Genomic DNA, 144,179 nt, shown 5'->3' on the forward strand with positions numbered 1-144,179 from the left:
TTCCACAGGAAGCGTGTGAATACTCTCCGTATTTCTGTAAAATATGAATTTGGTAGCCAAATAGGGAGCACCTGCAGCAAATACAGAAATTTGGGAAGAATAAAGGTCTTAATGTAGTTCTTTCTCCCTACCCAGGATACAAATGGAAGCTTCAAATTTTGTAAATGCGTACGCACTGTTTTCAGAAGCGGTATGTAGTTAAGGGAGGCCAGATCCTGTACATTGGCCGATATGTGAGTCCCCAAATACGCAATGTCTCTGGAGGCCCAAGTGAATGGAGTGGCACGCCTAAGAGCCTTAATCACCGCTGGTGGACAGGAGATGTTAAGTGCCATGGATTTTCCATAGTTGATTTTAAAATTGGATACAAATCCAAAGCTCTCGAATATAGTCAGTAATTTGGGTAAAGCCTCTTTAGGATTAGAGATCATGACCAATAGATCATCCGCAAATGCTGCAGCAACATGTGTAGAAGCACCGATCTGAAGGCCTTTAATATCCGGGTCTCCTCTTATTCTACACAAAAGGGTCTCCATTACTAAAACGAATAGTGCAGGAGAGAGGGGGCAACCCTGCCTCGTCCCGTTAGTGATGCGAAATGGGGGCGACAATGCACCGTTAACTTTGACCCTGGCAGAGGGGGACGAATACAGGGTATAAATTGCTGCAATGAATTGGTCTGGAAGACCAAACCTCGACAGGGTCCGCGACATATAGTGCCAGCTGACCCTGTCGAAGGCCTTTTCCGCATCAGTACTGACCAAAACTAAGGGCTTAGAGGATCTTTTGGCCCAATTTACAAGATGAAGAAGCCGTACCGTATTATCGGACCCCTGTCTGCCATGGACAAAGCCAACTTGATCTTCATGAACGATGTCAGGGAGAACATCCTGAAGCCTTGTAGCCAAAATCTTCGCCCACCACATCACAGTTGAGCAGAGAGATCGGCCTGTAGTTGCTGCAGCAAGTGGGATCCTTATTCTCCTTATGCAGGACAGTGATGTGCGCCAATAAAGAGTGAGGAGCGAGGGAACCTCCTGAGAGGAGATAATTACACAAATCCCTGAAGCGGGGAATTAAAACGTCCTTAAAGGACTTGTAATATGCAATGGAAAAACCATCTGGGCCCGGGCTTTTGCCCGAGGGGGTGGACGCGAGCACCTCACGAATCTCAGAATCAGTAATGGGTCTAATAAGCTGGGACGCCTTGGTTGGGGATACAGAGGGAAGGTCTAGTGTCTGTAAAAACGTATCTGTTGCCTCCGAAAGATCGCTAGTAGTAGACCCCTCAGGGGAGGGCAAGTTATATAAGGTTTCATAAAAGGCGCAAAATGCCTTGGCAATATCCGGGGTGGACTTATGCCTTTTCCCCGTGGAGTCCTTGATAGAGGAAACAAAGGAGTCAGAGAACTGCTTCTTGGCAATCGCCGACATCAGTCTGTTTCCTCTATCTCCATGTGCGTACGCCTTAAAACGTGAGCGCAGGACCAGCTTAGCAGAGGTGACATTTAATAGATTTCTTAAGCGTACTCTAGCCTCAGTAAGATCCTTCAAACAGCGCTTGGCCTGTGTCTCCTTGTGAGAGGATTCAAGGCGAGCAATGTCTGCTAGTACGGTATCTAAGGCCAGCGTCCTCTGTTTCTTCACATGAGCTCCTAACGCAATAAGTTCCCCCCTAATTACTACCTTATGGGATTCCCACAGTATGGAAGGAGAAGGAGGGGAGTCAGGTGTATCATTAAGCTTGAAAAATTCAGAAATCGACGCCCTGATTTTGCAAGCGTGGGTGGGATCCAAAATCAAGGTGTCGTTAAGACGCCATAAACGTTCTTTTCTGAGTGGTCCAGACAGGGAAAATATAGTAGTTATATTCTTGTATATAGGGGCAGTATTATAGTAGTTATATTCCTGTACATAGGAGGCAGTATTATAGTAGTTATATTCCTGTACATAGGAGGCAGTATTATAGTAGTTATATTCCTGTACATAGGAGCAGTATTATAGTAGTTATATCCTTGTACATAGGAGCAGTATTATAGTAGTTATATTCTTATACATAGGAGCAGTATTATAGCAGTTATATTCCTGTACATAGGAGCAGTATTATAGTAGTTATATTCCTGTACATAGGAGGCAGTATTATAGTAGTTATATTCCTGTACATAGGAGCAGTATTATAGTAGTTATATCCTTGTACATAGGAGCAGTATTATAGTAGTTATATTCCTGTACATAGGAGCAGTATTATAGTAGTTATATTCTTGTACATAGGAGCAGTATTATAGCAGTTATATTCTTGTACATAGGAGCAGTATTATAGTAGTTATATTCTTGTACATAGGAGCAGTATTATAGTAGTTATATTCCTGTACATAGGAGCAGTATTATAGTAGTTATATTCCTGTACATAGGAAGCAGTATTATAGTAGTTATATCCTTGTACATAGGAGCAGTATTATAGTAGTTATATTCCTGTACATAGGAGCAGTATTATAGTAGTTATATTCCTGTACATAGGAGGCAGTATTATAGTAGTTATATTCTTGTACATAGGAGCAGTATTATAGTAGTTATATTCCTGTACATAGGAGCAGTATTATAGTAGTTATATTCTTGTACATAGGAGCAGTATTATAGCAGTTATATTCTTGTACATAGGAGCAGTATTATAGTAGTTATATTCCTGTACATAGGAGCAGTATTATAGTAGTTATATTCTTGTACATAGGAGCAGTATTATAGTAGTTATATTCTTGTACATAGGAGCAGTATTATAGTAGTTATATTCTTGTACATAGGAGCAGTATTATAGTAGTTATATTCTTGTACATAGGAGCAGTATTATAGTAGTTATATTCTTGTACATAGGAGCAGTATTATAGTAGTTATATTCTTGTACATAGGGGGCAGTATTATAGTAGTTATATTCCTGTACATAGGAGGCAGTATTATAGTAGTTATATTCCTGTACATAGGAGCAGTATTATATTAGTTACATTCTTGTATATAAGAGCAGTATTATAGTAGTTACATTCTTGTACATAGGAGCAGTATTATAGTAGTTATATTCTTGTACATAGGAGCGGTATTATAGTAGTTATATTCTTGTACATAGGAGCAGTATTATAGCAGTTATATTCTTGTACATAGGAGGCAGTATTATAGTAGTTATATTCCTGTATATAGGAGCAGTATTATAGTAGTTATATTCTTGTACATAGGAGGCAGTATTATAGTAGTTATATTCCTGTATATAGGAGCAGTATTATAGTAGTTATATTCTTGTACAGAGGAGCAGTATTATAGTAGTTATATTCTTGTACATAGGAGGCAGTATTATAGTAGTTATATTCTTGTACATAGGAGGCAGTATTATAGTAGTTATATTCTTGTACAGAGGAGCAGTATTATAGTAGTTATATTCTTGTACATAGGAGGCAGTATTATAGTAGTTATATTCTTGTACATAGGAGCAGTATTATAGTAGCTATATTCCTGTACATAGGAGCAGTATTATAGTAGTTATATTCTTGTACATAGGAGCAGTATTATAGTAGTTATATTCTTGTACATAGGAGCAGTATTATAGTAGTTATATTCCTGTACACAGGAGCAGTATTATAGTAGTTATATTCCTGTACATAGGAGCAGTATTATAGTAGTTATATCTCTTAAGCTTTCAGACCTTTTTTATTCTTTATTTTTGTGTTTTTCATCTGCATTTCATCTCGTTTGTAGCCAGTTTTTTGTTTCTTGGCTGACGTTTTTTCCTGTTTTCTAGGGTGAAGCAGCTGACAGATGAGGAAGAGTGTTGTATCTGCATGGACGGGCGAGCTGATCTGATCCTGCCCTGCGCTCACAGCTTCTGCCAGAAATGTATTGACAAATGGTAAGAGTTGGCGAGGGTCCACGTGGTGCAGTCATAGGTCTCTTATCTCCTTCCATGTCCTGGATAGTAAATCTTGGCTGCAGAGATGTTGTCATCCTGTTACCTTTGATCCGGAGCTGCATTTCTCTCTCTTGCTGCCTGAAGTCTCCACACCTTTTTGTCTTATTTTTTGTATTTTTGATGTGTTGTCCTTTTCTTCAGTTACTTATCTTATTTTGAATTACATCATGTGTTGTGCTCCAGTTCCCCAGAGCTGTAATCATAGCACTACTGATTTCTTGTGCAGTGCATTGTTGAACCACAGTTATGTTCACCTTAGATAATGGTCGGCAATCCAGTGTTTGTGGGGGTAGCGCAGTATCTGCCTCATGTAATGGAAAGAGGGATCGGGAGATAAGCGGCGCCTGGTGTCCCTATGGCAGTAACCATGCCGTACATGCTCAGTTGTTTTGAAAAAGCTATTGAATCACATGACTTTAAATTTGTTTAAAAAAACAAGAAGTTTTGCTTTGGCTGTGACTAGAGTGTAAGACTTGATGTAAAGCAAAGTGTATGTGTAGAGTTACATAGTAACCCTGTGGGTACCTTTTTATTTCGCACCCTTCAATAACTATACTGACCCCAGGGATGCTGACCCCTTCGCACCCCTCACCCTATCCTCATTTGTTTTAAAAGAAAAAGTGAGGTTGCGAGAATGACAAGTGATTTTGCTGTATATGGGGGGTGATGACAATGGTGCTCGCAGGGGTTCACGTATTGGAGTCCTCGTCTCGCAGTCCTAGGATCCATTTGCAGCCACTACTAGAGGGAGCTCCCTGCATACAAGATCTCACAGCACCCACAGAGCTCAAGGATAGCTCTGCATGTAGTGAGCTCCCCCTAGTGGTGGCTGCAGGAAGGCAGGACTCTATCATGTGTCCGTCCATGCAGGGGATTTGGAGCTCTGCTTCAGTATAATGGATCTCCAAGTGCTATAGAGGTGAATTATGAAATGAATTATCTCATCGTTGGACCTTCACTTTAATATTATCGGGATTCGGGTCAGATCTGAAGAAACACAGACTTGAAAAAGAAGTCACTGGATTGATAATTACAACCTTTTTTATCAACAGGAGCGACCGGAACCGCAATTGTCCCATCTGCCGCTTGCAAGTGACGGGCACCAATGACTCATGGGTGGTTTCAGAAGCCCCCACGGAGGAAGATGTGGCCAGTTATATACTGAATTTGGCTGACGAGGTTGGGCAGCCCCATGACACCTTCTTCTGATCACATGGTCGGCGTCCTCATTACCATCTGTGTAACAGTGTTTTATCTGCATGAGGGACACCAGAGGATGATTATAATGTCCACCTCTGATCAACATGTATAGCTCATAGATAGAATCAACTTCCATACACAGTGCAGTCACTGTGCACATACATTACTGATCCTGAGTTACATCCTGTATTATACTCCAGAGCTGCGCTCACTATTCTGCTGGTGCAGTCACTGTGTACATACATTACTTATCCTGTACTGATCCTGAGTTACATCCTGTATTATACCCCAGAGCTGCACTCACTATTCTGCGGGTGCAGTCACTGTGTACATACATTACTTATCCTGTACTGATCCTGAGTTACATCCTGCATTATACTCCAGAGCTGCACTCACTATTCTGCTGGTGCAGTCACTGTGCACATACATCACTGATCCTGAGTTACATCCTGTATTATACTCCAGAGCTGCACTCACTATTCTGCTGGGGCAGCCATTGTGTACATACATTACTTATCCTGTACTGATCCTGAGTTACATCCTGTATTATACTCCAGAGCTGCACTCACTAGTCTGCTGGTGCAGCCACTGTGTACATACATTACTTATCCTGTACTGATTCCTGAGTTACATCCTGTATTATACTCCAGAGCTGCACTCCCTATTCTGCTGGTGCAGTCACTGTGTACATACATTACTTATCCTGTACTGATCATGAGTTACATCCTGTATTATACTCCAGAGCTGCACTCCCTATTCTGCTGGTGCAGTCACTGTGTACATACATTACTTATCCTGTATTATACTCCAGAGCTGCACTCACTATTCTGCTGGGGCAGTCACTGTGTACATAGGATCAGTACAGGATAAGTACTGTATGTACACAGTGACTACACCAGCAGAATAGTGAGTGCAGCTCTGGAGTATAATACAGGATGTAACTCAGGATCAGTACAGGATAAGTAATGTATGTACACAGTGACTGCACCAGCAGAATAGTGAGTGCAGCTCTGGAGTATAATACAGGATGTAACCCAGGATCAGTACAGGATAAGTAATGTATGTATACAGTGACTGCACCAGCAGAATAGTGAGTGCAGCTCTGGAGTATAATACAGGATGTAACCCAGGATCAGTACAGGATAAGTAATGTATGTACACAGTGACTGCACCAGCAGAATAGTGAGTGCAGCTCTGGAGTATAATACAGGATGTAACCCAGGATCAGTACAGGATAAGTAATGTATGTACACAGTGACTGCAGCAGCAGAATAGTGAGTGCAGCTCTGGAGTATAATACAGGATGTAACTCAGGATCAGTACAGGATAAGTAATGTATGTGCACAGTGACTGCACCAGCAGAATAGTGAGTGCAGCTCTGGAGTATAATACAGGGTGTAACTCAGGATCAGTACAGGATAAGTAATGTATGTACACAGTGACTGCACCAGCAGAATAGTGAGTGCAGCTCTGGGGTATAATACAGGATGTAACTCAGGGTCAGTACAGGATAAGTAATGTATGTACACAGTGACTGCACCAGCAGAATAGTGAGTGCAGCTCTGGAGTATAATACAGGATGTAACCCAGGATCAGTACAGGATAAGTAATGTATGTACACAGTGACTGCACCAGCAGAATAGTGAGTGCAGCTCTGGAGTATAATACAGGATGTAACTCAGGATCAGTACAGGATAAGTAATGTATGTACACAGTGACTGCAGCAGCAGAATAGTGAGTGCAGCTCTGGAGTATAATACAGGATGTAACCCAGGATCAGTACAGGATAAGTAATGTATGTACACAGTGACTGCAGCAGCAGAATAGTGAGTGCAGCTCTGGAGTATAATACAGGATGTAACTCAGGATCAGTACAGGATAAGTAATGTATGTACACAGTGACTGCAGCAGCAGAATAGTGAGTGCAGCTCTGGAGTATAATACAGGATGTAACTCAGGATCAGTACAGGATAAGTAATGTATGTACACAGTGACAGCACCAGCAGAATAGTGAGTGCAGCTCTGGAGTATAATACAGGATGTAACACAGGATCAGTACAGGATAAGTAATGTATGTACACAGTGACTGCACCAGCAGAATAGTGAGTGCAGCTCTGGAGTATAATACAGGATGTAACTCAGGATCAGTACAGGATAAGTAATGTATGTACACAGTGACTGCACCAGCAGAATAGTGAGTGCAGCTCTGGAGTATAATACAGGATGTAACTCAGGGTCAGTACAGGATAAGTAATGTATGTACACAGTGACTGCAGCAGCAGAATAGTGAGTGCAGCTCTGGAGTATAATACAGGATGTAACTCAGGATCAGTACAGGATAAGTAATGTATGTACACAGTGACTGCACCAGCAGAATAGTGAGTGCAGCTCTGGAGTATAATACAGGATGTAACTCAGGGTCAGTACAGGATAAGTAATGTATGTACACAGTGACTGCAGCAGCAGAATAGTGAGTGCAGCTCTGGAGTATAATACAGGATGTAACTCAGGATCAGTACAGGATAAGTAATGTATGTACACAGTGACTGCACCAGCAGAATCGTGAGTGCAGCTCTGGAGTATAATACAGGATGTAACCCAGGATCAGTACAGGATAAGTAATGTATGTACACAGTGACTGCACCAGCAGAATAGTGAGTGCAGCTCTGGAGTATAATACAGGATGTAACCCAGGATCTGTACAGGATAAGTAATGTATGTACACAGTGACTGCAGCAGCAGAATAGTGAGTGCAGCTCTGGAGTATAATACAGGATGTAACTCAGGATCAGTACAGGATAAGTAATGTATGTGCACAGTGACTGCACCAGCAGAATAGTGAGTGCAGCTCTGGAGTATAATACAGGGTGTAACTCAGGATCAGTACAGGATAAGTAATGTATGTACACAGTGACTGCACCAGCAGAATAGTGAGTGCAGCTCTGGGGTATAATACAGGATGTAACTCAGGGTCAGTACAGGATAAGTAATGTATGTACACAGTGACTGCACCAGCAGAATAGTGAGTGCAGCTCTGGAGTATAATACAGGATGTAACCCAGGATCAGTACAGGATAAGTAATGTATGTACACAGTGACTGCACCAGCAGAATAGTGAGTGCAGCTCTGGAGTATAATACAGGATGTAACTCAGGATCAGTACAGGATAAGTAATGTATGTACACAGTGACTGCACCAGCAGAATAGTGAGTGCAGCTCTGGAGTATAATACAGGATGTAACTCAGGGTCAGTACAGGATAAGTAATGTATGTACACAGTGACTGCAGCAGCAGAATAGTGAGTGCAGCTCTGGAGTATAATACAGGATGTAACTCAGGATCAGTACAGGATAAGTAATGTATGTACACAGTGACTGCACCAGCAGAATCGTGAGTGCAGCTCTGGAGTATAATACAGGACTAGTGATATATGGAGGTCCTTTCTATGTATGAGCTGTAATATGGTGATTGGAGGCAGCAGTGGCCTAATGGTTGTGTTCACACGTAGCCGCAGTTTCACTTCAAGCCTTTTCTTTTGTGACATTTTATTGGTTTCCAGCATTTTTATTATTATTTTAATTTGGGAGAAGACAAATCCGTGAATCCATGAAAGCTGCTGGGTGGCCTTCAGACATTTGCAGTTGTTATTAGCATTTTGTAAATGTGACGCACCCTCCTTGTACTGTCCGTCTGTGTCTGGGAGTTAGCGCTGGGGCGTCTGCCGGGGATGAGCCGCTAATGCTGTGACCTGTAGGCCTCTTTTACGTGAATGTGACGGATTAGGTGCGGATGCGTTCCGTGAAACTCGCACCATTTTGCAAGCAGGTTCAGTCAGTTTTGTCTGCGATTGCGTTCAGTTGTTCAGTTTTGATGCGTTTTTCCCGCATGTGATAAAAAACTAAGGCCTCTTTCACACGGGCGTGGCGTGTGAGGGCCGGATAGGATGCGGGTGCGTTGCGGGAAAATGCACGATTTTTCCATGCGAGTGCAAAATCGGCATGTTTGGTACCCGGACCCGAACCCGGACTTCTTCACTGAAGTTCAGGTTTGGGTTCGGTGTTGTGTAGATTTTATTCTTTTCCCTTATGACATGGTTACAAGGCAAAATAATAGCATTCTTACTACAGACTGCATAGTACAATAGGGCTGAAGGGGTTAAAAAAATAAATATTAAACTTGCCTCATCCACTTGTTCGCGCTGCCCGGCTCGTCTTCTTTCTACTTATTTGATGACCTGGGAGGAAAAGGACCTGTGGTGACATCATTGCGCTCATCACACGGTCCATCACATGACCCATCACCATGGTGACGGACCATGTGATGAGCGCAGTGACGTCACCACAGGTCCTTTTCCTCCCAGGTCATCAAAGAAGAAGACAGAAGAGAAGCCGGGCTGCGCGAACAAGTGGATGAGGGGAGTTTAATAAAAAAATTTAACCCCTTCATCCCTAACTTACTTAGCATTCTGTATTAACCATGTTATAAGGGAATATAAAATAGATCGGGTCCCCATCCCGATCGTCTCCTAGCAACCATGCGTGAAAATTGCACCGCATCCGCACTTGCTTGCGATTTTCACGCAGCCCCATTCACTTCTATGGGGCCTGCGTTCCGTAAAAAACGCAGAATATAGAACATGCTGCGATTTTCACAGAACACAGAACTGATGCGTGAAAATCACCGCCCGTGTGCAGAGCCCGTCCGGATTCAGCGCAATGCGGTCACCTCACGCATTGCACCCGCGCAGAAATCTCGCTCGTGTGACAGGGGCCTTAGTGTCCGTTCTACATCACGACGTTTCACCCGTTTTTTTCAGTGCTCTTTGGATATTGTAAATGTCTTCTCCTTCCTCTGATCTCCGGGGATATCGGTAGAGCCCTGGATCACGGCGGCGATGATTTCATGGGTTAATCCTCGTACACATTTATGTTTTAATTGTATCACATTCTAGTTTTCTACAGAAACCTCCCATTTAGAGGGAATGTGTGCCCCTCATTGTGACTTGTCAGGTTATTAATGGGGACAAGTTGGGACCCCGTCTGATCCCTCAAAGCATAGCCCCGAGACGCCATCACGTGTGAGGGTCCGAGGAGTGTCCTGCGCAGAGGAGGCGGGGCCAGGCCGTGTAATAATAGAGTCTGTAACGACCCACGTGCAGCGGCAATGCCTTTAGTACATAGTATAACGTTTTAGGCGCTACCCCTTCTTTTCACTGTGCTGTTGGCTGCATCGCCACCTAGTGGCTACCATTGGCGTGGCATCATAATACTCAGGGCCTAGGATGCCTCGGGGGGGGGGGGAGCTGCAGCTTCTCTTCAAGTTTGTGAGCAAGGAATCAGATCAGGAGTTTGCATCGGCAGTGCCATAGAAATCAATGGAGGGCGGCCAGTTCCGGCCACGCAGGCGATCACTTTTGTGGTCCCATTCTGAAGATAAGGTGCAGGTCCCAAAGGTGAGACCTGCACCTATCTAGCGGTATGCCACCAATGTCGGAGATGGGACAGCCGACAGCGATGTCTGCTGTATGTTCGCTCAGCCGCAGGTCACATGACGCTTTCGGGGATCCAGGTCATCCAGTGGGTTGCTATGTCCGTTTTTTTGTGTATATATTTAGGTCTGCCGCCTGCATCCTGGAGCGCACCAGCTGCCCTGAGACTACAGCTCCTATGGCCGTAGGCGGTCAGGGCGTGCTGGGATTTGTAGTCCGCCTGCACAGCTCCTGGCTGCAGACTTTTTGTTGAGTCATTGATAAGCGTCCGGATTATCTGCTCCTGCCCTGGTCCTGTGACTGTAGACCGCCATGGCGTTTACAAGACTTATCCTGGGGTCCGGGGGTTTCCTTGTTTAGTGAGGCGACTGCGCCACTTCCCCTTTAAGACTCGCCTGACACTGCGCACTATTATTGTAGATGGGGATTCTGAATAATTCTACCTGGAGGGGGCGTGTCCTTCCCCCTGTTTCCTAGGCTAGGGCTACGCGACCACGTGTGTCACGCCACAGTTTTTATAATGATAGTCTATGGTATCGCAATGCGACATGCTGCAACTGCAACGCAAGATGGATTTTTCTGCAACTGTCGCAGCATGTCGCATCGCAACACCATAGACTATCATTATAAAAATTGTGGTGCCACATTGGTGATGCCGGGTGTAGACCCAGCCTTCAGCGCCGGGTGCTTGGCTCATTTTATCTCTGCTCCGCTGTTGCATAGTCATGATCAGTGACTCCAGCTTACCTCTAAACTCCACCTCTCGTCAGATCGGAGGTTCAGACTGCTCTGTACCCATCCATGCTTTACACTGCAGCTCTGCTTCTACATATTGATAACTTTTTAGGTCTGTTCCATAAGGATGGACACGGCTATGATTAGTTACTTCTCTTTTGGGGTCTGAAATCCACCTCCTGTCATGTCTTTGGCTCAGTCCATTCCTGATGCTTTATACTACAGCTCTGCTTCTTCATATCGGCTACTTTTTAGGTCTGCTCCATTAGGGCACAGGTATGATGATGGACTGCGGCATAGCTGCGTTATCTAGTGGAGTTCAGGTTAGTTGGAAATTCGTCTTCTGCCTCATCAGAGGGATAGGCTACTATGCTTCCTCTGTACTTTACACTGCAGCTCTGCTCATGGCATCTTTCCAGAATTGTCTGGATCAGACGATAAGCGTGCTTTGTTTTGCGTCCTGTTGTATTTAGATAAAGACTTTACATTGTATAATGAGCACTAGTCTATAACACTGGATAAGAGGCGGCCATTACTAACCCAGTGATCACATGATTGCCCATCATCACTTCCTTTGGATTTGAATATTGGCCCCGCCCACAGAAATGGCCGCCTCTTGTATTTCTCACTGACTCGTCATTTTGACCATATGAATAAGCTTGATGCTGCTCATAGTGATAATCGTTCATTGCTGCGGAGAGCGGCAAGTCTACCGCCATCGCGGCCTTTGTACAGAAGAGCTTCTGCTACGGGAATATTTAAAGAAATTAGGAGATTTACAAAAAATTAATAATAACTGGTTTGTATTTTTAATTATTCAAAAATAAAAAAATATTTTGAAACTAATTTGTTGTCTTGAAAATAAATAGAAAATGTTCATAATTTTTTTATTTTTTTTTATTTACATGAATTATAGTTTTATTTCCTTATTTTATCGATTTTATCATATATTGACAAACTATAATTTTCTTTGTTTTTGTATTTTTATTTTGTGTTCCTTTTTTACATTTGTGGAACCATCGTGGATGATGGGTACGTGTCACCGAGGTTCCTGGCCTCGGGGAGTAAGAGACGTTTTTTATGTCTTAGCGGCAGTTGCTGTTTGACACCTTGATACTTAGTATGGCTGTAATAGCTGATCCGGGACGGCTCTTACTGGGAGTAGTCAAAGTGCTGGGTGGGTGACTACTCCCCATGTTCCAGGCCGGGTTTTGCCAGGCATATAAACCAGCCAGCACTGCCAGGTGGAGAGGATTACCTCGGTCTAACAGTGGAGCTCAGGAGTCTGTGTGCTGGGATCTGAGGGCTGTGTTGGGATCCGCGGCTTGAGCTGGGCTGGGGGCCTCAGACCCCTGTGAGGGCGAACAGGCCGCCTAACGCCTGCCTGTGGACTTGACAAAGCGGAACTTCCAACGGGGTGTGAAGTAACACCCAGGAGAAAAGGGGACTGTTCTGTATAGGAACTTTTCACGTGTGTGAACGATCACCAAGCAACTCGCGGTTTTGTTTTGCTTTCACGTGTGAATAAACCCTGATGTTTTGTACCAGGAACTTGTACTTTGCCGCTGTGCTGCACCCGCTAATCCGAACTACCAGAGCGAATCCCCACAGATTGTTATTTTGTATTCATTTTGCTATTATTACGCTGTATTATAATATAACCTCAATTCCCCACAAAGTTGTTGTGCTGCTGTGTACCGTGTGAATACAAGGAGAGATCGCCGCCATGTTTAACGCTCATAGCGCCGCATTTTATTCACAGTGGATCATAGGACACATATCCGATGTTGACATTGAGACATTTACTCGTTTAGAAACGTTGGGCCAGGGCCACGTCTAGCGCATCGCCCCCTCTTTTACATGGGGGGAGTGAGGAGACGGGAGTTTTGGGAGAGGAATGTCGTCCCGTTCTTGTGTGATGTAGGATTCTCTCTGCTCCACGGTCTGGGCTCGTCTTTGCTGGATTGTTTATTTCATGGGGGGTCTGGATGCAGGATGTGGTCATCATTGTCTTCCCTGAAGGAGACATCTGCATGGAGCAGACAGTTCCAGATGTGTAAGCTGCCCACACACAGGCACTAATGCAACCCCGTGTCATGTTAGGGTGGATGGTCCTTCTCCTCTTCAGTCCGCAGGACACGGCGACTGTGGTCTCCAAAAGGAATTTCATAATTTCAAGACTCTGCCTCTCACCCGCTCTTTTTATACCCAGTCCTGTGACTGTAGGACCGAGCTCCTCCAGCAGTTTCCTCTCTTAGGCCCCTTTCACACGGGCGAGTTTTCCACGCGGGTGCGATGCGTGAGGTGAACGCACTGAATCCGGACCCATTCATTTCTATGGGGCTGTGCACACGAGCGGTGATTTTCACACATCACTTGTGCGTTGCGTGAAAATGGCAGCATGCTCTATATTCAGCGTTTTTCACACAACGCAGGCCCCATAGAAGTGAATGGGTCTGCATGAAAATCGCAAGCAAGTGCGGATGCGGTGCGATTTTCACGCACGGTTGCTAGGAGACGATTGGGATGGGGACCTGATCTTTATTATTTTCCCTTACTACAGACTGCATAGTACAATAGTGCTGGAGGGGTTAAAAAATAATAATTAAACTCGCCTCATCCACTGCTCGGCTCCTCTTCTTTCTACTTCTTTGATAACCTGGGAGGAAAAGGACCTTTGGTGACGTCACTGCGCTCATCACATGGTCCATCACATGATCCATCACCATGTCATGAGCGCAGTGACATCACCAAAGGTCCTTTTCCTCCCAGGTCATCAAAGAAGAAGGAAGAAGAGGAGCCGGACTGTGCGGACAAGTGGATGAGGTGAGTTTAATATATATATTATTTTTTTAACCCCTCCATCCCTATTGTACTAAGTGTTCTGTATTCAGAATGCTATTATTTTCCCTTATAACCATGTCATAAGGGAAAATATTCAAATCTACAGAACACATAACCCAGACCTGAACTTCAGTGAAGGAGTCCAGGTCTGGGTACCACATTCAGTTTTTTATCACGTGCGTGCAAAATGCATTGCACTCGCGCAACGCAATCGCATACAAAACTCGCACGATTTTCCCGCGACGCCCATGTGAAAGAGGCCTTGCTTTTGCTGCCCCTGTGCCCACCTCTCTGAGCTGCGTTGCTGCCATCCAGTTGTAAATTAGTAAATGTTTTCATGAAATGGTAAATTGTCATCATCTGATCTGTGATCTACTGTGAATAGAAGATGGGTCCATGAGATTCACGCACATTTACATGTTGCACAGCGCCCCAGCTTTTTTGGAACTGGGGTTGTAGATGGGCTTACCTCCAAAAACACATGCCCTACCCTTAGGATGGGTCATAAGTGTCTGATGGGTGGGGCGTGACCACTGGGACCTCCACGCGTGGGCTTTCCTCACAGTGAGGGGATTTTGAATCCCATGGTGTTTTCTTCTCCATTCACATCTAAAGCTAAATATAAATCTGCACCCACAGAGCAGTGCACTGTGGGAGCTGAGAGCGCACATTTTGCCCCCTTTGGGTTAGCGCCGACCTGTCTGTATCCAGCAAAGCTTTTATCGCTGCTTAGGATGTGAATGGAGAACATTGTATTTACCACACACTGTTCTTAAAGGGACCCTGTCATCAGGGCAGACATCCCAGCCATTAGGCGGAGCTGATGGAGGGGTCACAAGACTATTTCCTGCAGCCATTAACCCTTTTACTGGGTCCGTTTTGTGATTATCTTCCAGTTAACCCTAGAAGACCTCACGTTACTCCTTCTAGCAAAAATACTAGAATTTTCACAGGTGATTAGAAAGGACACCAAACGGTCGCCCTCAGTGGTTCCAGGTTTTATGTTATTCCATTTAAAACAGAGAAAAAAAAAACATTTGGTGACAAAATAACATAAAATATGAAGGTAATGTGTAAAACGTAAACAAGTGATCCGTGAAGTGCACGTGGCGAGGGCAAAGATGGCGGCCAACACTGAGAGGAGGAAGCGCATGGATGCCGCCAGGAAATTGTAGGATGTGTGCAGATTATAACATTGTGGCAGTGACTGTCCAATATGGCCGCCATTTCAGCTCTCAGAGATTATAACCCAACTTTCCCAGAGCCCGGAAAGGCCTAGTAGCCTGAGTATGCTGTGTACATCCCCTCCATCCTTCTGGTTACATAACCTGGCAGATATGCCGCTCAAGATCCTAGGAAAGTTGGGTAGTAGGCCTTGTGGGAGCAGCCATACAGGGAGTGCAGAATTATTAGGCAAATGAGTATTTTGACCACATCATCCTCTTTATGCTGTTGTCTTACTCCAAGCTGTATAGGCTCGAAAGCCTACTACCAATTAAGCATATTAGGTGATGTGCATCTCTGTAATGAGAAGGGGTGTGGTCTAATGGCATCAACACCCTATATCAGGTGTGCAGAATTATTAGGCAACTGCCTTTCCTTTGGCAAAATGGGTCAAAAGAAGGACTTGACCGGCTCAGAAAAGTCAGAAATAGTGAGATATCTTGCAGAGGGATGCAGCACTCTTAAAATAGCAAAGCTTCTGAAGCGCGATCATCGAACAATCAAGCGTTTCATTCAAAATAGTCAACAGGGTCGCAAGAAGCGTGTGGAAAAACCAAGGCGCAAAATAACTGCCCATGAACTGAGAAAAGTCAAGCGTGCAGCTGCCAAGATGCCACTTGCCACCAGTTTGGCCATATTTCAGAGCTGCAACATCACTGGAGTGCCCAAAAGCACAAGGTGTGCAATACTCAGAGACATGGCCAAGGTAAGAAAGGCTGAAAGACGACCACCACTGAACAAGACACACAAGCTGAAACGTCAAGACTGGGCCAAGAAATATCTCAAGACTGATTGTTCTAAGGTTTTATGGACTGATGAAATGAGAGTGAGTCTTGATGGCCAGATGGATGGCCCGTGGCTGGATTGGTAAAGGGCAGAGAGCTCCAGTCCGACTCAGACGCCAGCAAGGTGGAGGTGGAGTACTGGTTTGGGCTGGTATCATCAAAGATGAGCTTGTGGGGCCTTTTCGGGTTGAGGATGGAGTCAAGCTCAACTCCCAGTCCTACTGCCAGTTTCTGGAAGACACCTTCTTCAAGCAGTGGTACAGGAAGAAGTCTGCATCCTTCAAGAAAAACATGATTTTCATGCAGGACAATGCTCCATCACACGCGTCCAAGTACTCCACAGCGTGGCTGGCAAGAAAGGGTATAAAAGAAGAAAATCTAATGACATGGCCTCCTTGTTCACCTGATCTGAACCCCATTGAGAACCTGTGGTCCATCATCAAATGTGAGATTTACAAGGAGGGAAAACAGTCCACCTCTCTGAACAGTGTCTGGGAGGCTGTGGTTGCTGCTGCACGCAATGTGGATGGTGAACAGATCAAAACACTGACAGAATCCATGGATGGCGGCTTTTGAGTGTCCTTGCAAAGAAAGGTGGCTATATTGGTCACTGATTTGTTTTTGTTTTGTTTTTGAATGTCAGAAATGTATATTTGTGAATGTTGAGATGTTGTATTGGTTTCACTGGTAAAAATAAATAATTGAAATGGGTATATAGTTGTTTTTTGTTAAGTTGCCTAATAATTATGCACAGTAATAGTCACCTGCACACACAGATATCCCCCTAAAATAGCTAAAACTAAAAACAAACTAAAAACTACTTCCAAAAATATTCAGCTTTGATATTAATGAGTTTTTTGGGTTCATTGAGAACATGGTTGTTGTTCAATAATAAAATTAATCCTCAAAAATACAACTTGCCTAATAATTCTGCACTCCCTGTATTGTACAGCTATAGATCCAAGAAATGCTGAAGGAAGAGAGCGGCGCGAGCCTCCAGCACTATTGAGGTATTCTGTAATGGAGATCGCCCAAGACATATAAATGGCTCTCCTGGAAAAGAGGTGCTGCAGCAGCTTTTACTTCAACAGATTTTGTCTGACCAGAAGAAAGAACTTCTGTATGGAATTGGTTCTGAAGGACCGATCCTCAGATGCCAAGATACTGACTGCCGCCTCTAAACTTTCTGGGAGGTGGGTATAGAACGCCCATGGTACCAGATAACCGGGCAATACGTCAAAGAGCAGTGACTGCTTGTTAGAGCCTTTGAAGATCTACACTTACTAACCCTAAACTGTCCAGGCTTATAATAGTGCAGCAAGGCGTCCTCTCCCCTGAAATGGCTGATAACAGGGGGCAATAGACTGTATTCTCCTGTCCTACAGTCATCCTCTCCGCTGCCATGGCTGATACTAGGGGGCAATAGACTGTATTCTCCTGTCCTACAGTCATCCTCTCCCCTGAAATGGCTGATAACAGGGGGCAATAGACTGTATTCTCCTGTCCTACAGTCATCCTCTCCCCTGAAATGGCTGATAACAGGGGGCAATAGACTGTATTCTCCTGTCCTACAGTCATCCTCTCCCCTGAAATGGCTGATAACAGGGGGCAATAGATTGTATTCTCCTGTCCTACAGTCGTCCTCTCCCCTGACATGGCTGATAACAGGGGGCAGTAGACTGTATTCTCCTGTCCTACAGTCATCCTCTCCCCTGAAATGACTGATAACAGGGGGCAATAGACTGTATTCTCCTGTCCTACAGTCATCCTCTCCCCTGAAATGGCTGATACCAGGCGGCAGTAGATTGTATTCTCCTGTCCTACAGTCGTCCTCTCCCCTGGAATGGCTGATAACAGGGAGCAATAGATTGTATTCTTCTGTCCCACAGTCGTCCTCTCACCTGAAATGGCTGATAACAGGGGGCAATAGACTGTATTCTCCTGTCCTACAGTCGTCCTCTCCCCTGAAATGGCAGATAACAGGGAGCAATAGACTGTATTCTCCTGTCCTACAGTCATCCCCTCACCTGAAATGGCTGATAACAGGGGGCAATAGACTGTATTCTCCTGTCCTACAGTCATCCTCTCCCCTGAAATGGCTGATAACAGGGGGCAATAGACTGTATTCTCCTGTCCTACAGTCATCCTCTCCCCTGAAATGGCTGATAACAGGGGGCAATAGACTGTATTCTCCTGTCCTACAGTCGTCCTCTCCCCTGAAATGGCTGATAACAGGGGGCAATAGACTGTATTCTCCTGTCCTACAGTCGTCCTCTCCCCTGAAATGGCTGATAACAGGGGGCAGTAGACTGTATTCTCCTGTCCTACAGTCATCCTCTCCCCTGAAATGGCTGATAACAGGGGGCAATAGACTGTATTCTCCTGTCCTACAGTCATCCTCTCCCCTGAAATGGCTGATAACAGGGGGCAATAGACTGTATTCTCCTGTCCTACAGTCGTCCTCTCCCCTGAAATGGCTGATAACAGGGGGCAATAGACTGTATTCTCCTGTCCTACAGTCGTCCTCTCCCCTGAAATGGCTGATAACAGGGGGCAGTAGACTGTATTCTCCTGTCCTACAGTCGTCCTCTCTGCTGACATGGCTGATAATGGGGGGCAGTAGACTGTATTCTCCTGTCCTACAGTCGTCCTCTTTGCTGACATGGCTGATAACGGGGGGCAGTAGACTGTATTCTCCTGTCCTACAGTCATCCTCTCCGCTGACATGGCTGATAATGGGGGGCAATAGACTGTATTCTCCTGTCCTACAGTCATCCTCTCCGCTGACATGGCTGATAACAGGGGGCAGTAGACTGTATTCTCCTGTCCTATAGTCGTCCTCTCTGCTGACATGGCTGATAACAGGGAGCAATAGACTGTATTCTCCTGTCCTACAGTCGTCCTCTTTGCTGACATGGCTGATAACGGGGGGCAGTAGACTGTATTCTCCTGTCCTACAGTCATCCTCTCCGCTGACATGGCTGATAATGGGGGGCAATAGACTGTATTCTCCTGTCCTACAGTCATCCTCTCCGCTGACATGGCTGATAATGGAGGGCAATAGACTGTATTCTCCTGTCCTACAGTCATCCTCTCCCCTGAAATGGCTGATAACGGGGCAATAGACTGTATTCTCCTGTCCTACAGTCATCCTCTCCCCTGAAATGGCTGATAACAGGGGGCAATAGACTGTATTCTCCTGTCCTACAGTCATCCTCTCCCCTGAAATGGCTGATAACAGGGGGCAATAGACTGTATTCTTCTGTCCCACAGTCGTCCTCTCCGCTGACATGGCTGATACCAGGGGGCAATAGACTGTATTCTCCTGTTCTACAGTCATCCTCTCCCCTGAAATGGCTGATAACAGGGGGCAATAGATTGTGTTCTCCTGTCCTACAGTCATCCTCCCCCTGAAATGGCTGATAACAGGAGGCAATAGACTGTATTCTCCTGTCCTACAGTCATCCTCCCCCTGAAATGGCTGATAACAGGAGGCAATAGACTGTATTCTCCTGTCCTACAGTCATCCTCTCCCCTGAAATGGCTGATAACAGGGAGCAATAGACTGTATTCTCCTGTCCTACAGTCATCCTCTCCTCTGAAATGGCTGATAACAGGGGGCAATAGACTGTATTCTCCTGTCCTACAGTCGTCCTCTCCCCTGAAATGGCTGATAACAGGGGGCAATAGACTGTATTCTCCTGTCCTACAGTCATCCTCTCCCCTGAAATGGCTGATTTCAGGGGCAGTAGATTGTATTCTCCTGTCCTACAGTCGTCCTCTCCCCTGGAATGGCTGATAACAGGGGGCAATAGACTGTATTCTCCTGTCCTACAGTCATCCTCTCCCCTGAAATGGCTGATAACAGGGGGCAATAGATTGTATTCTTCTGTCCCACAGTTGTCCTCTCCCCTGAAATGGCTGATAACAGGGGGCAATAGACTGTATTCTCCTGTCCTACAGTCGTCCTCTCCCCTGAAATGGCTGATAACAGGGGGCAATAGACTGTATTCTCCTGTCCTACAGTCATCCTCTCCCCTGAAATGGCTGATAACAGGGGGCAATAGACTGTATTCTCCTGCCCTACAGTCATCCTCTCCCCTGAAATGGCAGATAACAGGGGGCAATAGACTGTATTCTCCTGTCCTACAGTCATCCTCTCCCCTGAAATGGCTGATTACAGGGGGCAATAGACTGTATTCTCCTGTCCTACAGTCATCCTCCCCCTGAAATGGCTGATTACAGGGGGCAATAGACTGTATTCTCCTGTCCTACAGTCGTCCTCTCCCCTGAAATGGCTGATAACGGGGGGCAGTAGACTGTATTCTCCTGTCCTACAGTCATCCTCTCCGCTGACATGACTGATAATGGGGGGCAATAGACTGTATTCTCCTGTCCTACAGTTATCCTCTCCGCTGACATGGCTGATAATGGGAGGCAATAGACTGTATTCTCCTGTCCTACAGTCATCCTCTCCCCTGAAATGGCTGATAATGGGGGGCAATAGACTGTATTCTCCTGTCCTACAGTTGTCCTCTCCGCTGACATGGCTGATAACAGGGGGCAATAGACTGTATTCTCCTGTCCTACAGTCATCCTCTACCCTGAAATGGCTGATAACAGGGAGCAATAGATTGTATTCTCCTGTCCTACAGTCGTCCTCTGATACCAGGGGGCAGTAGACTGTATTCTCCTGTCCTACAGTCTTCCTCTGATACCAGGGGGCAGTAGACTGTATTCTCCTGTCCTACAGTCGTCCTCTGACACCAGGGGGCAGTAGACTGTATTCTCCTGTCCTACAGTCGTCCTCTGACACCAGGGGGCAGTAGACTGTATTCTCCTGTCCTACAGTCGTCCTCTGATACCAGGGGGCAGTAGAATACCATCATATACACAGTGATAGTAAATGAGGCCCTTTAATGTCTTTGCCTTATTGGTTCACAGTCTTTGATGTGTCATGCTGGGGTCACACCCTTGACACCCCCCATCCCAGATGTCTCCTCTGTGTTACATATGAGCAAGCATAGGCGGTAAGAAGCTCTCCAGCTCCTGAGGTCTCGTCCATTTAGCGCAGGTCACATGACCAAACCGCCTGGTGACGTTAACAAAGCAGTTAAAGTTCCATTTATAAAGCCAAAGAGCAGATCCTGGAAGAAAACATCAGACATCCATCATCTTCTTCATCATCCTCGTCATCATCCATGTTGACTTGTAGGCCCCAGAATGAAGATCTGCTCCCCGGGGGTCTTCTCATTGTGACAGCGGCAAGTGAATATCAGCAGAATTCATGGCGTCCGCCAGGAAGCTCAGCTCATTACACAGCGTTTCGTAGCGGAACGCCATCCGGATCTGCGCCACGTTGGTTCTGCTGATGTCGTTTCCTTCTGGACCTTCTTTCATGTAGTTGCATCCCAGAAAATGCTTCTTTTCCTAAAAGACCAGAGGACGAGAGACGGCGATTAGTGTAATAGAGACAACCAGGAACCATCACCCCTACCCCCGCTCCGTCACATCCTGGCAGCAAATCACTATCCCTGGGTCGCTGCTGCAGCATGCGGCTACGTTGCGGTACATTTGCTGCCATGTTTTCGAGTCCTGTATGGTTCCAACCGGTTTTGGCTATAAAAAAAACAGTGGCAAATGCTCCACGTTGTAAAACGGGCGCCATTGCGCTCTGACCTTATCGGAGAGGCCGCTCTGCAGGACGCTGTTCCTGGCGAGCTCACACAGGTCACAGGTGCTGAGCTTCCAGACCTGAGCGGCGATGGCGTACTCCTCCATCAGGGCTTCCTACAAAAGAGAGGAAAGAGTGCATCACGATGGGAGGGACGGAGACAAGCAGGGGTCACCGACTGAGCGCTCCTCCCAGCAGCACAGAGGATTTCAGGAGAGGAGTGCGCTGATCTCGTGGAGGTCACAGGATGAGAGTTACATAGTGGAAGGAGCAGGGTCCTCCCAGCAGCACAGAGGATTTCAGGAGAGGAGTGTGCTGATCTCGTGGAGATCACAGGCTGAGAGTTACATAGTGGAAGGAGCAGGGTCCTCCCAGCAGCACAGAGGATTTCAGGAGAAGAGTGTGCTGATCCTGTGGAGGTCACAGGCTGAGAGTTACATAGTGGAAGGTGCAGGGTCCTCCCAGCAGCACAGAGGATTTCAGGAGAAGAGTGTGCTGATCCTGTGGAGGTCACAGGCTGAGAGTTACATAGTGGAAGGAGCAGGGTCCTCCCAGCAGCACAGAGGATTTCAGGAGAGGAGTGCGCTGATCCTGTGGAGGTCACAGGATGAGAGGTACATAGTGGAAGGTGCAGGGTCCTCCCAGCAGCACAGAGGATTTCAGGAGAGGAGTGTGCTGATCCTGTGGAGGTAACAGGATGAGAGGTACATAGTGGAAGGTGCAGGGTCCTCCCAGCAGCACAGAGGGTTTCAGGAGAGCAGTGTGCTGATGTTGTGGAGGTGAGTTACATAGTGGAAGGAGCAGGGTCCTCCCAGCAGCACAGAGGATTTCAGGAGAGGAGTGTGCTGATCTCGTGGAGGTCACAGGATGAGAGTTACATAGTGGAAGGAGCAGGGTTCTCCCAGCAGCACAGAGGATTTCAGGAGAGGAGTGTGCTGATCCTGTGGAGGTCACAGGCTGAGAGTTACATAGTGGAAGGTGCAGGGTCCTCCCAGCAGCACAGAGGATTTCAGGAGAGGAGTGCGCTGATCCTGTGGAGGTCACAGGATGAGAGGTACATAGTGGAAGGAGCAGGGTCCTCCCAGCAGCACAGAGGATTTCAGGAGAGGAGTGTGCTGATCTCGTGGAGGTCACAGGATGAGAGTTACATAGTGGAAGGAGCAGGGTCCTCCCAGCAGCACAGAGGATTTCAGGAGAGGAGTGTGCTGATCTCGTGGAGGTCACAGGATGAGAGTTACATAGTGGAAGGAGCAGGGTCCTCCCAGCAGCACAGAGGATTTCAGGAGAGGAGTGTGCTGATGTTGTGCAGGTCACAGGATGAGAGGTACATAGTGGAAGGAGCAGGGTCCTCCCAGCAGCACAGAGGATTTCAGGAGAGGAGTGCGCTGATCCTGTGGAGGTCACAGGATGAGAGGTACATAGTGGAAGGTGCAGGGTCCTCCCAGCAGCACAGAGGGTTTCAGGAGAGCAGTGTGCTGATGTTGTGGAGGTGAGTTACATAGTGGAAGGAGCAGGGTCCTCCCAGCAGCACAGAGGATTTCAGGAGAGGAGTGTGCTGATCTCGTGGAGGTCACAGGATGAGAGTTACATAGTGGAAGGAGCAGGGTCCTCCCAGCAGCACAGAGGATTTCAGGAGAGGAGTGTGCTGATCCTGTGGAGGTTACAGGATGAGAGTTACATAGTGGAAGGTGCAGGGTCCTCCCAGCAGCACAGAGGATTTCAGGAGAGGAGTGCGCTGATCCTGTGGAGGTCACAGGATGAGAGGTACATAGTGGAAGGAGCAGGGTCCTCCCAGCAGCACAGAGGATTTCAGGAGAGGAGTGTGCTGATCTCGTGGAGGTCATAGGATGAGAGTTACATAGTGGAAGGAGCAGGGTCCTCCCAGCAGCACAGAGGATTTCAGGAGAGGAGTGTGCTGATCTCGTGGAGGTCACAGGATGAGAGTTACATAGTGGAAGGAGCAGGGTCCTCCCAGCAGCACAGAGGATTTCAGGAGAGGAGTGTGCTGATGTTGTGCAGGTCACAGGATGAGAGGTACATAGTGGAAGGAGCAGGGTCCTCCCAGCAGTACAGAGGATTTCAGGAGAGCAGTGTGCTGATCCTGTGGAGGTCACAGGCTGAGAGTTACATAGTGGAAGGAGCAGGGTCCCAGCAGCACAGAGGATTTCAGGAGAGCAGTGTGCTGATCCTGTGGAGGTCACAGGCTGAGAGGTACATAGTGGAAGGAGCAGGGTCCTCCCAGCAGCACAGAGGATTTCAGGAGAGCAGTGTGCTGATCCTGTGGAGGTCACAGGATGAGTGTTACATAGTGGAAGGAGCAGGGTCCTCCCAGCAGCACAGAGGATTTCAGGGGAGCAGTGTGCTGATCTTGTGGAGGTCACAGGCTGAGAGTTACATAGTGGAAGGAGCAGGGTCCTCCCAGCAGCACAGAGGGTTTCAGGACAGGAGTGCGCTGATCCTGTGGAGGTCACAGGCTGAGAGTTACATAGTGGAAGGAGCAGGGTCCCAGCAGCACAGAGGATTTCAGGAGAGGAGTATGCTGATCTTGTGGAGGTCACAGGCTGAGAGTTACATAGTGGAAGGAGCAGGGTCCTCCCAGTAGCACAGAGGATTTCAGGGGAGGAGTGTGCTGATCTTGTGGAGGTCACAGGCTGAGAGTTACATAGTGGAAGGAGCAGGGTCCTCCCAGCAGCACAGAGGGTTTCAGGAGAGCAGTGCGCTGATCTTGTGGAGGTCACAGGCTGAGAGTTACATAGTGGAAGGAGCAGGGTCCTCCCAGCAGCACAGAGGATTTCAGGAGAGCAGTGTGCTGATCCTGTGGAGGTCACAGGATGAGTGTTACATAGTGGAAGGAGCAGGGTCCTCCCAGCAGCACAGAGGATTTCAGGGGAGCAGTGTGCTGATCTTGTGGAGGTCACAGGCTGAGAGTTACATAGTGGAAGGAGCAGGGTCCTCCCAGCAGCACAGAGGGTTTCAGGATAGGAGTGCGCTGATCCTGTGGAGGTCACAGGCTGAGAGTTACATAGTGGAAGGAGCAGGGTCCCAGCAGCACAGAAGATTTCAGGAGAGGAGTATGCTGATCTTGTGGAGGTCACAGGCTGAGAGTTACATAGTGGAAGGAGCAGGGTCCTCCCAGCAGCACAGAGTATTTCAGGAGGTGGGGCATATGCTGCTATGATGTGCGGTATTTCGATGTGGCCTCGGTATATCACCTCTATAGGGGACCTGCCTGCACCCTGGGCTGGAGAGGAGAGGAGTGTGCTGATGTTGTGGAGGCCACAGGATGAGTGTTACATAGTGGAAGAAGGAGGGTCCTCCCAGCAGTACAGAGGATTTCAGGAGAGCAGTGTGCTGATCCAGCAGTCTTCCCAGCAGCACAGAGGATTTCAGGAGAGGAGTGTGCTGATCTTGTGGAGGTCACAGGATGAGAGTTACATAGTGGAAGGAGCAGGGTCCTCCCAGCAGCACAGAGGATTTCAGGAGAGCAGTGTGCTGATCCTGTGGAGGTCACAGGCTGAGAGTTACATAGTGGAAGGAGCAGGGTCCCAGCAGCACAGATGATTTCAGGAGAGCAGTGTGCTGATACTGTGGAGGTCACAGGATGAGTGTTACATAGTGGAAGAAGGAGGGTTCTCCCAGCAGCACAGAGGATTTCAGGAGAGCAGTGTGCTGATCTTGTGGAGGTCACAGGCTGAGAGGTACATAGTGGAAGGAGCAGGGTCCTCCCAGCAGCACAGAGGATTTCAGGAGAGGAGTGTGCTGATCTTGTGGAGGTCACAGGCTGAGAGTTAGATAGTGGAAGGAGCAGGGTCCTCCCAGCAGCACAGAGGATTTCAGGAGAGCAGTGTGCTGATCCTGTGGAGGTCACAGGATGAGTGTTACATAGTGGAAGAAGGAGGGTCCTCCCAGCAGTACAGAGGATTTCAGGAGAGGAGTGTGCTGATCCAGCAGTCTTCCCAGCAGCACAGAGGATTTCAGGAGAGGAGTGTGCTGATCTTGTGGAGGTCACAGACTGAGAGTTACATAGTGGAAGGAGCAGGGTCCTCCCAGCAGCACAGAGGATTTCAGGAGAGCAGTGGGCTAATCTTGTGGAGGTCACAGGCTGAGAGGTACATAGTGGAAGGAGCAGGGTCCTCCCAGCAGCACAGAGGATTTCAGGAGGTGGGGCATATGCTGCTATGATGTGCGGTATTTCGATGTGGCCTCGGTATATCACCTCTATAGGGGACCCGCCTGCACCCTGGGCTGCACGGTACGGGCACAGCAGGGGTCACCCTTACTTTCTCCCTGCACCCACCTTGGTGTAATGGAACTGCATGGGGTCGTCTGTGGACAGGGACACCACCAGGCCTTTGTGCAGGAATTCCCGCAGAGGGTTCTTGGAATATTCGAGGAACAGGCTGTTGTTGCTGAGAGGAGACATCGCGATGGGAATTTGCGCCAAGTAGTAGAGATACTGCAAGACGGGGCTCTATGGGAGAGAAGAGGGGCGACGGCTGCAGTGAGAACGGGAGCTCAGAGACCCCTATCAGGATCATTCATTCCTAACTCTTCTCCAGATCTCTGCTTGGTGTCAGTGAATGAGAACATTCTTGTTTACAGCCATGTGCTTTAAACCTGTGTAACCCCTCCTGAGGATTGTCTGGACTGGACACAGTTCTCCTCACGTCCTGATAATTCGTTACAATGTATCAGTCTGGAGTCTGTGGCAAACCCTCATTCAGGGGCGTTGCTAGGTTAAAACATTCGGGGCCTCTGATGTTTTGTCCCAGACCCCGAATGTCCTGCCGGCCAGCTAGATACAACTGTAAGTCCTCAGGACGGCAATCCAATCTAATGCACTGGAAGAGCTGAAGGACCTGTGATGACATCACAGGTCATGTGACCAGTAAAACAAGCAGTTGTTGAGAAGGACCTGTGATGATGTCACCATCATGTGACCAGTGCAGGAGAGGACAGCAGTGGAAAGGGGAAGAAGCTGCGGTGAGGTCTGCTACATGAGGAGAGGTAAGTGTAACTGGGACTGTATGTTAGTGCTGAAGGGAGAGATGTTATTTACATGGGACTGTGTGTTGGAGGGGGCTGGGGAGGGGGTGATGTTACCTGGGGAGGGAGTGATGTTATTTACATGGGACTGTATATTGAAGGTGGCTGGTGGGGGGAGTTATGTTATTTACATGGGACTGAATGTTGAGGGGGTGATGTTAACATGGGATTACATGTTGGAGGCAGCTGGAGAGGGGGGCGATTTTATTTACTTAGGACTGTATGTTGAAGGCGGCTATGGAGGAGGTGATGTTATTTACATGGGGCTCTATGTTGGAAGGGCTGAAGGGAGGGGAGTGATGTTATTTACACAGGACTGTATTTTGGAGGGGGCAGGAGAGATGGTGTGATATTTACATAGGACTGTATGGTGGAGGGATGAATATAACTACAGGGGGCACTGCAGGGGGCATTATAACAGTAGGGGGTGATATAAATACTGGGGGCACTGCAGGGGTATTAATCTAGGGGACATTATAGGCGTTCTTATTACTACTGCAGGCTTTATAGGACGGACTTATAAATCCATCTTATTTCTACTAAGAGCACTATGGGGGTCTTATTACTACTGAGGGGTCTGCAGAGAGCTTTATTACCACTGGGGGAACATTAGGGGGAATTATTTCTACTGGGGGCTCTGTAAGGGCATTATTAATACTGGGGGCTCTTCTACTAATGGGGGCACTCTTGGGGGGCACTATCACTGTTGGACTGTTGGGGGCTCTGTAGGGGGCAGTATTACTAATATGGGCAGTCTAGAAGGGAATTACTATTGGTGGGACTATGAGGGGCACTATTACTATGGGGGCACTATTACTATGAGGGGCACTATTACTATGAGGGGCACTATTACTATGAGGGGCACTATTACTATGGGGGCACTATTACTATGAGGGGCACTATTACTATGAGGGGCACTATTACTATGAGGGGCACTATTACTATGAGGGGCACTATTACTATGGGGGCACTATTACTATGAGGGGCACTATTACTATGAGGGGCACTATTACTATAGGGGCACTATTACTATGGGGGCACTATTACTATGAGGGGCACTATTACTACGGGGGCACTAATTCTTCTTCAGGATAGTATTTGGGGTATTGGGGGGGCACAGCGAGCAGCAGGATAACACTGTGGGGGCTCCAGGGGGGGGGGATATGTATTGGGGCTTGGGCCCGGATCTTTTGAGACCCCATCAACGCCCCAGGAAGGTTTTCAGCCTGTGAATATCAACTGGCTATAGCTATTCACTGACACCAAGCAGAGATCTTGAAAATGGTGAGAAATCCAAATACCAAATATATTAGAAAGTTGTAGAACTTTTTATTATACTATAATTATTATTTATTGTGGACTGGCCCTTTAAGAACGCAGCCTGATCCTGTATTACCTGGAGGTACAGGGGAGCGGTATACTCTCTGTATAGTGCAGAAGACGCATTTAATTTGCAAAAAGCAGCACTACAACTCCCAGCATTCTGCAGCACGATTGTCTGAAAGGCCTGGCTTAAAGCTTGTACTTTTTACCTTTTTGAGATTTAATCCATGAGAAATGTTATCAGCGGTTATAAAAGCGGACACCAGATGTGTGATGGAGCCGGCTTCCCCGCAGTGCGGCCGGAACAGGAAGGTGCTCATCCCCCTCTCCCTGGAAGACGAAGAAACGGAAAACCTTTGGTCATTGCAAACCTTCCAGAGGACAGCGACGACTTCCCATCAGAACAGTCGGGGCCCCGCCAGTCTCTAGTGCAAAGGGGCCCCAGAAGTGAAGAGCGTGGCCCAGAGATGCTTTATTCCAGAGATCAGTGGGGGTCACATACTTCTGGATTTGGGAAGCTAGAGGCTCCAGTCTACAGAATCCAGGAAGATAGCATCTAACGGGATTCTCTAGAACTACGATGATAATAATAGGGCTGAAACTCAGGGGCATGTGTAATACTGGGGGCCGGCAGGTCTTTGGGCCCCTCAGGCTATGCTTGTGCTCTTCTGAAACCTCTATAGCTGCCCCCACCATGTGCCATGTGTAATACTGGGGGGCGGCAGGTCTTTGGGCCCCTCAGGCTATGCTCGTTTTCTTCTGAAAACTCTATAGCTGCCCCCACCATGTGCCGTGTGTAATACTGGGGGCCTTCAGGTCTTTGGGCCCCTCAGGCTATGCTCTTGTTCTTCTGAAACCTCTATAGCTGCCCCCACCATGTGCCGTGTGTAATACTGGGGGCCGGCAGGTCTTTGGGCCCCACAGGCTATGCTCGTTTGCTTCTGAAACCTCTATAGCTGCCCCCACCATGTGCCCTGTGTAATACTGGGGGCTGGCAGGTCTTTGGGCCCCTCAGGCTATGCTTGTGCTCTTCTGAAACCTCTATAGCTGCCCCCACCATGTGCCATGTGTAATACTGGGGGCCGGCAGGTCTTTGGGCCTCTCAGGCTATGCTTGTGCTCTTCTGAAACCTCTATAGCTGCCCCCACCATGTGCCATGTGTAATACTGGGGGCCGGCAGGTCTTTGGGCCTCTCAGGCTATGCTTGTGCTCTTCTGAAACCTCTATAGCTGCCTCCACCATGTGCCATGTGTAATACTGGGGGCCGGCAGGTCTTTGGGCCCCTCAGGCTATGCTCGTTTTCTTCTGAAACCTCTATAGCTGCCCCCACCATGTGCCGTGTGTAATACTGGGGGCCTTCAGGTCTTTGGGCCTCTCAGGCTATGCTCGTTTTCTTCTGAAACCTCTATAGCTGCCCCCACCATGTGCCATGTGTAATACTGGGGGCCTGCAGGTCTTTGGGCCTCTCAGGCTATGCTCGTGTTCTTCTGAAACCTCTATAGCTGCCCCCACCATGTGCCATGTGTAATACTGGGGGCGGCAGGTCTTTGGGCCCCTCAGGCTATGCTCGTGTTCTTCTGAAACCTCTATAGCTGCCCCCATCATGTGCCCTGTGTAATACTGGGGACCGGCAGGTCTTTGGGCCCCTCAGGCTATGCTCGTTTTCTTCTGAAACCTCTATAGCTGCCCCCATCATGTTCCCTGTGTAATACTGGGGGCCAGCAGGTCTTTGGGCCCCTCAGGCTATGCTCGTTTTCTTCTGAAACCTCTATAGCTGCCCCCACTATGTGCTGTGTATAATACTGGGGGCCTGCAGGTCTTTGGGCCCCTCAGGCTATGCTCCTGTTCTTCTGAAACCGATATAGCTGCCCCCACCATTTGCTGTGTGTAATACTGAGGACCGGCAGGTCTTTGGGTCCCTCAGGCTATGCTTGTGTTCTTCTGAAACCGATATAGCTGCCCCCATCATGTGCCCTGAGCAATACTGGGGGCCGGCATGTCTTTGGGCCTCTCAGGCTATGCTCATGTTCTTCTGAAACCTCTATAGCTGCCCCCACCATGTGCCGTGTGTAATACTGGGGACCAGCAGGTATTTGGGCCCCTCAGGCTATGCTCCTGTTTTTCTGAAACCGATATAGCTTCCCCCACCATGTGCCATGTGTAATACTGGGGGCCGGCAGGTCTTTGGGCCTCTCAGGCTATGCTCGTGTTCTTCTGAAACCTCTATAGCTGCCCCCACCACGTGCTGTGTGTAATACTGGGGGCCGGCAGGTCTTTGGGCCCTCAGGCTATGCTCATGTTCTTCTGAAACCTCTATAGCTGCCCCCACCATGTGCCCTGTGTAATACTGGGGGCCGGCAGGTCTCTGGGCCCCTCAGGCTATGCTCCTGTTCTTCTGAAACCTCTATAGCTGCCCCCACCACGTGCTGTGTGTAATACTGGGGGCCGGCAGGTCTTTGGGCCCTCAGGCTATGCTCATGTTCTTCTGAAACCTCTATAGCTGCCCCCACCATGTGCCCTGTGTAATACTGGGGGCCGGCAGGTCTCTGGGCCCCTCAGGCTATGCTCCTGTTCTTCTGAAACCTCTATAGCTGCCCCCACCACGTGCTGTGTGTAATACTGGGGGCCGGCAGGTCTTTGGGCCCCTCAGGCTATGCTCGTGTTCTTCTGAAACCTCTATAGCTGCCCCCTGCTGCAGCCATGTACACGTAGCGTGCCTCGGATTGAGTGAAACCCGTAGCAAACCCTCAGCAGTTCCGGCCCCGCCATTAAGGAGCGCTCGGGGGTCACTTACCTGCGCAGGTTGTTGAGCAGCATGATGTTGCCGTACATGTAGTACAGGTAGTAGCTGTACGGGGGGTTCTGCTCGTGCGTCCACTGGTCGGGGGTCGGACTCTTGTTGGAGAACATGTGGTCGTTGTGTTTGGACTCATCGTCAACGCTGTCGAAGCCGGTGACCTGGAATCACAAAGGTCCTGATCATCGAGGGCCCTGGAGCGATATCAACGGAGGAAGGAGGTCTCCCGGGACTTACGTAGTTGAGGAAGAGGTAGAGCTCCTTGTGATCTGAAGGGTTAATCGTCGCCTCAAACAGCGGCAAGAAAATATTTTCTAACATTTTACCAAAATCTGGGAGAATCTTCTTGGATCTGAAGATGTCACTGGGAGAGAAGAAGCGGACGTTAATTCACTAGCATTATTAGTGTGTGCCCACGTGTTATTAGTGTGTGCCCACGTGTTATTAGCATGTGCCCACCTGTTATTAGCATGTGCCCATGTGTTATTAGCGTGTGCCCCCTGTTATTAGCGTGTGCCCACGTGTTATTAGCGTGTGCCCACCTGTTATTAGCGTGTGCCCACCTGTTATTAGCATGTGCCCACCTGTTATTAGCATGTGCCCACCTGTTATTAGCATGTGCCCACCTGTTATTAGCATGTGCCCACGTGTTATTAGCATGTGCCCATGTGTTATTAGCGTGTGCCCACGTGTTATTAGCGTGTGCCCACCTGTTATTAGCATGTGCCCACCTGTTATTAGCATGTGCCCACCTGTTATTAGCATGTGCCCACCTGTTATTAGCATGTGCCCACCTGTTATTAGCATGTGCCCACGTGTTATTAGCATGTGCCCACGTGTTATTAGCATGTGCCCACGTGTTATTAGCATGTGCCCATGTGTTATTAGCATGTGCCCACGTGTTATTAGCATGTGCCCACGTGTTATTAGCATGTGCCCACGTGTTATTAGCATGTGCCCACCATATTATTAATATGTGCCCACCTGTTATTAGTATGTGCCCACTTGTTATTAGTATGTGCCCATATGTTATTAGTATGTGCCCACCATATTATTAGTATGTGCCCACCATATTATTAATATGTGCCCACCATATTATTAATATGTGACCACATGTTATTAGTATGTGCCTACATGTTATTAGTATATGCCCATATGTTATTAGTATGTGCCCATATGTTATTAGTATGTGCCCATATATTATTAGTATGTGTCCACCGTATTATTAGTATGTGCCCACCTGTTATTAGTATGTGCCCACCGTGTTATTAGTATGTGCCCACGTGTTATTAGTATGTGCCCACGTGTTATTAGTATGTGCCCACCGTATTATTAGTATGTGCCCACCTGTTATTAGTATGTGCCCACCGTATTATTAGTATGTGCCCACCTGTTATTAGTATGTGTCCACCGTATTATTAGTATGTGCCCACGTGTTATTAGTATGTGCCCACCATATTATTAGTATGTGCCCACCATATTATTAATATGTGCCCACCTGTTATTAGTATGTGCCCACGTGTTATTAGTTGCCCCTCGGCGCAGTCTCCTGGCAAAGTCCGCTTGTAGATGTCAACTGATGGATTTCAAACCAACAGTAATTGCAGTTCCCAGGACCTACCACTGGGCGGCAGTGAGGCCTCATTACAGTCAATGCATCTTCCCAATCTGTAAGAGCAGCAGACGAGGCGGGCGGTGATGGGACGGGTGATGGGACGGGTGATGGGATGGGTGATGGGACGGGTGATGGGCGCCTCGTCGCCCTGTGGTAATGGCCCAGAGAGACAGTTTTTTATTGCAATTGCATCAGGTTTCTTAACCACAGGAAGCATGAAGTGCATTTCCTCTATAATTAAGGGCATCCAGTAAGTGCAGAGGCTGCAGTAATATTCCTCTGATTTCTATACCGCCATCATATTCCTCTGATTTCTATACCGCCATCATATTCCTCTGATTTCTATACCGCCATCATATTCCTCTGATTTCTATACCGCCATCATATTCCTCTGATTTCTATACCGCCATCATATTCCTCTGATTTCTATACCGCCATCATATTCCTCTGATTTCTATACCGCCATCATATTCCTCCGATTTCTATACCGCCATCATATTCCTCAGTGTCTGCGCAGGGATGAAGCGCATTACGATGCGTGGAGTGGGGTGGAGATGGAGGGATGATGAGGGTAGTGGAAAAGGAGGCACAGAGAGAAGGGTCAGTGATAGCACAGTGATTCCACCGCAGTGTCGGGAGAGGCGGCTCATTCCATTGTATGGTGGACGTGCGACCAACGCAGTGACTGGCACAGGACTGAGGCCTCGGTGTAGTGACTGGCACAGGGCACAGGCATCGGTGTAGTGACTGCCAAAGGGCAGAGGCATCGGTGTAGTGACTGCCAAAGGGCAGAGGCATCAGTGTAGTGACTGCCAAAGGGCAGAGGCATCAGTGTAGTGACTGCCAAAGGGCAGAGGCATCAGTGTAGTGACTGGCACAGGGCAGAGGCATCAGTGTAGTGACTGGCACAGGGCAGAGGCATCAGTGTAGTGACTGGCACAGGGCAGAGGCGTCGGTGTAGTGACTGGCACAGGGCAGAGGCATCAGTATAGTGACTGGCTCAGGGCAGAGGCATCGGTGTAGTGACTGGCACAGGACTGAGACCTCGGTGTAGTGACTGGCACAGGACTGAGACCTCGGTGTAGTGACTGGCACAGGACTGAGACCTCGGTGTAGTGACTGGCACAGGACTGAGACCTCGGTGTAGTGACTGGCACAGGACTGAGACCTCGGTGTAGTGACTGGCACAGGACTGAGACCTCGGTGTAGTGACTGGCACAGGACTGAGACCTCGGTGTAGTGACTGGCACAGGACTGAGACCTCGGTGTAGTGACTGGCACAGGACTGAGACCTCGGTGTAGTGACTGGCACAGGACTGAGACCTCGGTGTAGTGACTGGCACAGGACTGAGACCTCGGTGTAGTGACTGGCACAGGACTGAGACCTCGGTGTAGTGACTGGCACAGGACTGAGACCTCGGTGTAGTGACTGGCACAGGACTGAGACCTCGGTGTAGTGACTGGCACAGGACTGAGACCTCGGTGTAGTGACTGGCACAGGACTGAGACCTCGGTGTAGTGACTGGCACAGGACTGAGACCTCGGTGTAGTGACTGGCACAGGACTGAGACCTCGGTGTAGTGACTGGCACAGGACTGAGACCTCGGTGTAGTGACTGGCACAGGACTGAGACCTCGGTGTAGTGACTGGCACAGGACTGAGACCTCGGTGTAGTGACTGGCACAGGACTGAGACCTCGGTGTAGTGACTGGCACAGGACTGAGACCTCGGTGTAGTGACTGGCACAGGACTGAGACCTCGGTGTAGTGACTGGCACAGGACTGAGACCTCGGTGTAGTGACTGGCACAGGACTGAGACCTCGGTGTAGTGACTGGCACAGGACTGAGACCTCGGTGTAGTGACTGGCACAGGACTGAGACCTCGGTGTAGTGACTGGCACAGGACTGAGACCTCGGTGTAGTGACTGGCACAGGACTGAGACCTCGGTGTAGTGACTGGCACAGGACTGAGACCTCGGTGTAGTGACTGGCACAGGACTGAGACCTCGGTGTAGTGACTGGCACAGGACTGAGACCTCGGTGTAGTGACTGGCACAGGACTGAGACCTCGGTCTAGTGACTGGCACAGGACTGAGACCTCGGTGTAGTGACTGGCACAGGACTGAGACCTCGGTGTAGTGACTGGCACAGGACTGAGACCTCGGTCTAGTGACTGGCACAGGACTGAGACCTCGGTCTAGTGACTGGCACAGGACTGAGACCTCGGTCTAGTGACTGGCACAGGACTGAGACCTCGGTCTAGTGACTGGCACAGGACTGAGACCTCGGTCTAGTGACTGGCACAGGACTGAGACCTCGGTCTAGTGACTGGCACAGGACTGAGACCTCGGTCTAGTGACTGGCACAGGACTGAGACCTCGGTGTAGTGACTGGCACAGGACTGAGACCTCGGTGTAGTGACTGGCACAGGACTGAGACCTCGGTGTAGTGACTGGCACAGGACTGAGACCTCGGTGTAGTGACTGGCACAGGACTGAGACCTCGGTGTAGTGACTGGCACAGGACTGAGGCATCGGTGTAGTGACTGGCACAGGACTGAGGCATCGGTGTAGTGACTGGCACAGGACTGAGGCATCGGTGTAGTGACTGGCACAGGACTGAGGCATCGGTGTAGTGACTGGCACAGGACTGAGATCTCGATGTAGTGACTGGCACAGGACTGAGACCTCGGTGTAGTGACTGGCACAGGACTGAGTCATCGGTGTAGTGACTGGCACAGGGCAGAGGCATCTATTAGTATGTGCCCACGTGTTATTAGTATGTGCCCACCTGTAGTGACTGGCACAGGACTGAGACCTCGGTGTAGTGACTGGCACAGGACTGAGGCATTGGTGTAGTGACTGGCACAGGGCAGAGGCATCAGTGTAGTGACTGGCACAGGGCACAGGCATCGGTGTAGTGACTGGCACAGGGCACAGGCAACGGTGTAGTGACTGGCTCAGGGCAGAGGCATCGGTGTAGTGACTGGCACAGGGCAGAGGTGTCAGTGTAGTGACTGGCACAGGGTAGAGGCGTAGGTGTAGTGACTGGCACAGGGCAGAGGTGTCGGTGTAGTGACTGGCACAGGGCAGAGGCGTCGGTGTAGTGACTGGCACAGTGTGGATACAAGAAGCTATAAAAGGTTCAGAGAGGGGACGTGATGTTCGAGTGACTCCTGATGAAGTCACCCTTATGGTAACGGCAGCTTTGGGTGTGACTGGAGTATAAGAGAGGCTCTCATTTGACGGGTATTAGATTGGGGTTTGATCCAGGAGGGACTTACAAGATGCGGGGCACCTGGATGAGCCAGCGCATGTTGGGGGAGTAGACCTTGTGCTTGATGAACCACTTGGCCAGGATGTCCCACTCGTCGGGGGAGCGGCCGTAGATGGATAACCGCGGCTCGGTGTACTGGTACTTGCTGTCCTCCAGCTCTCCGGCCACTTCCTGGACACACAGACAGGGGACGCATTAATAAGAAAACTGCAAAAAGGACAAAAAACAGGAGGAACAAACCAGGAACATGACTACCCCTAAATTAGAAGTTTTTAAGATGCATTTAAAGATGGCAGAGTAGTCCTCATAGGGACAGCCAGGATGAGCTCAGGATGAGCATACACTACCATTTTTGGGGGCCTCTGACTTTGATTTGCAGCCCCACTTTTAGGCCTTTTGGGAATATTTAAAGGGATTGTCCAGAATTAGGAAAACATGGCTGCATTCTTCCAAACACAGCGCCACCCCTGTCCACAGGTTGTGTCTGGTATTGCAGCTCAATTCCATTGATGTCACTGGGACCTAACTGCGATACCACACGTGACCTGTGAACAGGCGTGGCGCCATTTCTGGGTAGTCTGACTGGAAGATGAGCTGTTCCCAGAGGGGCTGGACGCAGTCGCTCCCCTGTGATTGTGGGCCCACCTTGATAATCCGGGCGAAGTACTCTCCGTCTAAGTAGTTCTCCGTCTTCAGGTACAGGTCTCTCAGCTCACTCGCTCCCACCGGGTTATACTTGGCGTTGAATTTATCGAATCGGTGGAAGGTTTGTCGTCCCTGAGGGTTAGCATTGTGCCATTATTAAACAGCATCCCCCAAAATCCAGGAACCCCAATAAATAGAGGTGACAACCAGTATGGCTGCTAGGACAAGTCCCACCACCAGGGTTGTCACCCCCCGTCCTAGAGTCGGTCTGCCCTGTTCTCACCACATACAGACAGCTCCCCCATTCAGAAGGCTAGCCGGGTGACCCCCCCCCCCCCCCCCATGGGAGAGGATGGACGGTTATCACCCAGCTTTCCCAGACACAGATCTAACCAGGGTCCGCTCAGCAGGACCACCTTATAAAGGTTCTGTCCATTATAGTAATCGGACTGCTATGACGGGAGTCGGATTGTAAAACCACAGAATTGTATTAGATTGAGTCTTTTTTTAGTGGTTTTATAGATCTGGAGTTTCCATGATCCAAATATCTCAGAGAAAATGGACCAAAGGTCTACTTATTATGTCTGCTTTCCAAAAGGACTCATTACCTCGGAGCTCAGACAGTGCTCAGACTTATTATCTCGGAGCTCAGACAGTCCTCAGACTTATTATCTCAGAGCTAAGACAGTGCTCGGACTTATTATCTCAGAGCACAGACAATCCTCAGACTTATTACCTCAGAGCTAAGACAGTCCTCAGACTTATTACCTCGGAGCTAAGACAGTCCTCAGACTTATTACCTCAAAGCTGAGACAGTCCTCAGACTTATTATCTCAGAGCACAGACAATCCTCAGACTTATTACCTCAGAGCTAAGACAGTCCTCAGACTTATTACCTCGGAGCTAAGACAGTCCTCAGACTTATTACCTCGGAGCTAAGACAGTCCTCAGACTTATTACCTCAGAGCAAAGACAGTCCTCAGACTTATTATCTCGGAGCTCAGATAGTCCTCAGACTTATTACCTCAGAGCTAAGACAGTGCTCAGACTTATTATCTCAGAGCTAAGACAGTGCTCAGACTTATTATCTCAGAGCTAAGACAGTGCTCAGACTTATTACCTCAGAGCTCAGACAGTCCTCAGACTTATTACCTCAGAGCATAGACAGTCCTCAGACTTATTATCTCGGAGCTCAGATAGTCCTCAGACTTATTACCTCAGAGCTAAGACAGTGCTCAGACTTATTATCTCAGAGCTAAGACAGTGCTCAGACTTATTATCTCAGAGCTAAGACAGTGCTCAGACTTATTATCTCAGAGCTAAGACAGTGCTCAGACTTATTATCTCAGAGCTAAGACAGTGCTCAGACTTATTATCTCAGAGCTAAGACAGTGCTCAGACTTATTATCTCAGAGCTAAGACAGTGCTCAGACTTATTACCTCGGAGCTCAGATAGTCCTCAGACTTATTACCTCAGAGCTAAGACAGTCCTCAGACTTATTATCTCGGAGCTAAGACAGTGCTCAGACTTATTACCTCGGAGCTAAGACAGTGCTCAGACTTATTATCTCAGAGCTAAGACAGTGCTCAGACTTATTATCTCAGAGCTAAGACAGTGCTCAGACTTATTACCTCGGAGCTCAGATAGTCCTCAGACTTATTACCTCAGAGCTAAGACAGTCCTCAGACTTATTATCTCGGAGCTAAGACAGTGCTCAGACTTATTACCTCGGAGCTAAGACAGTGCTCAGACTTATTATCTCAGAGCTAAGACAGTGCTCAGACTTATTTTCTCAGAGCTAAGACAGTGCTCAGACTTATTTTCTCAGAGCTAAGACAGTGCTCAGACTTATTATCTCAGAGCTAAGACAGTGCTCAGACTTATTACCTCGGAGCTCAGATAGTCCTCAGACTTATTACCTCAGAGCTAAGACAGTCCTCAGACTTATTATCTCGGAGCTAAGACAGTGCTCAGACTTATTACCTCGGAGCTAAGACAGTGCTCAGACTTATTATCTCAGAGCTAAGACAGTCCTCAGACTTATTACCTCAGAGCACAGACAATCCTCAGACTTATTACCTCAGAGCAAAGACAGTCCTCAGACTTATTACCTCACAGCTAAGACAGTGCTGAGACTTATTACCTCAGAGCACAGACAATCCTCAGACTTATTATCTCAGAGCTAAGACAGTCCTCAGACTTATTATCTCAGAGCACAGACAGTCCTCAGACTTATTATCTCAGAGCACAGACAGTCCTCAGACGTATTACCTCAGAGCTAAGACAGTGCTCAGACTTATTACTTCAGAGCTAAGATAGTCCTGAGACTTATTACCTCAGAGCACAGACAGTCCTAAGACTTATTACTTCAGAGCTAAGACAGTCCTCAGACTTCAAAGCACAGACAGTCCTTAGACTTATTATCTCAGACCTAAGACAGTCCTCAGACTTATTACCTCATAGCTAAGACAGTCCTAAGACTTATTACCTCGGAGCTCAGACAGTCCTAAGACTTATTTTCTCAGAGCTAAGACAGTCCTGAGATTTATTACCTCAGAGCTAAGACAGTGCTCAGACTTATTATCTCAGAGTTAAGACAGTCCTGAGACTTATCACCTCAGAGCTAAGACAGTGCTCAGACTTATTACCTCAGAGCTAAGACAGTCCTAAGACTTATTACCTCAGAGCAAAGACAGTCCTAAGACTTATTACCTCAGAGCAAAGACAGTGCTGAGACTTATTACCTCAGAGCACAGACAATCCTGAGACTTATTTTCTCAGAGCTAAGACAGTGCTGAGACTTATTATCTCAGAGCTAAGACAGTCCTCAGACTTATTACCTCAGAGCAAAGACAGTGCTCAGACTTATTACCTCAGAGCTAAGACAGTGCTCAGACTTATTATCTCAGAGCTAAGACAGTCCTCAGACTTATTACCTCAGAGCACAGACAATCCTCAGACTTATTACCTCAGAGCAAAGACAGTCCTCAGACTTATTACCTCAGAGCTAAAGACAGTCCTCAGAATTATTACCTCAGAGCTAAGACAGTGCTGAGACTTATTATCTCAGAGCTAAGACAGTCCTCAGACTTATTACCTCAGAGCACAGACAGTCCTCAGACTTATTACCTCAGAGCTAAGACAGTGCTGAGACTTATTATCTCAGAGCTAAGACAGTCCTCAGACTTATTACCTCAGAGCACAGACAATCCTCAGACTGATTACCTCAGAGCAAAGACAGTCCTCAGACTTATTACCTCAGAGCTAAGACAGTGCTGAGACTTATTATCTCAGAGCTAAGACAGTCCTCAGACTTATTATCTCAGAGCACAGACAGTCCTCAGACTTATTATCTCAGAGCACAGACAGTCCTCAGACTTATTACCTCAGAGCTAAGACAGTGCTCAGACTTATTACTTCAGAGCTAAGATAGTCCTGAGACTTATTACCTCAGAGCACAGACAGTCCTAAGACTTATTATCTCAGACCTAAGACAGTCCTCAGACTTATTATCTCAGAGCTAAGACAGTGCTCAGACTTATTACCTCGGAGCTCAGACAGTCCTAAGACTTATTTTCTCAGAGCTAAGACAGTCCTGAGATTTATTACCTCAGAGCTAAGACAGTGCTCAGACTTATTATCTCAGAGTTAAGACAGTCCTGAGACTTATTACCTCAGAGCTAAGACAGTCCTCAGACTTATTACCTCAGAGCTAAGACAGTCCTCAGACTTATTACCTCAGAGCTAAGACAGTCCTCAGACTTATTACCTCAGAGCACAGACAATCCTCAGACTTATTACCTCAGAGCAAAGACAGTCCTCAGACTTATTACCTCAGAGCTAAAGACAGTCCTCAGACTTATTACCTCAGAGCTAAGACAGTGCTGAGACTTATTATCTCAGAGCTAAGACAGTCCTCAGACTTATTACCTCAGAGCACAGACAGTCCTCAGACTTATTACCTCAGAGCTAAGACAGTGCTGAGACTTATTATCTCAGAGCTAAGACAGTCCTCAGACTTATTACCTCAGAGCACAGACAATCCTCAGACTTATTACCTCAGAGCAAAGACAGTCCTCAGACTTATTACCTCAGAGCTAAAGACAGTCCTCAGACTTATTACCTCAGAGCTAAGACAGTGCTGAGACTTATTATCTCAGAGCTCAAGACAGTCCTCAGACTTATTACCTCAGAGCACAGACAATCCTGAGACTTATTTTCTCAGAGCTAAGACAGTGCTGAGACTTATTATCTCAGAGCTAAGACAGTCCTCAGACTTATTACCTCAGAGCAAAGACAGTGCTCAGACTTATTACCTCAGAGCTAAGACAGTCCTCAGACTTATTACCTCAGAGCTAAGACAGTGCTGAGACTTATTATCTCAGAGCTAAGACAGTCCTCAGACTTATTACCTCAGAGCACAGACAGTCCTCAGACTTATTACCTCAGAGCTAAGACAGTGCTGAGACTTATTATCTCAGAGCTAAGACAGTCCTCAGACTTATTACCTCAGAGCACAGACAATCCTCAGACTTATTACCTCAGAGCAAAGACAGTCCTCAGACTTATTACCTCAGAGCTAAGACAGTCCTCAGACTTATTACCTCAGAGCTAAGACAGTCCTCAGACTTATTACCTCAGAGCACAGACAATCCTCAGCCTTATTACCTCAGAGCAAAGACAGTCCTCAGACTTATTACCTCAGAGCTAAAGACAGTCCTCAGACTTATTACCTCAGAGCTAAGACAGTGCTGAGACTTATTACCTCAGAGCTAAGACAGTCCTCAGACTTATTACCTCGGAGCTAAGACAGTCCTGAGACTTATTACCTCCTCAGACTTATTATCTCAGAGCTAAGACAGTGCTGAGACTTATTATCTCAGAGCTAAGACAGTCCTCAGACTTATTACCTCAGAGCACAGGCAATCCTCAGACTGATTACCTCAGAGCAAAGACAGTCCTCAGACTTATTACCTCAGAGCTAAGACAGTGCTTAGACTTATTATCTCAGAGCACAGACAGTCCTCAGACTTATTACCTCAGAGCTAAGACAGTGCTCAGACTTATTACTTCAGAGCTAAGATAGTCCTGAGACTTATTACCTCAGAGCTAAGACAGTCCTCAGACTTATTACCTCAGAGCTAAGACAGTCCTCAGACTTATTACCTCAGAGCTAAGACAGTCCTCAGACTTATTACCTCAGAGCACAGACAATCCTCAGACTTATTACCTCAGAGCAAAGACAGTCCTCAGACTTATTACCTCAGAGCTAAAGACAGTCCTCAGACTTATTACCTCAGAGCACAGACAATCCTCAGACTTATTTTCTCAGAGCTAAGACAGTCCTGAGATTTATTACCTCAGAGCTAAGACAGTGCTCAGACTTATTATCTCAGAGTTAAGACAGTCCTGAGACTTATTACCTCAGAGCTAAGACAGTGCTCAGACTTATTACCTCAGAGCTAAGACAGTGCTGAGACTTATTATCTCAGAGCTAAGACAGTCCTCAGACTTATTACCTCAGCGCACAGACAGTCCTCAGACTTATTACCTCAGAGCTAAGACAGTGCTGAGACTTATTATCTCAGAGCTAAGACAGTCCTCAGACTTATTACCTCAGAGCACAGACAATCCTCAGACTTATTACCTCAGAGCAAAGACAGTCCTCAGACTTATTACCTCAGAGCTAAGACAGTCCTCAGACTTATTACCTCAGAGCACAGACAATCCTCAGACTTATTACCTCAGAGCAAAGACAGTCCTCAGACTTATTACCTCAGAGCTAAAGACAGTCCTCAGACGTATTACCTCAGAGCTAAGACAGTGCTGAGACTTATTATCTCAGAGCTAAGACAGTCCTCAGACTTATTACCTCAGAGCACAGACAGTCCTCAGACTTATTACCTCAGAGCTAAGACAGTGCTGAGACTTATTATCTCAGAGCTAAGACAGTCCTCAGACTTATTACCTCAGAGCACAGACAATCCTCAGACTGATTACCTCAGAGCAAAGACAGTGCTCAGACTTATTACCTCAGAGCTAAGACAGTGCTCAGACTTATTACTTCAGAGCTAAGATAGTCCTGAGACTTATTACCTCAGAGCACAGACAGTCCTAAGACTTATTATCTCAGACCTAAGACAGTCCTCAGACTTATTATCTCAGAGCTAAGACAGTGCTCAGACTTATTACCTCGGAGCTCAGACAGTCCTAAGACTTATTTTCTCAGAGCTAAGACAGTCCTGAGATTTATTACCTCAGAGCTAAGACAGTGCTCAGACTTATTATCTCAGAGTTAAGACAGTCCTGAGACTTATTACCTCAGAGCTAAGACAGTCCTCAGACTTATTACCTCAGAGCTAAGACAGTCCTCAGACTTATTACCTCAGAGCACAGACAATCCTCAGACTTATTACCTCAGAGCAAAGACAGTCCTCAGACTTATTACCTCAGAGCTAAGACAGTGCTGAGACTTATTATCTCAGAGCTAAGACAGTCCTCAGACTTATTATCTCAGAGCACAGACAGTCCTCAGACTTATTATCTCAGAGCACAGACAGTCCTCAGACTTATTATCTCAGAGCACAGACAGTCCTCAGACTTATTATCTCAGAGCTAAGACAGTCCTCAGACTTATTATCTCAGAGCTAAGACAGTCCTCAGACTTATTATCTCAGAGCTAAGACAGTCCTCAGACTTATTACCTCAGAGCTAAGACAGTCCTAAGACTTATTACCTCAGAGCTAAGACAGTCCTCAGACTTATTACCTCAGAGCTAAGACAGTCCTAAGACTTATTACCTCAGAGCTAAGACAGTCCTCAGACTTATTACCTCAGAGCTAAGACAGTCCTAAGACTTATTACCTCAGAGCTAAGACAGTCCTAAGACTTATTATCTCAGACCAAAGACAGTCCTCAGACTTATTATCTCAGAGCTAAGACAGTGCTCAGACTTATTACCTCGGAGCTCAGACAGTCCTAAGACTTATTTTCTCAGAGCTAAGACAGTCCTGAGATTTATTACCTCAGAGCTAAGACAGTGCTCAGACTTATTATCTCAGAGTTAAGACAGTCCTGAGACTTATTACCTCAGAGCTAAGACAGTCCTCAGACTTATTACCTCAGAGCTAAGACAGTCCTAAGACTTATTACCTCAGAGCTAAGACAGTCCTAAGACTTATTACCTCAGAGCTAAGACAGTCCTCAGACTTATTACCTCAGAGCTAAGACAGTCCTCAGACTTATTACCTCAGAGCTAAGACAGTCCTCAGACTTATTACCTCAGAGCACAGACAATCCTCAGACTTATTACCTCAGAGCAAAGACAGTCCTCAGACTTATTACCTCAGAGCTAAGACAGTGCTGAGACTTATTATCTCAGAGCTAAGACAGTCCTCAGACTTATTATCTCAGAGCACAGACAGTCCTCAGACTTATTATCTCAGAGCACAGACAGTCCTCAGACTTATTATCTCAGAGCACAGACAGTCCTCAGACTTATTATCTCAGAGCTAAGACAGTCCTCAGACTTATTATCTCAGAGCTAAGACAGTCCTCAGACTTATTATCTCAGAGCTAAGACAGTCTTCAGACTTATTATCTCAGAGCTAAGACAGTCCTCAGACTTATTACCTCAGAGCTAAGACAGTCCTAAGACTTATTACCTCAGAGCTAAGACAGTCCTCAGACTTATTACCTCAGAGCTAAGACAGTCCTCAGACTTATTATCTCAGAGCTAAGACAGTCCTCAGACTTATTACCTCAGAGCTAAGACAGTCCTAAGACTTATTACCTCAGAGCTAAGACAGTCCTCAGACTTATTACCTCAGAGCTAAGACAGTCCTAAGACTTATTACCTCAGAGCTAAGACAGTCCTCAGACTTATTACCTCAGAGCTAAGACAGTCCTAAGACTTATTACCTCAGAGCACAGACAGTCCTAAGACTTATTATCTCAGAGCTAAGACAGTGCTCAGACTTATTACCTCGGAGCTCAGACAGTCCTAAGACTTATTTTCTCAGAGCTAAGACAGTCCTGAGATTTATTACCTCAGAGCTAAGACAGTGCTCAGACTTATTATCTCAGAGTTAAGACAGTCCTGAGACTTATTACCTCAGAGCTAAGACAGTCCTCAGACTTATTACCTCAGAGCTAAGACAGTCCTAAGACTTATTACCTCAGAGCTAAGACAGTCCTAAGACTTATTACCTCAGAGCTAAGACAGTCCTCAGACTTATTACCTCGGAGCTAAGACAGTCCTGAGACTTATTACCTCCTCAGACTTATTATCTCAGAGCTAAGACAGTCCTGAGACTTATTACCTCAGAGCTAAGACAGTCCTATGACTCATTATCTCAGAGCACAGACAGTCCACAGAGTTATTACCTCAGAGCTCGAACAGTCCTCAGTCTTATTACCTCAGAACACAGACAGACAAGAGACTTATTATCTCAAAGCTTAGACAGTCCTCAGACTTAGGCCTCATGCACAAGACCGTTGTGTGTTTTGCGTTTGCGGTCGGCAAATTACGGATCTGGAAAACACGGATGGCGTCCGTGTGCGTTCCGCAACTTGCGGAACGGCATCGACAGCCATTGATATAAATGCCTATTCTTGTCTGCAAAACGGACAAGAATAGGACAGGTTATATTTTTTTGTGGACGACGGAACGGAGCAACGGAGTGCTGTCCTCATCTTTTGCGGCCCCATTGAAGTGAATGGGTGCGCATCCAAGCCGCAAAAACTGCAGCTCGGATGTGGACCAAAACAACAGCCGTGTGCATGAGGCCTTATTATCTCAGAGCTCTGACAGTCCTCAGACTTATTATCTCAGAGATCAGACAGTCCACCGACTTATTATCTCAGAGCTCTGACAGTCCTCAGACTTATTATCTCAGAGCTCTGACAGTCCTCAGACTTATTATCTCAGAGCTCTGACAGTCCTCAGACTTATTATCTCAGAGCTCTGACAGTCCTCAGACTTATTATCTCAGAGATCAGACAGTCCACAGACTTATTATCTCAGAGATCAGACAGTCATACCTTTTATTCCAGAGATCAGACAGTCCACAGAGTTATCATCTCAGAGATCAGACAGTCCTCAGACTTATTATCTCAGAGATCAGACAGTCATACCTTTTATTCCAGAGATCAGACAGTCCACAGAGTTATCATCTCAGAGATCAGACAGTCCTCAGACTTATTATCTCAGAGATCAGACAGTCCTCAGACTTATTATCTCAGAGATCAGACAGTCCTCAGACTTATTATCTCAGAGATCAGACAGTCCTCAGACTTATTATCTCAGAGATCAGACAGTCCACAGAGTTATTATCTCAGAGATCAGACAGTCCACAGAGTTATTACCTCAGAGCTCAGACAGTCCTCAGACTTATTATCTCAGAGCTCAGACAGTTCTCAGACTTATTATCTCAGAGCTCAGACAGTTCTCAGACTTATTATCTCAGAGCTCAGACAGTCATACCTTTTATTCCAGAGATCAGACAGTCCGCAGAGTTATTATCTCAGAACTCATACAGTCATCAGACTTATTACCTCAGAGCTCAGACAGTCCTCAGACTTATAATTATCTCAGAGCTCAGACAGTCATACCTTTTATTCCAGAGATCAGACAGTCCACAGAGTTATTATCTCAGAGATCAGACAGTCCACAGACATATTATCCCAGAGATCAGACAGTCCACAGTCTTATTATCTCAGAGATCAGACAGTCCTCAGACTTATTATCTCAGAGATCAGACAGTCCACAGACATATTATCCCAGAGATCAGACAGTCCACAGTCTTATTATCTCAGAGATCAGACAGTCCTCAGACTTATTATCTCAGAGATCAGACAGTCCACAGTCTTATTATCTCAGAGATCAGACAGTCCACAGTCTTATTATCTCAGAGATCCAACAGTCCTCAGACTTATTATCTCAGAGATCAGACAGTCCACAGTCTTATTATCTCAGAGATCAGACAGTCCTCAGACTTATTATCTCAGAGTTCAGACAGTCCACCGCGGCCTTCTCCACTGACGAGCAGGTGATTACCGGTAAGGAAAGCTTCCTTTCAGAGAATAAACTGTAAAATTGGCCCTTGTAAAGCGACGTTCATTATCTCAGAGCTCTCTGATCCGGACCACTGACATCGTTCTGCTGTATTATCTCAGAGGTCCACATTTCAGAGCTCAGGGATAATAAAGCTTACTCAGCTATGTCATTTTGCTCTTTTTTGGAATGAGGATGCTGGGAGTTGTAGTGCCACAGGTTGAGGAATTACACAGTGTCACTAGTTCATTAGAAATGACATATTACCGCATGAACGTCCAGAGAGTCCACGGTCAGGTCATATGGATCCATGTAAAGACTCTCAAATAGTTCCTTGAGGGTCATCTTCTTCCCATTCTTCTCAGCCACCACCCGGTCTGGTTCTGTGCGGTACGTGTGTTTAATGAAGCGCAGCAAATGCTTCTGGTTCATACAGGCAGCAGCATGAATGTGGGTGTCCACCTAAAACCACAGAAAATCAGAGGGTCAGTCATCCTCTCTGTCATGTCATACCTAGAGCTCAGGTCAAGAGTGTGTCATCAAAAGACCAATGTCCAGACTGTGCAAATTATAAAGATCCATCAATGTCCAGACCGTGCAAATTACAAAGATCCATCAATGTCCAGACTGTACAAAGTAAAAAGGTCCATCAATGTCCAGACTGTACAAAGTAAAAAGGTCCATCAATGTCCAGACTGGACAAAGTATAAAGGTCCATCAATGTCCAGACTGTACAAAGTATAAAGGTCCATCAATGTCCAGACTGGACAAAGTAAAAAGGTCCATCAATGTCCAGACTGTACAAAGTAAAAAGGTCCATCAATGTCCGGACTGGACAAAGTAAAAAGGTCCATCAATGTCCAGACTGTACAAAGTATAAAGGTCCATCAATGTCCAGACTGGACAAAGTAAAAAGGTCCATCAATGTCCAGACTGGACAAAGTATAAAGGTCCATCAATGTCCAGACTGGACAAAGTAAAAAGGTCCATCAATGTCCAGACTGTACAAAGTATAAAGGTCCATCAATGTCCAGACTGGACAAAGTAAAAAGGTCCATCAATGTCCAGACTGTACAAAGTATAAAGGTCCATCAATGTCCAGACTGGACAAAGTAAAAAGGTCCATCAATGTCCAGACTGGACCAAGTAAAAAGGTCCATCAATGTCCAGACTGGACCAAGTATAAAGGTCCATCAATGTCCAGACTGGACAAAGTATAAAGGTCCATCAATGTCCAGACTGGACAAAGTATAAAGGTCCATCAATGTCCAGACCAGACAAAGTGTAGGACTTTTCAAAAAAGGGATAGACGAGTTTGGGAATACAAATGAATTTGTCTCAAGGTTTTATGGCCTGCTCCAACATCTGAGGAGAAAGAGGAGTCATCTCCTCTCTAAACTCAGAGACTAAACCTTTCAAACAGCTCATCTGTAAACTAATAAGGACTCTTTCTCCAAGACCATTCCTCTGTTTGTTGGCGTTTTGCAATGTATTCCTCCACCTCTCTGTTCTTTCCTGTATATCCGTGTTTCTTTAGAGATTTTTTCATTCCTGGCCTGAAGAAGGGACCTCAGAGTCTCGAAAGCTCGCCTTATAACACCATGTATTTTAGGTAGCCACTATGATATTTTATATTGTTTCTCTTTTGGAGAGCATCAAGACTATCTCTACCTTCCTGACGTTATAGAAGTCGCGGTGGGGGACACTTTTCAGCTCCTTCAGCTCGGACATCTCGTTCAGCATCTCGTGGAGGTTGAACTTGGATCCCAGGAAGTTGAGCCTGCGGTGGCAGTAGGTTTTTCTGTGGGAAACATTGACGACATGACAATACAGATTAATCATCTTATTTTTATAGCGCAGACCTGGCAGATGACCAGACATCATGGCCCCCGTGACGGCTCCCAGGCTCCATCCATATCTGCAACCTCAAGTGGTTATAACTCATCCTCAGCAGCCGTCCTGGATCATGTGACATTAACCCTTCCCTGGCTAGCTGATTTGTTTTGTATTAGGGTTGGGGTTAAACCTCTAGTGGATCAGTAACTCCAGCTTAGCTGCATTGTCTATTGGTGTCTTAAGTAGTATGAAATCCATCTAATAGGCTCAGAATGCTGTTCTGTCATTCTCCTATGCTTTAAACTGCAGCTCTGCTCTATTAATGCATGGCTATAATCCGTGACTCCAGTTTAGCTGCATTGTCTGCACAGTCTTAGGTTGTCTGAAATTCACCTCCTGCCACATCAAGCGGCCCGGCTGCTGCTCCGTTTAAGTGCCATGCTTTATACTGCAGCTCTGTTCTATTAGGGCATACCTAAAATCAATGACTCCAGCTTAAAGGGGTTGTCACGGTTCAGAGCTGAACCCGGACATACCCTTATTTTCACCCAGGCAGCCCCCCTGAGGCTGGCATCAGAGCATCTCATGCCCGATGCGCTCCCTTGCCCTGTGCGATTCTCTTTTGTTTTTAATAATACACTGCCGGGCGTAAACTTCCGCCCAGCAGTGCGTTCAGTGACGTCACCGGCTCTGATGGGCGGGCTTTAGCGCTGCCCTAGCCGTTTTACTTGCAGGCCCATGGAGAGCCACGGTACGTCACCAGATCTCCTAAAAATGCCTTTGCCCTGCGCGATGTAGCATGAACTGCTCCGATGCTCAAGTCAGGGGGGCGACCTGGGTGAAAATGGAGGTATGTCCGGGCTCAGCTCTGAACCCGGACAACCCCTTTAACTGCAGTGTCTTTTGTAGTCCTAGGTAGTCGAATATCTACCTCCAGTCTCATCAGCTCCTCAGGCTGTTGTTTCCCTCTTTCTCCCCCATGCTTTACATCGCAGCTTTGCATGTTTAGACCAATAATATACTATCAGGAAATCAAGCAGATTTATAAAACTCATATAACTATATATACAAAACTCACAAAAAGTTAGGGATATTCGGCTTTCGGGTGAAATTTATGGAAAACGTAAGAGGTTCCGGCTCCAGTGATATTATATGAGGAAAGTCGGGCATTTAAGTAGAAGCAGCCATGGAGATTTCCTCATCTCAGAGCCGACCCCAGTGCTGGGTATACTGTCACAAAATGTCAGTGTCTCACCGACCCCAGTGCTGGGTATACTGCCACAAAATGTCAGTGTCTCACCGACCCCAGCGCTGGGTATACCTCCACAAAATGTCAGCGTCTCACCGACCCCAGTGCTGGGTATACTGCCACAAAATGTCAGCGTCTCACCGACCCCAGTGCTGGGTATACTGCCACAAAATGTCAGTGTCTCACCGACCCCAGCGCTGGGTATACCTCCACAAAATGTCAGTGTCTCACCGACCCCAGTGCTGGGTATACTGCCACAAAATGTCAGTGTCTCACCGACCCCAGCGCTGGGTATACTGTCACAAAATGTCAGTGTCTCACCGACCCCAGTGCTTGGTATACTGCCACAAAATGTCAGTGTCTCACCGACCCCAGCGCTGGGTATACCTCCACAAAATGTCAGTGTCTCACCGACCCCAGTGCTGGGTATACTGTCACAAAATGTCAGTGTCTCACCGACCCCAGTGCTGGGTATACTGCCACAAAATGTCAGTGTCTCACCGACCCCAGTGCTGGGTATACCTCCACAAAATGTCAGTGTCTCACCGACCCCAGTGCTGGGTATACTGCCACAAAATGTCAGTGTCTCACCGACCCCAGTGCTGGGTATACCTCCACAAAATGTCAGTGTCTCACCGACCCCAGTGCTGGGTATACTGCCACAAAATGTCAGTGTCTCACCGACCCCAGTGCTGGGTATACCTCCACAAAATGTCAGCGTCTCACCGACCCCAGTGCTGGGTATACTGTCACAAAATGTCAGTGTCTCACCGACCCCAGTGCTGGGTATACCTCCACAAAATGTCAGTGTCTCACCGACCCCAGTGCTGGGTATACTGCCACAAAATGTCAGTGTCTCACCGACCCCATTGCTGGGTATACCTCCACAAAATGTCAGCGTCTCACCGACCCCAGTGCTGGGTATACCTCCACAAAATGTCAGCGTCTCACCGACCCCAGTGCTGGGTATACCGCCACAAAATGTCAGTGTCTCACCGACCCCGGTGCTGGGTATACCTCCACAAAATGTCAGTGTCTCACCGACCCCAGTGCTGGGTATACTGTCACAAAATGTCAGTGTCTCACCGACCCCAGTGCTGGGTATACCTCCACAAAATGTCAGTGTCTCACCGACCCCGGTGCTGGGTATACCCCCACAAAATGTCAGTGTCTCACCGACCCCAGTGCTGGGTATACCTCCCCAAAATGTCAGTGTCTCACCGACCCCAGTGCTGGGTATACCTCCACAAAATGTCAGTGTCTCACCAACCCCAGTGCTGGGTATACCTCAACAAAATGGGTCACAAAATGTCAGTTTCTCACCAACCCCAGTGCTGGGTATACCACCACAAAATGTCAGTGTCTCACCAACCCCAGTGCTGGGTATACCTCCACAAAATGTCAGTGTCTCAGGAACTTGTCCTGTAGCCTTGTTCACACAGCAAATTATTTTCTGGTGAGGCATGGCTTCCCACTCTTCTTGAAGGGGCGGCCCTCGGGTCATTGAGGTTCTGAGATAAAGAGTTACGAGCCTCTACACAGCGACTCAGCTAATCCCATAGGTTTTCAATAGGATTCAGGTCTGGAGAAAGTGCAGGCTGCTCCATTTGAGGTCCCCCAGTCTCCAGCAACCGTTCCCTAATGATGTGACCTCGATGAGCTGGAGCATTGTCCTCCATGAAGATGACATTGGGCCGGTGTTGTTCCTGCAGAGGCACAATGACTGGAGTCGTGATGTTCTTCTTGTAGTCTGGGCTGTCAGTTGACCATTCACACAGTGTAGGGCAGTTCTATATGGACTGGACACACTGCCACACGGTGACACTACCACTACCAAAGGCTTGTCTGGTGGCCACAGTGGCTGATGCAGAGCGCTCTCCTTGACATCTCCAAGATCGTTGGTCTGACGTGGCACTTGGGTGCCTCTCACCTCCCTTATACGTGCCTGGAGTTGTGTGGCATTCTTCATCCGGATCCACTGGGCATTGTTCACAATGAATTGGTCATCAGTGTGGGATGTGGCCAAAGGACGTCCACTTCTCTGCCTTTCTGTGACTCTTCCAGTCTCTGTATCTCTGATACAACCTGCTGAGGACACTCTAAGCTCAGGAGCCACTCCCGTCTGAGAACATCCTGCTTGAAGCCTCACAATGGCGAGGTACTGTTCATCAATTGGTAGGTGTTGTCTTGGTCTCATGATGTCACAATGTGAACAGCATGATGAGGAGGACGGTTTAATACCAATTCTAATTGAACCAGGAAATTTATTGGGCGATTCATGGATCAAACTCCTGTTGTGGATTTTGCCGTTAAGCTCCTTGTTAGAGAACAGCAAGTTGTGCAATAAGTCCTGAAACATTTTAGGTTTTAGGTTCTTCCTGAAATTTCACCCATAAGCCAAATATCCCAAACTGTTTGTGAGTAGTGTATATAGCCTGTATATATATTGTGGGGATCCGCTCTGGTAGGCAGTGGTAGCGAGTGCAGTATAGAGGCAACACAGACCGGTCTTGGTGTAAAACACGATGCTTTGTTTATTCACACGGTGCATACAAGTGAAAGACGGTGCAGTTCATAGGGAGGGTGGTCACACACAACAGCAAAATAATAGTTCAAACACAGCAAGTCCCTGCTGCAGCTACTTGAGGCCTGTTTCAGTCACATAAAGCAAAGTCTATTTAAAGCCAGGCGTAATGTCACCTTTTTCTACTTGGTGAAGTAAGTCCCTGGGTCTTGCTTCTAGCCACAGGACATGGATCCCTCCTGGGTTCAGCTGCAGGATCCTGCACAGTCCTCCACAGGCCTCAGCACACAGCCCAGCTCACCTCCACAGGCCTCAGCACACAGCCCAGCTCACCTCCACAGGCCTCAGCACACAGCCCAGCTCACCTCCACAGGCCTCAGCACACAGCCCAGCTCACCTCCACAGGCCTCGGCACACAGCCCAGCTCACCTCCACAGGCCTCAGCACACAGCCCAGCTCACCTCCACAGGCCTCAGCACACAGCCCAGCTCACCTCCACAGGCCTCAGCACACAGCCCAGCTCACCTCCACAGGCCTCAGCACACAGCCCAGCTCACCTCCACTTCTCACTCTCACAGCCAGAGAACACACAAGCTTCACATTGCACACCACACCCTTGTTGCTGGTCAGGTTTTAACCCTTCCCTGCAAAACCTGGCCTGGACCGTGGGGAGACAGGCACCCGCCCGCATATCTGCCTGCTCCCAATAAGAGCCGGCCCGGATCCGCTGTGTTAACAGCATAACCGCTGCAATATGCACTTTTCTGGCTCTTACTCCACCGGTGCCAGGACCCCCGGTGGCACGTACCTGCCGTCTATTACCACCCCAGGTACTCTCCTACATATCCCCCCCCTTTGTTCAACCCTGAAGGGTTGCACACCCTGTTCAATCCTGAGGGGTTGGACACATGTACAACAGTGTACCCGGGAAAGGTCATCGGCATTCCCCTGTAAGCGGCCTGCCCTGTGTTCGACACTGAACTTAAAATTCTGGAGGGACAAGAACCATCTGGTGACCCGGGCACTCCCCTCCTTGGCCCGGCTCATCCACTGGAGAGGGGAATGGTCGGTCACCAGACGGAACCTTCTCCCTAACAGATAGTACCTAAGGGACTCGAGGGCCCACTTAATGGCCAGGCATTCTCTCTCTACCACGCTGTACCTGGTTTCCGCTGGGGTGAGTTTGCGACTCAGGAAGACAACAGGGTGTTCCTCCCCACTGATTTCCTGAGAGAGTACTGCCCCTAGGCGCACTCCAGAGGCGTCCGTCTGAACGACAAATTCCCGTGTGAAGTCGGGTGTCACCAAAACCGGGGACCCACACAGAGCCGACTTCAAACGGGAGAATGCCTCCTCCGCCTGCTCATCCCAGCGGACCATCACCGTCTTCCTCCCCTTTAAAAGTCTTGTCAATGGGGCCGCTACTGTGGCAAAGTTGGGGATAAAGCGCATGTAATATCCTATCATCCCTAGGAACGAACATACTTGCTTGGTGGTAAGAGGTCTGGACCAGCTCTTGATCGCCTCAACCTTGTCTACCTGGGGTTTGACAACTCCCCGCCCAATCATGTATCCCAGGTACCGGACCTCTTCGAACCCGAGCGAACACTTTTTTGGGTTGGCCGTCAGTCCAGCTTTTCTAAGTGAATCGACTACGGCCTGTACCTTGGGCAGGTGACTCTCCCAGTCCTGGCTAAACACGATGATGTCGTCCAGATATGCCGAAGCATATGGACGATGGGGCCGTAGGATGACGTCCATCAATCGCTGGAAGGTGGCTGGAGCGCCATGTAGGCCAAAGGGCAAAACTTGGTACTGAAATAACCCCTCGGGGGTGACAAAGGCAGTCTTCTCCTTTGCCGCCTCCGTGAGAGGCACCTGCCAATATCCTTTTGTGAGGTCGAGGACCGAGAAATAGCGAGCTTTCCCTAGCCGTTCTATGAGCTCGTCTACCCGGGGCATGGGGTAGGCATCGAATTTCGACACTTCGTTGAGCTTTCTAAAATCATTGCAGAAGCGCAGAGTACCGTCAGGTTTTGGGATGAGGACTATGGGGCTGGCCCACTCGCTCCTTGACTCCTCAATCACCCCTAACCTCAACATGGACCTTACTTCTTCTGAAATGGCCTGTCGCCGGGCCTCCGGTACACGATATGGCTTTAACCGTACCCTGACGTGGGGCTCGGTGACGATGTCATGTCGGACTACCGAAGTTCGACCAGGAAGCTCAGAGAATACGTCCCTATTTCGACTCACTAACTCTTTGGCTTCCTGAGCTTGTTTAGTCGACAGACCACCTGCTATCTTTACCGCGGAGGTGCCCTCTGGGACCTCGGGTGGAGCTGGGATCTTCCCCGCAGACAAGACAGTGCTTGGGCTGTCCCCAATGAGACACTCCCTATCTCTCCACGATTTCAGTAAATTTACATGATATACCTGTTCTGGCTTCCGCCGGCCTGGCTGGGATATCTTGTAATTCACTGACCCTACCTTCTCTTTCACCTCGTAGGGACCTTGCCACCGTGCCAAAAACTTACTGTCAATGGTGGGGACTAGCACCAGTACCCAGTCACCCGGGTTAAATGTCCGGACCTGGGCACTCCGGTTGTATACCCGGCTCTGTGCCAGTTGGGCGGCTTTCATGTGTTCCCGGACGATTGGTAGGACTGTCTCTATACGGTCCTGCATCTTTTCTATATGCTCTATAATACTCTTGTGGGGGGTGGGCTGTTGCTCCCACGCCTCTTTAGCGATGTCCAGCAACCCTCTTGGCCGTCGACCGTATAATAGCTCGAAGGGCGAGAATCCCGTAGATGCCTGGGGCACTTCTCGCACTGCGAACAATACGTACGGCAGCAACAGGTCCCAATCCTTTCCGTCTTTGGCTACGGTTCTTTTAAGCATAGTTTTTAGGGTTTTGTTAAAGCGTTCCACTAGTCCGTCGGTCTGAGGATGGTATACGGACGTGTGCAACCGTTTAACCCCTAAAAGCTTGCAGAGCTCCCTCGTCACCTTAGACATGAAGGGCGTCCCCTGGTCGGTCAGGATCTCTTTTGGAATCCCCACCCTTGCGAACATGAGTTCTTTAGCTATGAGCTTAGCAGAAGTATGACGTAGTGGGATCGCTTCAGGATATCTGGTGGCATAGTCTAAGACCACCAAGATATGCTGGTGCCCTCTGGCCGACTTGTTTATGGGGCCTACCAGATCCATCCCTATTCTTTCGAAGGGGACCTCGATGATGGGCATGGGTACTAGGGGACTGCGATAGTGGGGCTGGGGGCTCGTCATCTGACACACTGGACAGGATTGGCAAAACCTTTTGACCTCCTCATAAACCCCGGGCCAATAGAACCTTTGCAGAATCCGCTCTTGGTTTTTTTTTACGCCCAAATGTCCTCCCAGCACGTGGGAGTGGGCCAAGTCCAGTACCACACGGCGGTATGGCTGGGGTACCACCAGCTGCTCCACTACCTCGTGCTGCACTTTGTCCACCCTATACAGCAGGTCCTGGTTAAAAGCCAGATGGGGAAACACCGAGTCGGCCCCTGGGTGCTGAGCCACCCCATTTACCACTGTCACCCCTTCCCTCGCCCGTAATAATGTCGGATCCTGGAGCTGGGCGGTCCCGAACGTGTCACGGGATACCTCCAGGTCCGGGATGGACGGGGTTTCCACGGATTCGCCTGCCAACACCTCTGGGGGAAACCTATCGGGATGACACTCTACAGGTGATGTGGTGACCCCTACAGCTGGTATCCCTGCATCGGGATCCTCGGGCACTGGGCCCGATTGTCGTCTGTCCCTAAGGGAAGGCATATTGCTCTTCCATAGAGTCCAGAACAAAGGAAAATCCCTTCCCAGTATGGCGGCATAAGGGATTTGGCGTCCCACTCCGACGACATGCTGCACCTCTTTGCCCAACACGGACATGGTAACCCTGGCAGTGGGGTACTCCCGGCGGTCCCCATGGATACAGACAATGGACAGGGTTTGCTTCTCTGGGAGTGTCTCAGACACTAAGGACTCATGCACTAGGGTCACCAGGCTCCCAGAGTCCAGCAAAGCATTAATCGGATGCCCATTGACCAAGACTTGGCACAGAGGTGGCATATCGGTGGTCGGCCTGGCATCCGCGGTACATACAGGCCGGGCAAAGAAAGAGGACCGGCGAGTGAACCCGCAGTCCATGGGTTCAGGTGTTTGAGGACAGTTCGCTGCCCTATGTCCCAGGCCATGGCAGTGCCAACATTGAATCCCCGTGGTCCCTCCCCGGTCTCTCTTCCCTGGAGTAGGACTAGCCTTCCCCCCCCTTTGTGGTTGGGACCCTTTTTCCGGATCCCTAGCCTGAGAGGGAGCCCGACGGGATTCCTGCACCTGCGTTGAGTCCCGCACCAAGTCCTGGGTTGCCACATACCTCTCGACAAGGCTTACTAACTGATCCAGGGTGCCTGGATCACCTTGTCCCACCCAGGGCTGTATTGCTCTTGGGAGGGTACGCACCAAACGATCCACCACCACCCGTTCCACCATCTGCGAGGGGCTCAATGTCTCAGGCTGCAGCCATTTTCTTACCAGGTGTAACAGGTCATAGGCCTGGGACCGAGCAGGCCGGGACTCGGAGAAGGCCCACCGGTAGACTCGATGTGCACGCACATAGGTATTAACCCCAAGACGAGCCAACACCTCCCCCTTCAGCCTCTCATAGCTCTTGGCTTCCTCCTGACTGAGGTCGAAGTAGGTCTTTTGTGCGTCACCCACTAAAAATGGCGCCACTACTTCGGCCCACTGTTCTGCCGGTAACCTTTCCTGTTCCGCAGTGTGTTCGAAGACCATCAGGAACGCCTCGATATCATCCTCGGGGCCCATCTTTCTTAACGCTGAGCGCACCTTATCCCGGGCAGCAGGTAGGATTGCGGTCCCCCCCGGGACGGCTTGTTGTTGTAACACCCGCATGGACTCCTGCATAGTCGCCAGTTGCTGGGCCAGTAGACTATTCAACTGCCGCTGGTCTCTCAGGGCTTCCTCATGTCTCCGAGTAGCCTCCTCATTACTTTGCACCAAGTGTCTAATAGCCTCCTCCATTATATCTGGAGCCACAAAACTTGCCGGCTTAATATATGACATACAGTCCAAACAGCACAATTTTCAGCCTCACTGCCGTTTGCCCGCTGAAGCCACCAATATATATATATATATATATACACACACCTATCTGAGCTGTAGGGAACTGTTGCTCTGCCATCATCACTTTTCCTGGTGATAATAAGGATAATTAGCCTACAATGGATGTCTCTAGAATGTCCTTGTCACTGGCGGCAGGGGATATAAAGTATGACGAGATGCCATGTCGGCCATTGTTTTCTTACAAGCTTGTGGTATGCAGCAGAGAGTCGTCACATATTTTAATCTCTCCATTATACAGAGTCCTGGGCAGAGCCGAACATTTCCAGACAAAACCGGACAAACCAGTTCATGGACTCATTATAACTGGGAATAACATTGCTAGCCAGCACAATGTGTCATCGGTTCAGGTGATGATGACTTTCCCGGCTCTACCCTATTCTACATGCCGGAAAGTTACATGAGCGGTTACTCAAAGCCTTCTTAAATTCCTCCTCTTAGCAAATACATTTGGTTAGCAACCACACCCCATCTGACCCTCTATTGTAGACACCTACAGGAGAAGTGGTCACTTCTCCACCTGTTCTCGACCAGATAAGGCTACTTTCACACTAGCGTTATTCTTTTCCGGGATAGAGTTCCGTCCTAGGGGCTCAATACCGGAAACGAACGGATCAGTTTTATCCTAATGCATTCTGAATGGAGAGTGATCCGTTCAGGATACATCAGTTCAGTCCCTCTTACGTTTTTTGGCCGGAGAAAATACTGCAGCATGCTGCAGTTTTCTCTCCGGCCAAAAATCCTGAACACTTGCCGGAATGCCGAATCCAGCATTAATTTCCATTGAAATGCATTAATGCTGAATCCGGCCCCAAGTGTTCCAGCAAAACGGATCCGTTCTTTCCGTCCGCACATGCGCAGACCATTAAATCTGTGAAAAAATAAATAAATACTGGATCTGTTTTTCCGGATGACAACCATAAAGACGGATCCGGTATTGCAATGCATTTGTGAGATGGATCCGCATCCAGATCTGTCTCACAAATGCATCTGTTTGCGTCCAGATTGCCGGATCCGGCAGGCAGTTCCGGCGACGCGAATGTGAAAGTACCCTAAGATCACCATCAATCCATTAGATCCTTAAGATAGTCGAGGCTCCTAGGCATTTGCCCCATGTGCGTTCCTTATAATCCCTGCAAAAGGGGGCCCAGGCCATATTGGTCCCATTCTTATTTCCCATGCCAGTGGGTACCACAATATAATCATCTCACCATAGACATCTACCAGGCGTGAAGCAATTGACTTACATTGGGCCATCAGCGATAAGAGCCAAGATGTGGCTGAGGTCAAGAGTGTACGTCTCCAAGTCGGGATATGGTAAACTCCTCGGCTCATTGGCTTCAGCCATCTCCTTGTTGTCATAGACATACGGGATCCCTCCTCTCATCTTCACCAAATAATCAAGGTTTAGAGGAACGTTTTCTAAATTGTAAGGATCCTCCTCCACTGGGGGAGGGTTAAAGACTGTAAGATAAGAATGAATGGGGAAATGTCGATGGTGTATAATAACACATTGTATCAGAAAGGTTTTGTATCTACTGCATTATATTTCTTTCCAGAGAGTATCCTTGTATACAGCCCCCACCCCCATCCCACCTTAATGAAGTCCTCCAGCCAGACAATGCCCTGAAAACAGTGCACCAGTTAGTGTGCCCCTATTATGGTCTCTGGAGCCCACAAGTCTTAGTGGCCTCTCATCCTGGAACAAGCCTCAGACTGTGTGATGTGGGGAGTCCATGATGAACTGGTGGTTGTCTCTCTGGCTGCTCTAGGAAGGTCTTTGGGCGGCATGCCATTTCTCATGGCCAGCAGGCTGCAGGGTTTACATTTCAGGTCCAGGTTATGGACCCTGTTTTTCACGTTTGGTTATGAGACAATCACATACTGATACTCATAAAGTTGGCAACAAAGTGAACCTCTTGTACCTGGAAGCACCTCATCCTCCATCCTCCAGCTTTCATCATTTATGGTGCACAAGTACTGAGCAGTGGTTCTGGGAAAGCGGTGATACGCCAGACGGCAGTATTTCTCTCTTATCAGGAGAGCTTTGGCAAGTCCAATCGCAGATTGTTCATAATCATCAACTGTGACCTGCGAGGGAAGGAACGTTTTCATTTAGGCAGGTAGATTTCCCATACAAATAACCAGTTTCAATAGAAAAAAAGCTAAATAAAAATATCTTCACTTAACCAGCTCTTTATCCTCCCAATCAACAAAATATCCAACCAAACAGCTCTTCATCCTCCCAATCAACAAAATATCCAACCAACCAGCTCTTTATCCTCCCAATCAACTAAATATCCAACCAACCAGCTCTTCATCCTCCCAATCAACAAAATATCCAACCAACCAGCTCTTCATCCTCCCAATCAACTAAATATCCAACCAACCAGCTCTTCATCCTCCCAATCAACAAAATATCCAACCAACCAGCTCTTCATCCTCCCAATCAACTAAAAATCCAACTAACCAGCTCTTCATCCTCCCAATTAACTATCCAACCAACCAGCTCTTTATTCTCCCAATCAACTAAATATCCAACCAACTAGCTCTTTATCCTCCCAATCAACTAAATATCCAATCAACCAGCTCTTCATCCTCCCAATCAACAAAATATCCAACCAACCAGCTCTTCATCCCCCCAACCAACCAATCAGCTATTTATCCATCTACCTCTTCATTCAACTACTTATTGAACCAACAAACCAGCCAACCAACCAGTTCTTCATCCACCCAATCAACCAACCAACCAACCAATTAGCTCCATCCAACTAACTCTTCATTCAACTACTTAACCAACCAGCCAACCAACTCTTCACTCAACCAACTCTTCATACAGTCAACTAGCTAACCAATTGGTTATTAAACCAAGTCTTCCTCCAATCAACCCTTTACCCAACCAACTAGACAAATAATTATCTATCCAAAATCTTCATCCCACTATGAGCCAACCAATTCTTCCTCAAACCAGCTCCTTACACAATCAATTCTTCTTCCAATCAGTTCTTTATCTGACCAACTAGCCAACTAATTTTTCATCTAACCAGATCTTTATCCAACCAACTCTTCACTCATCCAATTCTTCATCTAACCAACTAATCAACTCTTTACTACAGCACATTTTCACCTTTCAACCAGTTCTTTACTGATCCAGCTCTCAATAGGCTCATTGCTGGCAACACATGTTGGATCTCAACACGTTCGATCCTTTGTTCCAGTTGGAGAGAAGCTGCTGTCAGAAGGACCTGGCAGCCACTTATTCAGCTCTCTCCTTTAAAATACATGGACATTTCGGCGAATGTGCACATTTATGAGGTATTTGGGAGGAGTAGCTTTCACCAAATGAGTTTTCAGCCACTAGCTATATCTCTTCACCCAAACAACCTGACATTGTCTTCAACAAGATATGAGCAATGTTCCTACCCCAGCGCAGTAATCTCCACTTATGGTGACTCTCTGGAATTCAGGGACATCATACGGGACTTGAACAGGCTGCGTTGGAGCTCGTAGAGTGGACAGGGCTGGCTGAACTGGAGATATTGGAGATGGAATTGGTGATATGGTGGACGGAGTCTTCCAATCAAGAGCAGGCATTTGAAGTGACAAAGATTGGGATCGGATGATCTTGAAACTTTTCTTCCTAAATTCAGAAAAAAGGGCATGTTATCGGTTTCCAGTGATGTGTGCCATCAGATTTTTATCTACAGTGACGATCATTGACAATCCAACATAATAAATGCTTGTTTCCCATATTTGGTGACATTTTACCATATTTCAGTCTGTGTTGCTGAATCTCAGTCAATGGTCAAGCAAGGTCCTCCATCGGTTTTCCTGGAGTGTTCCTTGTAGGTTCTGGGGGCAATGCTTCCCACTAGGGGGCATTACACAGCCTGTGAGCTCACACATGTAGGTTGTGGGGGCAATGCTTCCCACTAGGGGGCATTACACAGCCTGTGAGCTCACACATGTAGGTTGTGGGGGCAATGCTTTCCACTAGGGGGCATTACACAGTCTGTGAGCTCACACATGTAGGTTGTGGGGGCAATGCTTTCCACTAGGGGGCATTACACATGTAGGTTGTGGGGGCAATGCTTTCCACTAGGGGGCATTACACAGTCGGTGACCTCACACATGTAGGTTCTGGGGGCAATGCCTTCCACTAGGGGGCATTACACAGCATGTGACCTCACACAAGTAGATTCTGGGGGCAATGCCTTCCACTAGGGGGCATTACACAGACTGTGAGCTCACACATGTAGGTTGTGGGGGCAATGCTTCCCACTAGGGGGCATTACACAGTCGGTGACCTCACACATGTAGGTTCTGGGAGCAATGCCTTCCACTAGGGGGCATTACACAGTCGGTGACCTCACACATGTAGGTTCTGGGGGCAATGCCTTCCACTAGGGGGCATTACACAGTCTGTGATCTCACACATGTAGGTTTTGGGGGCAATGCCTTCCACTAGGGGGCATTACACAGCCTGTGAGCTCACACATGTAGGTTCTGGGGGCAATGCCTTCCACTAGGGGGCATTACACAGTCGGTGACCTCACACATGTAGGTTCTGGGGGCAATGCTTTCCACTAGGGGTCATTACACAGTCTGTGACCTCACACATGTAGGTTCTGGAGGCAATGCTTTCCACTAGGGGGCATTACACAGTCGGTGACCTGACACATGTAGGTTCTGGGGGCAATGCCTTCCACTAGGGGGCATTACACAGTCTGTGACCTCACACATGTAGGTTCTGGAGGCAATGCTTTCCACTAGGGGGCATTACACAGTCGGTGACCTCACACATGTAGGTTCTGGGGGCAATGCTTTCCACTAGGGGTCATTACACAGTCTGTGATCTCACACATGTAGGTTCTGGGGGCAATGCCTTCCACTAGGGGGCATTACACAGCCTGTGAGCTCACACATGTAGGTTCTGGGGGCAATGCTTTCCTCTAGGGGGCATTACACAGCCTGTGACCTCACACATGTAGGTTCTGGGGGGCAATGCCTTCCACTAGGGGGCATTACACAGCCTGTGACCTCACACATGTAGGTTCTGGGGGGCAATGCCTTCCACTAGGGGGCATTACACAGCCTGTGAGCTCACACATGTAGGTTCTGGGGGCAATGCTTCCCACTAGGGGGCATTACACAGCCTGTGAGCTCACACATGTAGGTTGTGGGGGCAATGCTTTCCACTAGGGGGCATTACACAGCCTGTGACCTCACACATGTAGGTTCTGGGGGCAATGCCTTCCACTAGGGGGCATTACACAGCCTGTGAGCTCACACATGTAGGTTCTGGGGGCAATGCTTCCCACTAGGGGGCATTACACAGCCTGTGACCTCACACATGTAGGTTCTGGGGGCAATGCCTTCCACTAGGGGGCATTACACAGCCTGTGACCTCACACATGTAGGTTCTGGGGGCAATGCTTTCCACTAGGGGGCATTACACAGCCTGTGACCTCACACATGTAGGTTCTGGGGGGCAATGCCTTCCACTAGGGGGCATTACACAGCCTGTGAGCTCACACATGTAGGTTCTGGGGGCAATGCTTCCCACTAGGGGGCATTACACAGCCTGTGACCTCACACATGTAGGTTCTGGGGGCAATGCTTTCCACTAGGGGGCATTACACAGCCTGTGACCTCACACATGTAGGTTCTGGGGGCAATGCCTTCCACTAGGGGGCATTACACAGCCTGTGACCTCACACATGTAGGTTCTGGGGGCAATGCCTTCCACTAGGGGGCATTACACAGCCTGTGACCTCACACATGTAGGTTCTGGGGGCAATGCTTCCCACTAGGGGGCATTACACAGTCTGTGAGCTCACACATGTAGGTTCTGGGGGCAATGCTTTCCACTAGGGGGCATTACACAGCCTGTGAGCTCACACATGTAGGTTCTGGGGGCAATGCTTTCTGCTAGGGGGCATTACAGAGCCTGTGACCTCACACATGTAGGTTCTGGGGGCAATGCTTTCCACTCGGGGGCATTACAGTCAGTGACCTCACACATGTAGGTTCTGGGGGCAATGCCTTCCACTAGGGGGCATTACACAGCCTGTGACCTCACACATGTAGGTTCTGGGGGCAATGCCTTCCACTAGGGGGCAATTACACAGCCTGTGACCTCACACATGTAGGTTCTGGGGGCAATGCTTCCCACTAGGGGGCATTACACAGTCTGTGAGCTCACACATGTAGGTTATGGGGGCAATGCTTTCCACTAGGGGGCATTACACAGCCTGTGAGCTCACATATGTAGGTTCTGGGGGCAATGCTTTCCACTAGGGGGCATTACACAGCCTGTGAGCTCACACATGTAGGTTCTGGGGGCAATGCTTTCCGCTAGGGGGCATTACAGAGCCTGTGACCTCACACATGTAGGTTCTGGGGGCAATGCTTTCCACTCGGGGGCATTACAGTCAGTGACCTCACACATGTAGGTTCTGGGGGCAATGCTTCCCACTAGGGGGCATTACACAGCCTGTGACCTCACACATGTAGGTTGTGGGGGCAATGCCTTCCACTAGGGGGCATTACACAGTCGGTGACCTCACACATGTAGGTTCTGGGGGCAATGCTTTCCGCTAGGGGGCATTACAGAGCCTGTGACCTCACACATGTAGGTTCTGGGGGCAATGCTTTCCACTCGGGGGCATTACAGTCAGTGACCTCACACATGTAGGTTCTGGGGGCAATGCTTCCCACTAGGGGGCATTACACAGCCTGTGACCTCACACATGTAGGTTGTGGGGGCAATGCCTTCCACTAGGGGGCATTACACAGCCTGTGACCTCACACATGTAGGTTCTGGGGGCAATGCCTTCCACTAGGGGGCATTACACAGCCTGTGAGCTCACACATGTAGGTTCTGGGGGCAATGCTTTCCGCTAGGGGGCATTACAGAGCCTGTGACCTCACACATGTAGGTTCTGGGGGCAATGCTTTCCACTCGGGGGCATTACAGTCAGTGACCTCACACATGTAGGTTCTGGGGGCAATGCTTCCCACTAGGGGGCATTACACAGCCTGTGACCTCACACATGTAGGTTGTGGGGGCAATGCCTTCCACTAGGGGGCATTACACAGCCTGTGAGCTCACACATGTAGGTTGTGGGGGCAATGCCTTCCACTAGGGGGCATTACACATCCTGTGACCTCACACATGTAGGTTCTGGGGGCAATGCCTTCCACTAGGGGGCATTACACAGCCTGTGAGCTCACACATGTAGGTTGTGGGGGCAATGCCTTCCACTAGGGGGCATTACACAGCCTGTGAGCTCACACATGTAGGTTCTGGGGGCAATGCTTTCCACTCGGGGGCATTACAGTCAGTGACCTCACACATGTAGGTTCTGGGGGCAATGCCTTCCACTAGGGGGCATTACACAGCCTGTGACCTCACACATGTAGAGCGTGCCCTTGTTCATACATGTGATGGTGGATTGGAGGCTGCTACATGGAGCTCTATGGCACAATATAGAGATACTATATGTACTGCACGCCAGCTAGTACCGCAGTATTACACACCGCCTATAAATGCTCTGTAGTCCCAGCAAATGCCTATATACACTTTTATTTTTCTAGTAAATTGAATACAGGGTTAATTTTAGGGACAAAAGGATTTTGTGATTCATCGGAAACAATGATAATAGTAACATGTTACATAACCGACACATTGTATTGATATCAGACTCTAGCGTCCGTCCTCTGCTCGTAAGCACAATGCAAAAATGTATTTGCATGTTCAAATCTAAATTAGAGTCTGTGAGATCTGGTGGCAGACGGGGCGCTGTGTGGGCGCTATGTGGGCGCTGTGTGGGTGCTATGTGGGCTCTATGTGGGCTCTGTGTGGGCGCTATGTGGGCTCTATGTGGGTGCTATGTGGGCTCTGTGTGGGCGCTATGTGGGCTCTGTGTGGGCGCTATGTGGGCTCTGTGTGGGCGCTATGTGGGCTCTGTGTGGGCGGTATGTGGGCTCTGTGTGGGCGCTGTGTGGGCTCTGTGTGGGCTCTGTGTGGGCGCTGTGTGGGCGCTGTGTGGGCTCTATGTGGGCGCTGTGTGGGCTCTGTGTGGGCTCTGTGTGGGCTCTGTGTGGGCTCTGTGTGGGCGCTGTGTGGGCTCTGTGTGGGCTCTGTGTGGGCTCTGTGTGGGCTCTGTGTGGGCGCTATGTGGGCGCTATGTGGGCTCTGTGTGGGCTCTGTGTGGGCGCTGTGTGGGCTCTGTGTGGGCGCTATGTGGGCTCTGTGGGCTCTGTGTGGGCGCTATGTGGGCTCTGTGTGGGCACTGTGTGGGCGCTGTGTGGGCACTGTGTGGGCTCTGTGTGGGCGCTGTGTGGGCTCTGTGTGGGCGCTGTGTGGGCGCTATGTGGGCTCTGTGAGGGCTCTGTGTGGGCGCTATGTGGGTGCTATGTGGGCTCTGTGTGGGCGCTATGTGGGCTCTGTGTGGGCGCTGTGTGGGCTCTGTGTGGGCTCTGTGTGGGCTCTGTGTGGGCTCTGTGTGGGCGCTATGTGGGTGCTATGTGGGCGCTGTGTGGGCGCTATGTGGGCTCTGTGTGGGCGCTATGTGGGCGCTGTGTGGGCGCTGTGTGGGCTCTGTGTGGGCGCTATGTGGGCTCTGTGTGGACGCTATGTGGGCTTTGTGTGGGCGCTGTGTGTGCTCTGTGTGGGCGCTATGTGGGCTTTGTGTGGGCGCTATGTGGGCTCTGTGTGGACGCTATGTGGGCTCTGTGTGGGCGGTATGTGGGCTCTGTGTGGGCGCTATGTGGGCGCTGTGTGGGCTCTGTGTGGGCTCTGTGTGGGCGCTGTGTGGGCTCTATGTGGGCGCTATGTGGGCTCTGTGTGGGCTCTGTGTGGGCGCTGTGTGGGCGCTTTGTGGGCTCTGTGTGGGCTCTGTGTGGGCTCTGTGTGGGCGCTGTGTGGGCTCTGTGTGGGCTCTGTGTGGGCGCTATGTGGGCGCTATGTGGGCTCTGTGTGGGCGCTGTGTGGGCTCTGTGTGGGCGCTATGTGGGCTCTGTGGGCTCTGTGTGGGCGCTATGTGGGCTCTGTGTGGGCACTGTGTGGGCGCTGTGTGGGCACTGTGTGGGCTCTGTGTGGGCACTGTGTGGGCTCTGTGTGGGCTCTGTGTGGGCTCTGTGTGGGCTCTGTGTGGGCGCTGTGTGGGCGCTATGTGGGCTCTGTGCGGGCTCTGTGTGGGCGCTATGTGGGTGCTATGTGGGCTCTGTGTGGGCGCTGTGTGGGCTCTGTGTGGGCTCTGTGTGGGCTCTGTGTGGGCTCTGTGTGGGCGCTATGTGGGTGCTATGTGGGCGCTGTGTGGGCGCTATGTGGGCGCTGTGTGGGCTCTGTGTGGGCGCTATGTGGGCGCTGTGTGGGCGCTGTGTGGGCTCTGTGTGGGCGCTATGTGGGCTCTGTGTGGGCGCTGTGTGGGCGCTATGTGGGCTCTGTGTGGGCGCTGTGTGGGCGCTATGTGGGCTCTGTGTGGGCGCTATGTGGGCTCTGTGTGGGCTCTTTGTGGGCACTATGTGGGCACTATGTGGGCTCTGTGTGGGCTCTGTGTGGGCTCTGTGTGGGCTCTGTGTGGGCGCTATGTGGGCTCTGTGTGGGCTCTGTGTGGGCTCTGTGTGGGCTCTGTGTGGGCGCTGTGTGGGCTCTGTGTGGGCGCTGTGTGGGCTCTGTGTGGGCGCTATGTGGGCTCTGTGTGGGCTCTGTGTGGGCTCTGTGTGGGCACTGTGTGGGCTCTGTGTGGGCGCTGTGTGGGCTCTGTGTGGGCTCTGTGTGGGCGCTATGTGGGCTCTGTGTGGGCGCTATGTGGGCTCTATGTGGGCTCTATGTGGGCTCTATGTGGGCTCTATGTGGGCTCTGTGTGGGCGCTGTGTGGGCGCTATGACCCGAGCCGCCCGTGGCCCACACAGAGGCGGGGTTCACATCCAGGACTCCCTCAGACGTTTGGACACAGCTCCTGTGCAGATCTAAGTTACTCGGCGGCTGTGACTGTCCAACTCCTACTGGCAGAATCCTATTATAATGAGAGAAGTATTCACTGTGTCTAATATTTCGGATCTCAGACACGAGTAATCGATTTTCTACATCTCCCCCGTTGGTTCCTCCCGTCGCCGCTGCCAGGATTATCATACAGGAATAATGGCCGCTGTGATCTGTATGGGAATATCTCGCCGTGTGCAGTTATATCTGATGATGAGAACATGGCTTCCATTATATCCATGGTAATTATACATGACGTAGCACATACTACAACAGGAGCCGGGGCCCCTCCTAGGGCTGTACACAGGAGAGGGGCCCCAGTGAGTCCATGACCATTGGACCAGTTCACCACCCCCGCTAATAATGCAATTCCCCCGAAGAGGGGACCCCACAGGGAACTTTCCCGGTGGGCCGATGCCCAGGGGGTCGCCGTAGCCCCGTCATGACCGGGTACATAACAATATGATGCTCTCAGGCACGTATGTATCCGGCGGGCGGCCGCTGCTCCCTCCTGAATTCAGCTGTATCACCCCAACCGGGCTCTGGTTGCTCTATCCAAACCTGGCTGCTGACTGGCTTCGTTTTGCGTCCACGACGTGGCACTTCGCGCACATGGATTATGTAAATTACTGTTCCACAGTCTCGTTAACAAAGCAGAGTTCAGCTTTGGATTTTGGAACAGTAATTTATGTGCATAACCGAAGTGTAACGTCATAGACGCAAAACCAAGAAAGTCTCGCGTTATTTGCAGCAAGATTTGCCAGGCCTCAGTGCAGCCCATACATTTTAGCGCACAACCAGAAGACATTGTGAACAAAGTTTTCAAATTAATCGGGTTCAGATAGAGGAATCTGTACCCGGTCCGCTCAAGCCTAATCGCCATTCTCAGGACGATTATACAGGTGAGTACTGTGCACGAGCAGCGGTATATTGTGCTGCACTACGGTATCTGGTTCTGCTGGGGCGGTGTATTGTGCTGCACTGTGGTATTTGGTTCTGCTGGGTCAGTATATTGTGCTGCACTGTGGTATTTGGTTCTGCTGGGGCGGTATATTGTGCTGCACTACGGTATCTGGTTCTGCTGGGGCGGTATATTGTGCTGCACTGTGGTATCTGGTACTGCTGGGGCGGTATATTGTGCTGCACTACGGTATCTGGTTCTGCTGGGGCGGTGTATTGTGCTGCACTGTGGTATCTGGCTCTGCTGGGGCGGTATATTGTGCTGCACTGTGGTATCTGGTTCTGCTGGGGCGGTATATTGTGCTGCACTACGGTATCTGGTTCTGCTGGGGCGGTGTATTGTGCTGCACTGTGGTATCTGGTACTGCTGGGGCGGTATATTGTGCTGCACTACGGTATCTGGTTCTGCTGGGGCAGTATTTTATGCTGCACTGTGGTATCTGGTTCTGCTGGGGCAGTATATTGTGCTGCACTGTGGTATCTGGTTCTGCTGGGGCGGTATATTGTGCTGCACTACGGTATCTGGCTCTGCTGGGGCGGTATATTGTGCTGCACTGTGATGTCCGGCTCTGCTGGGGCGGTATATTGTGCTGCACTGTGGTGTCCGGCTCTGCTGGGGCGGTATATTGTGCTGCACTGTGTTGTCTGGTTCTGCTGGGGCGGTATATTGTGCTGCACTGTGGTATCTGGTTCTGCTGGGGCGGTATATTGTGCTGCACTGTGGTGTCCGGCTCTGCTGGGGCGGTATATTGTGCTGCACTGTGGTATCTGGTTCTGCTGGGGCAGTATATTGTGCTGCACTACGGTATCTGGTTCTGCTGGGGCGGTATATTGTGCTGCACTGTGGTGTCCGGCTCTGCTGGGGCGGTATATTGTGCTGCACTGTGGTATCTGGCTCTGCTGGGGCGGTATATTGTGCTGCACTGTGTTGTCTGGTTCTGCTGGGGCGGTATATTGTGCTGCACTGTGGTATCTGGTTCTGCTGGGGCAGTATTTTGTGCTGCACTGTGGTATCTGGTTCTGCTGGGGCGGTATATTGTGCTGCACTGTGGTGTCCGGCTCTGCTGGGGCGGTATATTGTGCTGCACTGTGGTGTCCGGCTCTGCTGGGGCGGTATATTGTGCTGCACTGTGGTGTCCGGCTCTGCTGGGGCGGTATATTGTGCTGCACTGTGGTGTCCGGCTCTGCTGGGGCGGTATATTGTGCTGCACTGTGGTGTCCGGCTCTGCTGGGGCGGAATATTGTGCTGCACTGTGGTATCTGGATCTGCTGGGGCGGTATATTGTGCTACACTGTGGTGTCTGGTTCTGCTGGGGCAGTATATTGTGCTGCACTGCGGTATCTGGTTCTGCTGGGGCGGTATATTGTGCTGCACTGTGGTACCTGGTTCTGCTGGGGAGGTATATTGTGCTGCACTGTGGTATCTGGTTCTGCTGGGGCGGTATATTGTGTTGCACTGTGGTGTCCGGCTCTGCTGGGGCGGTATATTGTGCTGCGCTGTGGTGTCCGGCTCTGCTGGGGCGGTATATTGTGCTGCACTGTGGTATCTGGTTCTGCTGGGGCGGTATATTGTGCTGCACTGTGGTGTCCGGCTCTGCTGGGGCGGTATATTGTGCTGCACTGTGGTATCTGGTTCTGCTGGGGTGGTATATTGTGCTGCACTGTGGTATCTGGTTCTGCTGGGGCAGTATATTGTGCTGCACTGTGGTATCTGGTTCTGCTGGGGCGGTATATTGTGTTGCACTGTGGTGTCCGGCTCTGCTGGGGCGGTATATTGTGCTGCGCTGTGGTGTCCGGCTCTGCTGGGGCGGTATATTGTGCTGCACTGTGGTATCTGGTTCTGCTGGGGCGGTATACTGTGCTGCACTGTGGTGTCCGGCTCTGCTGGGGCGGTATATTGTGCTGCACTGTGGTATCTGGCACTGCTGGGGCGGTATACTGTGCTGCACTGTGGTGTCCGGCTCTGCTGGGGCGGTATATTGTGCTGCGCTGTGGTGTCTGGTTCTGCTGGGGCGGTATATTGTGCTGCACTGTGGTATCTGGTTCTGCTGGGGCAGTATATTGTGCTGCACTGTGGTATCTGGTTCTGCTGGGGCAGTATATTGTGCTGCACTGTGGTATCTGGTTCTGCTGGGGCAGTATATTGTGCTGCACTGTGGTGTTGAGGGCGTCCTGCGATTGTATCGTTGGACACTTTACGAGATCTGGTTACAATGACACATTCAGTAAGTGCGTTCCTTCCAGATGAGTGCGGACAGTGATCCCGTCACGGACCCCCTCGAGCCGTCATTCTCACCTCTAATTCTGGACCCTGTGTAGATAACGGCGTCAGTGAAGGACGCGTTCAGGGCAGGCGGTCAATATCCTGACACTGAAGGTCATCAGAGACCCCCCCCCATGACTATCCTGAGCTCCAATTATATTTCCATGTAGAAAAAACCTGGAAACCATCAACAAGCAGGACAAGTGCGGCCGATGCCCTTATTAGCCTATGCGTCTGTATTCAGGCCCTCTGGCTAGGGATGAGGGTCCCAAACAGGCCCCCCCCATGCCCCCTGGATGCCCTGATAGGACACATGGACACGGGCAGGGCTGTCATGACTGAGGGGTCTGGGAGCTGATTACACCCTATTCGCCCTTGTGTCTTCTCCTTCTCTGTCTGCCGATGACACCGCGCGATGTCACAGGACTACGAGATGAGTCTAATCCCTGGAGGGAAAGTGTGGCTAATGGCAGGAGGGTATTTCTGTACCATTAGACACAATGACAGGGAGTGCATCATCTGGTACCTGGCACTTGTAGACTCTGCATTCAGCCATCGTTGGCTCCTATGAGAGGGTTTAGGGCGTGCTCTGTGCCGAGGTCATTGGACAGCGAGGGAGAGGAGATATCCTGTGCTAGCTAAACAATTGGTGTTATCTGTCATTGTCATCCTGCCTGGGATGATAATGAGATGACTGCAGACAAGGGACCGGTACAGAACAGGGAGGGTCAGATTATCACGAGGCTCAGAGTAAAAAGTTCTAGATTTTAGTGTTTTTTTTTACTACAGAAAGTGACACAAAACCACAGACTGATCCCCTATAGCGGAGAAGGAGCGTGACAAGACAAACCTTTTAACTGTTTCAGCAGATTTCTGTTCTGCGATTTCCCTCTCCAGCTCTCGTTCTTTGGCCTCTTTCTGGCCGATAGGACAATCCTCCGGCACAGTGAACAGGGAGAAGGCATCTTTACTGTCCTCTTCTCGAAGAACTTTGGCAAAAACTTTCTCGGCAAGTAGTCGCACTTGTTCATCCACCTCTGAAATACTGAGGCGAGGGAAGTGGCGCGGCATCTCTCCTGAAGAGTGAGACAAGGGAGAAGAATAAGTCCATAGATCCAACCACCTCTCTGAGAAGACCACCCCCTTATTCAATTTCCCAACATATAAAAGTGCAGGAGTATGCCCATCCCCCGTCCATCCTGTGGCACATCATACAATGTATCAGACTGAAGTCTTGTATGCAAACATATGGAAATGTTACAAGCCTGACACAACAGGCCGGAGCCTGTACCATCCTGGACCTGGCTCGGAGGGAACGCCCTGCGCTGGATTTCACTCCTTCATCAGGATGCGTCGTTTATTTTATATCGTCATTAATCTGCTTTATTCCCCGAAGGGACTTGGAAGCGTCAAGTGAGATTTATTCTGCTGAACCCTGCGAAACGCATCTGCTTCATAAGAAAGGCGGAATGTCATTGTACAAGTCCACATGTCACTGTCACAATGCGCTCTTTGCAGTATCAAGAAAGCACAGTATGGCGCAATGTGTGAACACAGCCTAAGAGCGTGGAGGGGGGTCTTTGGGTTTCAGGCTCCTACGAGACCTCTGTATCTGCTGTAGGTGTGGAGTGCGACCATCTGCAGCCCTCCTCCGGTGGGTCAGTAAGAGACTGTTCTTCAGGCGTTGTCTCATGTCAACTTCATATGTGGAACATTAGTGTGAGGAGTCAACATCATACATGGAGTCACCAGTACACGAAAAGTCAACTTCATACAAGGAGACAACATCATATGAGGAGTCAGTGTCCTACAGAGCCAACATCAGACAAGGGGACATTATACAATATGAGGAGTCAACGTCCAGAGGGGAGTCAATATCATACAAAGAGCCAAAATGGGTCAAGAGTCAACATCATACATGGAGTCACCGGTACACGAGAAGTCAACTTCATACAAGGAGACAACATCATATTGCATTGAAGATTGAACATAAGATTGCATTGAAGCTTACTGCTACACCCAGCTTTTCCAGTCTGATATTGTCCACCCCCTCTCATCTCTCCTTCTAAATCTTGGTATGATTGCATTGAACTATTAATGTCTCTTATCCTGCTGGATTTATTGAGTATTTGTTTACACTACTTCCCCCCTGTATCTGGTCCTCCCTTGATTAGGCCATATGTAGCCCCCTCCCCTCTTGGTCACACCTGATTGATCACTGAGTGGTATAAATCTAAGGTCTTAGGTCTTCCAGACCTTGGTCTTTCCACATGCAACATCTCTCAAGTGCAACTTTTTAAGTGCACAGACTGAATTATACCAGAAGGGGACCACAGGTAATTACAGACATAGTCAATGCAAACAATGTTTAAATTTTTCCTCGTACTCCTCCTACTTGTCCATAACCTCCTGAAATACCCCCACATCCATTCACCCAGCAAGGAACTATTCATCTCTCCCTCCATCTTACCTTCTCATCTGACGCTTGCACAAACCTGTTTGCCAACATAAAACACTTCCTTCCCACACACACACAGACACCTCATGCCCTCTCCTATTCTCATCTATTAACACTTTCTCTGCTTCTCCTTACTGCTGGTGATATCTCTCCAAATCCAGGACCCCCTCAGCAAATCACCTCCATGTCCCACTACAAATCTCCGGCTACAAATTTCTACAACCCCTTAAACCTAATTACCATTCCTCTGACCCCTGTGCCTTTAGTTCCTCTTGCAGGAGCATTATGGAACGCGCGCTCCGTCTGTAACAAACTGTCGTACATTCATGAACTGTTCATCTCTCAAAACCTTTCCTTTCTGGGTCTCACAGAGACATGGCTGACACCCTCAGACACCACCTCCCCTGCTGCACTCTCTTATAGTGGATTTCAATTCACTCACACCCCCCGCCCTGGCTGCAAACATGGTGGAGGAGTTGGTCTTCTCCTATCAGACACCTGCTCCTACAGCCCAACTCCACTGCCACCCTCCATTACGCTCACCTCATTTGAAGTACACTCTGTTCGCATCTACTCTCCCTCCAACCTTCAAGTAGCAGTCATTTTAGCGCCCCCCATGCCCAGCCACCATATTTCTTGACCACTTTAACACCTGGCTACTACACTTTCTTTCTGCCGACATCCCCACTATCATCATGGGTGACTTCAACATCCCTATTGACACCTGCCACTCGGCCGCCTCTAAACTCCTGTCGCTCTCTTCCTCCTTCGGCCTATCACAGTGGTCTTCAGCTCCCACCCACAGAGATGGTCACACTCTGGATCTGATCTTTTCCTGCCTCTGCTCCCTATCTAACCTTTCTAATCTGCCTCTCCCCCTATCCGACCACAATCTACTCACCTTCTCTTCATTGGTCTCTTCTGCAGCTCCCCCAGTCCACACACTAGCACACCCCCGCAGGAACCTCAAACAGCTTGACTTTTGCTTGCTTTCTGACTCTCTTCTCCCACTCTCTACCATCTGTTGCCTCCAAGACCCAGAAGCTGCTACCACCCTATATAACACCACATTAAGTACAGCTCTGGACACTGTTGCCCCCCTCACACACAACAAAATCCGGAAAATCAACAGACAACCCTGGCACACCAACCTGACCAAAAAACTCAGACAAGCTTCCAGGGCTGCTGAGTGACGATGGAAAAAATCCCACTCTAAGGATCACTTCACCGCATACAAGCAATCCCTTCTCATATTCAAATCCTCACTCGCTGATGCAAAACAGGCGACTTCTCATCTCTCATATCTTCCCTGTCCCACAGCCCTAAACAACTTTTTAGCACTTTTAATTCCCTTCTCCGTCCCCCAGCGCCCCCACCCTCTCCTCTCTTCTCAGCTGAGGACTTTGCCAAATATTTCAAACAAAAGATAGTCAACATCAGAGAAAGCTTCACTATACAGTCCCCACAGACCCTCTACACAACTGCTCGGTCCTCTTCTCCCAAAACCCACTTCTCTACCATTACAGAAGGTAAACTCTCCACTCTACTCTCCAAATCTCATCTGACCACCTGTGCACTTGACCCAATCCCATCCCACCTCATCCCTAACCTCACTGCAGTGTTTATCCCAGCCCTAACTCATCTCTTCAACCTATCACTAAACTCTGGTGTCTTCCCCTCTGGATATTAGACATGCTACCATTACACCCATCCTCAAAAAGCCTTCACTTGACCCATCTTCCTTGTCCAGTTATCGCCCCATATCACTTCTTCCGTATGCCTCAAAGCTACTTGAACAACATGTCCATTCTGAACTGTCCTCCCACCTCTCCTCCTGCTCCCTCTTTGACCGCCTACAATCTGGCTTCCGACTCCACCACTCGACCGAGACTGCCCTTACCAAAGTCACCAATGACCTACTCACAGCCAAAACCAAGAAACAATACTCTGTCCTCCTTCTCCTTGACCTGTCCTCTGCCTTCGACACTGTTGACCACTCCCTTCTGTTGCAAACTCTCTCATCTCTTGGCATCAGTGACCTGGCCCTCTCCTGGATCACATCATACCTCACAGACCGGACATTCAGCGTCTCCCACTCCCGCACCACCTCCTCGTCTCATGCCCTCTCTGTTGGTGTCCCGCAAGGCTCTGTCCTAGGACCCCTGCTCTTCTCTATCTACACTTTCGGCCTGGGACAGCTCATAGAGTCCTATGGCTTTCAGTATCACTCCTACGCTGACGACACACAAATCTACCTCTCTGGTCCAGACATCACCACCTTACTATCTAGAATCCCACAATGTCTATCTTCTATATCATCCTTCTTCGCCTCTCGCTTTCTTAAACTTAACATGGATAAGACAGAATTCATAATCTTTCCCCCATCTTGTTCAACCCCCCCAACAGACCTATCTATCACGATCAATGGCTGCACATTATCCCCAGTCAACAAAGCCCGCTGCCTTGGAGTGATCTTGGATTCTGCCCTTTCCTTCCGACCGCACATCCAAGCCCTTTCCACCACCTGCCGTCTCCAACTCAAAAACATCTCCCGCATCCGTGCTTTCCTTAACTTTGAATCTGCAAAAATACTTGTACATGCCCTCATTATCTCCCGCCTGGACTACTGCAACATCCTCCTCTGTGGCCTTCCATCTAGCACTCTCACACCCCTCCAATCTATCCTCAACTCTGCTGCCCGACTAATCCACCTCTCACCCTATTATTCCTCTGCCTCTCCCATTTGCCAATCCCTTCACTGGCTCCCTATTGCCCAACGAATTCACTTCAAAGTACTAACAAACACATACGAGGGCGTCCATAACCTGTCCCCTCCCTACATCTCTGAGCTAATTTCCCGATACACCCCCACACGCACTCTCCGATCCTCACAAGACCTCCTTCTCTCCTCTCCTCTTATCACCTCTTCCCACAATCTCCTCCAGGATTTCTCCCGTGCATCCCCCACACTCTGGAACTCGCTGCCCCAACATATCAGACTCTCACCGACAGTGGAATCCTTCAAAAGAAACCTGAAAACCCACCTCTTCAGACAAGCCTACAACCAGTGACCCTGCTGCCTCTATACCGCCATGACCTGCTTCACCCGCACCTACTGTGTCCTTCTCCCATACCATGTAGATTGTAAGCCCTCACGGGCAGGGCCCTCTCTCCTTCTGCACCAGTCTGTAACTCATTTTGTTTATGATTAGTGCAATTGTCTGTATTATGTATGTGCACCGCTTATCATATGTACAGCGCCAGGGAATGAATGGCGCTTAAATAATAAATAATAATAATAAAATCATATGAGGAGTCAGTGTCCTACAGAGCCAACATCAGACAAGGAGACATTATACAGTATGAGGAGTCAATGTCCAGAGGGGAGTCAATATCATACAAAGAGCCAAAATGGGTCAAGAGTCAACATCATACATGGAGTCACCGGTACACGAGAAGTCAACTTCATACAAGGAGACAACATCATATGAGGAGTCAGTGTCCTACAGAACCAACATCAGACAAGGAGACATTATACAGTATGAGGAGTCAATGTCCAGAGGGGAGTCAATATCATACAAAGAGCCAAAATGGGTCAAGAGTCAACATCATACATGGAGTCACCGGTACACGAGAAGTCAACTTCATACAAGGAGACAACATCATATGAGGAGTCAGTGTCCTACAGAACCAACATCAGACAAGGAGACATTATATAGTATGAGGAGACATTATACAGTATGAGGAGTCAATATCATACAAAGAGCCAAAATGAGCCAAGTGGTAATATCATACAAAGGGTCAATGTCATAGAGGAAGGAGACATCATATGAGGGGTCAATATGATACAAACGGCCAACGTATGAGAAGGAGTCAAGATCATACAAGAAGACATTATAGGAGGAGTCAATATACAAGGAGTCAACATGATAAGAGGAGTCAATATTACACCTTCCCCACTGCTAACCACAGTACGACAGAACAGAGTATTTGTTCAGCATAGTATACAATGAGGTGTGATGTCACCAGCACAGATCCACCGCACCATGGCACCGACTGGTTCAACTGGTTTCAGTTTTTCCTTTTCACCCATTTATGACATGAATGATGAGATTATGTAATACTATGGGACGCAGTGGCCCCTGACCTTCTGGTCCTCATGTGTATGGACAACTATGGCCGCCGGTGTTTATGTCGAGCACATTAGTATAGCTGAGGAAGGGCCAAATGTAAGGTCAGAGGGAGCCCAATGGCTGCCAAACGGACGTCCAGACCTAAACTGGAAAAATAAACTGCACCATGGGAACCTTAATGCTTTGAGGGAACGAGACGTCATGTAGCATCTCTTGAAGTCATTTTGAGACCGTAATATATAAAGTAGACATAGGGGGTAAGGACTGTGCAAATGCACCAACTCCATGGACTCCGTGTATTTTGGGCACAGACGTCTGACTCAGTGCTGCCCCCCAGTGCTCGGCTCTCGTCCAGTCCGACATCCCTACAGCACATGTGTCAGTGCACTGGTGACATCACTAACGTGTTCCATTTAAACCAATCACCATCTTTCTCAATAATATTAGCCACGCCCATAAAATGTCGCCTCCACTGTACACAGTCAGCACAGACAGAGGCTTATGTGGGGGTGCAGTATAATTAGCAAACAAAATACTGTCATACTCCGCGTACAGGGGTGTGTAGGGTATGGGATCAAAGTAGCCAAAAGCTCCGGCTGCCATCTCCTCCACTCTAAGGTCACATTTATGCACTTTAAACGTGGCCACAAATAGCTGTCGTAAATGCGTGGTCATGTGACACGGGCCCTACAGACCCCCAGCCCCGGGTGAGCAGACCCCGCATACAGCTTTGGCATTTACACCGTGCAACAACTTCAGGAAAAAAAGTGACGACCAGCATGGAAGACACAGCCCCACAGAGGAGGGTGCGGGCAGTGCCGGGCACTCAGCCCCCTGCCTATAATAAGCAGCTGCCCTTATCTCCGGGGCCACGGAGCATTGCTGCACGCCACGATTACCACACGCCGTGACTTGCTGTTTACATGAGATGTGAAGGAGAAGAGATCGGTTACCAAACAGGAACACAACAACTTACCAGGAAACTATTCAAGTGTCAAAATATCAATTTCAGGAAGCAAATGGGGAAGCAGAAGTTCTACAAGGCGCCAATTGCATCAAATTCATCCCAAAATACTCATGAAGGCAAAGAAACCAGAATCTACACACACTGAGCTGTACAAAGCCCCTGTAGAGAATGGGTCAATGTCATCGTTTACTATGAAGCAAATCTGAAACCAGAGTGGAAAAAACTAATAATAAAATCCAAATAAATAGTAACATAATGTGAAAAACAGTGTACTTACCTACTGCTCCAGGAACTGCCATGGGTCCTGCACAAAGGCCACCTATCCCAGATGATTGCGTCCAGGCCAGACTTATTTTATTGACAGTTACTTAGCCCAGAGTTTGGAGACGCCAACACTTAGTCCTACTGGTCCTCCTTGTCCTCAGTGGGTAGACTAGTCCTATTATAGGACCTTCTGTTCTAAAGTCAATGCAGCCTAGTCCTGTGGAGCCTGGCTCTTGTCTACCATAGGTCTAGGGGCCTAAGTCTTTCTCCACAGTAAGTGAGATCCAGTCCTATGGGACTGCCTCATCCAGAGTAGATGACTTCAGCCCTATGGTACCGGTCCTGGTCCACACTAGATGAGCTCTGTCCTGAGAGATCCAAGTCCTGGTACACAGCAGACAAGCTGAGTCCTAAGGCACCTAAGTCCTGGTCCTCAGTGGATGAGCTCAGTCTTCAGGGAACTACCCGTGGTCCACAGAAGATTAGCTCAGTCTCAAGGGACCTAAGTCCTGGTCCACAGTAGATGGTCTCAGTCCTGGTCTCCAGTGGGTAAGTGTTCAGTCTTTGAGATGCTTGTCTGATGCTCTCCTTCCTCTCTCTCCTCCTGGTGTGAGCTCAGCTCCTTCTGCCAGGATGTTTTGCCGAGAGACAACTATTGGAGATAGGTCACGCTGAGAAATATTTAGACGAAGAACAAGACTCCAAGGAGGAGGTCTGATGGTGATGACAGATTAACATCTCTTGCATCTCAGAAGGGAAGTATTTTTAGAGCAGATGATGGGTCTGTTATTGCTCCTCCGGTAGCTCTACTGTACTGTGTTTTTATAAGTCACCGCCATACGTCACCGGGGAGGTAGAGACACCTGTTTAGCATAAGTGTCACATTGGATCACGTGTCACAGCTGCATTGTCCAGATAACTCTCGTCTGACTCAGGGAGCGAGTGCGGGATATCACAGAGCCCAGAAGAACAGTGACAGCACCGAGAACCCGAAATGTGACACAAAATGCAATATTCTAATCCAAAACACAAAGTCAATATTTTTCTACAAGGTTCTTTTCAGGGCACAATTTTCTACTAAAAACGTTTTGTCTTTGAATAATTGTTAAATTGAGGTTTATTTTAAAAGTTATCACTTCCCCTTTAATTGTACTTACAAAGCAACAAAGTTACTTCTTTATATATTTCTGGACAAACGACACCAAGGAGGCGCCTATACAAAAGCAGCAGGGGAACAATGGCGCCATTCCCAGAGACAAGGCTCAATATAGAAAGCAAGTATATGAAACCTAGATATCGGCCTCCCGAGGGCTGCATTCTTGGCCTGACCCCAGGTTGTAGCAGAAACTGGTTACAACATGGTGTCTGAACCCATCAACCCCTTTTTTGTGACGCGGAATTTTACATTAGGTCAATAAAATGTATTTTGTGAAGCCTGGGTGGATGTCCGAGGCTTGTGAGCAATGCAGTAGTATGCAGGGGCTTATAAAGGAAGATAGGGGCCTCATAGCGATGTCTAGATGGGGCCCTTCCGGGTGCGGCCTAGGACAGAAGGCCTTTGGGACCCTTGACTGCACCAGATAAAAGAATGGGGCCCCTAGCCCTATAGTGGCCCCCCTGTGCACTCCTTGCTGCTCCTACAATGCACCCGGGATCCGATGTTACAAATGTGTTTGTAAACAAGACATGAGTTTGTTACTATGTCATTATTTGTTTTCAGTCACAGGACACATTCGGTGAAGTCAACACATTTTATGGCATTTTTTGACAGTGACAGTTTTTTACGCTCACACGAGGCCTTCACTCCTATAAAACTAACCCTAAATGAGAGAATTTTTCCAAAATATTTTAGCGGAATATTTGTGGATAATAACATGGATGAATGTGTCCACTTTCTTCACCCCTTCTGCAGTTGGGTCTTAGGCTGCACCTGTCATTGATGTCATTAACTACTCCTCCTTTATTGATGTCACTATGGAACTACCACTCCCAGCATCCCTTGTTTTCAGCCTCCTAGGTGATGATTGAGGCCTAGAGGCTGAGCATGAACCCTGAGCAGGGAGGTTTCTCTTGGGACTAGGACCTAGTATACGGGCTATAATCATAAAGGAGTGAGCCTCTACAGAGCCCATGTAACCGCCAACATGTGCTCTCACTGAGTGGCTGCAACTAGAAGGTGCACTGTGCCTTTAAGAGACCGGTGACCGCGTGTTTATGGGGTGTTTGCAGACTGTGAAGGGCTCTGTCTCTGTACAGTAAAAGATTTCTCTGCTGCAAGAAAGGACGAGTCTCTGCCTGCCCTAAGGTGCCCGCCAGACTCTGCCCTGCCACATCCCAGATGGGGAATTAAACATTTAGTCACTGGCGCTCTGTGAGCATAGACTCTGCATGATGAGAGCAAAGAGACAGCTCTCCTACTGTCACTGACTGCCAGGGAGAGCTGGAAGAGAGAGCAGCTGCTGTATGAGAGCTAACATGGCCGACAGTGGTGGGCGGCAGACGGCTACTTCCTGCTCCAGAAACTGAAATCAGAGGAAGTCAGAAGCAGAAGAGACTGCGCAGGAGGGAGAGACTGCACAGGAAGAAGAGACTGCACAGGAGGGAGAGACTGCATACAGCGACTGCACAGGAAGAAGAGACTGCATACAGCAACTGCACAGGAGGAAGAGACTGCATACAGCGACTGCACAGGAGGAAGAGACTGCATACAGCGACTGCACATGAGGAAGAGACCGCACATAGCGACTGCTCAGGAAGAAAAGACTGCACAGGAGGGAGAGACTGCATACAGCAACTGCACAGGAAGAAGAGACTGCATACAGCAACTGCACAGGAAGAAGAGACTGCATACAGCGACTGCACAGGAAGAAGAGACTGCATACAGCGACTGCACAGGAAGAAGAGACTGAATACAGCGACTGCACAGGAGGAAGAGACTGCATACAGCGACTGCACAGGAAGAAGAGACTGCATACAGCGACTGCACAGGAGAGAGAGACTGCACACAGCGACTGCACAGGAAGAAAAGACTGCACAGGAGGGAGAGACTGCATACAGCAACTGCACAGGAAGAAGAGACTGCATACAGCAACTGCACAGGAAGAAGAGACTGCATACAGCGACTGCACAGGAAGAAGAGACTGCACAGGAGGGAGAGACTGCACAGGAAGAAGAGACTGCACAGGAGGGAGAGACTGCACAGGAGGGAGAGACTGCACAGGAAGAAGAGACTGCACAGGAAGAAGAGACTGCACAGGAGGGAGAGAATGCATACAGCGACTGCACAGGAAGAAGAGACTGCAAACAGCGACTGCACAGGAGGAAGAGACTGCACAGGAGAGAGAGACTGCACACAGCGACTGCACAGGAGGGAGAGACTGCACACAGCGACTGCACAGGAAGAAGAGACTGCATACAGCAACTGCACAGGAAGAAAAGACTGCACAGGAGGGAGAGACTGCATACAGCGACTGCACAGGAAGAAGAGACTGCACACAGTGACTGCACAGGAAGAAGAGACTGCACAGGAGGGAGAGACTGCACACAGCGACTGCACAGGAAGAAGAGACTGCACAGGAGGAAGAGACTGCATACAGCGACTGCACAGGAAAAAGAGACTGCACACAGCGACTGCACAGGAAGAAGAGACTGCACAGGAGGGAGAGACTGCACACAGCGACTGCACAAGAAGAAGAGACAGCGCAGGAGGGAGAGACTGCACACAGCGACTGCACAGAAAGAAGAGACTGCACAGGAGGGAGAGACTGCATACAGCGACTGCACAGGAAGAAGAGACTGCACAGGAGGGAGAGACTGCATACAGCGACTGCACAAGAAGAAGGGACTGCGCAGGAGGGAGAGACTGCACAGAGTGACTGCACAGGAAGAAGAGACTGCACACAGCGACTGCACAGGAAGAAGAGACTGCACAGGAGGGAGAGACTGTATACAGCGACTGCACAGGAAGAAGAGACTGCACAGGAGGGAGAGACTGCATAAAGCGACTGCACAGGAAGAAGAGACTGCATACAGCGACTGCAGAGGAGGAAGAGACTGCACACAGCAACTGCACACAGCGACTGCACAGGAAGAAGAGACTGCACAGGAGGGAGAGACTGCATACAGCGACTGCACAGGAAGAAGAGACTGCACAAGAAGAAGGGACTGCGCAGGAAGAAGAGACTGCACACAGCGACTGCACAGGAAGAAGAGACTGCACACAGCGACTGCACAGGAGGGAGAGACTGCATACAGCGACTGCACAGGAGGAAGAGACTGCACACAGCAACTGCACACAGCGACTGCACAGGAAGAAGAGACTGCGCAGGAGGGAGAGACTGCACACAGCGACTGCACAGGAAGAAGAGACTGCACAGGAGGGAGAGACTGCATACAGCGACTGCACAGGAAGAAGAGACTGCACAAGAAGAAGGGACTGCGCAGGAATAAGAGACTGCACAGGAGGGAGAGAATGCACACAGTGACTGCACAAGAAGAAGAGACAGCGCAGGAGGGAGAGACTGCACACAGCGACTGCACAGGAGGAAGAGACTGCACACAGCGACTGCACAGGAGGAAGAGACTGCATACAGCGACTGCACAGGAGGAAGAGACTGCATACAGCGACTGCACAGGAGGAAGAGAGTGCATACAGCGACTGCACAGGAAGAAGGGACTGCACAGGAAGAAGAGACTGCACACAGCGACTGCACAGGAAGAAGGGACTGCACAGGAAGAAGAGACTGCATACATCTTACGGATCTCAATACCGGAAAATATTAAAGCTAGTGTGAAAGTAGCCTTAGTATATAGGCGTATTTCAGCTTAATAAATTATCCCCACAGTGTATATAGTGTATACCAGAGAGGTGCAGTGTATACGGCGTATACCAGAGAGGTGCAGTGTATACAGCGTACACCAGAGAGGTGCAGTGTATATAGCATATACCAGAGAGGTGCAGTGTATACGGCGTATACCAGAGAGGTGCAGTGTATACGGCGTATACCAGAGAGGTGCAGTGTATACGGCGTATACCAGAGAGGTGCAGTGTATACGGCGTATACCAGAGAGGTGCAGTGTATACAGCGTACACCAGAGAGGTGCAGTGTATACAGCGTATACCAGAGAGGTGCAGTGTATACGGCGTATACCAGAGAGGTGCAGTGTATACAGCGTACACCAGAGAGGTGCAGTGTATACGGCGTATACCAGAGAGGTGCAGTGTATACGGCGTATACCAGAGAGGTGCAGTGTATACGGCGTACACCAGAGAGGTGCAGTGTATACGGCGTACAGCAGAGAGGTGCAGTGTATACGGCGTATACCAGAGAGGTGCAGTGTATACAGCGTATACCAGAGAGGTGCAGTGTATACGGCGTACACCAGAGAGGTGCAGTGTATACGGCGTATACCAGAGAGGTGCAGTGTATACAGCGTACACCAGAGAGGTGCAGTGTATACGGCGTATACCAGAGAGGTGCAGTGTATACGGCGTATACCAGAGAGGTGCAGTGTATACGGCGTATACCAGAGAGGTGCAGTGTATACGGCGTACACCAGAGAGGTGCAGTGTATACGGCGTACACCAGAGAGGTGCAGTGTATACGGCGTACACCAGAGAGGTGCAGTGTATACGGCATATACCAGAGAGGTGCAGTGTATACGGCGTACACCAGAGAGGTGCAGTGTATACAGCATATACCAGAGAGGTGCAGTGTATACGGCGTACACCAGAGAGGTGCAGTGTATACGGCATATACCAGAGAGGTGCAGTGTATACGGCGTACACCAGAGAGGTGCAGTGTATACAGCATATACCAAGAGGTGCAGTGTATACGGCGTACACCAGAGAGGTGCAGTGTATACGGCGTACACCAGAGAGGTGCAGTGTATACGGCATATACCAGAGAGGTGCAGTGTATACAGCGTATACCAGAGAGGTGCAGTGTATACAGCGTACACAAGAGAGGTGCAGTGTATACAGCGTATACCAGAGAGGTGCAGTGTATACGGCGTATACCAGAGAGGTGCAGTGTATACAGCGTACACCAGAGAGGTGCAGTGTATACAGCGTATACCAGAGAGGTGCAGTGTATACGGCGTATACCAGAGAGGTGCAGTGTATACAGCATATACCAGAGAGGTGCAGTGTATACGGCGTACACCAGAGAGGTGCAGTGTATACGGCGTACACCAGAGAGGTGCAGTGTATACGGCGTACACCAGAGAGGTGCAGTGTATACGGCGTACACCAGAGAGGTGCAGTGTATACGGCGTACAGCAGAGAGGCGCAGTGTATGTACAGAGGACACAGCGGCACCATTTCTTCTGTACCAGGGAGTGGCGTGCCAGGTTGGGGCACTGTACTGGCTGTACACCGGGCGGAGCGCCGATATTATTACAATGATGGAGACTGTAACCAGTTTGCTCCAACCCTTATAACGACTCTCACACGGGGTTGACCCTCTGACCTTCCCAAACAGACCCCCAGACGTGAAGTGGTCGGAGCAGCACTGAGGACACACCCTACACAGAGGTCACAGACACTCACCCCTCGCCTGTCTTACCTGGGCTCCTCTCAGCGGTGGTCTCTGGTGCAGTAGATGAGGGCAGAGGCTTCTTCCTGGCTCTGGACTCTGCTACCTGCAGAGACGTCTGTCCGATTAGACCAGGAAACTTCTTGCAGCTCAGATTGCAGTCCCTCTGCTGGAAGAGGAACTCATTGTCAATTATCTTCTCTGCCAGAAAACTCCCCAAGTCAGCCCTGGGAAGGCGTCAGAGGAGAGCTAAATATGGAGGAGGACTGGAGAGGGGGCAGAAAGATGGGGGCAGGACGATGGGGGCAGGAGAGGGGCCAGAAAGATGGGGGCGGAGGGCAGGAGAGGGGGCAGAAGGATGGAGGCAGGAGAGGGGGCAGAAGGATGGAGGCAGGAGAGGGGGCAGAAGGATGGAGGCAGGAGGGCAGGAGAGGGGGCAGAAGGATGGAGGCAGGAGGGCAGGAGAGGGGGCAGAAAGATGGGGGCAGGAGAGGGGGCAGAAGGATGGAGGCAGGAGGGCAGGAGAGGGGGCAGAAAGATGGGGGCAGGAGAGGGGGGCAGAAAGATGGGGCGGAGGGCAGAAGGATGGGGGCAGGAGAGGGGGCAGAAAGATGGGGTGAAGGGCAGGAGAGGGGGCAGAAGGATAGAGGCAGGAGAGGGGGCAGAAGGATGGAGGCAGGAGAGGGGGCAGAAGGATGGAGGCAGGAGGGCAGGAGAGGGGGCAGAAGGATGGAGGCAGGAGGGCAGGAGAGGGGGCAGAAAGATGGGGGCAGGAGAGGGGGCAGAAAGATGGGGCGGAGGGCAGAAGGATGGGGGCAGGAGAGGGGGCAGAAAGATGGGGCGGAGGGCAGGAGAGGGGGCAGAAAGATGGGTGAAGGGCAGGAGAGGGGCAGAAGGATAGAGGCAGGAGAGGGGGCAGAAGGATGGAGGCAGGAGGGCCAGGAGAGGGGCAGAAGATGGGGGCAGAAGGATGGAGGCAGGAGGGCAGGAGAGGGGGCAGACAGATGGGGGCAATAGAGGGGGCAGGAGAGCAGGAGAGGGGGCAAAAGGATGGAGGCAGGAGAGGGGGCAGAAGATGGGGCGAAGGGCAGGAGAGGGGGCAGAAAGATGAGGGCAGGAGAGAGGGCAGAAAGATGGAGGCAGGAGGGCAGGGATACGTGCAGGAACAGGGGGAAGAGGGGGCAGGAAAACAGGGGGAGAGGGGGACAGGAAAACAGGGGGAGAGGGGGACAGGAAAACAGGGGGAGAGGGGGACAGGAAAACAGGGGGAGAGGAGGGACAGGAAAACAGGGTGGAGAGGAGGGACAGGAAAACAGGGGGAGAGGGGGACAGGAAAACAGGGGGAGAGGAGGGACAGGGAAACAGGGGAGAGGAGGGACAGGAAAACAGGGGGAGAGGAGGGACAGGAAAACAGGGGGAGAGGAGGGACAGGAAAACAGGGGGAGAGGAGGGACAGGGAAACAGGGGGAGAGGAGGGACAGGAAAACAGGGGGAGAGGGGGATAGGAAAAACATGAGGAGAGGTGAGCAGGAAAACAGGGGGAGAGGGGATAGGAAAACATGAGGAGAGGTGAGCAGGAAAACAGGGGGAGAGGGGGACAGGACAAACCAGGGGGGAGGAGGGACAGGACAACAGGGGGAGAGGAGGGACAGGAAAACAGGGGGAGAGGAGGGACAGGAAAACAGGGGGAGAGGAGGGGACAGGAAAACAGGGGGAGAGGAGGGACAGGAAAACAGGGGGAGAGGAGGGACAGGAAAACAGGGGGAGAGGAGGGACAGGGAAAACAGGGGGAGAGGAGGGACAGGAAAACAGGGGGAGAGGGGGATAGGAAAACATGAGGAGAGGTGAGCAGGAAAACAGGGGGAGAGGGGGATAGGAAAAACATGAGGAGAGGTGAGCAGGAAAACAGGGGGAGAGGGGGACAGGGAAAACGGGGAGAGGGGGACAGGAAAACATGAGTAGAGGGGGTCAGGAAAACAGGGGGAGAGGAAGGACAGGAAAACAGGAGGAGAGGAGGGACAGGAAAACAGGGGGAGAGGAGGGACAGGAAAACAGGGGGAGAGGGGGATAGGAAAACATGAGGAGAGGTGAGCAGGAAAACAGGGGGAGAGGGGGATAGGAAAACATGAGGAGAGGTGAGCAGGATAACAGGGGGAGAGGGGGACAGGAAAACGGGGAGAGGGGGACAGGAAAACATGAGTAGAGGGGGTCAGGAAAACAGGGGGAGAGGAAGGACAGGAAAACAGGAGGAGAGGAGGACAGGGAAACAGGGGTAGAGGGAGGACAGTAAAACAGGAGGAGAGGGGAAAAGGGAAAACGGGTAGAGGGGGACAGGAAAACAGGAGGAGAGGGAGGACAGGAAAACAGGAGGAGAGGGGAAAAGGGAAAACGGGGAGAGAAGGGGACAGGAAAACAGGGGGAGAAGGGGGACAGGTAAACAGGGGGAGAGAGAGACAGGGAAAACAGGGGGAGAGGGGGAACAGGAAAACAGGAGGAGAGGGAGGAACAGGAAAACAGGAGGAGAGGGGGAACAGGAAAACGGGGAGAGAAGGGGACAGGAAAACAGGGGGAGAAGGGGACAGGAAAACAGGGGGAGAAGTGGACAGGAAAACAGGGGGAGAAGTGGACAGGAAAACAGGGGGAGAGGGGGACAGGAAAACAGGGGGAGAGGGGGACAGGAAAACAGGGGGAGAGGGGGACAGGAAAACAGGGGGAGAGGGGGAACTGGAAAACAGGGGGAGAGGGGGACAGGAAAACAGGGGGAGAGGGGGAACTGGAAAACAGGAGGAGAGGGAGGACAGGAAAACAGGGAGAGAAGGGGACAGGAAAACAGGGGGGAGAGGGGGAACAGGAAAACAGTGGGAGAGAGGGGGACAGGAAAACAGGGGGGGGGCAGGAAAACTAGGTGAGAGGGGGACAGGTAAATAGGGAGAGGGGGAAAGGAAACCAGGGGAAGAGGGAGGCAGGAAAACAGGTGGAGAGGGGGATAGTAAAACAGGGGGAGAGGGGACAGGGAAAAAATGGGTAAGAGGGAGGACAGGAAAACAGGAGGAGAAGGTAAACAGGAAAATGGGGAGAGGGGGAGCAGGAAAACAGGGGGACAGGAAAACAGGGGGAGAGGGGGACAGGAAAACAGGGGGAGAGGGGGACAGGAAAACAGGGGGAGAGGGGGACAGGAAAACAGGGGGAGAGGGGGACAGGAAAACAAGGGGAGAGGGGGACAGGAAAACAGGAGGAGAGGGGGACAGGTAGAGTGAGGAGTAATAAGGAAATGAAGTGCAGGGAGATGAATGTCTGTGTGAGGGGCCCGAGTCGCTTTCCTCTACCCAAATACAATATGATATGCAGGGGGCAGGGGAGTTGACACAAGAGCTTACGATCCATCGGGTCTACGACATTATATTATATGGACAGGATGGAATTTTGGCACAAGAGCTTACAATTCATTTGGTCTATAACAATATTATATGAACAGAAGACAATGTATGATTTTGACAGAGCTTACTAGTTTATTTTGGGAAGAGAGGGATTGGAGATATGGCAAGGTATCACAGGGGTGCACCACCAATGAGGCCAGGTGAGGCGATCGCCTCAGGTAGCACCAGATAGGGCCAAGAGAGGGGCAGCTGAAGGGCCACGGGCTGAAGGGAAGGGTTAAGAAACTGGCATTGGGGAGTGGGACCATTTCAGTTTTCGCCTCAGGCAGCAGAAAGGCTAGGTGCACCCCTGAGGTATCAGATGACCCTATGGAGGATAGACATGACCAGAGAGGTATCTGCCTTCATCCGTCCAGGTCTGATCAGTCACCCAGCTCGCCAGGCGCCCTGAATGGTGTACAAATCTGAAATGTTTTACAGAGGTCCTCCCTCTCATTCTCATCCCAACCTCACTGTGTCAGTTCATCACTGCAGTTCTCGCATTCTATTCATAAGCAAGGAACCTCAGGATACAAAATGAGACAACGATGATCCATAAGGCGGGAGCATCGATGAGACGTCTATAGCCCCATTCTATATATCACCCCATCATAGACTATAGACACGAGGCACGCGATGCCTCACTACAACGCCTAGGGCTCTGGATTTTCATATTCTCAATATTGATTCAGATTCTGCTTTCAGAACTAATGGATTTCATGACATCAGCCTCTAAATGTTTAATGGGCCCATTATCGGAGGTGGCGTACCCATAGCGCGGTACATCTCTCCATTATAGCGTCTCCTTGTTCACAAGTCTAAGTGCTTCCTCTCCGCAGGATACAGACGGTTAACTCTGTAATGGACCATGCAATGGACACAATGTACAGGTCTACAGAGATGTAGCAGAGCTGAGTTTGTCGTCTATTATATTCCTCCTGCGAATCTTTACTCTCCATACATATGGCAAAAAATATACATAACCCTATAGAGGATGATTCTGCGCCCAGCAATGTTTCTTTGCGGGACTGGGGTCAAATCTGACCAAGGTTAAAAAAAAAGATTAGATTGCAAGCTCCTGGGAACAGAGCCAGATCACTGTTATAAAATCTGCACTGTACAAGTCTGGGCTGAACACTGGAGCTGTATACACAATACTGTACATTCATCACATAGAGAACAGTCCTGCTGACACCTATTTACCTAAGATCCCATTACCGCAGAATGTACACAGCGCCAGAGCGCCGGGGACATGTATATATAAATAGTAACCACACCGTATAGCAGTGAGACGCCTGCTACCACCTCAGCAAGATACAGGCCATCATAGTTATAGAGAAGGTATACTGTCATATATACGGGGCACTATTATAGCAGTTATATTCCTGTACATAGGAGGCAGTATTATAGCAGTTATATTCTTGTACATAGGAGCAGTATTATAGTAGTTATATTCCTGTACATAGGAGGCAGTATTATAGCAGTTATATTCTTGTACATAGGAGGCACTATTATAGTAGTTATATTCTTATACATAGGAGCAGTATTATAGTAGTTATATTCTTGTACATAGGAGCAGTATTATAGTAGTTATATTCTTGTACATAGGAGCAGTATTATAGTAGTTATATTCTTGTACATAGGAGCAGTATTATAGTAGTTATATTCTTGTACATAGGAGCAGTATTATAGTAGTTATATTCTTGTACATAGGAGCAGTATTATAGTAGTTATATTCTTGTACATAGGAGCAGTATTATAGTAGTTATATTCTTGTACATAGGAGCAGTATTATAGTAGTTATATTCTGTACATAGGAGCAGTATTATAGTAGTTATATTCTTGTACATAGGAGCAGTATTATAGTAGTTATATTCTTGTACATAGGAGCAGTATTATAGTAGTTATATTCTTGTACATAGGAGCAGTATTATAGTAGTTATATTCTTGTACATAGGAGCAGTATTATAGTAGTTATATTCTTGTACATAGGAGCAGTATTATAGTAGTTATATTCTTGTACATAGGAGCAGTATTATAGTAGTTATATTCTTGTACATAGGAGCAGTATTATAGTAGTTATATTCTTGTACATAGGAGCAGTATTATAGTAGTTATATTCTTGTACATAGGAGCAGTATTATAGTAGTTATATTCTTGTACATAGGAGCAGTATTATAGTAGTTATATTCTTGTACATAGGAGTATTATAGTAGTTATATTCTTGTACATAGGAGCAGTATTATAGTAGTTATATTCTTGTACATAGGAGCAGTATTATAGTAGTTATATTCTTGTACATAGGAGCAGTATTATAGTAGTTATATTCTTGTACATAGGAGCAGTATTATAGTAGTTATATTCTTGTACATAGGAGCAGTATTATAGTAGTTATATTCTTGTACATAGGAGCAGTATTAGTAGTTATATTCTTGTACATAGGAGCAGTATTATAGTAGTTATATTCTTGTACATAGGAGCAGTATTATAGTAGTTATATTCTTGTACATAGGAGCAGTATTATAGTTTATATTCTTGTACATAGGAGCAGTATTATAGTTATATTCTTGTACATAGGAGCAGTATTAGTAGTTATATTCTTGTACATAGGAGCAGTATTATAGTAGTTATATTCTTGTACATAGGAGCAGTATTATAGTAGTTATATTCTTGTACATAGGAGCAGTATTATAGTAGTTATATCTTGTACATAGGAGCAGTATTATAGTAGTTATATTCTTGTACATAGGAGCAGTATTATAGTAGTTATATTCTTGTACATAGGAGCAGTATTATAGTAGTTATATTCTTGTACATAGGAGCAGTATTATAGTAGTTATATTCTTGTACATAGGAGCAGTATTATAGTAGTTATATTCTTGTACATAGGAGCAGTATTATAGTAGTTATATTCTTGTACATAGGAGCAGTATTATAGTAGTTATATTCTTGTACATAGGAGCAGTATTATAGTAGTTATATTCTTGTACATAGGAGCAGTATTATAGTAGTTATATTCTTGTACATAGGAGCAGTATTATAGTAGTTATATTCTTGTACATAGGAGCAGTATTATAGTAGTTATTCTTGTACATAGGAGCAGTATTATAGTAGTTATATTCTTGTACATAGGAGCAGTATTATAGTAGTTATATTCTTGTACATAGGAGCAGTATTATAGTATTTATTCTTGTACATAGGAGCAGTATTATAGTAGTTATATTCTTGTACATAGGAGCAGTATTATAGTAGTTATATTCTTGTACATAGGAGCAGTATTATAGTAGTTATATTCTTGTACATAGGAGCAGTATTATAGTAGTTATATTCTTGTACATAGGAGCAGTATTATAGTAGTTTATTCTTGTACATAGGAGCAGTATTATAGTAGTTATATTCTTGTACATAGGAGCAGTATTATAGTAGTTATATTCTTGTACATAGGAGCAGTATTATAGTAGTTATATTCTGTACATAGGAGCAGTATTATAGTAGTTATATTCTTGTACATAGGAGCAGTATTATAGTAGTTATATCTTGTACATAGGACGGCAGTTATTATAGTAGTTATATTCTTGTACATAGGAAGGCAGTATTATAGCTAGTTATTATTTCTTTTTCCCTGTAACATAGGAGGCAGTATTATAGTAGTTATATTCTTGTACCATAGGAGCAGTATTCTAGCAGTTATATTCTTGTACTAGAGCAGTCTTATAGTATATTCCTTGTACATAGGATGGCAGTATTATAGTAGTTACTAATCTTGTACATAGGCGCAGTATTATAGTAGTTATACTTCTATTGTACATCAGGCACGTCAGTATTATAGTAGTTATATTCTTGTACATAGGAGCAGTATTATAGCTAGTTATATTCTTGTACATAGGAGCAGTATTATAGTAGTTATATTCTTGTACATAGGCAGCAGTATTATAGCAGTTATATTCTTTGTACATAGGAGCAGTATTATAGTAGTTATATTCTTGTACATAGAGCAGTATTATAGTAGTTATATTCTTGTACATAGGAGCAGTATTATAGTAGTTATATTCCTGTACATAGGAGCAGTATTATAGTAGTTATATTCTTGTACATAGGAGCAGTATTATAGTAGTTATATTCTTGTACATAGGAGCAGTATTATAGTAGTTATATTCTTGTACATAGGAGCAGTATTATAGTAGTTATCTTGTACATAGGAGCAGTATTATAGTAGTTATATTCTTGTACATAGGAGCAGTATTATAGTAGTTATATTCTTGTACATAGGAGCAGTATTATAGTAGTTATATTCTTGTACATAGGAGCAGTATTATAGTAGTTTATTCTGTACATAGGAGCAGTATTATAGTAGTTATATTCTTGTACATAGGAGCAGTATTATAGTAGTTATATTCTTGTACATAGGAGCAGTATTATAGTAGTTATATTCTTGTACATAGGAGCAGTATTATAGTAGTTATATTTGTACATAGGAGCAGTATTATAGTAGTTATATTCTTGTACATAGGAGCAGTATTATAGTAGTTATATTCTTGTACATAGGAGCAGTATTATAGTTATATTCTTGTACATAGGAGCAGTATTATAGTAGTTATATTCTTGTACATAGGAGCAGTATTATAGTAGTTATATCTTGTACAATAGGAGCCAGATATTATGTAGTTATATTCTTGTACATAGGAGCAGTATTATAGTAGTTATACTTCCTGTACATAGGAGCAGTATTATAGTAGTTATATTCTTAGTACATAGGAGGCAGTATTATAGTAGTTATATTCTAGTACATAGGAGGCAGTATTATAGTAGTTATATTCCTTGTACATAGGAGCAGTATTATAGTAGTTATATTCTAGTACCATAGGAGGCAGTATTATAGTAGTTATATTCTTGTACATAGGAGGCAGTATTATAGTAGTTATATTCTTGTACATAGGAGCAGTATCTATAGTAGTTATATTCTTGTACATAGGAGGCAGTATTATAGTAGTTTATATTCTTGTACATAGGAGGCAGTATTATAGTAGGTATATTCTGTACATAGGAGGCAGTATTATAGTAGTTATATTCCTTGTACATAGGAGGCAGTATTATAGCAGTTATATTTCCTGTACATAGGAGGCAGTATTATAGTAGTTATATTCTTGTACATAGGAGGGCAGTATTATAGTAGTTATATTGCTGTACTATAGGAGCAGTATTATAGGTAGTTATATTCTTGTACATAGGAGTAGTATTATAGTAGTTATATTCTTGTACATAGGAGGCAGTATTATAGTAGTTATATTCTTGTACATAGGAGCAGTATTATAGTAGTTATATTCTTGTACATCGGAGCAGTATTATAGTAGTTATATTCTGTACATAGGAGGCAGTATTATAGTAGTTATATTCTTGTAAATAGGAGCAGTACTATAGTAGTTATATTCCTGTACATAGGAGCAGTATTATAGTAGTTATATTCTTGTACATAGGAGGTAGTATTATAGTAGTTATATTCTTGTACACAGGAGCAGTATTATAGTAGTTATATTCTTGTACATAGGAGGCAGTATTATAGTAGTTATATTCTTGTACATAGGAGGCAGTATTATAGTAGTTATATTCTTGTACATAGGAGGCAGTATTATAGTACAGGGTGGGCTATTTATATGGATACACCGTGATAAAATGGGAATGGTTGGTGATATAACTTCCTGTTTGTGGCACATTAGTATATGTGAGGGGGGAAACTTTTCAAGGTTGGGGGTGACCATGGCGGCCATTTTGAAGTTGGCCATTTTGAATCCAACATTTGTTTTTTCAAAAGGAAGAGGGTCATGTGACACATCAAACTTATTGGGAATTTCACAAGAAAACAATGGTGTGATTGGTTTTCACGTAACTTTATTCTTTCATGAGTTATTTACAAGTTTCTGACCACTTATAAAATGTGTTCCATGTGCTGCCCATTGTGTTGGATTGTCAATGCCACCCTCTTCTCCCGCTCTTCACACCCTGATAGCAGCACCGCAGGAGAAACGTGAGCGCAGGCTTCCAGTGTCCGTAGTTTCAGGTGCTGCACATCTCGTATCTTCACAGCATATGCTGAAACTACGGACACTGGAAGCCTGCGCTCGCGTTTCTCCTGCGGTGCTGCTATCAGGGTGTGAAGAGCGGGAGAAGAGGGTGGCATTGACAATCCAACACAATGGGCAGCACATTGAACACATTTTATAAGTGGTCAGAAACTTGTAAATAACTCATGAAAGAATAAAGTTACGTGAAAACCAATCACACCATTGTTTTCTTGTGAAATTCCCAATAAGTTTGATGTGTCACATGACCCTCTTCCTTTTGAAAAAACAAAAGTTGGATTCAAAATGGCCGCCATGGTCACCCCCCTACCTTGAAAAGTTTCCCCCCTCACATCTACTAATGTGCCACAAACAGGAAGTTATATCACCAACCATTCCCATTTTATCACGGTGTATCCGCCCTGTAGATTTGTTTAAACCAAGAGAGCAGGTGAATGGCTTGCAGCGGGCACCATTGCCGCGGTGAGAAGTGGGGGGAGCTACTAGAACATACAACTTTAGTATTACATTAGTTATACTTCTTAGAGTATTTTCGTGAAGTTAATTTCAGTAATAACTGGACTTGGTCTTGAAATGTAAGTTCCCATTTCCTATATTTGTTGCTTTTTCGGCTGCATCTCCAGGTCCTGTCTGTGTCACGTGTTCCATTTTGCCTCTAGTTTTACATTCAGAAAATGCAGGTAGGTTTCGAATGCGTGATAATTATTAAGATAATCATTTGTGTTATTCCATCATCCATCTGAAATCCTTGTGTCGACAGGTGAACTACAAAGGGAGGATCCGCGGCGCGGTGTCACCCTCCTGGTATTTGCTTTGTCTTGTCCATGTTTTATATAACGATACATAACTCAATAACCTCATGCCAGTGACATCATCATTCCTGCTGACAGTGGGTGTTTATTATTTTTGTACCTTTTTATGATGTCAGGAGATGTTTTCAGTTTCTGTTCTCTTTGCGGTACAGATACACGGATAGATACATAATAGGGACAATGTGTCCGCAGTGCTGGTTTTTAGACACGTTTGTCTCTGTCTCAATGACGCCGTGGATCTATTCAATAGGAATATATCTTGTAAATAGCATAAATGCATTCGCTGCAGCCCCAGGTGGTGTACAGTCGTAGTATGTGAGCGTTTTGGTAGACTGTATATCAGTGCTGTTCTTATATACTTTAGCTCTACCCTAATGCTACCTGCAGCTGCCGATCCTGGAATCACTAACGGAGCCGACAGCAAACCTCCGTTTAAAATTCCGTGTCCGCTTCCTCCATTCACTGCCTAGTGCTCAATGGGGCAGAAGTGGTGAGAGTCTTCTCCTCTGAGACATGACCTGCTTAACCCCCTCAGCCCCGCTAGCTGAAACCCCCTTCATGACCAGAGCACTTTTTACACTTCGGCACTACACTACTTTCACCGTTTATCGCTCGGTCATGCAACTTACCACCCAAATGAATTTTACCTCCTTTTCTTCTCACTAATGGAGCTTTCATTTGGTGGTATTTCATTGCTGCTGACATTTTTACATTTTTTGTTATTAATCGAAATGTAACGATTTTTTTGCAAAAAAATGACATTTTTCACTTTAAGCTGTAAAATTTTGCAAAAAAAACAACATCCATATATACATTTTTCGCTAAATTTATTGTTCTACATGTCTTTGATAAAAATAAAAAAATGTTTGGGCAAAAAAAAATGGTTTGGGTAAAAGTTATAGCGTTTACAAACTATGGTACAAAAATGTGAATTTCCGCTTTTTGAAGCAGCTCTGACTTTCTGAGCACCTGTCATGTTTCCTGAGGTTCTACAATGCCCAGACAGTAGAAACACCCCACAAATGACCCCATTTCGGAAAGTAGACACCCTAAGGTATTCGCTGATGGGCATAGTGAGTTCATAGAACTTTTTATTTTTTGTCACAAGTTAGCGGAAAATGAAATTTTTTTTTGTTTCTTACAAAGTCTCATATTCCACTAACTTGCGACAAAAATAAAAAAAAATCTAGGAACTCGCCATGCCCCTCACGGAATACCTTGGGGTGTCTTCTTTCCAAAATGGGGTCACTTGTGGGGTAGTTATACTGCCCTGGCAATTTAGGGGCCCAAATGTGTGAGAAGAACTTTGCAATCAAAATGTGTAAAAAATGGCCTGCGAAATCCGAAAGGTGCACTTTGGAATATGTGCCCCTTTGCCCACCTTGGCAGCAAAAAAGTGTGACACATCTGGTATCGCCGTACTCAGGAGAAGTTGGGGAATGTGTTTTGGGGTGTCATTTTACATATACCCATGCTGGGTGAGAAAAATATCTTGGCAAAAGATAACTTTTCCCATTTTTTTTATACAAAGTTGGCATTTGACCAAGATATTTCTCTCACCCAGCATGGGTATATGTAAAGTGACACCCCAAAACACATTGCCCAACTTCTCCTGAGTACGGCGATACCAGATGTGTCACACTTTTTTGCAGCCTAGATGCGCAAAGGGGCCCAAATTCCTTTTAGGAGGGCATTTTTAGACATTTGGATCCCAGACTTCTTCTCACACATTCGGGCCCCTAAAAAGCCAGGGCAGTATAAATACCCCACATGTGACCCCACTTTGGAAAGAAGACGCCCCAAGGTATTCAATGAGGGGCCTGGCGAGTTCCTAGAATTTTTTTTTTTTGCATAAGTTAGCGGATATTGATTTTTTTTTGTTTTTTTCTCACAAAGTCTCACTTTCCGCTAACTTAGGACAAAAATTTCAATCTTTCATGGACTCAATATGCCCCTCACGGAATACCTTGGGGTGTCTTCTTTCCGAAATGGGGTCACATGTGGGGTATTTATACTGCCCTGGCTTTTTAGGGGCCCTAAAGCGTGAGAAGAAGTCTGGAATATAAATGTCTAAAAATGTTTACGCATTTGGATTCCGTGAGGGGTCTGGTGAGTTCATGGGAGATTTTATTTTTTGACACAAGTTAGTGGAATATGAGACTTAGTAAGAAAAAACAAAAACAAACAAAAAATTTCCACTAACTTGTGCCAAAAAAATGTCTGAATGGAGCCTTACAGGGGGGGTGATCAATGACAGGGGGGGTGATCAATGACAGGGGGGTGATCAATGACAGGGGGGTGATCAATGACAGGGGGGTGATCCGGGAGACTATATGGGTGATCACCCCCCTGTCATCGATCACCCCCCTGTAAGGCTCCATTCAGACGTCCGCATGTGTTTTGCGGATCCGATCCATGGATCCGTAAAAATCATACGGACGTCTGAATGGAGCCTTACAGGGGGGGTGATCAGTGACAGGGGGGTGATCACCCTCTGTCATTGATAACCCCCCTGTAAGGCTCCATTCAGACGTCCGCATGTGTTTTGCGGATCCGATCCATGTATCCGTAAAAATCATTCGGACGTCTGAATGGAGCCTTACAGGGGGGTGATCAATGACAGAGTGGTGATCACCCATATACACTCCCTGATCACCCCCTGTCATTGATCACCCCCCTGTAAGGCTCCATTCAGACGTCTGCATGTGTTTTGCGGATCCGATCCATGTATCCATGTATCCGTAAAAATCATGCGGACGTCTGAATGGAGCCTTACAGGGGGGTGATCAATGACAGGGGGGTGATCAATGACAGGGGGGTGATCAGGGAGTTTATATGGGGTGATCATGGGTGATCAGGGGTTCATAAAGGGTTAATAAGTGACGGGGGGGGGGTGTAGTGTAGTGTAGTGTTTGGTGCGACTTTACTGACCTACCTGAGTCCTCTGGTGGTCGATCCTAACAAAAGGGACCACCAGAGGACCAGGTAGGAGGTATATTAGACGCTGTTATCAAAACAGCGTCTAATATACCTGTTAGGGGTTAAAAAATTCGGATCTCCAGCCTGCCAGCGAGCGATCGCCGCTGGCAGGCTGGAGATCCACTCGCTTACCTTCTGTTCCGGTGAGCGCGCGCGCCTGTTTGCGCGCGTTTACAGGAGATCCCGGCCCTCGCGAGATGACGCGTATATGCGTCGTTGTGCGCAGGGCTGCCGCCTCCGGACCGCACATCTGCGTTAGGCGGTCCGGAGGCGGTTAAAGCCCTGCACCAAGCGCCATACAGGTACAGCGCTTTATTGTTGTGGATACAATATGGAGGATTATTACCGTGTGGGCCTAAATGGAGTCAGTTCAGCAGGCCCATAGGCAGGGCCGTCTTTACCAAGGGGCAAAAGGGGCAGCTGCCCCAGGCCCAGTTGCTCCTGGAGGGCCCAAGGCAGCTGCCTCTTGAGCCCTGCTAGCCACTGCCCCGGGTGTCAGGCTGTCAGCTACACAGGGGGTGAGTCCCGGCATCGTACTGTGTTAGAGCTGTGGATGTGATCTAGGACCTTAATGACATCATCACCATGTGACCAGTAACCTAGCAATATTACTGGTCACATGGCTATGAGGTCATCACAGGTCCTAGCAGGAGTGTTGCAGGTGAAGTTTGCCTTAACTGTGGAGCTTTTTTTTGTGAAGATTATATCAGAAAAAGGTGACACTCAGGGGCTGTTATGCTAATATACTGTAAACTACTGTATAGTGGGGTGCTGTATACTGTGTGGGGCCTGTATAGTGTGTGGGGCCTGTATACTGGGGGGGCCTGTATACTGTGGGGGGGTCTGTATAGTGTGTGGGGGGCCTATATAGTGTGTGGGGGGCCTGTATAGTGTGTGTGGGGGCCTTTATAGTGTGGGGGCCTGTATACTGTATACTGTGGGTGCTGTATATTGTGGAGTGCTATACTGCTGTACTGTATAGTGTGGGGTTCTGTATAGTGTGGGGTGCTGTATCATGTATAGTTTGGGTGCTGTATACGGTGAGGTGCTATACTGCTCTACTGTATACTGTTGTATACTGTGGGATGCTGTATACTGTGGGCTGCTATACTATATACTGTGGGGTACTGTATAGTGTGGGGTGCTGTATTCTATAGGGTGCTATACTGCATACTGTGTGGTGCTGTATACTATAGGGTGCTATACTGCATACTGTGGGGTGCTGTATACTATACGGTGCTATACTGCATACTATGGTGTGCTGTATACTATAGGGTGCTATACTGCATACTGTGGGGTGCTGGGGTGCACTGTAACACTAGGGTGAGCCGAGCCCCGATCTCCTTCTTGCAGAGCGGTGCCCACTTCCAGCCTGAGCCCAGCTGCCCAGAGCACTGATCCTGAGCCGCTGGAGTCTTCAGAACTGGAAGTATTTACAGTCATTCACTGGACTCTACCAGGTGTGTGGATTTTTTGTGTGTGTGTTGTGGTGGAGGCGTGATTGCCTGCTAAGGTGTGGGAAGGCGGGATCCAGAGGGTCCAAGTAAATTTATGCCCAGGGTCCAATCAATATTAAAGACGGCCCTGCCCATAGGACGTTTCCTGCTAGTAATTGGAGTAGTACCAGTAGAATTCCCAAGCAGTATTGTCCTCTGACAACTCCTCCCACACTGACAGCAGCATCGTCACCTGACCACCCATCCCACTGTCAGCTGTATTGTCCCCATATGACTCACCTCTCTTGGAGACTTGCAGGACATGGGCAGTAAGGATAGAGTTGGAATGAGGGTAGAAGTTAAAATGGAGTGGGTAAAAGGAGGTATGATATCACTGTCTCCAGAGGTAGGACCTTCATTAAACCACTGTATTCTAGTCTCAACCTTAGAAGGAGAGAGCTTCTCCTGCAGTTCTTCTACAAATTATAAGGTGGTGAAGGACCTTTGATGATGTCATCACTGGTGCTGCACCTGCACCCTCCTATCCTCTGAACTACACCATTGACAGTACTGTTCCTCTACTCCTAGAAGGTTCAGGACCTGTGATGATGTTATTACAGGTGCTTTAGCTTTCTTTCTAAGCTTCTAAACTGTACTAATGATGCCGGGTTCGCATCATCAGTGTAGTTATTGTTATGCAGTTTGGGCCAGGGTATTGTCTTGACAGTGCTTTGGCAGTCGAGTGCCCCCTGGTAGTTTGGCGCCCAGGGCAACTACCCCTGTGCCCCCCATGCTATGCCACTGACTCTAGAAAATTGTACAAAAGTGGGACATTTTGGCAGCAGTGCAGTTTTGCACCGTCCTCGCTACTTTTGAACACTGGATGTGGTTACATATGTTAATTAGTTTCAGTCCAGAAACTTTTTTAAACGTTGCAAAAAAGTTGGAAAATGACTTCAGTAGTGGGTTGTGTGGCATTAGGCTTAAAATGTCCCAAATTTATCAAACAACATTCAATTATTGATAGATTTGGCGCACTTCTCTCCAACACAATCTCAAAGCAAAACTGACTTCAGAGTCCCATCATAATTCTCCCCAATTCAAGATGTTTGCTGTCAGTGAATGGCAACATTTTTGTAACATTTAGTTTTTATTGAAAATTTGTCATATATAACAGGCATACAAATCATTTATGTCAGTATACATTTCCTTTTCGATGCATACATAAAGCGATAGACATAATATAAAGTACATATCATTCATAATCATGCACAGTATACAGTAAGTATATTTACGTGTTATTGTGTCCGCATATTACAATGATATTATATCTTGAAAGACTCTTGGTCCCATTCAGAGGCAGTAAACCTGCACAGTCCTGCTCTCAGCTGAGAAGTGGATACAATTGTATCCAGTCTGGACATTGCACTGTGAGCTCAGCACATCAGCAGCAGCTGCGCAGGTTAGTTTGCTACAATGTATCAGTCTGCAGTCAACATCGTGTGAAAGATCCAATTTTCCTGCATATTTACACACTTCAATAGTCTCGCTTACAAAATAGTGCAAAAATTATCTGAATGTATGAATTTCTAATATTCAAATTGCATCAAATAATGAAATAATATACAAGGTGGGGTCTAATATATAGATAGGAAGCAGACAAGCACTTTCTGGATCAATAATGTAAATGCAGTAATAAAAATCTTTACATCAGATCAAAAAGGGGGACATTTATGGAGCAAAGAGGGACAGAGGGACTTGGATCAAAAAGAGGTACTGTCCTTCTAAAAGATGTCTGCCCACTGAACACAACCATATCCACCGGCCCGGTTCAGTCTGTTTACAACCTAGTATTGGCTGTGTAATACAAAAGGTGCAGAACCAGAGAAGAACCTAGCTGTGGGGCCCTTCCTTCTCAGCATGTGGCCCTGATGTGCTCTCCTTCTCAGTTACAGATACAGTAGGGGGAGCAGACTGTGCCAGCAGTGCGACCAGGAGGCCGTGGAGGATGAGGCTCATTTCCTGCTGCGGTGCCCCAAATACTCAGCAGTGAGGGAGACTGACTGATCTCTGCCCAGACTTCACCTTCATGGAGGAGGAAGAGAGACTCTCCATACTGCTGGGGAGGAGGAAGAGAGACTGTCCATACTGCTGGGGAGGAGGAAGAGAGACTCTCCATACTGCTGAGGAGGAGGAAGAGAGACTCTCCATACTGCTGGGGAGGAGGAAGAGAGACTGTCCATACTGCTGGGGAGGAGGAAGAGAGACTGTCCATACTGCTGGGGAGGAGGAAGAGAGACTCTCCATACTGCTGGGGAGGAGGAAGAGAGACTGTCCATACTGCTGGGGAGGAGGAAGAGAGACTGTCCATACTGCTGGGGAGGAGGAAGAGAGACTCTCCATACTGCTGGGGAGGAGGAAGAGAGACTGTCCATACTGCTGGGGAGGAGGAAGAGAGACTGTCCATACTGCTGGGGAGGAGGAAGAGAGACTCTCCATACTGCTGGGGAGGAGGAAGAGAGACTGTCCATACTGCTGGGGAGGAGGAAGAGAGACTGTCCATACTGCTGGGGAGGAGGAAGAGAGACTCTCCATACTGCTGGGGAGGAGAAAGAGAGACTGTCCATACTGCTGGGGAGGAGGAAGAGAGACTGTCCATACTGCTGGGGAGGAGGAAGAGAGACTCTCCATACTGCTGGGGAGGAGGAAGAGAGACTGTCCTTGCTGCTGGGGAGGAGGAAGAGAGACTGTCCATACTGCTGGGGAGGAGGAAGAGAGACTGTCCATACTGCTGGGGAGGAGGAAGAGAGACTGTCCATACTGCTGGGGAGGAGGAAGAGAGACTGTCCATACTGCTGGGGAGGAGGAAGAGAGACTGTCCATACTGCTGGGGAGGAGGAAGAGAGACTGTCCATGCTGCTGGGGAGGAGGAAGAGAGACTGTCCATGCTGCTGGGGAGGAGGAAGAGAGACTGTCCATACTGCTGGGGAGGAGGAAGAGAGACTGTCCATACTGCTGGGGAGGAGGAAGACAGACTGTCCATACTGCTGGGGAGGAGGAAGACAGACTGTCCATACTGCTGGGGAGGAGGAAGACAGACTGTCCATACTGCTGGGGAGGAGGAAGAGAGACTGTCCATACTGCTGGGGAGGAGGAAGAGAGACTGTCCATACTGCTGGGGAGGAGGAAGAGAGACTGTCCATACTATGGGGGAAGAGGAGAACACAGCGGCCACAGCAGCACAATATATTACTGCCTGCCATGGACTGAGAGGAGCCGGATATACCATGGACTCCTATACCCCCACCCTGGACGTGTCCCCATCCCCCAACACTACACAATGATTTCCCACTTACTAACATGTATTTAGTCCTGACAATAAAGCTGATTAGATTTGATTTGATACAAATGAGCAGCATTTTCTGTATTGGTGATAGTGTCCCATTTAGGCTACTTTCACACTTGCGCTAGGTGCGGATCCGCACCTATAAATGCAAACGATGGTATCCTTTCAGTGCGGATCCGTCTGCATTAGACAGCTTTTTCAAATGTGAGTTTTCACATCATGAAAACTCAGATCCGACAGTATATTCTAACACAGAGGCGTTCCCATGGTGATGGGGACGCTTCAAGTTAGAATATACTGAGAACTGTGTACATGACTGCCCCCTGCTGCCTGGCAGCACCCGATCTCTTACAGGGGGATATGATAGCACAATTAACCCCTCAGGTGCGGCACCTAGCGCAAGGGGGGGGCGCGCACTGGCCACCAATGCTTTTAATACTGGGGCGGGAGGGGGGGGCCACACTGGCCACCAATACTTTTAATACTGGCGAGGGAGGGGGGGGGGCCGCACTGGCCACCAATGCTTTTAATACTGGGGAGGGAGGGGGGGGGGCCGCACTGGCCACCAATGCTTTTAATACTGGGGAGGGAGGGGGGGCTGCACTGGCCACCAATACTTTTAATACTGGGGAGGGAGGGGGGGGGCCGCACTGGCCACCAATGCTTTTAATACTGGGGAGGGAGGGGGGGGCCGCACTGGCCACCAATGCTTTTAATACTGGGGAGGGAGGGGGGGGGCCGCACTGGCCACCAATGCTTTTAATACTGGGGAGGGAGGGGGGGGCCGCACTGGCCACCAATGCTTTTAATACTGGGTGGCCAGTGAACTGCCTTAATTCTACGTGGCATTGATTCCACAAGGTGCTGATAGCATTCTTTAGAAATGTTGGCCCATATTGATAGGAGAGCATCTTGCAGTTGATGGAGATTTGAGGGATGCACATCCAGGGCACGAAGCTCCCGTTCCACCACATCCCAAAGATGCTCTATTGGGCTGAGATCTGGTGACTGTGGGGCCATTTTAGTCCAGAGACCTCATTGTCATGTTCAAGAAACCAATTTGAAATGATTGGAGCTTTGTGACATGGTGCATTATCCTGCTGGAAGTAGCCATCAGAGGACGGGTACATGGTGGTCATGAAGGGATGGACATGGTCAGAAACAATGCTCAGGTAGCCCGTGGCATTTAAACGATGGCCAATTGGCACTAAGGGGCCTAAAGTGTGCCCAGAAAGCATCCCCCACACCATTACACCACCACCACCACCAGCCTGCACAGCGGTAACAAGGCATGATGGATACATGTTCTCATTCTGTTTACGCCAAATTCGGACTCTACCATTTGAATGTCTCAACAGAAATCGAGACTCATCAGACCAGGCAACATTTCTCCAGTCTTCAACAGTCCAGTTTTGGTGAGCTCGTGCAAATTGTAGCCTCTTTTTCCTATTTGTAGTGGAGATGCGTGGTACCCGGTGGGGTCTTCTGCTGTTGTAGCCCATCCGCCTCAAGGTTGTGCGTGTTGTGGCTTCACAAATGCTTTGCTGCAGACCTCGGCTGTAACGAGTGGTTATTTCAGTCAACGTTGCTCTTCTATCAGCTTGAATCAGTCGGCCCATTCTCCTCTGACCTCCAGCATCCACAAGGCATTTTCGCCCACAGGACGGCCGCAGCACTGGAGGTTTTTCCCTTTTCACACCATTCTTTGTAAACCCTAGAAATGGTTGTGCGTGAAAATCCCAGTAACTGAGCAGATTGTGAAATACTCAGACCGGCCCGTCTGGCACCAACAACCATGCCACGCTCAAAATTGCTTAAATCACCTTTCTTTCCCATCCTGACATTCAGTTTGGAGTTCAGGAGATTGTCTTGACCAGGACCACAACCCGACCTGCATCGAAGCAACTGCCATGTGATTGGTTGACTAGATAATCGCATTCATGAGACATAGAACAGGTGTTCCTAATAATTCTTTAGGTGAGTGCATATTCTAATTTGAAGCGTCCCCATCACCATGGGAACGCCTCTGTGTTAGAATATACTGTCAGATCTGAGTTTTCACATTCTAACTCAAATCCGATGGTATATTCTAACATAGAGGCGTTCCCATGGTGATGGGGACGCTTCAAGTTAGAATATACCATCGGATTGAAGAAAACTCTGATCCGATGGTATATTAATAGGGACTCCTGACTTTACATTGAAATTCAATGGGGGACGGATCCGTTTGCAATTGCACCATATTGTGTCAACGTCAAACGGATCCGTCCCCATTGACTTGCACTGTAATTCAGGACGGATCCGTTTGGCTCCGCACGGCCAGGCGGACACCCGAACACTGCAAGCTGGATTTTAGTGTCCTCCTCCAGAGCAGAACGGAGCCAGACTGATGCATTCTGAGCGGATCCTTATCCATTCAGAATGCATTGGGGCCGTACGGATCCGGTCGGGGCCGCTTGTGAGAGCCTTCAAACGGAACTCACAGGCGGAACCCCGAACAGAAGTGTGAAAGTAGCCTAAATCAGAAGATTTCCCTAGACGCCTCAGGGAACCCTCCTGGCATAAGACTTGGCAGCAGCACCGGGCACCCGTGCCATGTGGATAATGGTCAGGTTTGTGTCTTCAGTTATCCTCTCCACACAGAATGTTCTAAGAAGACCTTGTCTTTTGTCCTTTCTGATCTCATGCTGGTTATTAATGAGTAAGAGGCGAATGAATGGCTGCAGGGTGGATACATTGTAACAGGTGGAGGGAACATATGGCTGCAGGGTGGATACATTGTAACAGGTGGAGGGAACATATGGCTGCAGGGTGGATACATTGTAACAGGTGGAGGGAACATATGGCTGCAGGGTGGATACATTGTAACAGGTGGAGGGAACATATGGCTGCAGGGTGGATACATTGTAACAGGTGGAGGGAACATATGGCTGCAGGGTGGATACATTGTAACAGGTGGAGGGAACATATGGCTGCAGGGTGGATACATTGTAACAGGTGGAGGGAACATATGGCTGCAGGGTGGATACATTGTAACAGGTGGAGGGAACAGACTCGCAGGATTTGTCAGACTGGTTCATCCCTAAAGTCTAACGTACTGGATGTCCCTATTGGAGGAATGTCATGTGTTTTATACCCTCCTACTGTGATTAAGTGCACTAGCCCTGCTGTCTGGCAGTTTAGTGCAGTAGCCCTGCTGTCTGATGGTTTAGTGCAGTAGCCCTGCTGTCTGGCAGTTTAGTGCAGTAGCCCTGCTGTCTGGCAGTTTAGTGCAGTAGCCCTGCTGTCTGGCAGTTTAGTGCAGTAGCCCTGCTGTCTGATGGTTTAGTGCAGTAGCCCTGCTGTCTGATGGTTTAGTGCAGTAGCCCTGCTGTCTGGCGGTTTAGTGCAGTAGCCCTGCTGTCTGGTGGTTTAGTGCACTAGCCCTGCTGTCTGGCGGTTTAGTGCAGTAGCCCTGCTGTCTGGCGGTTTAGTGCAGTAGCCCTGCTGTCTGGCAGTTTAGTGCAGTAGCCCTGCTGTCTGATGGTTTAGTGCAGTAGCCCTGCTGTCTGGCAGTTTAGTGCAGTAGCCCTGCTGTCTGATGGTTTAGTGCAGTAGCCCTGCTGTCTGATGGTTTAGTGCAGTAGCCCTGCTGTCTGGCAGTTTAGTGCAGTAGCCCTGCTGTCTGATGGTTTAGTGCAGTAGCCCTGCTGTCTGGCAGTTTAGTGCAGTAGCCCTGCTGTCTGGCAGTTTAGTGCAGTAGCCCTGCTGTCTGGCAGTTTAGTGCAGTAGCCCTGCTGTCTGGCGGTTTAGTGCAGTAGCCCTGCTGTCTGATGGTTTAGTGCAGTAGCCCTGCTGTCTGGCGGTTTAGTGCAGTAGCCCTGCTGTCTGGCGGTTTAGTGCAGAAGCCCTGCTGTCTGGTGGTTTAGTGCAGTATCCCTGCTGTCTGGTTGTTTAGTGCAGTAGCCCTGCTGTCTGGTGGTTTAGTGCAGTAGCCCTGCTGTTTGGTGGTTTAGCATTCCACTCCATTGAGTCCAATAGTTTAGTACTCCTGTCCCTAGAGTCTAGAGACTAGAGGCCCCCAGATCTGTAAACCAGGAGAGTTTCAGTGCATCAGTCACTGGTTTCCAGTGGATTGGATAATCAGTTCCTGGTGTTCTTTTGTTTGGTGCTCCAACCCCTGGAGTCTGCTGGTTGCCCAGTTCTTGGTATTCATGTGGTTGGTGAGTGACTGTTATCTGAAAGCTGTACCAATCCATGATAGTAAGGGAGTGGCTGTCATCTAAGAGCTGCTCCAGTCTGTGGTAGTAAGAGAGTGGCTGTCATCTGAGAGCTTCTCTAGTCTGTGGTAGTAAGAGAGTGGCTGTCATCTGAGAGCTTCTCTAGTCTGTGGTGGTAAGAGAGTGGCTGTCATCTGAGAGCTGTACCAATCCATGATAATAAGAGAGTGGCTGTCATCTGAGAGCTGCTCCAGTCTGTGGTAGTAAGAGAGTGGCTGTCATCTGAGAGCTGCTCTAGTCTATGGTAGTAAGAGAGTGGCTGTCATCTGAGAGCTGCTCCAGCCTGTGGTGGTAAGGGAGTGGCTGTCATCTGAGAGCTGCTCTAGTCTGTGGTAGTAAGGGAGTGGCTGTCATCTGAGAGCTTCTCTAGTCTGTGGTAGTAAGAGAGTGGCTGTCATCTGAGAGCTTCTCTAGTCTGTGGTAGTAAGGGAGTGGCTGTCATCTGAGAGCTGCTCCAGTCTGTGGTAGTAAGAGAGTGGCTGTCATCTGAGAGCTGCTCCAGCCTGTGGTGGTAAGAGAGTGGCTGTCATCTGAGAGCTGCTCTAGTCTGTGGTGGTAAGAGAGTGGCTGTCATCTGAGAGCTGCTCCAGCCTGTGGTAGTAAAGGAGTGGCTGTCATCTGAGAGCTGCTCCAGTCTGTGGTGGTAAGGGAGTGGCTGTCATCTGAGAGCTGCTCCAGCCTGTGGTGGTAAGAGAGTGGCTGTCATCTGAGAGCTGCTCCAGCCTGTGGTGGTAAGAGAGTGGCTGTCATCTGAGAGCTGCTCCAGCCTGTGGTAGTAAGAGAGTGGCTGTCATCTGAGAGCTGCTCTAGTCTGTGGTAATAAGGGAGTGGCTGTCATCTGAGAGCTTCTCTAGTCTGTGGTAGTAAGGGAATGGCTGTCATCTGAGAGCTTCTCTAGTCTGTGGTAGTAAGGGAATGGCTGTCATCTGAGAGCTGCTCTAGTCTGTGGTGGTAAGGGAGTGGCTGTCATCTGAGAGCTGCTCCAGCCTGTGGTGGTAAGAGAGTGGCTGTCATCTGAGAGCTTCTCTAGTCTGTGGTAGTAAGGGAGTGGCTGTCATCTGAGAGCTGCTCCAGCCTGTGGTAGTAAGGGAATGGCTGTCATCTGAGAGCTGCTCTAGTCTGTGGTGGTAAGGGAGTGGCTGTCATCTGAGAGCTTCTCTAGTCTGTGGTAGTAAAGGAGTGGCTGTCATCTGAGAGCTTCTCTAGTCTGTGGTAGTAAGGGAGTGTCTGTCATCTGAGAGCTGCTCTAGTCCAGGATAGTATGGGAGTGGTTGTCATCTGAGAGCTGCTCTAGTCTGTGGTACTAAGGGAGTGTCTGTCATCTGAGAGCTGCTCCAGCCTGTGGTGGTAAGAGAGTGGCTGTCATCTGAGAGCTGTACCAATCCATGATAATAAGGGAGTGGCTGTCATCTGAGAGCTGCTCCAGTCTGTGGTAGTAAGAGAGTGGCTGTCATCTGAGAGCTGCTCTAGTCTGTGGTGGTAAGGGAGTGGCTGTCATCTGAGAGCTGCTCCAGTCTGTGGTAGTAAGGGAGTGACTGTCATCTGAGAGCTTCTCTAGTCTGTGGTAGTAAGGGAGTGGCTGTCATCTGAAAGCTGCTCTAGTCTGTGGTAGTAAGGGAGTGTCTGTCATCTGAGAGCTGCTCTAGTCCAGGATAGTATGGGAGTGGTTGTCATCTGAGAGCTGCTCTAGTCTGTGGTACTAAGGGAGTGTCTGTCATCTGAGAGCTGCTCCAGCCTGTGGTGGTAAGAGAGTGGCTGTCATCTGAGAGCTGCTCCAGCCTGTGGTGGTAAGAGAGTGGCTGTCATCTGAGAGCTGCTCCAGCCTGTGGTGGTAAGAGAGTGGCTTTCATCTGAGAGCTGCTCTAGTCTGTGGTGGTAAGAGAGTGGCTGTCATCTGAGAGCTGCTCTAGTCTGTGGTAGTAAGGGAGTGGCTGTCATCTGAGAGCTGCGCTAGTCTGTGGTAGTAAAGGAGTGGCTGTCATCTGAGAGCTGCTCCAGTCTGTGGTAGTAAGGGAGTGGCTGTCATTTGAGAGCTGCTCCAGCCTGTGGTAGTAAGGGAGTGGCTGTCATCTGAGAGCTTCTCTAGTCTGTGGTAGTAAGGGAGTGGCTGTCATCTGAGAGCTGCTCCAGTCTGTGGTGGTAAGGGAGTGGCTGTCATCTGAGAGCTGCTCCAGTCCAAGATAGTATGGGAGCGAATGTCATCTTAGAGCTGCTCCAGCCTGTGGTGGTAAGAGAGTGGCTTTCATCTGAGAGCTGCTCCAGTCTGTGGTAGTAAGGGAGTGACTGTCATCTGAGAGCTTCTCTAGTCTGTGGTAGTAAGGGAGTGGCTGTCATCTGAAAGCTGCTCTAGTCTGTGGTAGTAAGGGAGTGTCTGTCATCTGAGAGCTGCTCTAGTCCAGGATAGTATGGGAGTGGTTGTCATCTGAGAGCTGCTCTATTCTGTGGTACTAAGGGAGTGTCTGTCATCTGAGAGCTGCTCCAGCCTGTGGTGGTAAGAGAGTGGCTGTCATCTGAGAGCTGCTCCAGCCTGTGGTGATAAGAGAGTGGCTGTCATCTGAGAGCTGCTCCAGCCTGTGGTGGTAAGAGAGTGGCTTTCATCTGAGAGCTGCTCTAGTCTGTGGTGGTAAGAGAGTGGCTGTCATCTGAGAGCTGCTCTAGTCTGTGGTAGTAAGGGAGTGGCTGTCATCTGAGAGCTGCGCTAGTCTGTGGTAGTAAAGGAGTGGCTGTCATCTGAGAGCTGCTCCAGTCTGTGGTAGTAAGGGAGTGGCTGTCATTTGAGAGCTGCTCCAGCCTGTGGTAGTAAGGGAGTGGCTGTCATCTGAGAGCTTCTCTAGTCTGTGGTAGTAAGGGAGTGGCTGTCATCTGAGAGCTGCTCTAGTCTGTGGTGGTAAGAGAGTGGCTGTCATCTGAGAGCTGCTCTAGTCTGTGGTAGTAAGGGAGTGGCTGTCATCTGAGAGCTGCTCTAGTCTGTGGTAGTAAGGGAGTGGCTGTCATCTGAGAGCTGCTCCAGCCTGTGGTGGTAAGGGAGTGGCTGTCATCTGAGAGCTGCGCTAGTCTGTGGTAGTAAGGGAGTGGCTGTCATCTGAGAGCTGCTCTAGTCTATGGTAGTAAGGGAGTGGCTGTCATCTGAGAGCTGCTCCAGTCTGTGGTAGTAAGGGAGTGGCTGTCATTTGAGAGCTGCTCCAGTCTGTGGTAGTAAGGGAGTGGCTGTCATCTGAGAGCTGCTCCAGCCTGTGGTGGTAAGAGAGTGGCTGTCATCTGAGAGCTGCTCTAGTCTGTGGTAGTAAGAGAGTGGCTGTCATCTGAGAGCTGCTCTAGTCTGTGGTGGTAAGAGTGTGGCTGTCATCTGAGAGCTGCTCTAGTCTGTGGTGGTAAGAGAGTGGCTGTCATCTGAGAGCTGCTCTAGTCTGTGGTGGTAAGAGAGTGGCTGTCATCTGAGAGCTGCTCTAGTCTCTGGCAGCAGTCACTATACTAGTAATGACCGATATGTCCAGCAGGTGGCAGCAGTCACTATACTAGTAATAATCGATAGGTCCAGCAGGTGGCAGCAGTCACTATACTAGTAATGACCGATAGGTCCAGCAGGTGGCAGCAGTCACTATACTAGTAATAACTGATAGGTCCAGCAGGTGGCAGCAGTCACTATACTAGTAATAACTGATAGGTCCAGCAGGTGGCAGCAGTCACTATACTAGTAATAACTGATAGGTCCAGTAGGTGGCAGCAGTTACTATACTAGTAATGACCGATAGGTCCAGCAGGTGGCAGCAGTCACTATACTAGTAATAACCGATAGGTCCAGCAGGTGGCAGCAGTCACTATACTAGTAATAATCGATAGGTCCAGCAGGTGGCAGCAGTCACTATACTAGTAATAACCGATAGGTCCAGCAGGTGGCAGCAGTCACTATACTAGTAATAACTGATAGGTCCAGTAGGTGGCAGCAGTTACTATACTAGTAATGACCGATAGGTCCAGCAGGTGGCAGCAGTCACTATACTAGTAATAACCGATAGGTCCAGCAGGTGGCAGCAGTCACTATACTAGTAATAATCGATAGGTCCAGCAGGTGGCAGCAGTCACTATACTAGTAATAACCGATAGGTCCAGCAGGTGGCAGCAGTCACTATACTAGTAATAACTGATAGGTCCAGCAGGTGGCAGCAGTCACTATACTAGTAATAACCGATAGGTCCAGCAGGTGGCAGCAGTCACTATACTAGTAATGACCGATAGGTCCAGCAGGTGGCAGCAGTCACTATACTAGTAATAACTGATAGGTCCAGCAGGTGGCAGCAGTCACTATACTAGTAATAACCGATAGGTCCAGCAGGTGGCAGCAGTCACTATACTAGTAATAACTGATAGGTCCAGCAGGTGGCAGCAGTCACTATACTAGTAATAACCGATAGGTCCAGCAGGTGGCAGCAGTCACTATACTAGTAATGACCGATAGGTCCAGCAGGTGGCAGCAGTCACTATACTAGTAATAACTGATAGGTCCAGCAGGTGGCAGCAGTCACTATACTAGTAATAACCGATAGGTCCAGCAGGTGGCAGCAGTCACTATACTAGTAATGACCGATAGGTCCAGCAGGTGGCAGCAGTCACTATACTAGTAATGACCGATAGGTCCAGCAGGTGGCAGCTGTGATGATACTAGTAATAACCGATAGGTCCAGCAGGTGGCAGCAGTCACTATACTAGTAATGACCGATAGGTCCAGCAGGTGGCAGCAGTCACTATACTAGTAATGACTGATATGTCCAGCAGGTGGCAGCAGTCACTATACTAGTAATAACCGATAGGTCCAGCAGGTGGCAGCAGTCACTATACTAGTAATAACCGATAGGTCCAGCAGGTGGCAACAGTCACTATACTAGTAATGACTGATAGGTCCAGCAGGTGGCAGCTGTGATGATACTGGTAAACATGATAGGCCACAAGGGGGCACGCTGGCATTCACTTCACCTGTGACCTTGGATGTGATTGTATGGGGGTACTCCGCGTCCACATTCCCCTAATGCATTAGGCTGCAAAGTAGTAAAGTGGCTCCCAAGCACGTCCACACATCCACGCACAGCGCTGCCACCCATCAGGTTATAAAGGCACAGGCACTCACCATACAACAGGCAGACGTCCGGACCTTCAATGGCGGCACAGCAGATGATGCTCGGAGGATGTGACCATCTAGTTACTGCTACTCTCATCATTCACAGAGTCACACCTTCAGGGGACAACAATAAGAACAAGATACCAGGGGTTTCACATGTAACATCAGTACGGTAGTGTCTGGTAGACGCCTTAACATCATAGAATTAGATGATCTACTAGTCGAGGAAATAGCTACAATGACATTGAAGGGGGAAGTTATCGTTATGGGAGACTTAAATCTTCCTGATGTAAACTGGAAAACCAAAATAGCTAGTTCTGCCAGGAGGACAGATATTCTAAACTCCCTACTGGGATTATCTCTACAGCCAGTAGTGGAGGAGCCGACCCAGAAGGAGGCCGTTTTAGATCTAGTTTTCACAAATGGGAATTTGGTATCTGATATTACTGTAGGGGAAAGCTTGGGATCTAGTGATCACCAGTCAGTGTGGTTTACTATAAGTACGGTGACTGAGTCACACCACACAAAAACAAAAGTTTTAGATTTTGGAAAAACTGACTTTTCTAAAATTAGATTAGTGGTATACGAGTCCCTATCAGACTGGAACAGTTTCACTGGAGTCCAGGAGAAATGGGACTACTTAGAAGTGGCACTATTGAAGGCAACAGAAAATTGCATTAGGCTTGTCAGTAAAAGCAAAAAAAGGAAGAGACCCCTGTGGTACTCAGCAGACGTGGCCAAAATCATTAAAAACAAAAAGATAGCATTTAGGAATTATAAAAATAAAAAAAAAACGAGGCTGACAGGCAAATGTATAAGATTAGGCAGAGAGAGGCCAAACAAGTTATAAGAGCTTCTAAAGCCCAGGCAGAAGAGACATGAGCTCAGTCAGGGAAAAAGGCGATAAGGCATTCTTCAGATTCATAAATGAAATAAGGAAACTAAAACAAGGAATTACTAAATTAAAAACTAAAGGAAGGTATATGGAAGAAGATACAGAACTAGCTGACTGCCGCAATGAATACTTCTGTTCAGTTCTTACTAAGGAAACTGAAGGAGAAGGACCTCAGTTAGGAAAGAAGACTAATGAATCTTTTGATGCATGTGTCTTTACAGAGGAAGAGGTTCTGAGTCAGCTGTCTAAAATTACTACAAATAAGTCCCAGGGGCCTGATGGGATACACCCAAAGCTACTTAAAAGAGCTCAGCGGTGACCTAGCAAAACCATTTACAGATTTATTTAACCAATCACTGGCAACAGGCGTCGTCCCAGAAGATTGGAAATTAGCAAATGTTGTGCCCATTCACAAGAAAGGTTATAGGGAGGAATCGGGCAACTATAGGCCAGTAAGCCTGACATCAATAGTGGGGAAACTAATGGAAACCATACTTAAGGAGAGGATTGTGGACCATCTAAAATCCCATGGATTGGAAGATAAAGAACAGCATGGGTTTACTTCAGGGAGATCATGTCAGACTAATCTTATAGATTTTTTTGGGATTGGGTGACTAAAATAATAGATGGCGGAGGTGCAGTAGACATCGCTTATCTGGACTTTAGTAAGGCTTTCAATACTGTCCCACATAGAAGGCTTATCAATAAAGTGCGGTCTTTGGGCTTGGACTCCCATATTGTTGGATGGATTAGGCAGTGGCTGAGGGACAGACAACAGAGGGTTGTAGTCCATGGAGTATATTCAGACCATGGTCTTGTTACCAGTGGGGACCTCAGGGATCTGTTCTGGGACCCATATTGTATAATATCTTTATCAGCGACATTGCAGAAGGCCTCGATGGTAAGGTGGGTCTTTTTGCTGATGACACAAAGATGTGTAACAGGGTTGATGTTCTTGGAGGGATACACCGAATGGAAAAGGATTTAGGAAAACTAGAGGAATGGTCAAAAATCTGGCAACTAAAATGTAATGTTGATAAGTGCAAGATAATGCACCTGGGGCGTAAAAACCCAAGAGCAGAATATACAATCAGTGATACAGTCCTAACCTCAGTATCTGAGGAAAGGGATTTAGGGGTCATTATTTCAGAAGACTTAAAGGTAGGCAGACCATGTCATAGAGCAGCGGGAGATGCTGGCAGAATGCTGGGGTGTATAGGGAGAGGCATTACCAGTAGACAGAGGGGGCGCTCATGCCGCTCTACAGAGCACTACTGAGACCTCATCTGGAGTATTGTGCTCAGTACTGGAGACCATATCTCCAGAAGGATACTGATACTTTGGAGAGAGTTCAGAGAAGAGCTACTAAACTGGTCCATGGATTGCAGGATAAAACTTACCAGGAAAGATGAAAGGACCTTAACATGTAGAGCTTGGAAGAAAGACGAGACAGAGGGGAGATGAGAGAGACGGCTAAATACATAAAGGGGATCAACAAGGTAAAAGAGGAAAGAAGATTTACAAGAAGGAAAACTGCTACAAGAGGACAGAGTGTTACATTAGAGGGGCAAAGGGTTAACAGTAACATCAGGAAGTATTACTTTACTGAGAGAGTAGTGGATGCATGGAATAGCCTTCCTGCAGAAGTGGCAGCTGCAAATACAGTGGAGGAGTTTAAGCATGCATGGGATAGGCATAAGGCTATCCTTCATATAATATAGGGCCAGGGGGCTATCCATAGTATTTAGTGTATTGGGCAGACTAGATGGGCCACATGGGTCTGATCTGCCGACACATTCTATGTTTCTATGTTTCTATCATAACCTGGGTGACGGAGCTGATGCCGCATTCCGTTCCCCAGAGCTGCAGACATCAGACGCGCTGTAACGACAAACGGATGAAATAAAAGATCATTGTGTTATATATAAGGACAGGCCTAACGTGGAGTATACAAAGGGTTAAGGTGAAAGGAAGACACAAACCCTATGTTATCAGTAGTGGGACAAGCATGTGATCATATAAACCACGTTTTTGTTATATAAACGTGGACAGGAGATTAGACTGATGGAAATAATATCTGGTGTTATGTCTCCCCCTAGTGGTGATGGGCACAAGGCAGACATAGCAGAGCTGGAGAGGGTTCAGAGGAGGGCAACTAAAGTAATAACTGGAATGGGCAACTACAGGTCCCAGAAAGATTATTCACTTTAGAAAAAAGACAACTGAGGTGAGAGCTAATTACTATGTATAAATATACCAGGGGTCAGTACAGAGATCACTCCCATCATCTGTTTATCCCCAGAACTGTGACGATGGGACATCATCTGCGTCTGGAAGAAAGAAGGTTTATACACAAACATAGAAGAGGATTCTTTACTGTAAGAGCAGTGAGACTATGGACTCTTTACTGTAAGAGCAGTGAGACTGTGGACTCTTTACTGTAAGAGCAGTGAGACTATGGACTCTTTACTGTAAGAGCAGTGAGACTATGGACTCTATACTGTAAGACCAGTGAGACTATGGACTCTTTACTGTAAGAGCAGTGAGACTATGGACTCTATACTGTAAGAGCAGTGAGACTATGGACTCTATACTGTAAGAGCAGTGAGACTATGGACTCTATACTGTAAGAGCAGTGAGGACTATGGACTCTTTACTGTAAGAGCAGTGAGACTATGGACTCTATACGGTAAGAGCAGTGAGACTATGGACTCTTTACTGTAGAGCAGTGAGACTATGGACTCTATACTGTAAGAGCAGTGAGACTATGGACCTACTGTAAGAGCAGTGAGGACTAGGGATCTTACGTAAGAGCAGTGAGACTATGGACTCTTTACTGTAAGAGCAGTGAGACTATGGACTCTATTACTGTAAGAGCAGTGAGACTATGGACTCTATACTGTAAGAGCAGTGAGACTATGGTACTCTATACTGTAAGAGCAGTGAGACTATGGACTCTTTACTGTAAGAGCAGTGAGACTATGGACTCTTTACTGTAAGAGCGGTGAGACTATGGACTCTGTACTGTAAGAGCAGTGAGACTATGGACTCTTTACTGTAAGAGCAGTGAGACTATGGACTCTTTACTGTAAGAGCGGTGAGACTATGGACTCTGTACTGTAAGAGCAGTGAGACTATGGACTCTTTACTGTAAGAGCAGTGAGACTATGGACTCTTTACTGTAAGAGCAGTGAGACTATGGACTCCTTACTGTAAGAGCAGTGAGACTATGGACTCTTTACTGTAAGAGCAGTGAGACTATGGACTCTTTACTGTAAGAGCAGTGAGACTATGGACTCTATACTGTAAGAGCAGTGAGACTATGGACTCTTACTGTAAGAGCAGTGAGACTATGGACTCTATACTGTAAGAGCAGTGAGACTATGGACTCTTTACTGTAAGAGCAGTGAGACTATGGACTCTATACTGTAAGAGCAGTGAGACTATGGACTCTTACTGTAAGAGCAGTGAGACTATGGACTCTATACTGTAAGAGCAGTGAGACTATGGACTCTTACTGTAAGAGCAGTGAGACTATGGACTCTATACTGTAAGAGCAGTGAGACTATGGACTCTATACTGTAAGAGCAGTGAGACTGTGGACTCTATACTGTAAGAGCAGTGAGACTATGGACTCTATACTGTAAGAGCAGTGAGACTATGGACTCTTTACTGTAAGAGCAGTGAGACTATGGACTCTATACTGTAAGAGCAGTGAGACTATGGACTCTTTACTGTAAGAGCAGTGAGACTATGGACTCTTTACTGTAAGAGCAGTGAGACTATGGACTCTATACTGTAAGAGCAGTGAGACTATGGACTCTTTACTGTAAGAGCAGTGAGACTATGGACTCTATACTGTAAGAGCAGTGAGACTATGGATCTCTTTACTGTAGAGCAGTGGGACTATGGACTCTTTACTGTAAGAGCAGTGAGACTATGGACCTATACTGTAAGAGCAGTGGAGACTAGTGGACTCTTATACTGTAAGAGCAGTGAGACTATGGACTCTATACTGTAAGAGCAGTGAGACTATGGACTCTTTACTGTAAGAGCAGTGAGACTATGGACTCTTACTGTAAGAAGCGGTGAGACTATGGACTCTTTACTGTAAGAGCGTTGAGACTATGGACTCTATACTGTAAGAGCAGTGAGACTATGGACTCTTTACTGTAAGAGCAGTGAGACTATGGACTCTGTACTGTAAGAGCAGTGAGACTATGGATCTTATACTGTAAGAGCAGTGAGACTATGGACTCTATACTGTAAGAGCAGTGAGACTGTGGACTCTATACTGTAAGAGCAGTGAGACTATGGACTCTTTACTGTAAGAGCAGTGAGACTATGGACTCTATACTGTAAGAGCAGTGAGACTATGGACTCTATACTGTAAGAGCAGTGAGACTATGGACTCTATACTGTAAGAAGAGCAGTGAGACTATGGACTCTTTACTGTAAGAGCAGTGAGACTATGGACTCTATACTGTAAGAGCAGTGAGACTATGGCTCTATACTGTAAGAGCAGTGAGACTATGGACTCTTTACTGTAAGAGCAGTGAGACTATGGACTCTATACTGTAAGAGCAGTGAGACTATGGACTCTATACTGTAAGAGCAGTGAGACTATGGTACTCTATACTGTAAGAGCAGTGAGACTATGGACTCTTTACTGTAAGAGCAGGTGAGACTATGGACTCTTTACTGTAAGAGCAGGTGAGACTATGGACTCTGTACTGTAAGAGCAGTGAGACTATGGACTCTTTACTGTAAGAGCAGTGAGACTATGGACTCTTACTGTAAGAGCGGTGAGACTATGGACTCTGTACTGTAAGAGCAGTGAGACTATGGACTCTTTACTGTAAGAGCAGTGAGACTATGGACTCTTTACTGTAAGAGCAGTGAGACTATGGACTCTATACTGTAAGAGCAGTGAGACTATGGACTCTTTACTGTAAGAGCAGTGAGACTAGGACTCTTATACTGTAAGAGCAGTGAGATATGGACTCTTTACTGTAAGAGCAGTGAGACTATGGACTTCTTTACTGTAAGAGCAGTGAGACTATGGACTCTTACTGTAAGAGCAGTGAGACTATGGACTCTATACTGTAAGAGCAGTGAGACTATGGACTCTTTACTGTAAGAGCAGTGAGACTATGGACTCTATACTGTAAGAGCAGTGAGACTATGGACTCTTATACTGTAAGAGCAGTGAGACTATGGACTCTATACTGTAAGAGCAGTGAGACTATGGACTCTATTACTGTAAGAGCAGTGAGACTATGGACCTCTATACTGTAGAGCAGTGAGACTTGGACTCTATTACTGTAAGAGCAGTGAGACTAGTGGACTCTATACTGTAAGAGCAGTGAGACTATGGACTCTTTACTGTAAGAGCAGTCGAGACTATGGACTCTATACTGTAAGAGCAGTGAGACTATGGACTCTATACTGTAAGAGCAGTGAGACTATGGACTCTATACTGTAAGAGCAGTGCGACTATGGACTCTTTACTGTAAGAGCAGTGAAGACTATGGACTCTATACTGTAAGAGCAGTGAGACTATGGACTCTTACTGTAAGAGCAGTGAGACTGTGGACTCTATACTGTAAGAGCAGTGAGACTATGGACTCTATACTGTAAGAGCAGTGAGACTATGGACTCTATACTGTAAGAGCAGTGAGACTATGGACTCTATACTGTAAGAGCAGTGAGACTATGGACTCTATACTGTAAGAGCAGTGAGACTATGGACTCTTTACTGTAAGAGCAGTGAGACTATGGACTCTTATACTGTAAGAGCAGTGAGACTATGGACTCTTAACTGTAAGAGCAGTGAGACTAGTGGACTCTATACTGTAAGAGCAGTGAGACTATGGACTCTATACTGTAAGAGCAGTGAGACTATGGACTCTATACTGTAAGAGCAGTGAGACTATGGACTCTTACTGTAGATCAGTGAGACTATGGACTCTATACTGTAAGAGCAGTGAGACTATGGACTCTTTACTGTAAGAGCAGTGAGACTATGGACTCTATACTGTAAGAGCAGTGAGACTATGGACTCTTACTGTAAGAGCAGTGAGACTATGGACTCTATACTGTAAGAGCAGTGAGACTATGGACTCTATACTGTAAGAGCAGTTGAGAGTGAGACTAGTGGACTCTATATGTAAGAGCAGTGAGGACTATGGACTCTATACTGTAAGAGCAGTGAGACTATGGACTCTTACTGTAGAGCAGTGAGACTATGGACTCTATACTGTAAAGAGCATTGAGACTATGGACTCTATACTGTAAGAGCAGTGAGACTATGGACTCTATTACTGTAGAGCAGTGAGCCTATGGACTCTATACTGAAAGAGCAGTGAGACTATGGACTCTATACTGTAAGAGCAGTGAGACTATGGACTCTTACTTGAAGAGCAGAGTGAGACTATGGACTCTATACTGTAAGAGCAGTGAGACTATGGACTCTTTACTGTAGAGCAGTGAGACTAGTGACTCTATACTGTAGAGCAGTGAGACTATGGACTCTATACTGTAAGAGCAGTGAGACTATGGACTCTATACTGTAAGAGCAGTGAGACTATGGACTCTATACTGTAAGAGCAGTGAGACTATGGACTCTTACTGTAAGAGCAGTGAGACTATGGACTCTTACTGTAAGAGCAGTGAGACTATGGACTCTATACTGTAAGAGCAGTGAGACTATGGACTCTTACTGTAAGAGCAGTGAGACTATGGACTCTACTGTAAGAGCAGTGAGACTATGGACTCTTACTGTAAGAGCAGTGAGACTATGGACTCTATACTGTAAGAGCAGTGAGACTATGGACTCTATACTGTAAGAGCAGTGAGACTATGGACTCTTACTGTAAGAGCAGTGAGACTATGGACTCTATACTGTAAGAGCAGTGAGACTATGGACTCTATACTGTAAGAGCAGTGAGACTATGGACTCTTACTGTAAGAGCAGTGAGACTATGGACTCTTACTGTAAGAGCAGTGAGACTATGGACTCTACTGTAAGAGCAGTGAGACTATGGACTCTTACTGTAAGAGCAGTGAGACTATGGACTCTACTGTAAGAGCAGTGAGACTATGGACTCTATACTGTAAGAGCAGTGAGACTATGGACTCTATACTGTAAGAGCAGTGAGACTATGGACTCTTACTGTAAGAGCAGTGAGACTATGGACTCTATACTGTAAGAGCAGTGAGACTATGGACTCTACTGTAAGAGCAGTGAGACTATGGACTCTATACTGTAAGAGCAGTGAGACTATGGACTCTTACTGTAAGAGCAGTGAGACTATGGACTCTATACTGTAAGAGCAGTGAGACTATGGACTCTATACTGTAAGAGCAGTGAGACTATGGACTCTTACTGTAAGAGCAGTGAGACTATGGACTCTTACTGTAAGAGCAGTGAGACTATGGACTCTTACTGTAAGAGCAGTGAGACTATGGACTCTTACTGTAAGAGCAGTGAGACTATGGACTCTATACTGTAAGAGCAGTGAGACTATGGACTCTTTGCTGTAAGAGCAGTGAGACGATGGAGCTCTACACTGTAAGAGCAGTGAGACTATGGACTCTTTACTGTAAGAGCAGTGAGACTATGGACTCTTTACTGTAAGAGCAGTGAGACTATGGACTCTATACTGTAAGAGCAGTGAGACTATGGACTCTTTACTGTAAGAGCAGTGAGACTATGGACTCTATACTGTAAGAGCAGTGAGACTATGGACTCTTTACTGTAAGAGCAGTGAGACTGTGGACTCTATACTGTAAGAGCAGTGAGACTATGGACTCTTTACTGTAAGAGCAGTGAGACTATGGACTCTATACTGTAAGAGCAGTGAGACTGTGGACTCTTTACTGTAAGAGCGGTGAGACTGTGGAACTCTGTGGAGGTGGTGATAGTGAGTTCACTATAAGGTCTCACGCACACGACCGTATTTATATTGCGGTCTGCAGAAAACAGATCCAAGCAAAATACGGAGGACGTCCATGTGCATTCTGTATTTTGCGGAAAGAACAGCCGGCCCCTAATAGAACAGTCCTCTCCTTGTCCGTAATACAGACAATAATAGGACATGTTCTACTTTTTTTGCAGAACAGAAATATGGACATACGGAAACGGAATGCACAAGGAGTACCTTCCGTTTTTTTTTGCAGACCCATTTAAATGTATAGTTCCGTATACGATCTGCAAAAAAAAAAACGGAACGGACACGGAAAGAAAATCTGCTTCGTGTGCATGAGCCCTAAGAGTTCAGGAGGGGCCTGGATGTATTCCTGGAGTGTAATAATATTACAGGCTATAGCTACTGTGAAATAGAATATGGTGTTATGGCTCCCTCTAGTGGTGTTGGCTAAGTTTGCAGTTTGGATATTTACATTGTCCACTTTCCCTTAAAATAAAAATCTTGTAGCCTGGACATGCTGGGAGTTGTAGTTCCCTCCCCTTACACCTGTTTCTCCTGTGGTGTCCTTTGATATCACATAGTAGCCTGGAGATGCTGGGAGTTGTAGTTCCCTCCCCTTACACCTGTTTCTCCTGTGGTGTCCTCTGATATCACATAGTAGCCTGGACATGCTGGGAGTTGTAGTTCCCTCCCCTTACACCTGTTTCTCCTGTGGTGTCCTCTGATATCACATAGTAGCCTGGACATGCTGGGAGTTGTAGTTCCCTCCTTTTACACCTGTTTCTCCTGTGGTGTCCTCTGATATCACATAGTAGCCTGGAGATGCTGGGAGTTGTAGTACCCTCCCCTTACACATGTTTCTCCTGTGGTGTAGATCCATTCTGTTCTGCGTCTGGTTGGGGACATTAAGGGGAGCACTGCTGGTTGGGGGCATTAAGGCGAGCACTGCTGGTTGGGGGCATTAAGGCGAGCACTGCTGGTTGGGGGCATTAAGGGGAGCACTGCTGGTTGGGGGCATTAAGGGGAGCACTGCTGGTTGGGGGCATTAAGGGGAGCACTACTGGTTGGGGGCATTAAGGGGAGCACTGCTGGTTGGGGGCATTAAGGGGAGCACTGCTGGTTGGGGGCATTAAGGCGAGCACTGCTGGTTGGGGGCATTAAGGGGAGCACTACTGGTTGGGGGCATTAAGGGGAGCACTGCTGGTTGGCGGCCTTAAGGGGAGCACTACTGGTTGGGGGCATTAAGGGGAACACTGCTGGTTGGGGGCATTAAGGGGAGCACTGCTGTGTGGGGTGTAAGGGATCGCCCCCTCTCGGGGTCAGCAGTGCCTTCTCATCACACAGGGGGTTCCCGCTCAGATGTTCTTTGTCACTCCGCTCATCACACAGGGGGTTCCCGCTCAGATGTTATTTGTCACTCCGCTCATCACACAGGGGGTTCCCGCTCAGATGTTATTTGTCACTCCGCTCATCACACAGGGGGTTCCCGCTCAGATGTTATTTGTCACTCCGCTCATCACACAGGAGGTTCCCGCTCAGACGTTATTTGTCACTCCGCTCATCACACAGGAGGTTCCCGCTCAGATGTTATTTGTCACTCCGCTCATCACACAGGGGGTTCCCGCTCAGACGTTATTTGTCACTCCGCTCGTCACACAGGGGGTTCCCGCTCAGATGTTATTTGTCACTCCGCTCATCACACAGGGGGTTCCCGCTCAGACGTTATTTGTCACTCCGCTCGTCACACAGGGGGTTCCCGCTCAGATGTTATTTGTCACTCCGCTCGTCACACAGGGGGTTCCCGCTCAGATGTTATTTGTCACTCCGCTCATCACACAGGGGGTTCCCGCTCAGATGTTATTTGTCACTCCGCTCATCACACAGGGGGTTCCCGCTCAGACGTTATTTGTCACTCCGCTCGTCACACAGGGGGTTCCCGCTCAGATGTTATTTGTCACTCCGCTCGTCACACAGGGGGTTCCCGCTCAGATGTTATTTGTCACTCCGCTCATCACACAGGGGGTTCCCGCTCAGACGTTATTTGTCACTCCGCTCATCACACAGGAGGTTCCCGCTCAGATGTTATTTGTCACTCCGCTCGTCACACAGGAGGTTCCCGCTCAGATGTTATTTGTCACTCCGCTCATCACACAGGGGGTTCCCGCTCAGATGTTATTTGTCACTCCGCTCATCACACAGGGGGTTCCAGCTCAGATGTTATTTGTCACTCCGCTCGTCACACAGGGGGTTCCCGCTCAGATGTTATTTGTCACTCCGCTCATCACACAGGGGGTTCCCGCTCAGACGTTATTTGTCACTCCGCTCGTCACTCAGGGGGTTCCCGCTCAGATGTTATTTGTCACTCCGCTCATCACACAGGGGGTTCCCGCTCAGATGTTATTTGTCACTCCGCTCGTCACACAGGAGGTTCCCGCTCAGACGTTATTTGTCACTCCGCTCATCACACAGGGGGTTCCCGCTCAGATGTTATTTGTCACTCCGCTCATCACACAGGGGGTTCCCGCTCAGACGTTATTTGTCACTCCGCTCATCACACAGGGGGTTCCCGCTCAGATGTTATTTGTCACTCCGCTCGTCACACAGGGGGTTCCCGCTCAGATGTTATTTGTCACTCCGCTCATCACACAGGGGGTTCCCGCTCAGATGTTATTTGTCACTCCGCTCGTCACACAGGGGGTTCCCGCTCAGATGTTATTTGTCACTCCGCTCATCACACAGGGGGTTCCCGCTCAGATGTTATTTGTCACTCCGCTCGTCACACAGGGGGTTCCCGCTCAGATGTTATTTGTCACTCCGCTCATCACACAGGGGGTTCCCGCTCAGATGTTATTTGTCACTCCGCTCATCACACAGGGGGTTCCCGCTCAGATGTTCTTTGTCACTCCGCTCATCACACAGGGGGTTCCCGCTCAGATGTTATTTGTCACTCCGCTCATCACACAGGGGGTTCCCGCTCAGATGTTATTTGTCACTCCGCTCGTCACACAGGGGGTTCCCGCTCAGACGTTATTTGTCACTCCGCTCATCACACAGGGGGTTCCCGCTCAGATGTTATTTGTCACTCCGCTCGTCACACAGGGGGTTCCCGCTCAGACGTTATTTGTCACTCCGCTCATCACACAGGGGGTTCCCGCTCAGATGTTATTTGTCACTCCGCTCGTCACACAGGGGGTTCCCGCTCAGACGTTATTTGTCACTCCGCTCATCACACAGGGGGTTCCCGCTCAGATGTTATTTGTCACTCCGCTCGTCACACAGGGGGTTCCCGCTCAGATGTTATTTGTCACTCCGCTCGTCACACAGGGGGTTCCCGCTCAGATGTTATTTGTCACTCCGCTCGTCACACAGGGGGTTCCCGCTCAGATGTTATTTGTCACTCCGCTCGTCACACAGGGGGTTCCCGCTCAGACGTTATTTGTCACTCCGCTCGTCACACAGGGGGTTCCCGCTCAGATGTTATTTGTCACTCCGCTCATCACACAGGGGGTTCCCGCTCAGATGTTATTTGTCACTCCGCTCATCACACAGGGGGTTCCCGCTCAGACGTTATTTGTCACTCCGCTCATCACACAGGGGGTTCCCGCTCAGATGTTATTTGTCACTCCGCTCGTCACACAGGGGGTTCCCGCTCAGACGTTATTTGTCACTCCGCTCGTCACACAGGGGGTTCCCGCTCAGATGTTATTTGTCACTCCGCTCATCACACAGGGGTTCCCGCTCAGACGTTATTTGTCACTCCGCTCATCACACAGGGGGTTCCCGCTCAGATGTTATTTGTCACTCCGCTCGTCACACAGGGGGTTCCCGCTCAGATGTTATTTGTCACTCCGCTCATCACACAGGGGGTTCCCGCTCAGACGTTATTTGTCACTCCGCTCATCACACAGGGGGTTCCCGCTCAGATGTTATTTGTCACTCCGCTCATCACACAGGGGGTTCCCGCTCAGATGTTATTTGTCACTCCGCTCGTCACACAGGGGGTTCCCGCTCAGATGTTATTTGTCACTCCGCTCATCACACAGGGGGTTCCCGCTCAGACGTTATTTGTCACTCCGCTCATCACACAGGGGGTTCCCGCTCAGATGTTATTTGTCACTCCGCTCATCACACAGGGGGTTCCCGCTCAGATGTTATTTGTCACTCCGCTCATCACACAGGGGGTTCCCGCTCAGACGTTATTTGTCACTCCGCTCATCACACAGGGGGTTCCCGCTCAGATGTTATTTGTCACTCCGCTCGTCACACAGGGGGTTCCCGCTCAGACGTTATTGTCACTCCGCTCATCACACAGGGGGTTCCCGCTCAGATGTTATTTGTCACTCCGCTCATCACACAGGGGGTTCCCGCTCAGATGTTATTTGTCACTCCGCTCATCACACAGGGGGTTCCCGCTCAGACGTTATTTGTCACTCCGCTCGTCACACAGGGGGTTCCCGCTCAGATGTTATTTGTCACTCCGCTCGTCACACAGGGGGTTCCCGCTCAGACGTTATTTGTCACTCCGCTCATCACACAGGGGGTTCCCGCTCAGATGTTATTTGTCACTCCGCTCATCACACAGGGGGTTCCCGCTCAGATGTTATCTGTCACTCCGCTCATCACACAGGGGGTTCCCGCTCAGATGTTATTTGTCACTCCGCTCATCACACAGGGGGTTCCCGCTCAGATGTTATTTGTCACTCCGCTCATCACACAGGGGGTTCCCGCTCAGACGTTATTTGTCACTCCGCTCGTCACACAGGGGGTTCCCGCTCAGATGTTATTTGTCACTCCGCTCATCACACAGGGGGTTCCCGCTCAGACGTTATTTGTCACTCTGCTCATCACACAGGAGGTTCCCGCTCAGATGTTATTTGTCACTCCGCTCATCACACAGGGGGTTCCCGCTCAGATGTTATTTGTCACTCCGCTCGTCACACAGGGGGTTCCCGCTCAGATGTTATTTGTCACTCCGCTCATCACACAGGGGGTTCCCGCTCAGATGTTATTTGTCACTCCGCTCATCACACAGGGGGTTCCCGCTCAGATGTTATTTGTCACTCCGCTCATCACACAGGGGGTTCCCGCTCAGATGTTATTTGTCACTCCGCTCATCACACAGGGGGTTCCCGCTCAGATGTTATTTGTCACTCCGCTCATCACACAGGGGGTTCCCGCTCAGATGTTATTTGTCACTCCGCTCATCACACAGGGGGTTCCCGCTCAGATGTTATTTGTCACTCCGCTCATCACACAGGGGGTTCCCGCTCAGATGTTATTTGTCACTCCGCTCATCACACAGGGGGTTCCCGCTCAGATGTTATTTGTCACTCCGCTCATCACACAGGGGGTTCCCGCTCAGATGTTATTTGTCACTCCGCTCATCACACAGGGGGTTCCCGCTCAGATGTTATTTGTCACTCCGCTCGTCACACAGGGGGTTCCCGCTCAGATGTTATTTGTCACTCCGCTCATCACACAGGGGGTTCCCGCTCAGATGTTATTTGTCACTCCGCTCATCACACAGGGGGTTCCCGCTCAGACGTTATTTGTCACTCCGCTCATCACACAGGGGGTTCCCGCTCAGATGTTATTTGTCACTCCGCTCATCACACAGGGGGTTCCCGCTCAGATGTTATTTGTCACTCCGCTCATCACACAGGGGGTTCCCGCTCAGATGTTATTTGTCACTCCGCTCATCACACAGGGGGTTCCCGCTCAGATGTTATTTGTCACTCCGCTCATCACACAGGGGGTTCCCGCTCAGACGTTATTTGTCACTCCGCTCATCACACAGGGGGTTCCCGCTCAGATGTTATTTGTCACTCCGCTCGTCACACAGGGGGTTCCCGCTCAGATGTTATTTGTCACTCCGCTCATCACACAGGAGGTTCCCGCTCAGACGTTATTTGTCACTCCGCTCATCACACAGGGGGTTCCCGCTCAGACGTTATTTGTCACTCCGCTCATCACACAGGAGGTTCCCGCTCAGATGTTATTTGTCACTCCGCTCATCACACAGGGGGTTCCCGCTCAGACGTTATTTGTCACTCCGCTCGTCACACAGGGGGTTCCCGCTCAGACGTTATTTGTCACTCCGCTCATCACACAGGGGGTTCCCGCTCAGATGTTATTTGTCACTCCGCTCGTCACACAGGGGGTTCCCGCTCAGACGTTATTTGTCACTCCGCTCATCACACAGGGGGTTCCCGCTCAGATGTTATTTGTCACTCCGCTCATCACACAGGAGGTTCCCGCTCAGACGTTATTTGTCACTCCGCTCATCACACAGGGGGTTCCCGCTCAGATGTTATTTGTCACTCCGCTCATCACACAGGGGGTTCCCGCTCAGATGTTATTTGTCACTCCGCTCGTCACACAGGGGGTTCCCGCTCAGATGTTATTTGTCACTCCGCTCATCACACAGGGGGTTCCCGCTCAGACGTTATTTGTCACTCCGCTCATCACACAGGGGGTTCCCGCTCAGATGTTATTTGTCACTCCGCTCGTCACACAGGGGGTTCCCGCTCAGATGTTATTTGTCACTCCGCTCATCACACAGGGGGTTCCCGCTCAGATGTTATTTGTCACTCCGCTCATCACACAGGGGGTTCCCGCTCAGACGTTATTTGTCACTCCGCTCGTCACACAGGGGGTTCCCGCTCAGATGTTATTTGTCACTCCGCTCATCACACAGGGGGTTCCCGCTCAGACGTTATTTGTCACTCCGCTCATCACACAGGGGGTTCCCGCTCAGATGTTATTTGTCACTCCGCTCATCACACAGGGGGTTCCCGCTCAGATGTTATTTGTCACTCCGCTCATCACACAGGGGGTTCCCGCTCAGATGTTATTTGTCACTCCGCTCATCACACAGGGGGTTCCCGCTCAGATGTTGTCATTCCGCTCATCACACAGGGGGTTCCCGCTCAGATGTTATTTGTCACTCCGCTCGTCACACAGGGGGTTCCCGCTCAGATGTTATTTGTCACTCCGCTCATCACACAGGGGGTTCCCGCTCAGAGGTTATTTGTCACTCCGCTCATCACACAGGGGGTTCCCGCTCAGACGTTATTTGTCACTCCGCTCATCACACAGGGGGTTCCCGCTCAGATGTTATTTGTCACTCCGCTCATCACACAGGGGGTTCCCGCTCAGATGTTGTCATTCCGCTCGTCACTCGGCGTCACCTCGCCCGGCGGGGCGCTCCCTATACAGAGGTCTCCCTAACTCTCCTCTAGGTCAGTGTTCACACTGCAGTTTTCGGCCTCCTAGCTGGGACCAGTGCGACCCACCAGTCCTACCTTGGGGGGATATGGTCCAGCGGTCCCCCTGACTCTGACTGGGACCCCCCCAAACTCAGGCTTCCTTAGCCTTGTGGCCCCCGGCCCTCAGAAGGTCTGCTCCCGGGGGCCTTAGGATTGCTGTATCCCCAAGTGAGTTTATTACAGGACACGAGGCGAGTTTTGTGCCTTCTCTGCCTTTTACTGACCACCAATAGCAGCAAAGGAAAAATCAGACAACAAGTAACCATGGTAACCAAGCCCCTCCCACATATGGCCCCTATAATAGTCCTGCCTCGCAGAGATCCCCTCAGATACGTTGTCCTTGTGGTCTTCACATTTCAGATACTTGTGTTGAGCTCTTTTTTCGTTTATTCTTGAGGATTTCTTTCGTTGGCATTTCTACATATATATAGTATTTTCGTATTTATCTGTGTTTTTCCCCCCTTTTTAGGGTATATATATTCTTTAACCTTGCGTTTTTTTCCTCTGGTTATTAGGTCCCCCCCCCCCCAGTCTCCGGTTCCTTATCTTATCCGGCGTTTTCTCCCTCTCTCCGGTCTCCCTCTGGTTTCTTCTCCCCTTGCCTGTGTCTCCTTGGCATCCCTTGCGGCCCAAATCTCGCGCGATTTCGTCCGCCATCACCATACCTTACCTCAGGGCGGAATCTTCTCCTCGGCTCCGCTTGCTCCCGCTGAAGTCTCACATCTAGCGAGACTTCGGACGCTTCTCAGCCAGTCTATTATTTCTCCTCAGGGCGGCACGAAATCTCGCAGGATTTCATGCGCGCCACCAGTGCCAACGGACGTTTGGTCGCATCAGCGGCTACCCTGTTTGCTCCTGGTGGTACCCTGCCCTCTCTCTCTCTTATTATACAACCATCCCACTTGCGTTCAGTAGCTGTTCTGGATCACTCTGCCCTCATCACCTTGGTGCTTCAGGGTAGGCTAGATAGCACTGTGCCTAGGGCCATTACCGGTTAGTGTCAGATAATTATGCCTGAGGACGGCCACACCAGTAACCGTACTCCTGAGGCCTTGGAGGTCACCACCCATGCCCAGGCAGCGGGTTCCAGCTCGGATCAAGCTATGGCAATCCAGGCAGCAATGGGTTCAATGTCCACTGCTATTTCACAGTCTATTTCAGATGCCCTTATGGCACATTCATCTGTGTCCGGTCCCAGTAGCCGTCCTAGGCCCTTGACCTCAGGGGCAGCCGGTTCTGATCCTCCAGCCTCCAGAACCACTAAGACTGGTGTGTTACTTGCCACCCAAGACAGCGCGCCCTGTTCGCGCAAAAGAGCCTATGCCCGCCAGGCAGAAAAGCCGAGGCCGTGGAAATGCACCAAAGCGCATGATAATACGCAATCCGAGTTCGGATCGGAAGAGGAGGCGCAGTCAGAGCCTGACTTAGAGTCAGAGCCAGAGGACCTGGAGCTTTTAGAGATGGACCCTCCTGGGGCCATCGTCGGTTCCTAATCCCTCAGTTTCCAACCCCCCTAAGATTCCTTCTAGTACCCTAGAGGCGATTATGGACCCTTCGGGAGAGCCGCTATTTGACCCGGATGCACTCCATCACCCGAGGTCCGCCGAGTGGCTCCCATCGGACCACGTCACTAAGTATTTAGTGTCCCACATACGTCAGCCCCTTAGCAAGGAGGCTAGGAACAAGTTGAGGGCTGAATGCCCTAGACCCATTGTCCCTAATAAGGTGTGTGACACACCAGTAGTGGATCCTAAAATGATCCAGTTTCTGGCCAAATCGGGGTGGAACCCGCGCAAGGGTCTTGAGTCAGCCCTGAAGGCCTACCAAGATACATTACTGGATATGCTGGGGCCCCTTACAAAAATTTTTGAGTTGGCAGAATCCACCAGGGTCCAGAACACTCAAGTGGATCCGGAGGAGCTCCGGGGGTGGACACAGCGCGCTTTATGCCTCGCTGGCAATAATAATACCTCTCTTTCTATTGAGAGAAGGAAGGCCATTCTATTTAAAATAGAACCTAAATTGTCCAATTTGGCCTTGACTGAGGCGGGCAAGGATGCCCAGGGTCTCCTTTTTGGAGACTCTTTCATTAAAGATCTCTTTTATTAAAGATCATCAATGAGACGAGTTTTTCAGGGACGGGTTTCCGCCAGGGTCGGCAGTACTAGGGGCCGTCTGTCCGGCCGGTCATCTTTCCAGACCCGCGGTTCGGGTCGAGGCTCCGTATCCTTCAGATCTTCCGGCCAAGAGTTCCGCCAGCCGTCCACCTTTTTCCCCACACATGGTGCTCCTTGGCGATCCCGTGGGACCAGAGTATTCTGGGGATCCAGACGCCCATTCGGTAAGTCTACCAATCCCTCTATCTTCTTCACCTGTTTGGGTAGGGGGGGAGACTCCGTCGTTTTTCCCACGCCTGGTCAGCCATCACGGCCGACCCATGGATCCTCACTACAGTTCGGGGTTTTCACATAGAGTTGGTGGGTCCTCCCGGCTTGGTGTCACCCCCTCATCTCATGGTCCTCCCGGCCCAAAAGAAACTCCTATTACACACAGAATTGAATCAACTTTTTCTGAAGGGTGCGATAGAACCGACTTCAGACCTTTCCAATTGCGTTGTCAGCAACGTGTTTCTGGTGGCCAAAAAAGGCGTTGAACGCATTTGTCCATTATCGCCACTTCAAGATGGAGGGCATCCACCTCCTGAGAGACATGCTCCTCCATGGAGATTGGCTAGTCAAATTGGACCTGAAGGATGCCTTTTTGACAGTACCTATTGCCGAGACTTCCAGGAACCTGCTTTGTTTCCAATGGAACAAGGAGATATGGCGTTTCACTTGCCTCCCCTTCGGGCTGTCCTCAGCTCCTTGGTGTTTAACCAAGTTACTACGATCAATTGTGTACTTAGACGATATCCTCATATTGGCCCAGGATCGTCTGACCTTGTTCACGCACTTATCCTGGACAATGGACTTATAAGCCTGTTAGGATGGGGCGCCTATTGCGACGGCGTGCATACCGGGGGACGTTGGTCCGCGGTAGAGTTCAGACTCCATATCAACTCCTTGGAGCTTCTAGCTGGATTCTTCGCGATTCGCAGTTTTACGGGAGATGTGTCCAACACCTGCATTAGGTTGTGGATGGACAACGTGTCGGCAGTGCGGTATGTTGAACGCCATGGGCGGCACACACTCAGTGACAATATCCCGTCTGGCTCGGGAGTTTTGGACCTTCTGTCTCTCCAGGGGCATATCCATTGTTGCGGACTATCTCCTCGGCCTACACAATACGCACGCGGACTGGAGCTCTCGTTTTCTCTCGGATTCCAGCGATTGGCAATTTCACAGGACGGTCTTCTCATCCATATCTTCCCGATGGGTTCCCTGCTTTATAGATCTGTTTGCATCACGCTTGAACACTCATCTTCCCAGATTCCTCAGTTGGCGCCCGGATAGAGACGCGGAGGCCACCGACGCCTTTCTACAGAACTGGGCCGGCAACCTCTTGTATGCTTTTCCCCCATTTGCTCTGATTCCCCGGGTGCTAGCCCGAGTCTGTCAAGAGGAGGCCGAACTGATCCTGGTGTTTCCTTTTTGGACCTCCCAGCCTTGGTTTCCCCAGCTGCTGGAATGCCTGATCCAGTGTCCTCTCCTTCTCCCAGTTTTTCCGGATCTTTTGGTAGACCCGTCAGGTCTGCCTCATCCTCTCGTCTCGGAAGGAACCCTTCAGCTCCTGGCCTGCAGGATTTCGCAGGAGTTTCGGAATCTACTAGACGCCTCCTGGAGGGCGCATGGGCCCCCGGCACCAGACGGGCTTATCGAGCGGCCTGGAAGTCTTGGGCTGATTGGTGCTTGACTAGACACATGGATCCCATTTCAGCTCCTGTAACGGGGATCCTTCAATTCCTCACTTCACTGTTCGAGGATGGTAGAGCATATCGGACCATTAATGTTTTTCGCTCTGTCATTTCTTCCTCTCATCGGGGGGTTCAACGGATGCCCAGCCGGTCAACTTTCGGCCAAGCTGGTTTCCTTATTCTGTTTGATTTCTTGTAAAAGGGTCTCAGATGTCCGAGCTTTGGACCATGATGCCTATTCATTTACTCCGATTAGGGTCGTATTCAATATTACGCGGCGCACCAGGACCAACATTAAATCTGTGGCATATCCCAGTTTTCCGGATACTCCGGCCCTCTGCCCAGTCGCCTGTCTGAGGGAATATGAGTCGCGCACAGCCTCTCACCGCGGTACTTCGCACCCTCAGCTTTTTCTGTCTTACCACCGCCCCTTTCTTCCGGTTACTAGCATCACTCTGGCTCGTTATGTCCTTGGCAGGTGTGGATACTTCGGTGTTCACTGCACATTCCACTAGAGGTGCGGCAGCGACATCCATGGCTGTTGCAGGGCCAGGTTAGAGGACATAATGAAGCTGGCAGATTGGTCACGAGTGTCTACGTTTCGTGAGTTTTACGTTCGTCCTTCAGTTCATGTTTTTTCCTCGGTGGTAAGTCAGCTTTAAACTCGCAATATGAGCCTCCGTGTCATGTAATAAAATTGCATGATTTTCCTATTACATGACGTAAAGTCATGATTTTATTAAAGACACGGAGGCGAGTATTGCCCGCCCTGATTTTGATGGCATCTTGTTTACCTTCATATCGAATTGTATTGTAAGGATACCTGTATATGCGTTTTTTTTCAGGTTTGGTACTTGACCCTCCAGTACAGTTTTTTCGTGAGAGTTTAGCGGTTGGGCCTTCAGAGTCTACAGAGGAGTGTCAGCGCCAAAGAAAGAGGAGGAATCTATGCGAGGCAGGACTATTATAGGGATGTTATGTGGGAGGAGCTTGGTTACCATGGTTACTTGTTGTCTGATTTTTCCTTTGCTGCTATTGGTGGACAGTAAAGGAAGAGAAAGCACAAAACTCGCCTCCGTGTCTTTAATAAAATCACGACTTTACATCATAGGATAGGAAAGTCATGCAATTATCGCACCTGACCTCCCCTCGGGACCGGTGATGGGAAAACCCAGCAAATCATAACCTACATCTCCTCTAGAGGTTCCTGCACCTTCTAGGAGACACATCTCCTCCCTCTTCATGTATCAGGCCGGTCACTGCCTCACAGGGGGCATTAGGTGGGAGCAGTGCTGGGGGGGATCCTTTCTAGTTCTGTCCTTGTCCATGTTCTATTCTTGTTGGGGACGGTTGGGTGGTGATCGATAGAAGGGCCCCCTCAGGGTTGTCGCCCCAGGGCCCCCGATCCTGGACTCCAGCCATATTGGCCGTCACCCAGCATCAAAGGGGCTTTCTGTATCAGTATCTAATGGGGGGTCCCCGCCAATCAGCGGTTTGAGATAGGGCCGGCGCTCGGGGTAGCTATGCGTCATTTTGTATGGGAGTTACCCAGTGCTGAGCCCGCTCTCTGTTCATTGACCACGTTGTTCACCTGCGGGGGACCCCAGAAAACACTGTCTCAGGTCGCGGCGTACAAATTGTTTCCAGGACATTCTGCTTCAGCGTTCCACCCTCAAGACCAATGGGCAAACTCAAGACCAATAATCAGTGCGCCTTCCTCCATTAATATGTCTCCCTTTTTCTTCCGCGTGGGGGTCCTTTTTATCTGCAGCCTCTGACAATCCGGAAGAAGATATGGACACACAGGACCTGTGCACAGTCTGGGGAAATGCCCGGAAAATGATAAATGAACGGCAGATGAGACGGGATCTCGGGGATCAGATGTATTGGGGGACAAGGTGTGGTCGTCAACCCAAAATCTGCTTCCTGAGACTGGCGCCACGCTTCACTGGTCCGGGTCAGGCGACTGAAGTAATTAATCCAGTGTCATATAGACTGAAATGACCTGAGTCCATAATGAGCTTCCTAGGTCTTATCAGCCGTCCCGCTGCCGCAGACTTCTCCGCCATCTCCTCTGCCTCCTCCTCTTCCTCCTCCACCTCCCTTTCCTCTTCCACCTCCTCCTCCTCCACCTCCTCCCTTTCCTCTTCCTCTGCCGCCTCCTCTTCCTCCTCCTCCTCCTTCTCTTTCTCCTCCGCCTCCTCCCTTTCCTCTTCCTCTGCCTCCTCCGGTTGAGGTCCTTGGCCAGGCAGAGGACGAGGTGCTCTGCAATATGTCGCCCATTGGAATGGAAATGGCCTGGCGGAAAGATCTTGGGGAGGTGTGAAGGATATTGACGCTGACGGGTTGTCAGAAGGTTTCATTCTATGTACCCAGAGAAACCTGAGCCTTGGGATAAGGGTCCCATGGCCCCTCATAAAAAAAGGATGGAGGGTACTGCCATGTCCACACTGCACTATTATTAGGTCTCTGAACGGCACTATTATTGGTTCTCTGTATGGTGCTATTATGGGCCACCTGTAGTACACTATTATGGGGTCGCTGTATGGTACTATTATGGGTTGTCTTTAAGGCACTATTAGGGGTTCTGTGTATAGTGCCATTATGGGGTCTCTGTAGAGCAGTAGAATGGTTTTCTGGCAGTTTTATGGGGTCTCTCTATGGAAATATTATGGGGTCTCTGTAAAGCAGTATTATGGGGTCCCTGTATGGAAATATTATGGGGTCTCTGTAAGGCACTATTATGGGTTCCCTGGCAGTTTTATGGGGTCTCTCTATGGAAATATTATGGGGTCTCTGTAAGGCACTATTATGGGTTCTGTGTATAGCACCATTATGGGGTCACTGTATGGAAATATTATGGGGTCTCTGTATGGAAATATTATGGGGTCTCTGTAAGGCACTATTATGGGTTCTCTGGCAGTTTTATGGGGTCTCTGTATGGAAATATTATGGGGTCTCTGTATGGAAATATTATGGGGTCTCTGGCAGTTTTATGGGGTCTCTGTATGGAAATATTATGGGGTCTCTGTAAGGCACTATTATGGGTTCTCTGGCAGTTTTATGGGGTCTCTCTATGGAAATATTATGGGGTCTCTGGCAGTTTTATGGGGTCTCTGTATGGAAATATTATGGGGTCTCTGTAAGGCACTATTATGGGTTTTCTGGCAGTTTTATGGGGTCTCTCTATGGAAATATTATGGGGTCTCTCTATGGAAATATTATGGGGTCTCTCTATGGAAATATTATGGGGTCTCTGTAAGGCACTATTATGGGTTCTCTGGCAGTTTATGGGGTCTCTCTATGGAAATATTATGGGGTCTCTGTAGAGCAGTAGAATGGTTTTCTGGCAGTTTTATGGGGTCTCTCTATGGAAATATAGAGTATAGTGCCATAGAGTATAGTGCCATTATGGGGTCTCTGTAGAGCAGTAGAATGGTTTTCTGGCAGTTTTATGGGGTCTCTCTATGGAAATATAGAGTATAGTGCCATTATGGGGTCTCTGTAGAGCAGTAGAATGGTTTTCTGGCAGTTTTATGGGGTCTCTCTATGGAAATATTATGGGGTCTCTGTAAAGCAGTATTATGGGGTCCCTGTATGGAAATATTATGGGGTCTCTGTAAGGCACTATTATGGGTTCCCTGGCAGTTTTATGGGGTCTCTCTATGGAAATATTATGGGGTCTCTGTAAGGCACTATTATGGGTTCTGTGTATAGCACCATTATGGGGTCACTGTATGGAAATATTATGGGGTCTCTGTATGGAAATATTATGGGGTCTCTGTAAGGCACTATTATGGGTTCTCTGGCAGTTTTATGGGGTCTCTGTATGGAAATATTATGGGGTCTCTGTATGGAAATATTATGGGGTCTCTGGCAGTTTTATGGGGTCTCTGTATGGAAATATTATGGGGTCTCTGTAAGGCACTATTATGGGTTCTCTGGCAGTTTTATGGGGTCTCTCTATGGAAATATTATGGGGTCTCTGTAAGGCACTATTATGGGTTCTGTGTATAGCACCATTATGGGGTCACTGTATGGAAATATTATGGGGTCTCTGTATGGAAATATTATGGGGTCTCTGTAAGGCACTATTATGGGTTCTCTGGCAGTTTTATGGGGTCTCTGTATGGAAATATTATGGGGTCTCTGTATGGAAATATTATGGGGTCTCTGGCAGTTTTATGGGGTCTCTGTATGGAAATATTATGGGGTCTCTGTAAGGCACTATTATGGGTTCTCTGGCAGTTTTATGGGGTCTCTCTATGGAAATATTATGGGGTCTCTGGCAGTTTTATGGGGTCTCTGTATGGAAATATTATGGGGTCTCTGTAAGGCACTATTATGGGTTTTCTGGCAGTTTTATGGGGTCTCTCTATGGAAATATTATGGGGTCTCTCTATGGAAATATTATGGGGTCTCTCTATGGAAATATTATGGGGTCTCTGTAAGGCACTATTATGGGTTCTCTGGCAGTTTATGGGGTCTCTCTATGGAAATATTATGGGGTCTCTGTAGAGCAGTAGAATGGTTTTCTGGCAGTTTTATGGGGTCTCTCTATGGAAATATAGAGTATAGTGCCATAGAGTATAGTGCCATTATGGGGTCTCTGTAGAGCAGTAGAATGGTTTTCTGGCAGTTTTATGGGGTCTCTCTATGGAAATATTATGGGGTCTCTGTAAAGCAGTATTATGGGGTCCCTGTATGGAAATATTATGGGGTCTCTGTAAGGCACTATTATGGGTTCCCTGGCAGTTTTATGGGGTCTCTCTATGGAAATATTATGGGGTCTCTGTAAGGCACTATTATGGGTTCTGTGTATAGCACCATTATGGGGTCACTGTATGGAAATATTATGGGGTCTCTGTATGGAAATATTATGGGGTCTCTGTAAGGCACTATTATGGGTTCTCTGGCAGTTTTATGGGGTCTCTGTATGGAAATATTATGGGGTCTCTGTATGGAAATATTATGGGGTCTCTGGCAGTTTTATGGGGTCTCTGTATGGAAATATTATGGGGTCTCTGTAAGGCACTATTATGGGTTCTCTGGCAGTTTTATGGGGTCTCTCTATGGAAATATTATGGGGTCTCTCTATGGAAATATTATGGGGTCTCTCTATGGAAATATTATGGGGTCTCTGTAAGGCACTATTATGGGTTCTCTGGCAGTTTATGGGGTCTCTCTATGGAAATATTATGGGGTCTCTGGCAGTTTTATGGGGTCTCTGTATGGAAATATTATGGGGTCTCTGTAAGGCACTATTATGGGTTCTCTGGCAGTTTTCTGGGGTCTCTGTATGGAAATATTATGGGGTCTCTGTAAGGCACTATTATGGGTTCTCTGGCAGTTTTATGGGGTCTCTGTATGGAAATATTATGGGGTCTCTGTAAGGCACTATTATGGGTTCTGTGTATAGCACCATTATGGGGTCACTGTAAAGCAGTATTATGGGTTCTCTGGCAGTTTTATGGGGTCTCTGTATGGAAATATTATGGGGTCTCTGTAAGGCACTATTATGGGTTCTGTGTATAGCACCATTATGGGGTCACTGTAAAGCAGTATTATGGGGTCTCTGTATGGAAATATTATGGGGTCTCTGTATGGAAATATTATGGGGTCTCTGTAAGGCACTATTATGGGTTCTCTGGCAGTTTTCTGGGGTCTCTGTATGGGAATATTATGGGGTCTCTGGCAGTTTTATGGGGTCTCTGTATGGAAATATTATGGGGTCTCTGTAAGGCACTATTATGGGGTCTCTGGCAGTTTTCTGGGGTCTCTGTATGGGAATATTATGGGGTCTCTGGCAGTTTTATGGGGTCTCTGTATGGAAATATTATGGGGTCTCTGTAAGGCACTATTATGGGGTCTCTGGCAGTTTTATGGGGTCTCTGTATGGAAATATTATGGGGTCTCTGTAAGGCACTATTATGGGGTCTCTGGCAGTTTTATGGGGTCTCTGTAAGGCACTATTATGGGTTCTGTGTATAGCACCATTATGGGGTCTCTGTAAAGCAGTATTATGGGGTCTCTGTATGGAAATATTATGGGGTCTCTGGCAGTTTTATGGGGTCTCTGTAAGGCACTATTATGGGTTCTCTGGCAGTTTTCTGGGGTCTCTGTATGGGAATATTATGGGGTCTCTGGCAGTTTTATGGGGTCTCTGTAAGGCACTATTATGGGTTCTGTGTATAGCACCATTATGGGGTCTCTGTAAAGCAGTATTATGGGGTCTCTGTATGGAAATATTATGGGGTCTGTAACGGCACCGTTTCAGCAGACAAGGGGTTACAAACCGTTTAGGCGATATGCCCCTTTCCTAGAGACAGGCACAGCTACTGCAGAACACCAACCTCCCGAACTGGATACAAAATAACACTCCAAACTGGAACCTCGCAAGTAGCTGTCAGCAGGCGAACAGGAAAAGCATTCAGTCGGCTTACACTCCTGGCAATCAGTCTCTAACAGCATACAGGGAATCCCCCCAATAACGAGACAAGGCTTTGTCTTGAGGGTCAGCAGTGATCTGATGTGCTGGCACACCCAGCCTGGTTTTTATTACAGTTTTGCAAATACTACACATCCCCACAATGCATCATGGTTTCCTCCCCTCTGTCCCGGAGACGACCGAAGACAATCCAATTATCTCTCAGGACAAAGGGAGATCGCCAATACACACGTGGAGACAACAGGACAGGAATCACCACCCAAACACACAATGGCACACCCCTACAGCAAACACAGACATTTAACATATCCCCAGATAGCTCAAGTCTGAGTGCATATCATTAGGTGAATGGCACTCAGAATACACGAATACAATAATATTAGCTATCTGGGTGCCCTCACATAACATACAATTTAACCGAACGCATAATAACATAAAATACAATTCTACAGACAGATTTAAGCTGTGCGGCCGGTCTGTCTTCTCCTTTAAAGTTACTATGGGCCATAATCCTGAGGCAAGAGGCCTTCAAACAGCCCTCTCCAAAACCCAGTGGCGAGGTTGGTTTCGCCACACATCTCCCCCCCCCCAGGGAAGACTAACCAGATACCTGACCTCACGCCGGTCGGTACCTGAGTTAGTCTGGCAGCCCACCCACAACCCAATACTGGACCTGCTGAATTTAGTAGCCTGTCTCTGTCCAGTGAATCCACCAAGGTTATATTGGTAGCTGGTACTCCCGGTCTCTGAGTTGCTCCCTGGTTTGGAGTGGAGGTTGCTTTGTGGGCAGGGATCAGCGGTACTCTGCCCTGGTGCCAGCGTTACCACGGAAGAAGCCTGGTTGGAGTCTGGTTGTTGGAGGGGGAAACCGACTGTCTCCCCTTTGGCTAAACAGCCCTGTTGCTGGGGGACAGGAACAACTGTCCCTACCCCCTGTGCTGTAAGTGCAGAGACCACGGTCCCATCTGCACAGTTGTGGGGCTTACTGTCTCCCCCTGGTGCGTTAAGCTGCCGCTGGGGAGAGGGGGTAACGAGCTCCTCTCCCATACATACTTCCAGCCTGTAACGATCGGCAGGGTGGTTCCATCTGCAGCACAGCGACTCCTCCCACTGGGCGGAGCTACCCCATATAAGCCCCGTGGCAGCTATGCACAGTGTTCCACTAATTTGGAGTGTGCACCGTGCATACTGCTACAGAAGCCTCCCCCATAGGCATTGGATCCGGACCCCGGAACCCCTGGGAACCTTATTCCTCACTCCGCTAACCTCCCTGGCAATCCGGGACGCTACTGAGGACTCTACCAAACCGCAAGTATAATGAATTCAGTGGCTGAATATAACCTGGACTATCAGTACCTTCCAACTAAACAATAATATTCAAGGCACTCTGTTCTCTGTATAACTTATGCAAGTGAGGTGTGTGTTATGGAAAACAAGATTTATGGACTATAACTGTTGCCTACATCAAAATGAATTACTACATCCACCTGTAGGGCGTATGGCATCTCGCCGCTAATAATACATTCAGAGCAGGGAACAGGTGTATGATGTCAGGATCCCTAACTCTCCGCTCAGTTGTTTGAGAGAGCCGCCTGGGAATCCACTACTGAACCTGATCTATAACCTCACCTTCCTTCGGGGTCTTGGGCACTGGTTAATGCAACACGATTCCGCAGTTGAGATCCTCGCAAAACAGCTCGGTGCATTACATATTAGTGGAACCCCAATGGATCCAGCGGAACTAGCACGACACATCGTCATCCTCTCACAAAAGGTTGAGAACCTCTCAGAGGATGTTCAGAACCTGCAACTAGAGAACCAGACATTGCGAGACCTTGTCGCACAGAACACAAACCCCCCAAGGGAGGGACCTGAGCCAATGGTCAGTCCTCCGGAACTATTCTCAGGCGATCGCAAGCAGTTCCGAGATTTCATTAATGCTTCCAAATTAATGTTTGAGCTTCGTCCTAGGACCTACCCTACTGACCGGATAAAAGTCCTCACTATGATCTCCTTTCTTAGGGGGGAGCCCAGAGCCTGGGCAAATACCTACTTGGAGAGGGAGGACCCCGTCCTAGACAACTACCACCAATTTCTTACAATCATGGCCCTCTTGTATGAAGACCATAGCAAGCAGCTGACGGCGGAATCCGCCATCAGGAGCATTAAACAAGGCAGACGACCTGTTGAGGATTTTATCGCGGAATATACGCGGTGGGCTCGGGAGACTGAGTGGAACGATCTCAGTCTTAGGAACCAGTTCCGTCTCGGCCTTTCCGAAGCACTGAAGGATGAGTTGGCAAGAGGTGACATGCCCCTCACCCTAGAAGATCTTATGCAACGTGTCACCATCCTCGACAGGCGTCTCCGTGAACGCAGAGCAGAGCGGTCCTATGGATATCTACCTCCCAGTAGACAAACCGAGATGCATCCTCCTGAAGAAAAGATGGAGATAGCTGCCCTCAGGGGCCCTCTAACAGAAAGAGAGAAAACCAGAAGACGCAACCTGAATCTCTGCCTATATTGCTCTTCCGAAGGCCATGGGGTAGAAGATTGCCCGGTAATACGGAAGAAGTCCGAAGGTAAGCGATACTCTCTATGTAAAATCGTAGATCCCCAGATCAGAACCCCGGGTTACTTATACACCTCTCTTACTCTACAGTGGGACCAAAATCGTCTTACCGTTGACGCAATGGTGGATACAGGATCCTGCGGAAATTTTATCGATACGCTGTTGATTAAGCGAAATAAAATTCCATTGATCAAAAAGAATTCCCCGTTGTCCGTGAGTTTTATTGACGGTACTACTTCGGCCTCAGGCCCAGTTCAAAACCAAACCTTACCTATAATGGTGACCTGTGAAAACAACCACACTGAATTTATGTCCTTTGACATTATACCCTCCCCTCTATTCCCTATCATACTAGGACTACCTTGGTTAAAACTACATAGACCAACACTACTATGGGACCAAGGAAGGGTACAGTTAGATTCGGGGTATTGCCAGGAGACCTGTTATCCTACAAATTCCATACTACTGGTTGGCGGCACCCAGGTACCAGACCACTACCAGGATTTCGCCGACGTGTTCAGTTCAAAGAATGCAGAGATGCTTCCGCCTCACAGGACATACGACTGTCCCATAGATCTACTTCCAGGAAGTGAAATACCTACGGGGAGAATCTATCCATTGGCGAAACCTGAGCTAGACCACCTCAAACAGTATCTAGAGGAAAACCTGAAAAAGGGATTCATTAGGGCCTCTACTTCACCCGCAGGATCGGGAATGTTCTTTGTTCGGAACAAGGATTCCAGCCTCCGTCCTATCATCGACTATAGAGCCCTAAATAAAGTGACGGTAAAGAACAGGTACCCACTGCCTCTCATTAACGAACTGATTGAACGTCTCAGCACTGCCACTGTCTATACCAAACTGGACCTTAGAGGAGCTTATAACTTGATAAGGATCAGAAAAGGAGACGAGTGGAAAACCGCTTTTCGCACCCGTTACGGACTCTTTGAGTACCAAGTGATGCCGTTCGGACTGTGCAATGCACCTGCAACATTCCAAAATTTTATAAATGATATTTTTCGAGATCTACTGGATGTTTGTGTCATTGTCTACCTCGATGACATATTGGTTTATTCAGACAACATCCAAGACCATAGAAGACATGTGCGTTGGGTATTAGCACGTTTGAGAGCCCATTGCCTGTACGCAAAATTCGAGAAATGCGTATTTGATACGACTACACTACCGTTCCTGGGTTACATCATCTCCCCCGAGGGGATTCAGATGGACCAGACAAAGATTGAATGTATACAAAATTGGCCCACTCCAGGATCCAGAAAGGCACTTCAAAGGTTTTTGGGGTTCGCTAATTTCTATAGGAAATTCATCAAGAATTACTCTGCAACTACAAAACCGCTCACCAGACTTACAAGCATCAACACGAGGTTCATATGGAATGGAGAAGCTCAGGAAGCATTCCAACTACTGAAGGACAGGTTTACATCCGCTCCCATTCTCACCATACCTGACCCTAACAACTTGTACCTCCTCGAAGTGGATGCTTCCCAACATGCTGTTGGAGCTGTCTTATCTCAACGTTCATCATTAATGACGCCCCTACATCCGGTAGGGTTTTTCTCCCGGACACTCAATCCGGCCGAGGTTAACTACCCCATAGGGGAAAAAGAACTTCTGGCAATAAAAAACGCGTTGGAAAATTGGAGACATATATTGGAAGGCTCAACACACCCAATCACCATATACTCAGACCACCGCAACCTCCAATACCTAAAGACGGGTAAGACATTATCCTCTCGCCAAGTGAGGTGGAGTTTCTTCTTCGACCGCTTCGATTTTCAAATCACATACAGACCCGGTTCAAAAAACGGAAAGGCAGACGCCCTATCTCGTTTGAATGATCCCCATCCAGGAGCAGAATTCCCTTCGTGGGTAATTCCACCAAAAAAAATTATCGCCACTGTAGCTCTACGACAAAGACTCAAGGACTGTCTAACCCTAAATGAAAACGATCTACCTCCAGGACTCCGTAAGGATGATGAAGGTTTCTATTATAAGGGAAATCATCTATATATACCACCAAACGTTACAACACAAGTAATTCAACTATGCCATGATACTCCCATGGCGGGTCATCCGGGCATCTCCAAAACCGTGGATTTAGTCCGCAGATATTACTGGTGGCCCAACATGATACAGGAAATTGAGGACTACGTCGCCTCATGTGAGATTTGTGCCACCTGCAAACATGATCGTAAGCAACCTTACGGCCTACTAATGAATCTCCCGATACCCTCCAGACCCTGGGAGTGGGTATCACTGGATTTTATAGTTGATCTTCCTCCCTCACATGGTCATAATACCGTACTTGTTGTTGTGGATCTACTAACAAAAATGGCACATTTTGTGGCCCTGAAAAAATTACCATCTTCGAAGGAGACTGCTGAGGTTTTTGTGACTAACATCGTCCGTCTACATGGAGTGCCTACTAAACTGATATCGGACAGAGGCTCACAATTTATCTCCAAGTTTTGGAAGGCTCTTTGTGGGAAACTCCAGATAGACCATCGGATGTCCAGTGCATACCACCCGCAGACAAACGGACAAACTGAGAGAGTAAACCAATGCCTCGAGCAGTACCTTCGCTGTCACTGCTCATATCTTCAGGACGACTGGGAGCGCCTGCTTCCTCTCGCGGAATTCTCCTATAACAATTCCAAAAGTGCCTCCACTCTTCACTCTCCATTCTTCTCGAACTACGGTTTTCACCCTTCTCCTCTCACTCCGATGAGTAT

At 48.3% G+C, this 144,179-nt stretch overlaps 2 protein-coding genes across 4 annotated transcripts; one reads left to right on the forward strand and one right to left on the reverse strand.

Moving 5' to 3' along the window:
- Positions 1–3,767: 3,767 nt before the first annotated feature.
- On the forward strand, positions 3,768–5,378 carry RNF141 (ring finger protein 141; the record flags this gene model as incomplete). Its single annotated transcript, XM_044270401.1, has 2 exons — positions 3,768–3,889; positions 5,002–5,378. Coding segments are annotated over 2 exons (279 nt in total), but the record flags the coding sequence as incomplete, so codon positions are not given.
- A 15,744-nt stretch (positions 5,379–21,122) lies between these two features.
- On the reverse strand, positions 21,123–85,208 carry AMPD3 (adenosine monophosphate deaminase 3). Of its 3 annotated transcripts, none has more exons than XM_044270971.1 (15): positions 85,052–85,208; positions 71,514–71,739; positions 60,873–61,089; positions 59,375–59,540; positions 58,697–58,913; positions 48,328–48,457; positions 46,924–47,118; positions 36,602–36,733; positions 35,964–36,127; positions 31,303–31,429; positions 31,063–31,226; positions 28,478–28,598; positions 26,197–26,370; positions 21,905–22,015; positions 21,123–21,655 (listed from the first exon to the last, which is right to left on the reverse strand). In XM_044270971.1, exons 2-15 carry the CDS (start codon positions 71,732–71,734, stop codon positions 21,476–21,478), a joined length of 2,319 nt encoding a protein of 772 aa, XP_044126906.1. In that variant the 5' UTR covers positions 71,735–71,739; positions 85,052–85,208; the 3' UTR covers positions 21,123–21,475. The 3 variants fall into 3 exon arrangements, with proteins under 3 accessions (XP_044126906.1, XP_044126904.1, XP_044126907.1); XM_044270969.1 differs by lacking the exon at positions 85,052–85,208 and adding an exon at positions 78,499–79,295; XM_044270972.1 differs by lacking the exon at positions 85,052–85,208 and adding an exon at positions 74,023–74,063.
- Positions 85,209–144,179: the final 58,971 nt, after the last annotated feature.

The sequence above is a fragment of the Bufo gargarizans genome, chromosome 10, assembly GCF_014858855.1.
Source record: "Bufo gargarizans isolate SCDJY-AF-19 chromosome 10, ASM1485885v1, whole genome shotgun sequence".
Classification (NCBI taxonomy): Eukaryota; Metazoa; Chordata; class Amphibia; order Anura; family Bufonidae; genus Bufo; species Bufo gargarizans.

Coding starts and splice junctions, on each gene's coding strand:
- AMPD3 (XM_044270969.1), bottom strand. CDS start 78,520: ATGGCAGTTCCTGGAGCAGTAG. Junction 61,090..71,513: donor TCTGCTGAAACAGTTAAAAG/GTTTGTCTTGTC, acceptor TTCTGAATTTAG/GAAGAAAAGTTTCAAGATCA. Junction 48,458..58,696: donor CTTATCGCTGATGGCCCAAT/GTAAGTCAATTG, acceptor TGTTTCCCACAG/AAAAACCTACTGCCACCGCA.